Below are 139,836 nucleotides of genomic sequence, written 5' to 3' on the forward strand. Positions count from 1 at the left end.
TTCCTTTGAGCATTCATGGAGTAGCAGGCTCAGATCACAGCTGTCCTCATTGTCTCCTTTGTTCCTCTCTTTGGGCTGTTTTTGTATATAGTTGAGTTGTATAGCTAGTTGGATTGTTTTTTGTTTTATTTAAAAAACTAGATTTTGATGCTTTCACTGCTGCAGGAATTGTGGCTCCAGCCCACTTGGGTTACTCCCTTTCATTATATCTCCTCTTAGTTGGGCTTTTTTTCCTTTTCCATTTAGTGTGGTGTTTGGCTTAGGACATGTCATGGCTGAGAACACCTTAATGTTGGTCACAGATGACTATTTTAAAGTGTCTCTTGTGCCTGTGTGAAAGCAGTATTCCATACAGGTGCTGTAACTAGCTATCTTAAATGGATAAAAAGCTGGCTTGCTCATAGATCTGAAAACAGTTGTTAATTCAGAGTTATCGACTAATGGGATTGGTGGTTGAGCCAAGTGCTGTTCAGTACCTAATTATCTGGAAAAAATACAAATAATACAAACGTATAAAGTTTGCAGGTGACACAAAGATTGGTGGGGTAGTTAAAAAGAATTACTTGGACAGGTGAGTGACCTGGAGTTTTTGGTAAGCTCAGGGAAGTTGAGCAATATGCATATTAATACAACCAAATGCAAGGCTTTACATCTAGGAACAAAGAATATAGGTCACACCTCCTGATGGGGGCTGTATTCTGGAAAGTTATGACTCTGAAAAGAACTTATGGGTTATTGTAGGTAACCAATTGAATATGAACTTGCAGTGTGATGCTGTAGTAAAATGGGCTCACGCTATACTTAGAGAATATCTTGCAGGAATAGGGAGATATTACCTCTGTGTATGGCATTAATGAGACCACTACTGGAGTACTGTGTCCATTTCTACTGTCCACAGTTTTTAAAAGATGTTGAAAAACTAGAGAGGGTTCAGAGAAGAGCTTCCAGAATGATTTGAGGGTAGCACCTTAAAGTGAGAGACCTTTAAGGACCCGAGCCTGTTTAACTTTATAGAGATTTAGCCATAGCTGCAAATACCTCCACAGGGAAAAGATATCTGATGGTTCTTTAATACCAGATAAAGGCATATCAAGAGCCAATGGCTCGAATTTAATGAAAATGAAAAAAAATTAATGGCAAGTGTAACTAACCATCAAAACAGCTCGCCTAGTAATGTGGTGGATTCTCCATCACTTGTGGTCTTTAAATTAGCCGATCAGATTTATGGGTTTTTTTAAAAATGGAATTGAGGGTTTTGTGATAAAAGCATGAATTTTGCCACAGTCTCAGGGCATGGCCTAATAAAGATTTTCAGATATGAGGCCATTGCCAACTCTTAAAATAGCTGCCAAAGCTAACATAATATTGTCATAATCGGCAAATAATATTGTTTTACAGTTGGACGTACAAGGGATGTATTCTTGAGTTTGCTTCAACCCATGACCTTAAAATTGGTGAACACATTTTTTTACTAATTTTGATTGTCAATGTAGTCTTGGCAGAATTTAATCACATTTCCCTTTTTTCTTTCAGATGCTACCTTGGTTATGTGAAAGCTGCTTGGTGATTGGATAATATTAACTTTACACAGTAGCTAAAAGATAATAGATTACTATTGGCTATTGCAAGTGCTTCAAACATGTTAAAAAGATATACGCTTGCTCGAGAGCCATCTCCATCAACAGAGACATCTCATGCCTCTACTGACTGCAGCGAGTGTGTGTTATGCCAGAAAGACACAGATGCAGAGTTGATTAATCCAGCAGAATCAAAAAGAGAGCATGCTGGATCTGGCTATCAAACTCTAGAAGAAAATATCAGATGTTTCCATTTCTCTTATGCATAGATATATGCAGATTATGCTGATGGTATTGAAAAAACACTTCGAACAAAAAAAATAGATGTTGGCACAAATCTTGCTACATGAAGTTTAACAGGACCAAACTTAAAAGGGCTGGGGTGGGGGGAGCTGAGAAAGTTGTGGCTCAAACTGAAAAGGAAATACACACGTTGAAGAGACCAACAGGGGAAAAAAAGGCATCCTTTGTGAAATGAACATACTTTCAGAAGACCTCCATGAAGTTTCTGCCCTCAGCATTGATAGTCGGGCTAGTTGGAAGTTTGTACTTCAGCTGCAAAATCAGTGCTTGTTTGCAAAACTAAATGCAGCGGACTTAACGGCCCAAGAGGCAATATATCATACAACATGTTTGGTGTCTCTCTACAACAAAGTCAGGGAGAAGAAAACCAAGCAAAGCAACACAGAGAATATGTTGCATGGAATTGCCTTTGTTGAACTGATAGCATACGTTGAAGAGACAAGGCTGAATGAAGATGTGGCTGAAATCTTTAAATTAGCAGACCTCACAAGGTTCTGTACAGCTAGATTAGAACAGCTGGAGGTGACACTGGCTGGGCAGATTCACAGTGCAGAACTAAAATCCCATATCCTTTTATGCATTGCAGATCTCTAAGCACACACAGAAATATATGATGTGCATCTTGCCTTCAATCAGAATATTGGATGTCCCCTCCGAAAAGCACATGAGGAAGACTGACGAAGAAGCACTTCACCTGTCCCAAACAGCAAAAATTATTCAAAGGGACACGTTTCAATTGAAAACAGTTTACTGGATCATTTGACGCAGGATGCCAAGCAAAATGTGTTCCTGAGTGATTATTGGCACTGATGTCCATAATATTGGATGGTCCAAACATTTAAAACTCAGAACAAATTTCCATTCATCCAACTACCCTTATTTTTGGCACAACTATTGCAGTACAACAGCAACATCCATTGCCACAAAGGAATAGAAAATGTGTACCACAACAAAGCTCAATAAATGCATCTACCAATCTACATGGTGTTGTAGCCATGTTGGTCCCAGGATATTAGAGAGACATGGTGGGTGAGGTGATATTTTATTGGACCAACTTCTGTTGGTGAGAGAAACAAGGATTTGAGCTACACAGAGCTCTTCCTTGGGTCAGCTGGAAAGCTTGTCTCACCAACAGAAGTTCATCCAATAAACCTTGTCTCTCTTAACCAATCTACATTGGTTTTACACTTCATGCACAGCCATGAATAAGTGATCTAGTAGCTACCTTCTTTAAACTTGGATTGTCCATCTCCTATGAGAGCGTGTCAGCCACTTGTGCCAGCATGGCAAATAGTGCATGCCAACACTTTGAGGATGAGAATGTAGTCTGTCCTCTAAAGCTTCATGATGGTCTGTTAACTACTCCTGCCACAGACAGCATAGACCACAATCCTAGGCTCCACCACGGCAACATGCTCCTCTCATGGAACTAGGGGATATCACTTTTTCAACATCCCAGTACTCAAGTGGAGGCAATTGTCTGTGGAATTCCCACCCCAGACTTTGAGACTGCAGCATCAGTGAAGAAGACTATCTCATCACTTCCTGAGTCTTACACACTTGTCCCTCCATTCATCTTAAAGAAACCCAATACCAAAAATGTTGAAATCAAGACTGAACGCCAGCTGATTACCCAAGCCCTGCAAGAAGAGTGCAGATGGCTTGAACAAGTACGGCAAGCAGCAAATCTGGTTATCTTCAATGGAGATCAAGACATTTCCTGGGCCACTTCCCAGGCTAGCAAACAGTCTATGCCAGAGTTCACCCCAGCCGTCACTGCTTATCATCCCCATTTTTCAGATGATTCCAAGTCTGTGGCAATGATTTGTCATGCTGTGAATGCGATAAGGAATGCTGTACACCACCTAAACCCATGTCAAGTTCCAGTGATCATTGTGGATCAACCCCTTTTCACCATAACCATACAGCTGCAGTGGACCTGGCCTGTTGGGTATGGGGAGGACAAACCACTTGTCGTTATCCTGGGTGGACTTTATCTGGAAATGGTAAGTCTAGAATCATAGAATATCAGGGTTGGAAGGGACCTCAGTAGGTCATCTAGTCCAACCCCCTGCTCAAAGCAGGACCAATCCCCAACTAAATCATCCCAGCCAGGGCTTTGTCAAGCCTGACCTTAAAAACCTCTAAGGAAGGAAAAGCTGATTGGAGATAGTAAATGGTTAGAAAGGCCATTCTTCAGGCCAAACTGGCCTCTTCAGGAATGGTTGACTTTCTTGAAAATCTCTCATGTCATATCTAGTAAATGTGCCCCAAGTAACAGCCAGTAACCTGTACACTTTGCTCCAAAATGCATAGACCACAGTATACCTAAGGTCTCAGGGAAGCTGAGGCCCCCATGGAGTATGATAAATGGTGTGACAAATGAAAGCTAGAAAACCCAATGTTCCACTTCTGGCATACCACACTTAATCTGGAGCTTTTTGTATTGACCTATGTTCTGTCAATCCACCTGTTGTTCAATGTGGAGCCTGGCATGCACACAGGCTTGTTTGTGTGCTGGTGGTGAGGACTGTTACAATCCTCAAAGTGGCCAGTGTAAATTCATGTGAGTCTGAGACTGCAAATGGTTCGGGTTTAGATATGTAGCATTCAGCAAATATGTTGAAAAAGGCTAGACATGTATACTGTCATATTGCCCATTGCTGAGGAGTGTTAGTGTTTTGCTAACATGATGGTGTGCAATAGTATACCTGGCTTCTGCTATAATGAATACAGTATTAAAAAAAATTGTCAATGAATAATTATGAACTTATCAATACAAAGCACAAGGCTAACGCTCTTTAAGTAATGAGCCATATTAATTTGTGTCAGACCTTTTGTATGAGTTGAATTTTTCTTTTAAAATAAAACAGTGATAATTTGTGTCAAAGAAATCTTTTGCATTACTAAAATTTGTCTTTTAAAATAAATCCCATTTTATTGGTCATTTTTTCTTTCAAACTTATCTTGACAACTTAAGTACATTTTTGTAGCCTTTTCACTTGCACAAAAGGTACATGGGTACAAAAATCTTGCATTGGAATACCTTGCTACTCCTTTACAACACCACATCAGATAAGTATCTAAGGAACACTTCTATTAAAATAACATAGTTGTTGCTTTTTATACAAGGGCTGCTTCATTGCCAAGAATGACCAGCCTGGGCCTCCAGACTATATATGCTAATGTCACTTATTTGTGAAGGTCTCTTGCTCATTATTAGTTTCTAAGGAGGTAAGTGGCATTATTGTCCCTCCCCATTGGTGATGTCATTTCCTGCAAGAATTAGGGATTAATGACAGAGGCCCCTTCCTACTCCATGGTTGGTTGTTGAACAGGTTTGGAATTTGGGGGTAGGGGAGATAGTTCTTAATTCTGAGACGATGGTTCCTGAACCATAGCTGTAAGGGTGGGTTCGCGTCCTGCACGTGTTCTGCGAAGTCCGAATTCATCCCTATCTGGGTTTAAAGTTTCTTTGACTCTGTGCCACAACAGCTTTTTCTTCCACTGAATACAAAAGGCAGCTGCCTCTGCTTCTTCTGAGTCAGGATCTGGCTTTCGCAAACCCTGTTTGAAGGAAGCAAAATAATTACACACATTAATATACTTGGATAGACAAAGGAGTTTAAAATTTCTTACAGTACAAAGGGGCCTAAACACAGCAAGTCTAGATGCCCACATGTGGGAACCAAGTTAACTTGGTTAGCCTGACTCCTCTCCTGGACTAAACAATGGAACAGCTGACACAGGACTGTCAGTAAAGAGTTAAAGGATGGAAATATAATGAAAGCCAATCAGCATGGTTTTATGGAAAAGAGGCACTTGACTTCGTACAGTGTGACATTCTGATTAACAAGCTGGTACTCTGCAAAATCATTGCCCATATTAAATAGATCAGAAACAGGCTAAATGATAGAGCTGAAAACACAGTTGTTAATGGGGAATCAGCTAGTGAGGCCCCCAGGGATTTATTCTTAGCCCAACGCAATTCAGTATCTTCATCAATTAATTGGAAGAAAAGAAAATCATTGCCGAAAATAATCGGTAGATGACCGAGATCTGTAGGGTGGTAAATAACGAGGACAGGTCACTGATACAGAGCAAGCTGGATTGCTTAATAAATGGGGTGTAGCCAGGCAGCATTTGTTTTAATACAGCCAAAAGCAAAGTCATAATCTAGGACAAAAAATACCTGTGTCATGGAAATCAGTGACTGAAGAGGGTTTACAGGTTATTTCCAGCACTTGCCTTTTGAAAGCATCTTGACCTATACCATTGGTTCCCAAATGGGTTCGTGAAACGTTACAGGGGGTTCTCAGGGAAAAATTCCCTAATGGTGGACAGAGTTGTCCCTAGGGAGCCCGGGCAGCAACGGGCCAGCAGCCCAGAGCCCCTGGACTTCCAAGAGCTAAGCAGATCAAAGCAAGCATCTCTGTCACACTGAGGAGATTTAAACTTCAAGATTCCTTATAAGAAATGGAAAGGGAGGTGGATATTTTTTGCTGTTTTTTAAATTAAATAGGCAGTTAGTATTGTTTTTAAAATTATTATGAAGAACAAGTTTAAGCTTTGTTGTAATGTTCGTTGTTTGCCTGGATTGCTCAAGCCCTGAATGCTTGTGTAGGAAACTCCTTGAGTTGGCTTCTTAAATATCTTCATGCTGTTTCACATCTGATACTCCTTGATGAAACATAGGAGCCTTGTTTTATAACAGGCTTATTCAAAGTGATACAAGCTACGAAAGTGAGATCTTGGAAGAAGGTTGCCATTTTCATAATGTAATGATAAATAATTAAAATAGTGTGTAATAAGTATGTCATAAAAACAAATTGTATATTTCCAAGATCACTGCTTTTATAATTTATACTCAGGTAAAGGAGAAAATACCTGGAAATACTCATTTTTAGGAGGGGGTTCACGAGACGTGACATTTTGTTGCAAGGGGTTCACAGGTTGTTACAAGTTTGGGAACTACTGACCTATACCAGTGCACACTTACTTTGATGCACGCAGCCTCTGCTGCCTTCAGGGACTGTAGGACCACTTGAAACAGATTCTGTGCATTGTTCACCAGTAGTTCAGCAGAGCACTTACTCCCTGCTGTTGCTGCTTTTACCCTTAAAATATTTACAGATTTAAAGAGAAAGCATTACACAACTTGCTAAGTGACTACATACTGTCATTCTAGAGTCACGGCTGGCTGAGGGCTTCTTGGATCTAGGAAGGTCATAAACAAGCTGATACATGCGGAAGGAAAGTGCTCCAGTACCGCTGGCCCTTGCTCATGGAACAGTTTTGACCACAGAAGAGATTTTCAGCTTTAAAAAGCCGTTGTAGGGAGAGCAAATTAATAAAAGCAGGAGCAGTAGTAGCCAGAATGGAGAAGTAGCAAATGCAATGTTGAAACCTGCTGTAGCCTGAATGCCCAATGATACTGCTGCCAGTGCCTAGTTACAGACCCTTTCCCTCAATCACCCAGTGTGAGCTGGTCCTTCCGGCCGAAGGGGGACAAAGGAAAACTATTGCTGCTATTTGGACTTAGCCGGTGTGCTCAGAGTGTGGAGATGAGGGTGACATAAGCACTGAGACTGTGGCAAGAAGAAAGGAGGGAGATGCCTCTGAGCTCTGTTTAACTAGCACAGAGAGCTATGCAGAGATATTCAGGACCCCAGAGAGCCACCAGCGGTATGGCACTCATTGGTCAAGGAGCCCAAGGGACACAGGTGCCCAGCTCACACTGGGTTTCGGAGTGTCAGTGGAAAATTAACTGCAAGGAGCCAGAGAACCTCCAGGCAGACGCAGCATGGCTGGAAGCCTGAGAGCAAGAGGGGACTTACGTGCCTCCTAGTACAAGTAGCGTTAGCTCTGGAGAAAGCTGTTCAAACATTAGCTCAAGGCTTATTCTAGGCTCAGCTGAAGCCCAGAGGTGGCTCAGCACCGGCTGCCTGGGAGCAGGATCGGGCTCTCAGACAGAGTTTAGCACTGGGCTATTTTAGAAGTGGAAAGAGATGAGAGCGGAACCTTCAGTTCTGCACAGCAGCGTATAACACTGCATGGGAGGGTAAGACGTGCTGCTCACGAGAGGCTCCCTGTTGTCCGCTATAGGCGTTGTTTCTATAGACACGCCTCATGCACATGCACTGATTTTAAAGGGACACTGCTGCAGGCTGTGGACCCCACCATGCCACGTGCTGAAAAGTGGAAGTCGGTGAGGAATCTTCATGAATAGAAATATGTAACTATTTACAAAAATCCGTAATTCAGAAACAAACTACAAATAGGATAGTTATACTGACTTTAGTTAAAATGCCTTCACTCTGCTGACTCGGCAGCCAGTAGCAGGGATCACCCTAACCTAGGATGTGGAACAAAAACCAGGGGATATGTTGTTTTTCAGCTTGTAAGAAGGTAAAACAAAGAGGAAAACTCTTCATGGCAGAGACAGTTTTCAGCCCAGTAACTAGATGCCTACCACTGGTGCCATATGCAAATAGGAACAAGAAAGACAGTCAGCAGTGTCCTTTAAAATCCCTTTTTAAGAAGGAGCGAACACACACATCAGCCTTGAGAGAAAATATGCTTTGAACCTTCGGTTTACCTGGAAATAATTCTGAGCTGATTGCTGATTGTTTGGATTTGCTCAGTGACACACAGCAGTTCAGTTGCACATCTTTCATCTAGGCAGTTCTTTGCAATCAGGCGGCCAAATCTGACAAACACTTGCCCATTGGAAGCCATTTGACTAGCACAGGCAATGAGCTGCTCTTTGGTCTAAAATTAAATCAAAAGAAGTCAGGCGAGAGAGGGGGTGTTTGCTATACAATGGATGTAAAATCTACTGTTGCCTTATTCGCGCTAGCACGTTAGCACAACGGAACCTTTATCGGAGCCTGGCTGAGGCCACTGATTGCCCAGCTGTGTCGGTTTTGATGATGTCACATGCATGTATCAACTCCCAAGAGGGCACAGCTGGGCCTCACAACAGAAACACCCACAAACTTCCTGATGCCCCTTATGGGCATGGGGTGGGGATATTAATGGACAAACAAACATCGTAAAGAGACCCTGTGGGAATGGTTCAGAGGCCGATGGAGAAAACAGGATAGTTTTAAAGTGCTTTCAACATCCGAATTGCAGCTGCTGCAGCAGCAGTTCATGGCTCATTCCGCCATTTCTAACTTGCTCTGTGAAAGCTACATTGGGGACTGTTCAGTCTTCTCATCATAACACCCCCTTTCTGACTTACTGAGGCATTGTGCTCTCTCTACAATGTGGCTCAGACATTTGTGATCACCACAAATGGGTGCTTGGAGGATTTAGCTGGCTGTGGTTACTGAGTGAAATATTTCCTCCCATCCTATAACAACGCTGGCAATACCGTTATTGGTCCCTTCCTCTTTAGAAACCGTGCCATGTGAGACATCCCAGTGGCCATTTCCTTGGTGACTTGGGACATTTTATTGCTGTCATCCTGCCACTGTCCAGCATCCTCTGGCAGGGCAGCAGGAGTGGCTCCCTTACCCTGCTCGCTGCTAGTGGAGTGGGAGTCATTTGGAGAGTCAATCAGGAGCTGTGAAGACAGTAAAACAGATTCACCTCAACCAACCGACCTTCCCTTTTACCATCTCTGCATTACTGACGTCCATGGCAAAGTGCTGTCATGAAGAGAGTTTAGACAGTCCCTTTTTGGCAGAAATACTTTTTTAATGTAGGAAATGGGTATGTTTTGTATTTTTACACATGCATATTCTTGGGCTTGTTCTATGGGTTTATTCCTTGAGCCATTTCTACTAAGCAAAACAAACAGAAACGTTGCCTAGCTCCATCCCATCCAGTAAGCCAAGCCTCAGTCCTCGCTTTCCACTAGACTGAGTCTAGCTACCCCAGGGGTCCCTTTAAACCCGTATGTCCCTTTAAACAATCTCATATTATCCTCTGACTTGCAGCCCAAAGACCATCCTCATTAGAGCTGACAGTTAGTTGTGAGCTAAACCAATTTTATCTGGTTTATTTTGAAATGTGTGAATGCCTGCTGCAACTGAAAGCAATAGTTTTCAGAAGCCGAAAATGGCAGCCTCCCACACGCTGCCTGACTAACGCATCATATTGGCTTTATGTGGTTTAGAAGCACTACCGGCAAGGTTCCGTCCAATCCTCCCTCCTGCCCAAACAACTGCAAATGCTCAGCGGGATGCTGGGTGGAATATTGCAGTACAAGAGAAAATTAGTTGATTAGCGAGTTTAGGGGGTAGCAGATGTAATGGAAAGAAACCCTGCCACATAAAGAGTTGGGCAGAGAGTTCGCACAGCTGGGCAGGCGTAGCTGCAGGAATCCCACAGCTGTGCCTAGCCATCAGACTCTTCTTTTGTCGTACCCACAAAGGCTGAAGATTGGAAGATTCATTCAAATGACTTGATGTCCAAATTTACATGTTTTGCAGAAATGGCAGCAAGCATCCTGCTTACCAGCATAACAAGGCTACAGCATGGAGCACACTCCATGGTGCAGGATTCTCGGGGTACATTCAAACAGCTATTACTCAAACTATGCACAGCACCCAGCTGCCCTTTGCGAAGCCCAAAGGAAATCCTAGTCAGCTCGGCAAGACCGTCCATATTCGTCACTTTCAAGCTTCAGCCCTAACTTGGCACCTGAGTGGCTTGTTCCAGCACTCAGAAGTCCTTCCAGCCATCTCTCAAAGTCAATGGAAAGATACCCAGGGACTTTAAAGGGCATAGCATCAGCCCCATATTGCACGGCTGATGAAACTGTATGTGGCCACAAGCTAATTCTAGGTGCCCTGCCTGTCTTCCTGGGCAAGGATTTTAAAAGTGGCTGCTGGGAGTGGGGCTCCCAGCCCCAGCTGACATTCAGTGCAACTCATATGCCTAACTCCCTTGAGACCCTTTGAAATCTCTGCTCCCCCCCCCCTTTTTTTTTTCTTTTTACTTGACACAAGGAGGAAAATATATAAGTGGAGCTTCTGCTCTGGTAAATTCAGGCCCTCTCTTCCCCACACCCCCACTTCCCTCAAAGAAGAAAAAAAAAGTCTGATCTGTACCACTGAGGTAGCCTCCAATTTCATTCTGCAAATCTGCATGTTCTCACTCTGTTCTGTGCTCTCAGTATCTTCAGTCACTACGCATCCCCTGTGCAGTTCAAAAGATCTGGCTATTTCAACTGGAGAAGAATGTGCTAGCCACTCACTAAGGGCGGGTCTACATTACTGCTTAAGTTGATCTAACAACTGCTTAAGCTCAGGGGTGTGAAAAAGACATCCCTCCTGAGCGACACGAGTGCTGTCCACACCAGTGCTATGTCGGTGGGAGAGCGTCTTCACCAGATGCACAGCAGCATTGGTACATCTGCACCGACGTAGGGCTTTTAGGGTAGACTTGCCCTAAGTGCACCAGCCTTGGCACTTTGCAGTGAATGCTGAATTAGGTATTTTGCTAGTTGCAATTATCTCCATTTCAGGAAAAAAATCTGCAAATGTTTTACATTGTGCCTAGCCTTTCAGAGCTAGTTGGAAATACTGACCGATGACTAGGTGCCGATACCTTTTGTATTTGGTTTATTTTAAATGTATTTGTCCATCAAAAGTGACCAATATAAAATCTGGTTTCCAGTGAACTCCAGCTTCTGACACAGTTTTGCATCAGAGTTAAGTGAGGCACAAGGCAATCAGCCGGCTTACCTCGTTAACCCAGTGACTGTGGTGCTACTACACCTAGGTAATCTTGAGCCCTGCTATAGGGGACACTCACTGCATGTAGTTCTCCTGCTAGTAGGATATGGAAGCAACAGAGACAGTGAGCAAGAGAGGAAGATGGTTCTGTGCAGCCACATCTCCAAGCCATTGTATAATTTGATTTAAAGAAAACTGAAGCAATGTGAAATGATCAAGACATGGGACTCTTGGACAAGCAGTGAAATGCAGTTGTCACGCTTTAGAGAGAGATAAATAGCTAAGATCTACTATACCATGATTTCAAATGCATCCCTGGCAGTTAAACCTCTGGATTCACTCATGGTAGGCCAGGCATTTGCTGAATTGGCTCGGTGTGTGAGTTTCTGGTGTTTGGTGCTGGGTATCTTGGCGGGGGAGAGCTCTGCTTTGCCATGACATTGGTTTGCAACAGCACGTGACTCGCTGTTTTGTAAACACTGCTTAATGAGCTCCAAGGTGGCTTTATCAATGTCCTTCACTGACTGAAGCTGTGTCACCACATAGTGAGCTTTAGCAGACCACTCCCATGCAATGTAGTCTAGCTGGACCAGCTCCTTGTCCTGCTGGCTTTGAAGCTGCTCACCAGCTCTTCCTAGCAGCTCAGCAGTAAGGAGGAGAAGGTGGTCTGTCAGGGAGAGCAGGCTTTCCCGCATTTTTAGATGAGCTGTGTTCTCCAAAGCATCTTCTATGATGGTCTTGACCAGCTGGACATTTGCCATTATCTGACCTGCCTGTTTAACCATCATTCCGTCACCTCCCTGGGCACGAGCAGGAGGCCAGGCCAGTATGAGGATGTTTTGGATGACTCTCGTGTACTCCCGATTGCTGCTGGTCAGGAGGAGCAGAAGTGCTTTCACTCTAACAGCAAGCTCTCGTTGGAGCAGCTCAGCACGAATGGACAAGTTTGTAGCAGGCACTGGGGAGACAGACAGAACATCCACCACTTGCAACAGAGCTTCAGTTAGTACCTTTACCTCCTCCCGGAGCGCTAGGATGTCACGCTGCACGCTGTGTTCAGCACAGGCGAGATAGGACAGCCGGGCTGCCTCCTGTATTCTCAAAGAGCTCTCAGAGACAGCTGCCAGGACATCCCGCAAGTGAAGCTTGTGCTTCATTGTATTCCTTAATTCACCTAAGAACAAAACATCTTGTCCTATGAGCTGATCCACAGCACTCAGGAGCACCTGTATGCTGACAGACCAAAGAAGGCAGATCCCCTCGAGATGGTCCTGGTGAGAAGACAGTGCCTTTTCAAGTAAATGCTTTGTATTAGTCTGAGCACGTGTGAATTTTGCTTGGACCCGTACAAACCTTTCCTGAATCTTAGGAACTATTGTGCGCTCCTCTTTACAATCTGTATGTGCAACATCAGCCGCTAGCTGAACAACTGTTGCTAAAGTCCGCATTATCTCATCCAAAGTTTGTTTGCTCTTCAGAAAGTCAGCTGGAGCTACCGTGCAGAATAACTGCTGGACTAGACTATACCAAGAGCCTGCCACAGCCACCAGGCATTGGTTAGTTTCACAAATCTTCTCCGATAACAAAACAGCTGTTGGAAGAAGTCTGTCTGTTCTGGAAACTGGGTTTGGACCGACCTCCCTAGCTAAGCTAATAACAGATGGTGTTAATAGAACTATCTTTCTGTAGTGGGTCAGCTTTTCCAGCAGTGGCGACTTGACAATTGGTAAGGCTTCCTGAGCTGCAGCTACACAACAGTTGGAAAGTTCAAGTAAACCAAAGCAAGCAGTGTTTACAGCAGTAATGTCATGTTTCTTTGCTGCAGTGATGAGTTCATTGATCACAGGATGTAAATCCACTCTTCCCGGGTATAAGTTACCTGCTCTTGGAAGCATCTCAAGAGGAGAGGTGGCTGACGGAAGCTGTTCACTTAAAAATTCTTCCACTAATTCAGTATTGTCAGTAGTGCTCTGTTTTATGACATCTGGTGGTCTGAGCTCTACGTGGTCCTGGGCTGAAAAGCAACACAGCTCTTTTGGAATGTCAAGGCTCCGAATTTGTTCCCGAAGCGGACTCAGAATATCTGGATGGTTAGACTCATCCAGCCCCTCTCTGACATTTTGAGCGGAGTCCATCAGATGCTTTACTCTCTTTGAAAATGCGTTTCTAGTTTGTAGACAAGAGATGCCTCCTAAACAGTGGCTAGTAGCAGTTCTCACTTCCAGAATGGAGATTTCCAGTTGCTTAACTAAAACTAACAAACCATTCTTGAAAATGGGATCTCTGACTTTATCCACAAATCTGTTAGTAACTTGGATCACACGAGCAGCTCGGCTGGTCATATGCGCGGCATGCCATGAAAACCTTCCAGAGTTCTGACTCTCTAGTTCTTGTTCACAACACTGTCTGTGATTGGCCATTTCCTGAATAGATAGATCGAGGAATTCGGGCAAGTTGATTGTCTCATCAACACACGCTAACAAGCTTTCTGTTGTCCAAGCCCATCTTTGATAGAAGGTTTGTAGTTGTTCCTCGATGTTAATCTTATTAGGATCTTTGCTCATTTCCGTGAGGAGTAGAGGCACCGTGGCAAGGAGTCTATTTAAACAGTCTACACGATCTTCAATTTCTTTAAAGATTTTGAGGTTGGTGCACCTGGCCAGAACAAAATTTGCCACTTTGAGCATCTGATGAGCATGACTGAAGAAGGCAGTAATAAGAGGCTGAAGTTTTCTTAGAAATCCATCCTCTCCCACAGGAGAATATTGCACAGTAGTAGGTTCCAGTGCAGCCTCCATTAACCTTTTCAGGGGTTCGTTAATGTCTGTGAAAGTGTCCAGAATCTGACACACAACAGCAGTGAGCATGGTTTGATCAAGAATCTCCACCTCAACTCTCATTGCATGACATTTCTCTTCTAGGTTACATTCTAGTTGGCTTTGTGCTGGCAATTCCTCCATTATGCTGCCGTAGTTGGAAATGCTTTTCTTGAGCATTAGGAGATGATGGCAGTGCTTTATCAACTGCAGCTTAATACTTGGCCTTGATGAGTTAGCTAAAAGCATGCAGTGGAAGATCACTGTTTCCACACACAAACTGAATTCGCCCTCAGCTAGGTGAGCAGGGTTCGGGTTGGACAGGAGGCCCAGCAGCTGGCTCAGGTGCTGGGAAAAGAGCCCATTTCTTTCCAGTAGTTCCTTGTTTCTGGTGGTGTTTGTCAGCAAGGAAATCAGTTCCTTTATGGTGCTATCCATCAAATGGAAAATGTAGTTTTTGGAACCACTCACTTGCTGGTCCTGGGGGTGCTTCAGGTGACTGTGTTTTGCAGCATGCAACATCGGGACACACTTCCTAAGGATCTGCAGCGTCTGGGCCAAATACTTCTGAGGAGGAGAATCTCGGAGCTCTTGGATGCGTCTTTCTGTCAAATTGTTCAGCAAGAGCAAGGACTCCGAAAAGTCACGGAAAGCAGCCAGCAGGGCTGGTATGTCTCCTGCAACCTCGAGTGCAGTCAGGCAATCCCGAAGCCAATGAGCGGCCTGGATAATCCTCGTCACTACAGCATCATCTTCAAGCTGGAGGATCTAGTTGATAAATCAGAACAAAGGTCACAAAAAAGGAACCATTGAACATTTCCCAAGATCTGTGTTGTTCTTTTTGCTAGGAACATACTTGTCATTTTCAGCTTGCTGGCTTTGTTTTTAAAATGCCTGTGTGCATTGATAACATCTGTCTAGGTGAATTTGAGAATAAAAGTGCTGCTGGTGAGGGATACTGGATTGATAGAGCTGAAACCTGAGGGTACAGAACTCTCATGACATTAGAGAAACACCCACAGAGCATCTCAGCACTTCATGAGCAGTGATGAACACAGCTTCTCCGTGCTATTGAAAGCGAGGGAAGCGTTACTAACCACGTTATACACGAGGAAATTGGGGCACAGAGAGGTTAAGTGACTTGTCCAAGGTCACACCAGAAATCTCCCAGCTCCCAGTGTCGTGTCTGACCCACAACCCCAAACAACTTCTCTTCCTTGGATTTTATACCTCTTTTTGTATAGAGAGATGTGGAGCAAAGTTCTTGTATTTTCAGTTGGTTTTGGGGGGGGAAAAGGGTTAAAAGCAATGAGGTGATTCAGAATGTATTACCGCTAGTAGGGTGACCCCAAACCCTCAAGCACCTGGGCACCACATTTTGCTCTTAGTTCTGGCTGGGCTCGGGGTACAGCGTAACTGAGGGGCTAGCACACTGGGTCAAGACCTATCCCTGGGCTAGTCCCTGACCTGCTGTGGAATTGTGGGTGAATCACTTCACCTCATTGGCTCAGCTGTAGAATGGAGGTACCACACAGCCCTTCTTCTGTAGAGTGCTTTGGGGTTTGCAGATGAAAAGGACCATAGAAGAGCTACAACATACTCTGTGTGTGGTGAGTCAGAGCCCCGTTATGCTGGCGGCTCTGCACTCCTGTAACAGGACAGTCCCACCTCCAAAGAGCTTGTAATTTAAGGGCTTGTCTACACTGAGGCTTAGGGCGTGGCCAGCTGGGTGGTACATCTAGAGTGCACTAGCCTGCCATGCACTAACTGGCCATACGGTCCCTGTTCTATGCACTAAAAATTCTGTCGTAAGCACCGTTGCACAGCTTCTGGTGCACAGTAGTGGGGTCCACGCAGCCAGTTAGTGCACTGTAGCTTTACTCTGCACCACTTGCCACACACTCATGCTCTGTGTAGACAAGCTCTCAGTACCCACCTGTACAATGGGGGTACTAGCAGTGCCTTGCCTCCCAAGAGCACCAGAGGCTATCATTATTTATTATTTCTCCGACACTTAGGGTTGCCAATTTTGGTTGGACATATTCCTGGAGGTTTCATCATAAGAACATAAGAAAGGCCGTACCGGGTCAGACCAAAGGTCCATCTAGCCCAGTATCTGTCTACTGACAGTGGCCAATGCCAGGTGCCCCTGAGGGAGTGAACCTAACAGGCAATGATCAAGTGATCTCTCTCCTGCCATCCATCTCCATCCTCTGACGAACAGAGGCTAGGGACACCATTCTTACCCATCCTGGCTAATAGCCATTTATGGACTTAGCCACCATGAATTTATCCAGTCCCCTTTTAAACATTGTTATAGTCCTAGCCTTCACAACCTCCTCAGGTAAGGAGTTCCACAAGTTGACTGTGCGCTGCGTGAAGAAGAACTTCCTTTTATTTGTTTTAAACCTGCGGCCTATTAATTTCATTTGGTGACCCCTAGTTCTTGTATTACGGGAATAAGTAAATAACTTTTCCTTATCCACTTTCTCAACATCACTCATGATCACACAACATAATCTTTAATTCCTGGAGACTCCAGGCCAATCCTGGAGGTTTGGCAACTCTACCGATGCTCCTGGTGGGCAGGGCAGACTTGTCCGGCAGCTGATCTTCATTCCCCACCACAACCTCGTTCTCCACACACACCCCATTCCGGAAAACACAGGAATTAGCCACTGTGCAGATCTCCCGTGAGAAGACAGAGCTGCTGGGAGCAGGGCGGTTGCCTAGGGTGCTAGGATTTGGGGGTACCATTTTCTTCAGCAGCGACCGCAGCGGCCGGATCTTTAGCCGCCCCGGTCACCGCTGGCAATTAGGCAGAGGGAGCTAGGACAGGAGGGTGCGGGGAGGGCCGCCTGCAGCAAGTGGGGGGGGGGCGGCACGCAGGGGAACTCCCCGCCCCAGCTCACCCCTGCCCCGCCTCCTCCCTGAGCACCCCGTGGCTGCTTCACTTCTCCCGTCTCCCAGGCTTGTGGCGCCTAAGCTGATTGGCGCCACAAGCCTGGGAGGCGGGAGAAGTGAAGCAGTGAAGGTGTGCTCGGGATGCTCGTGCGCAGAGCAGGGGTGAGCTGGGGCGGGGGCTCCTGAGGGTGGGGTGGGCAGCTGCCGCGAGCGGGGGGACCTCAGGGCGGGGGCACAAGATAGACGTTTCGCCTAGGGCGAGAAACATCCTTGCACCGGCCCTGGCTGGGAGGGAATGAAGAGTTAGTGGAGGAGGAGTGTATTTATAGCATGCAAATGACACAGCTGCACTACACTCACCTTTACAGTCTCCATTAAGACTCTCTTTGCTGAATCAATCAGTTCCTCCTGATGACGCTGAACGTCTGGCTGAATATGAAGTTTCTGGGCCACCAGTAAGATGCTTCTCCCAGACGCGAGGAGAGATTCGGCAGCCGGCAGCATCTCCCCAGCCAGCAGCTCATCGTTGGACTCATGAGCCACCCTGGCAGAAGGATGCTGATCTCAGGTACACAAGGTCACACAGACGCCTTTAATGAAATGCGTCGCTGTAAACCAGCGCTAGCATGGGACTGGGAAAGTTACTCCAGAGAGGAGCCAGACAACCTGACCAGGCAGGATACAACCGGCTCCTAATGAACAGACCTCCGTGGAGGGTAAGCAGATATAGGGCAGGGGAGGAGGGGGTGGGATTGTGCTTTCCTTTAATTAAATGTTCTGGTTTTTAAACAGCAGCCACATGTCAGACAGTCACATGAGTGTGTGGTGGGGGGTAGAATGGACCCTCTGCCCAATCCCAGTCAGAGGGGAACCCCCCTCCCCGCTTGCCTGCACCCCATCCCATACTAACTGTTCCCCTGCATCTACTAGGTGGTCAACCAACCAGGAAGGTATCTCTGTGGCTAGTAAAGGAGGGGCTGGAAATGACAGCTGCACTGCAGGCGAGGAGTTACAAACCAGAGACATCTTCCAGAAAAGCAACAGACTAGAGTTAAGCAATGCTACAGACACAGACAAAAATTAAAAACTAGAACGCCTATATCCCAGTGTGTGAGGCACTTCAAATCAAAACGAAGGGAACCAGAATGCCTGGAACAAATGGATAAATTAAAAAGCAACAAGAGAAATGTGGTCTACAGGTGTCCGTGCCTGCTCCACCTATAACACGTGTACATACATACACACAGATGGAAATTCATTTTGCCCTCTTTAAAACTCAGTGTTACCTTCTTGCAACATAAGCAAGTTCTTCAGTAGCTTTGGCTAATTCTTCGGCAGCTTTTTCTAAATCAGCTAGGCGCTCGTTATTCACCCCATCCCACTCGGCTGCTATCATTAAATGACAAAGTTGAGCTGCCATGGGTGAAATAATTCTCTCAATGGTTTTGTTGGAGATTACAGCCCTGATGTCATACAGATAAAAAGGCTCCATTGCTTCTCGGCTACAAACAGAAGACACGCAATTAAAGATTCATCTCCACAATACAGTAATATTAATTAACAACAGAATGCACTAACTCTGCACCTTCCAGCCAAACATCTCAAAGAACCTTAGGAATATTAATGAATTTAGTCTCACAATGCCCTTGCATTATCCCCAATTTTGCTGCAAGCTGTTTCTACAATCAGAGGATGGGGTGTGCACCCCGCACTGGCTCTGGTGGAGTTAATACAGGCAGAAGAGGCCAGTTAGCCATAAGCTGCACCTGGAGGACAATGAGGAGGCAGTGAGACTGAAGTGGGGATGAAGCTCACCTGGGCAGGAGCAGGGGCAGGGGTGGTGTCTATAAAGCTGGGAGCTGGCAACGGGCCCGCAGTGAGGAAGCTAGAGAAACACTCCTTGCTACAAGGGGGGAGAGCAGGAGCCTGTCCCAGGAGTGTGGGGAGCCGTCCAGAGAAGGAGCAGTAAGGGCTGGGAGAGGAAAGTTCTTAGCTGCTGGGGGAGGGCCCTTGGATTAGAAGCCATTGTAGAGGGCAGGCATGGGTTCCCCTACGAGCCACTGTAGCAGTGGCATATTAGGGGCAGCCTATCTGGGGACTCCCAGGGATGGTTTGGAAGGAGACGGATAACACCCCAGGATTGGGGGGTCTTGTTTGTGACTTGACCAGAGGATTAAACCATGAAGAGGAAAGTGCTGCAGCTCCCAGAGCATGAGAGAGGCCACGGAGCAAGTGATGGGATGATGGGTTGAGGAACCACAGGAAGGGGTGTCAGAGCATGTGAGGAGCTAATCCCCAAATGGGCCACTAGGAGGTGCCAGAGTGGCAAGAGAGCACCCCCTGTTGCAGGCATGGCTCTGGTATGTGGCATAATTAAATGTTTGGGGGTCTTAAGCACACCACTGATGTCAGTACCCATTTACATCACTAGTGAATTGGGCCCAGCATGTTAATGTCAGCTCATTAGTCAAAATGGCTCAGATGAAACAAGAGTCAACTTGCTCCACCACTCAAAATTCAAACGTAACCCCAACCACCCCTTTGAGTTTGTACTATTTCCCCTTGATCAGTTTTCACTTTCCTGGGCTGCTGCACTTCCTACTGCCAGACAAGACTAGAAATGGAAAAGATCAGACACTTCCCAGCTGCTCCTGCAGTCTGAGCAGCCTGACCTGACACAGGCACGCCAAAAAGCTTGTGGGAAAACTCTATCTAGACTCAGGAGAGCTCCAGCTTAATTCTGCAGCCTCAGGTTTCCTCTCCACCTAATAATCTCATCACAAACCACCCAAATCATGCTACTGCATGGAAGTGAAATGCTCCAGCGACTGGCCAAAGTTAGAGTTTGCACTAAGACCCTTACAATTATTCATCACCTGCCTGTCTCATGGTTTCAGACCACCTCAAATTCACCTCCAAAACTATGCTCACTAATTTTGCATACACTGGTTGTACACAGGCAAGCATTTGCACATGCCAATTGGACAGTTAGATGTTCATTTACCCACTCTGTATGAGCAGAGGTTAGTTTTGAATGCAGCTGTGCGTGATCATTTTAAAAATCTGACTCTTGGAGTCTGTTACAATTATTTTATTTCTGTTGAATCTTCTATTTTAAATAGAGAATATTCAGAATCTATCAACCCTTTCCCTTAAAAAAATGTAATAGTACTACATGTGCCTTAAATAACTGAATAGCAAAGTGAAATTTACAGGGGAATTAGAAATATAATTTTTAAAATAAACAACATGTGCTTGTCACCTCTGCCCAGTGCAGACTCTGATGATGATGATTGTGTATAATACATGAAACCAGATTGTGTGACAATGAAGTTAATCAATAAAAAAACAAGAAGTGTTTTATTCTAGTAACACTGTTACAGTGGCGATTAAGTCTTTTTGATAGTGCTCTCAGTGATGTACCATGTACTATACAGTTAAAATGTTTTTAATACAGCTTAGTGCAATTTTACTTTGCTTATCTCAGGTGATCTTATCATTTGAACAGCTTTCCGCTGTAAATTATAAATACAAGAAAGCTATGATTATAGCAAGAACCACATCAAGTACAATACCCCCCTGAAAGCACTCTCTAAAATTAACAGTAAAGGTTATTAGACACCTGTGAGACCTTATTGTTATTATCCAGGCACACAACTCAACACATAATTGACAGAAAAACTTAAATTCACTTTACCTTGTGGTGAAATACGTTTCCCCTGGTTTTCCAACTGCAGTTTAATTAAGGTAACAAGCTACAATTCAATACGTGGTGTACACTTGTTTACAAGTAACGAGAAGCTAGTATTGCTGTGGGGTCTCATAGCTACAGGCAGTCAGCTGATGGCGGTGCTGACATCAGAGGCGGTAGTGTTAACTAGCCCTCCCACCGATTTTAAGCACGGAGCTAGTAGAAACTCCACAACCCCCAGCAATGAGCACAGCACTGGCCAGTGAGCGGCTATGGTGGGGAAATGTCTCAGCTACTTATTCTCATTTCAATCCCCTCCTCTCCGTGAGAGAACCATGTGTATAAATGCAGGCGGAACAATGCCCCCATTCATAAGTGCTACCCAGTTCCTATTGTAGCTGATGTGAAAAATGAAACAGGCAGCTGTACAGCAACGGGGACGTTCCCAATAGTCATTGGTTGTGGCCAGATTGGGCCCGGCCCTGATGCAGATTTGCCAGGGAATAAGTCCCCCACCTTCCCCCCCACAGTAAACACCCACCCTCCTACCACACTGGGGGAGAGCTCCCCTGACCTTGGTTCCAGAGATGGGGAGATCAGGGGCTGTGCACCTGCTTTTATCCCACCCAGATAGGGGGGCAGTGAGGCCGAGCAGGCTGGCAACAGCAGAGACGGGTGCTGGGGAGGGTGGTCTGGGCAATCAGAGACCTGCTGCAAGGGAACAAGAGAGACATAGAGATCCCAGCAAAGGAAAGTGAGTGGAGCAGCAAGGAGGGGCTGAGCTGTGGATGCTCTGTAACCCCCCTACCGTACTGCTCTGAGACCAGCTGTGCAGGGAGCTGTAACTGGCGCCAGCCTGGGGGAGTTCGTGCCAGCTCATGTCAGGGAGAAGGTGGTGAGCCCTGTGGGGTAATGGCTGCCTGTCTGCAGAGGCATTCCCAGGCCAATCCTGAAGCAAGCCCTGTCTGAGCTGTGCATAGCCCCAGACCAGGCCGCTCCACCTTGCAGCAGCCAGCGGAGGGCTGAACTCGGACAAGGCCAAGGTTTACTCTGGTCTCTTTTTCTTTCCTTTTCACTTGACCCTTGACTACAGGCAGGTGAGCAGCCCGTTTCCCTCCACTCCCCCCGCCATACTCGGCTGGTGCATTCATACTTTGGGGGATGGGTCTTCATTCACTCAAGCCTTCTGGGGAACAACATCCAGTGACCTTTTGAACTGGGGTCTCTGTTGTAGGGGAAGATTTGGGGCTTGAACGGGGGCGGGGGGAGCTTGACGCTGCTGGATAATTTTGTGTGGCACTCTGACACCATCACTCAGCGGGCAGCGCAGTATCCTAGTCACACCCACTGTTTGGGGCTATCAAACCAAAAAGCCTGGCTTCACCACCAAGAAGCAATTGTTACTGTATAGAGTGGCGGGGGGAGGGGGGGGGTTGTATGTATACATAGTGAAGAAATAGGTAAGTATATTTTCAAACCATTCAACTACTCAGTATATTTTGAAACCTTCTAACAAGTTTTCAGGCTATTCCTGAGAGAGGGAAATTGGTTTGGTTTGGTGTTGTGTGTGTGCCCTTTTTAACAGTTTAATTCAAGACACAGCTACTACCCTGGTTAGGAATATGTTAATTGTTGGGAATCTGTCTAATGGGGGTGAGGAGCACTCTACCTCAGAGACGGAGGTGAGCAGAGGAGCAGCTGGTGAGGAGGTACCAGGACAAGAGGACATGGCGATTTGGAAGCTCCTTCATCATAGTCTCCAGGTGAATCTTACCAGGGGAATCCTGGTACCCAAGGTATCCCATACTCTTCTCTTCCTCAGAAGCAGCATTGCTGGTAGAGCACAGTGAGATTTTGGAAAATCAGGTATCTGCCCAGACCTTTCCCAGTTCTCTCTATAAACTTTCTTAGTATGAATATTGAGCTTATAGGTAAGTGGACAGTATGGGGCATAGGCAGTGACTGCTACATTTGAAGTAGCATTTATTTTTAGGATTCCTGAACTTCCACTCTCTTTCTGAGTTCTCTAACAGCCAGAGAGCATGAGAGATAGAAATGTAGGTAGGAGGAACACCATGCGCCAATCTCAGTGCAGGTCAATAGCAGCATAAACTGAGAATGTCCCAGCATAGGACATGGGGCCAAGAGTAAAATGAGACATCTTGCCACTTTCAAAATGAATTTGAAATACAGCTACAACAATCTAGAGAAAATGCTCGTCTGTGCAGTGGAGGCAGGAACAAAAGGCTTAAAGGGTAGGAACTGAGCACCCTGGAGTCTCCTAGCCAGGGATGAGCTGTTGCATCACTGTGACCTTCTGAGAACAGCTCCCTGATCTGTTACTATATCGTCTCCTGCAGGAGGCCTTTGGGGGATAGTTAAGGAAGAGGAGGAATCAAACACGTTCTGGGCCTGAGGTTGGGTGGTGCTGGTATCAAGTGAGTCTTTTTGGCTCAAGGAGCCGCTTTAGGACATTTATTCATTGGGGAGAAGAACAATTCCCCTCCCCTTTCCTGCAGTTGCTGAGCAGCTCCTCATTTCTCCCCTCAGTTAATATCTGGAGCTGTACCAATCTCATAGCGCTGAAAGGGTCATCGCATCCAGCCCCTGCCTTCACTAGCAGGACCAAGTGCTGATTTTGCCCCAGATCCCTAAGTGGCCCCCTCAGGGATTGAACTCACAATCCTGGGTTTAACAGGCCAATGCTCAAACCACTGAGCTACAGTGACCAGATGTCCTGATTTTATAGGGCCAGTCCCGATCGCTGGGTCTTTTTCTTATATAGGCTCCTATTACCCCCCCCCTTCCAGATTTTTCACATTTGCTCCCTGGTCACCCCAGTTACATCCCTCAACTGGCAGGGGACAGAGACAGGCCCCCAGGCTCGGGCTCACAAACGTCTCTGCTGAGCACCCTCACGCGGCGCCCGCTGCCGCTCCCCCGCACGGCCCAGCCCTGGCACCAACCCCCCCCCGGCTGCACAGCGCGGGGGGGGGGCTCTGCGCGGGGCCCTCGGCCTCCCCCGGGCAGCCCGGCCGGGGCCGTCCCCGCCGCGCCGCGGACACGGAGCTCTGCTGCGGCCCCACAGCCCGGGGCGGGGAGTATCGCCCGGGAGCCGCCGGAGCCCCGCCCCCAAGGCGCCGAAGGCTCCTTGCAAAGTCCCCCCGAGCGGCCACGGCGTCACTTCCGGCCGAGCGGCCCGTAGTAAACGCTTCCGGATCCGGAGTGGGGGCGGCCGGCTCGCGGCCGCCGCGCGCGCCAGGGTCCGGTCGGGTCACGCGCCGCAGCGACACTCCCCGCCCCCAAGCGCGCGCTGCACATCCCGGCCGGCAGCTGAGTGCGGCCCCCCCCCCCCGGACCTTGTGCAGCGCCGAGCACAGCCGGGGCCTGCGGCCGCCGCAATCTCCACTTCAGCCCCCTCCCCCGGCTGCTGCCGCGGCCCCTTTCCGGAGCGGGGGCCCGGGACTCACCCCCGGGGATAAGCGGCGCCGGGCGGGGCGGGAAGCGGCGGGGAAGCGCAGCCCCGTGACGGGTTAGGGGCCCCGCGGCTGGGCACCACCCCTCCCCCCGAAACTCGCCCCCTCAGAGGCGCCCCCCCCCGCTCCCTGACCCGCGAGCGCAGCGGGGAGGAGCTCGCCGCGGGCATGGCCGGGGCGCTGCGGGGAGGGGCCGGGCTCGCTGCCGCTGCTGCTGGCCGGGTCCCGGGCCCGTGAGCTGCAGGGGCTGCGGGCATGGGGCGGCCCTGGCTCCCCCTGGCCTCCGGGGCCAGGCAGGAGGCGCTGACGGGCTAGAGACGCGCACCCGGCTCTGCCCTGAGGAGACCGAGCAGCCTCCATCGCGGCGGGAGACGGGAGCTGGTGGAGACGGACGGGCACATGCTCCCCCGTGGGCTCGCGGGGGATCCTCCTGAGCGGATTATAGCCCGATGCCTGGCTGCGCTGGGTGCCTTGTTTGAGTCCAGCCGCTTAGGTGGGATCCGGGGTGGAGGAGACGCGGTTTGCTGAGCTGCAAACCACGCTGCCCCCAAGCTTGGGCTGTAAGTTGCTCGTGGCTAATGGGACGATGTACACTTTTGTGGTACGAGATGAAAACAGCAGCATCTATGCTGAAGTGTCCAAAATACTCCTGGCCACCGGACAATGGAAGAGGCTGAAAAGAGACAACCCCAGATTTAACCTGATGCTGGGGGAGAGGAACAGACTGCCCTTTGGGAGACTGGGTAAGAGAGACCCCAGCACTGGCAGGGCAAGGCCAATGAACAACACAGCAAAGCAGCTGGTTTTTTATCCATGTTCAATGCAACATGCTAATGCTTGTTTGTGTGGAGTGGGCCAGAACCTGTGGTTTTTACTGTTTCATCAATAGTGTGAAGTAATTTGTTTCCATTACAGGATGTTGTCTGTGGGGATGTGCGTTTAGATGCTTTTGCGTACTGGGAAATGTAAACTACTATGTGACTAGTGTGTGCTGCAGAGTGTAGATTTGGGTGTTGTCTGCTGCGACAAGGGAGGGACTTGGCCATTGGCATGGCAGCAGCAGTAGCAGAGGGTTTGCCTTCGGGAGGTACAACAGCATAGCTGAAGATATATTATGGTGATGGCTTTTATTTTTAAAGTTAGCCTTTGTAACAAGATAGCATTTTTATTATCTAAAGATTAATTTACCCAATTGTAGAAATTAGTCATTTGGGGCTGTATTAGCATTTCTGGTTACATCTATGTTGCATTAAACATTTTAGTTTTTATGGTTCTGTTCCATTATAATGTGGAATCTTAGAGGAAATCTGTTTATATCAGTATCTTATATTAGAAAACAGGAACAAAGGAATGCTTAGAATCAGAGATCTCAGCAACATAATGCTATATTATGAGATCTGCAATTTTCAGCTGGAGACAAGGAGGGGGGAGGGATAGCTCAGTGGTTTGAGCATTGGCCTGCTAAACCCAGGGTTATGAGTTTCAATCCTTGAGGGGGCCATCTAGGGATCTGGGGCAAAAATTGGTCCTGCTAGTGAAGGCAGGGGGCTGGACTCAATGACCTTTCAAGGTCCCTTCCAGTTCTAGGAGATTGGTAGATCTCCAATTATTATCTTATTATATTATTACAAGGGGTTTTGTTCTTTCAGACGCTATTTTAAATTGAAATATTGTAATGTTTATGAATTCAAATTGCTATTTGAAATATTGCCTAGTCTGATATGAAAAGCAAGGCCAACTGGTTCTTACAAAATGTAACCTCCCTTTCTTGAATGATTTCACAGCCCCCCTAACCCCCAAAGTGTGAAAGGGTGGAGACACTCACTCTGCTTTTATCTTTAATCCCCACATGTTCCCTTCTCCAGGAAGCCCTCTGACCCTTAAAGAAATAGCTAACATTTCTTTATCTTGAGGTGTTTCTCACCTTTTTGAACTTCCACGATGGGTTTGTTTGGTGAGAACTTCCTCACCCTTTTCTGAAATCTTGAGGGTGGGGTTGGGATCAGGATTGACTCAAGCATGGCTAAAGGGGGAAAAAAATTAACATAACATGTAACTGTTTGTATGACAAACCTGTGCCCATAGTTTATCATTCAGCTCCCCATATGATCACAAGTTTTCTCACAGGAGAAAATGAGTTCTGCTTAGTTGTGGGCGAAAAGTAATTTAATAATAGTACCGTGGTCTCAAAATGGGACATGCAATGTGTTTTGTTGAGGATTAATTTTTTTATATATATCCTAATGTAAAAAAGATGAGTCATTTGTGAAGGGGGACACTGGGAAGTTCTCTAAGTGGTACTAAGATGTGATTTGATCAGTTTTTAGATCCTCTTATAATTTAGATTTGGGCAGATTGTTATATGAAAGTTTGTCCCTTTGTCATTCCTATTTGAGTTAATTTATGATTCTACATGAATTTATTTTGAAATTAGCCCAGTGAACAGAGAGATGACTCATTGTAAAACTTCTGTGTGGAATTTGGCACGGTTGTCTGCTTCTCTTCAGGAGATGGTCAGAATTGAATTAAGCCAGCCATGATGTATTCAGATACAAGTATCTTGCTCTCAAAAGGTCTGGTTCATCCAGGGCTGCCCTCTGTGTTTGCTAACAGCACTAGAAGAATGCTGCAACACTCTGCAGAAAACCCTGCCTGGGATCAAAGAGAACAAAGGGATTGACTCAGTAGAAGACAGGGCTGTGTAAGCATTGGGGAAATGGAAAGAATCGAACTTCTCACTTTGGTGTGAACCAAAGAAATAAAGGTCCTTTAACACTTCTCATTCAGCACTGACCATTCAGAGTCTATCGGCTGCGTGTGCCTGTGGAAAACTTCCTATACTTTTTCTTGGGCGGGCGACAGATCTGTGCTTGCTTTGTTCCGTGCCCAGGCTCACTTACTCCATCCATTAATGTGAGAGGCAGGAAAATAAACATCATGGAAATTGGCCTGGGAACATACTAGCTCTGTGACAGGCTCCCCCTTGGCCCCCACGTCCATGTTTTGGCTTTGCAGGTCTAGAAATGGACATGTTAAGGGAGGGAGGTGGTGGGGCCTGTGGGAGGGCTGCTCCTCACTCCCTCAAGCTCACACCCACTGGGAGGTTTAGGGGTTTTTTTGTTTATTGAAAGCGGATTGTTTCATTTTATTTAACCCATCCTCAGTGGTGACCCAAACTGTGGTAAGCTGCACTGCTACTCTGTAAGCTGGTGCAGCACATCGACAGTAGGTGCAAATAGATAAGCTTTAAAGCCATTTACAAAATTCTCATAGGAGATTTACCAACCCCGGGTACAAAATGTATGCACCCACCCGTTACCATGAGGGCCTGTGGCAAGGTCACTATTAATTATAGTTACTGGCCAATTGCAGTCTAAACTCCCCCTGAGCCGATGTGGCAGTTAAAATTGTGCTGGACTGATCTACAGAGTTATTGGTAGCACAAGTTTAAAAAAAAATGTTTTACCAAACTAGAATCTGTAACCTGATGGTGTCCCATTTTAAAAAGAAATGGGGACTGATCTGTGATGTTTGATATTGGGAGTCATACACCTGGTAGGACATATGACCATGTTTCATTAATATGTATCCACCAGCACAAAGCCCCCAAAATGACAATTTTAGATACAGGAGGGGGAGGGGGATTTTTACAAATTTGAAGAAAATGTTGAAATTGCCAGAATTGTTGAAGAAGTCAACTTTGATTGCATAGCAATAGAATTATGAGCTAGGAGAACGCAACAAAACTGAGGCAGTGTGTAGGCTACTGCCAAACTCACCTGGTGGATGGTTTATTTTTAACCAATTTGTCTCACTTGCTGTGTTTTTCCTCAGAGTTCAGTTGTTAATGTAGTGCTCGCAGCAAGTCATTCTTTTATTCTTGCCAGCCACATTTCTATAGGAGCTATTTGTTTTGCAGTCATATGGCCAGACCGCTCCTCTCCCTGTGCCACCACTCCCATTCTCTCCCCCACTCACCCCCCAGAAAACTAAAGGGAGCAAACTTCACAAGCCTCTTGCAGATTTCCCGTAGACTAGAGTTCATCACCTCTCCCTTTCTAGATCCCAGGGGATCTTCTGAAGATAACAGGGGCATCTGCATTGAGGTCCTTTGCATTTGCACCAGCTCATGGCCTCCCTTCCCCTCTCTTACAGCCTTGCATTTTTGCCAGGGACCCGTGCTACTGCCCCTAGAACTTCCTTCCCCTCCTGAAGGGGGTCATTCCTTAGCATAGAGGGAGTGTTCCACTGAAAAGTAATCATTACCTACATGGAGAGAAGATATCTGATGGTAGAGGGCTCTTTAATATAGCAGGCAAAGGCTGAAACTAGCCAAAATCAGAGTGGAAATGAGGCACAAATTAGTAAGTGATGGTAATTAACCATGGTACAATTTACCAAGGCAAGTGGTAGATTTTCAGTTATCTGGAGACTTGAAATTAAGATTGGCCTGTCTACAAATATGCTGTAGCTCCACCACAAGTCATTGAGCTGGATGCAGGAATCAGTGGGTGGAAGTCTCTGGCCAGTGTTAAGCGAGAGGTCAGACTGGATGATCTCAGAGGTCCCTTCTGGCCTTAAAACTATGGGGGAGAGGGAGGGAAATGATGGCAGACCTAGGCTGCATTCACTGTTGTACGGGATCCCTGGGGAGGTTGAAGAATGATGAGAACAGATGCGGTGTCATTGCTGATCCTGAGGAGATCCTTCTCCTGGGGAGAGCAGCGTTCAGAAGTTGAGAGATCTGCATGTGCTTGGTGAGAAGGATCTGCCCCATTGCAATGAAATATGTTTCCTGGCTGCCTTCAGGAGGATTATTCTGAACTGGAATCTCTCTCTCTCATTTCAGTAAATCGGGACAGCTCCCTAATCCTGTAATAAGAATGTGGGGCTACATTCCTGAAATAGCTCCTGCATCTGTTTCCTAACAGTAGGACTGGTTCCCCTTGCCATGACATTCCCTCCAGCATTTTGCTGTGTATTTTCCTGTCCCCCCTGCCCCCCACCACTGTTTTGCCTGTATCTGTTCTTTTAACTGAAGGATCTTAAAGTGCATATGTACAAATTTCATGGCGAAAAAGAACACTAGAATAACCTCGTCTAGTAGTAACACAATAACGTGCATAATGGATTCCTCTTTCTTTAAATGAAAGTACAGTAATAAGATTAGAACATAATTTCCAGTTCTTCCAACAGTAGCGCCCATTGAATGACCATCCGACAGCCAATATCCCCAGCATTCACTTTTCTTTTTCTGTTGTATTTTGCTTCAGGGAAACTGGTTAGTAAAGATTAAAAAGCTACTCATGTATGTCAGTCACTCACTGGTTTTTTGGGTGGCATTAGAACAACTAGAGCGTGGTTTTCAACCTGTGGCCTGCAGACCCCTGGGGATCCGCAGACAGTCTCTAATATTTCCAAAGGGATTCACACCTCCACTGGAAGTTTTTCAGGGGCCTGCAAATTAAAAAACATTGAAAACCACCGAATTAGAGTAACCAGTAAACCAGTATCTCCCTTTCTTATTTTGCGAGTGCTGTGTGAGTTTGTCTAGTTCCCATGCATGGAACTAACGTGCGTCTTATACTCTTCCTTTTAAAGCACGTCCAGCTGGAGTGTGCCTCAGGGTTTTCATTGAATTACCTACCCACCCCTGTCCCTTCCCAACCTCTGCTCGTCCGTCCAGCTGGTTTGGGTGCCATTTCTGTTCAGGACGGTCTCTGTGGAGCAACTAAGGGTGCACTTAGGGGCAAACCCTTATCCCAGTCTGGTCGGGTGTGCTGTGTGGGTGGAACACACACACACACACACACACCATGGAGCCAGTTTGGATTCTGGTCCAGTCCAATGGCTACTAGCACAGGTTGGGTTGGGGGAAGATGGAAGTGTCTGTGTGCAGCCAATCCTGTGCCGCTGCTCTCAGCCCCTGCGCTCTGTCATAGGGAGCTCAGGCAGAGCAGGCCACTGCCAATGGGTGCCCTGCTGTCTGTCTGGCCACCCAAAATCAAACCCTTGCCCCTTCTGTGTGTAGCAGATGATTCTTCCTTTTTCTGAATCAGATAGAAAAGATGCCAGTGTCTTCAGTGCAGGGAGCCTCTCTTCAGCTGTACCTACTGTGACTAGGGCACTCCTTGAGTCACGTGACAGGGCAGCAATGGGGAAAGGGATGGCTTCTCCTGAATCTGGGCATTTTCATATTTCAGCTTTGTCCTGAGCTCTCAGGCTGGCTCTCCTGCTGTTAGTCACCCCTTTACTTCTGGCCAAGAAAATTAAAACAAGGTTGCCTAGCCCATAAATGAAAGATTCTGCACATTTCTTAGAAGTAATCATTTGAGTTTAATTGTCAAGACACACAAGGTAGAGCTGTTGCATTATTTCTTGAGTCCAAATGCTCAAGAGGTGTCCCCCCGCCATCTGTGCCTGGGAGGAGGGGGGCGGGTAATGCTTACAGACGCTTGTCTAGCTGGTGAACCTCAGGGGACATAGGATTTTTAGGCATTCTAAGCAAATAACACATCACTACTCTCTGTTGTAAGGACAAGGTGGGGTCACGGTGGAGGGAGGTTTGGTTTGTTACAGATATTTAGGTAATAGACCTATTTGTGGAATACCAAGTATGTACGAGTGACAACCAGCACTAGAATATGGAAGTGTATAAGGCATATCTGACTTACCACCGCAACTAGTAAAACCTAACTTAGAATGGTCAAGCCTAAGTAAGGTGCACTTCACGATGCAACCTGGGCCCAGTATCAACATCATGTGGTTGTCTGGGGTACTGTATAACAGAGAAGTCTCTGTTATACAGAGTTTTTCTCTTTTTTCCCAGGATTCCTTAGCAATCTGACTTCCCCCCCCCTCTTTTTTTTTTTTAAATTGAAAAGTTTGTTCCTTAACTCTCCCTTTCCTCTTGTAGGTCATGAACCTGGACTTGTGCAGCTGGTAAATTACTACAGGGGAGCTGACAAGCTTTGTCGCAAAGCTTCCTTAGTGAAGTAAGGATTCCATTGAAACCTTTTAGCGTGTTTGCAAAAATGTTTTTTCTAATGCAACTAAATATTAAGTGTGTTTTGTATGATGCTTGAGAAAAAGCACCAAAATTTGCCTTTAAAGGCCTGCTGTTCAGGGACCCTTCGGCAGTCTTCAGAAGCTGCATCTGCTTTTTTTCTTCACAATCATTTGTGTGCCCAAATAGCATTTCAGTTTCTAGATACTGGACCTGATTTTCATGAGCAAGCAGCATTGGTATCTGTAATTCTGTTATTTGTGCTTGCAAATGGGGTTGCATGTCAAGTTGGGAACGCAAGAGAAGCAGATGTTGTTTCTTTAGGTCCAAATTTTAGGAAACCACCACTACAACATTATCTGTTTCTCCTGGTAGATATATTTTTAAAACTTGCTTCCAATCTGCTATTTCTGTTGTTCATTTTTATAGAGACTTGCAGTACTAATGTGCCTCTAGCTAACCAGATTCTTTGGTCAAGTGAATGCCAGGAGACATCTTTTTCAAAAGAGACTACTCAGACAGAATTTCATCATAATCAGCCGTGCCAATGTCTCCTGCAAGGAGTGGTGCTTGTGCTTCCATTTGTTAAAGAGATGGAATATTGAGTTGGTTTAGGACTGAACTCTGCTTCAGTTACAGCATGTTCATTTCAAAGCTCCTGATCTGCTCAAACTGTTTAAGGCTTCACTGTCCTACAATAAGAGACAGGCTGCAGGGCCTACATTGACTTACATAATGTGGAGTATCATTCTGTAGCCCGCCCATCATAATCGTTTGTATACAATGGTGCACCTTGGGCCTGCGTGGCTTACGTTTGTTAAAAAATCCCTTCTAGAAATCCCAGGCCCTTCTATGTAGATAGGATGTAAACAATCACCCAGTGCCAGAGAGCAGATTACTTAAGACCATTCGTTGAGATTCACAAAATTATTTCTATATAGCTTGTGCTTTGTGGTCAGTGCCTGTCTTTTCTAAAGCTGTAGGTGACTTTCCCTCTTACTCCCAAGAGTCACCAGTACTTCTAATTGCTTAAAAATCCCCTGTGACTCTGAACAAAACCATTTTGACAAAGGACCTGATCCAAAGCCCACTAAAGTCAATGGGAAACTTCTGTGGGTTGGGATTGGATATATAGCTCCCGCTGGGAGGAAATTACTGTCCTGAATAGCCTAGTTCACCATTCTGATCACCTCATCTTTCCTGATCAAGTTCCATTGCGCAGCAATTTTTGCAGGGGCTTGTGTGTTAGGACACAAGATTCCCAATGAAAAGTCTTTTTGGTTTCTCAGAAAGATTTGTGCGGATAATGTGCAATATCTAGCTATATGGAGCCATTTTTTATTTATTATTTCAGAATATTTGACTCCAGTTCATGATAAAAGGCAAATATATTAAAGACAAAATAGAAAGATCTAGATCAGTGATTTGTAACAGCGTTTATTTAGAAAGATGAGTGCTCAAAAACATCTTTAGGAGAGAGAGGAATTTACACAAATCTGTCTTATAGTATTACAATATTTGCTGGTTTTTAAAAAATATTTTGTCCTACTGTTTTTTCTTCTAGCAGCTTTAAACAGAGACTGTTTTCAGCAAGTTAATAGAAATATATACAGTACAGTATTATTATTGTTGAATATGCATTAACCATATTCGCTACCAGGAAAAAGGCTCATGTTAATGATAACTTGCATTTAATAAGTATAAATTATTTTGGGAGCTGGCATGTTCTAGGATTAGCAAGGCTAATGGGCTGGTTTATCTTCTTCAACTAGGCTAATCAAGACAAGCCCTGAGTTATCAGAATCCTGCACATGGTTCCCAGAATCATATATGATTTATCCAACTAACCTAAAGACTCCAGTGGCTCCCGTGCAGAATGGAATTCGCCATCTTATAAACAACTCCAGGACGGATGAAAGGGAAGTGTTCCTGGCCTCCTACAACAAGAGAAAGGAGAGTGGGGAGGGGAACGTGTGGATAGCCAAATCCTCGGCCGGTGCCAAAGGTTTGTTTCCTGCTGAGATGCTCCAACTCTTTTCTGTTCTTGTTGTTTGATTTTTTGTTGTTTTTAAAAAAAAGGATGATTATTTCCCCTCCATCGTGTCTAGCCAGGGTTGCAATATGCCTGTTTAACAGCAGTGTGTGCTCCGGGCTGCGGGCCTTTACATAAGTACCACAAAGAACTCTGTTCTCTGCACCGTCTGGGGCATTTTATGGTCTCCTCTCTGCTCCTAGGGAACCGTCAGCACGGATTAAAAGTACAAACCTGCACATTCTGTCTGATATTTGGGGGGTGAATAAATGACCAGCAATGACCCATAAACACCCAGTACTGCTCCCTGGCAGAGCTCTTTGTGTGGGCAAGACCCCAGCAAGAGACAAGACACAAGAGGTGTGTCCTGTTCAAAGCCAGTGCAATGTGGGGTTCAGGCAGAGAGCCTGAGCGGGGATGAGGGAATGTGGGGGCCAGGAAGAGAGTGGTGGGAGTGGAAATGTGTGGGGGAAGAGCGTGGGAGTAGGAGGGGTGCAGGGAAATATGAGTGGCAGGGAAGATAACGGTTACGGAGAGGACAGATGATCATAGAGGCAGGTGGAGGACAGGAGACTGGGGAGAATGTGAGTGTTGTATTGCTGTGTCTCAGCCCAGTGATGCGGAAGGAGAGGAATCCACTGGTAGCTTCCCATTCCAGAGGATTTGGGAGGATAATGGGGCAGGGAGTTTGCCCCCCAAGCAGCTGCTGGGGAGGCACCTGCATTCCTGGCTGAACAGGGAGTTAAGGCAGCTCTCTCCCCACCGGCTCGTGATGTCTGGGTGCTCATGGCTGGCAATAGGGGATGCTGGAGACCATGCCAAAGGGAGGCAAGAACAGAAACACCAATAGTGCATGATAAACACCTTTTGTTAATTGGGCTTGTGGAAGAATTCTGTTTGGTAGTTAAAGAACCTGAGGAAAAACAGTAGAAGCCACAATGCACAAATTTTAAACAAGACTCAACCACACACCCAATCCGGATTCTTAAGTACATAGATGTCCCAAGATCTAAATGTGTATTTACAACTGTAACTCTTATGGCTGAAACTCTTCCTTTGTCTTGAAGCCTAGACATCTCTGGGTACCGAGAGGAACATCTTTATTAGCCAGAGAGGTTTTTACCTCCATATTCTCAAGCATGGTCATAATGCCAAATCTGCTGCACTAAGAGACCCAGTAACATATGTCATTACATATATTTTGGTATACTTCAAAATCCTTTTAAAAAATAATTTCCATTGATCATGTCTGTGAAACTTGCTTTATTTTACCTATGCTTTTTTCATGTTAGGTGAAGGAATTCTTATTTCTTCAGAGGCTACTGAACTTCTGAACTTTATAGATGATCAAGGACAAGTGCATGTGATTCAGAAATACCTTGAAAAGCCGATGCTGTTAGAGCCAGGCCATCGCAAGTTTGATATTAGGTAACGTTTTCTATTGATACTTAGATTGCCTGTCAATTCTTATTCAAAAAGATTAGAGAAAATGCATCAGGGTGAGTGAAGTGTTGTTAATCTGATTATGTGCATATGCAGTCTTAAAAAAAGAAACCAAACCCTATTTAGTGTTCTTCTAATTTTCAGAAGCTGGGTTCTAGTGGACCACCAATATAATATCTACCTCTACAGAGAAGGTGTTCTGCGGACCTCTTCAGAACCATACAATAGTGCTAATTTCCAAGACAAAACCTGCCATTTGACCAATCACTGCATACAGAAGGAATATTCTAAAAACTATGGGAAGTATGAAGAAGGGAACGAAATGTTCTTTGAGGAGTTCAATCAGTATCTGATGAGTTCTTTGAACATTACACTGGAAAGTAGCCTGTTATTGCAGATCAAACAAATAATAAGGTAAGTTGTTGATCATTATTTGTATCAGAGGGGGAGCCGTGTTAGTCTGGATCTGTAAAAGCAGCAAAGAGTCCTGTGGCACCTTATAGACTAACAGACGTTTTGGAGCATGAGCTTTCGTGGGTGAATACCCACTTCGTTGGATGCATATAGTGGAAATTTCCAGGGTCAGGTATATATATGCAAGCAAGAAGCAGGCTAGAGATAACGAGGTTAGTTCAATCAGGGAGGAGGAGGCCCTCTTCTAGCAGCTGAAGTGTGAAAACCAAGGGAGGAGCAATCATTATTTGTGTTACAATAACACCCATTGACACCAACCAGAACTGGGGACCCATTGTGGTAGGGACTGTACATGCACACAGTAAGGGACAGACCGTGCCCCAAAGATCTCACAGTCTAAACAGACGAGACAGACAAAAGTATCATTATCTCCATGTTACAGACAAGGAACTGAGGCTCAGAGATGTTAAGTGACTTGACCAAGGTCACATAGGAAGTGTGTGGCACTTGTCTAGTCTAGGGACTTTCCACAAGGTGAATGGAGCTATTCTTGTTTCTTATTCAACTTTGTAAATATGTGTACATATCTGAATAAGACGGGTAAGCCAAAATTCACCAAAGTTTCCACTAATTTCAGGTGCCTTACTGATTAGGTGCATGCATGAGACAAGTGGGGCCTGATTTTCAGAGGTGCTAAGCATTCACAACTCAAACAGACATCATCAGGAGCTACGGGTGGAGATGATACAAAGAACTAACAAAGAGTTGCTTCATTTACTCAGTGCTCCATCCTGTGTACTGAATGAAGCAGGGTCCTGTGGGAAAAATGTGATCATGTTAATTAGATTATCTTGTAGAATCCTAGAAGATTAGGGTTGGAAGAGACCTCAGGAGGTCATCTAGTCCAACCCCCTGCTCAAAGCAGGACCAACCCCAACTAAATCGTCCCAGCCAGGGCTTTGTCAAGCCTGACCTTAAAAACCTACAAGGATGGAGATTCCACCACCTCTCTAGGGAACCCATTCCAGTGCTTCATCACCCTCCTAGTGAAATAGTGTTTCCTAATATCCAACCTAGACCTCCCCCACTGCAACTTGAGACCATTGCTCCTTGTTCTGTCATCTGCCACCACTGAACAGTCGAGCTCCATCCTCTTTGGAACCTCCTTTCAGGTAGTTGAAGGCTGCTATCAAATCCTCCCTCACTCTTCTCTTCTGCAGACTAAATAAGCCCAGTTCCCTCAGCCTCTCCTCATAAGTCATGTGTCCCAGCCCCCTAATCATTTTCATTGCCCTCCACTGGACTCTCTCCCTCCATATCCTTCCTGTAATGGGGAGCCCCAAACTGGATGCAATACTTGAGGTGTGGCCTCACCAGTGCCGAATAGAGGGGAATAATCACGTCTCTCAATTTGCTGGCATTGCTCCTACTAATGCAGCCCAATATGCCATTAGCCTTCTTGGCAACAAGGGCATACTGTCGACTCATATCCAGCTTCTCATCCACTGTAATCCCCAGGTCCTTTTCTGCAGAACTGCTGCTTAGCCAGACGACCCCCCCACCTGTAGTGGTGCATGGGATTCTTCCTCCCTAAGTGCAGGACTCTGCACTTGTCCTTGTTGAACCTCAGCAGATTTATTTTAGCCCAATCCTCCAATTTGTCTAGACCACTCTGGACCCTATCCCTACCCTCCATCGTATCTGCCTCTACCCACAGCTTAGTGTCATCCGTGAACTTGCTGAGGGTGCAATTCATCCCATCATCCAGATCATTAATGAAGATGTTGAACAAAACCAGCCCCAGGACAGATCCCTGAGGTACTCCGCTTGATACTGGCTGCCAACTCGACATCGAGCCGTTGATCACTACCTGTTGAGCCCAATGATCTAGTTAGCTTTCTACCCACCTTATAGTCCATTCATCCAATCCATACTCTTTTAACTTGCTGGCAAGAATACTGTGGGAGACCCTATCAAAAGCTTTGCTAAAGTCAAGGTACATCATGTCCACCACTTTCCCCATATCCACAGAGCCAGTTACCTCGTCATAGACGACAATCGGGTTGATCAGGCATGACTTGCCCTTGGTGAATCCATGTTGACTGTTCCTGATCATATGCAAAGGAGGGCTGAATGAGGGTTGCATGGGCAACCTTAATATTGGCATTTCCTAACTTTTAAGGGTTTCACATTACAAACTGAGTGTCCTTTTGACTAGTTTTTTAAATGGATGTAATATTGGCTTATTGGTGGATTCCCCTGGTTATATCATTGCTGCTCCCAGGTTATTCCATAACTTGCTCAAGATATGGTTTCTTGCCCCTTTCTCTAGAAAAGCTGGTCCTGGGCTGAGTACACCCAATTCCTAAGCCTGCATGTTCTCAGAGGAACAAAGATACAACAGAAGGATTGGGATGAGGTCTAGCCAGGAACGAAAGTCATTCCAACTGGAAGCAGAAGGCTGTACTGTGATCCCAGGCTTTTATATTGATTTTGTAATCTAAAATATTTCACTATTTAGAACTCTCCAGTAATGTGCCTAGGAATAAGGATGCAGGCTCATTATAACATCCTATTTAAACCCATTCCCTCAGAAATGATAGGAGCTATTTCAAGACATTCCTCCTGGTATGGTTTCCTGTTACAACAAGTTGGTTCCTGTTGTACAGCTGCTGAACCACGGCTTGACATTCCATCGCGAGCTGACATTTCTGGACACCTGCTCAAGCAGATAATCAGCAGAGCTCTTTCAAACTGCTGCATTTCTGTGGGCTGGTTCACCCTTCGCTCTGTTTCAGTGCTCTTAGACTGATTTGTGAAGCCACGTGTTATGCTTGGGTTGGATTCAGTATGACTTGGCACTGAGGTGCAAGTCTGTAGCCCAGCAGCTGGAGCAGGGTCTGCAGTGCTTTCTGCATTTGTTCCCTCCCATGGGGAGAGATGCACAGAGCTGGATCTCCCAACTTGACTATGTGCTGTCCTTCCACATTGCTGCACATGGGAATCCTAGGGAGCTGAAATCTTGGTAGGAGCTGTCCATATCTCTCGCACTCTCTCCTTTTATACACCAGACCCACCCCAATGCACTGCCATGAGAGCCTCCGCTGACTCTGGTACTAGCTGGCTGGAACTGGCTCTGCAGCAGTGAGGTACAGTAGAAAGGAATGAGGTAGATAACAGGCACTTTTCCCCCATCCTGACCCCTTTGTGCTGCTCAGGTGGCACAAAGGGGCTAGAATCTGGCCCTAACTTTCCTTGGTGGGGGAAGCTTTCAGTGGCACAAAGCTGTCATAGTCCACTCCTGTGCCAGCTGCCCCTCCCTCCAGCATTGGGGTGGGCAGAGCATAGCTGTGCTCCTCCAGTTCTCAGTTGGCATGTGATCTCGTGTCCCTAGGCAGCTCTAACTAATTGTGGCTTGTGGATCAGGGAGCTGTAACTGGCCCCCTCATAGCTCCTTTCTTTCTGAACTGAGGGCATCGCTCTAGAGGGGCACTGGAGCCCGTGTGTGATATTGATCAGGCATGCTTCTCCCCCAGCTGATGCAACTAGTCCTGGTCCTACAAAGCCCTGCTCAAAGGAGTAGCCTTGGAGAGCAGCCCAGTGGAAGTCATTGGGACTCTCAGTTGGTAAGTTTTGGCTCCAGTTTTGTTGCACAGATTGGACCCTGCTTCCTTCAGACTTAATGCAAACTTTCATTAGATTGATGGCAATTTAACATAACCACCCTCATTGTTGGAGCCCCCTGGCCAGGGCCCCTGCATCACCTGACTTATACCACACTTACAAATATGCTTTTGCTTTGCCTCGATGAAAACCCAGACTGCTTATTGTGTGCACAATGTTTGTTTATTTAGTTAATAAATCCAGGTGTGTGTTGTTTATGTATACGTACACATATACTGGGTAAGTACATATATTTGTATTCTCTACACTCGATAGTTTGTCAAAGCACCCTGCGAGGTGAATAACAATCCTGCCTGTCTACTTGAAAGAGAAATTCTATTATAATGGAAAAAAGTTGTTAATTAGATCATTATTCTAATGATCTAGGGGGAGGGATAGCTCAGTGGTTTGAGCATTGGCCTGCTAAACCCAGGGTTGTGAGTTCAATCCCTGAGGGGGCCACTTAGGGATCTGGGGCAAAAATTGGTCCTGCTAGTGAAGGCAGGGGGCTGGACTCCATGACCTTTCAAGGTCCCTTCCAGTTCTAGGAGATTGGTAGATCTCCAATTATTATTTATTTATTTATCATACCCATGTTGCTGGGAGGTCACTCTTGCATGTCTAGTGTCCATAGTCGTTCTAAATGCAGATAACAAGAGAGCACTTCTCGGGCTCCTGATTGGTATTCTGTTGTTGTGCATCACTCTTTGAACAGATTTTGGCTTTATGCCATTCTGTGTTATTGGAGAACACAGAAAACATGTGTTGAGTGTCACAGGAACATGTCGAGCTGCTTCAGAGTTGTGTTAAAATCTTTGTGCTCTTGTGCATTTTTCTTTCTCTAAAACCTGTGGCGTTATGAAGTGTCCCTGCCACAATCAGTCCTGGTCCAACTCTCAATAAAATCAGTGGTAAGGCTTCAATGGCATTTGGATCAGGCCTTTAATTAGCGTAAACGGAGAGGTATTTTTGCATGAGTCAGATTTTTTTAGTATCTTTTTTATTTTTGGCTGGGCACAATAGCAAAAAGTAATAATAGTGTGAGGAACAAGTCTGTTCCTGATCACTGTTTCCATTTGCTTTTCCCACTGCACTGTACACTTCTGATCGTACACTGTGTCTGCTCCTTGGAATCTAGAATTACTGCTCTTAAATGTTATGGCTGCTAAGTCAGATTCTGCATTTTTTTTCCTTTCGTAGAAGCTGCCTTATGTGTATAGAGCCTGCAATCAGCACCAAACACCTTCACTACCAGAGTTTCCAGCTCTTCGGCTTTGACTTCATGGTAGATGAGGAACTGAAGGTCTGGCTAATCGAAGTGAATGGGGCCCCCGCCTGTGCACAGTGAGCATCCTCTTCCTGTAATAAAAGGGTGGCTCCCGTGTATTGACAGCACAGCACACCCGGTCCCTTGTTGCTGTAGTTCTGAAGAAGGTGTTAGCTTTCCACCAAGCAGAGAGGAAAGTGATCGGTCCTGTAACTGAGACCAGAGACTTGCCTCCAACACATGGCCTGCTGCTCCCTAAGCTTGGCAGTCTAGGTGACCCTGCCTTGAATACACCCCAGAAGGAGGCCCCTTGCTGTTCTGTGGGGATGGAGAAAGCTCCCCCTGGCTGTAGTGCTGCAGTAGCTACAACCAAATGGCACCCCAGAGTTCTGCCTCTCTGCCAGAAGGCACGTTTCTGCTCAGCTGAATTTCTGTAACTTACACTATTTCTCAGTAGGAACTTAGTCGTTATCCCTCTGTCCAAGTCTTCGTACTGGTGGCTTTTCCACAGCAGTTGTGTGGGCCAGTCCAAAGGCTGAGACGCCCACTCCTGGACTTGAGCAGCAGAGCTTTTTTCATCCGACGAGTATCTAGCTCCAGTTTCAATCTGTGAATGAAAACTCTATTTGTGAAAATGTAAATGGAACTGAGAAGAGGGTTTTTTGGTTCTTTTTATACCTGTGGGAAACAGGGAGAAATTGTGGAATTGAAGATTAGTGGGGGGAAAGGGAATGGGCAGAGTCACTGGTGATTAAGAGGGGTGTGGCTAGTGGGTGGTGCTGACCACCACTGGATGGTGGAGAGGTTAGCGGCTGGAGATGTAAACTGTTCTGGGACTTGGTTTACTAAGAACTGGCCTTGACTTTCAAGTTAGGTCAACATAGATACAGCGCTCAGAGGTGTGAAAAATCTGCACGCCTGAGCACCACAGCTATGCACACCTAGCCCCAGGTGTAGAGACAGGTAGGTCAATGGAAGACTGCCTCTGTTGACCTAGCTACCAATCCTTGTGGAGGTGGAGTTCCCACAGCAACACAGAAACCCCTTCCGTCACTGTAGGAAGCTCATACACTGTGGCACTACAGTGGCACAGCTACAACGCCATAGTTGTGCCACTGTAGTGCCCATAATCTAGACGTGGCCTAAATTTAGGAACTTTGGGAAGGCTGGCAGAGCATCTGATAACCTGGCTTTTATAAAATCTGGATAGTTTATGCTGTTTTTCAGCTTTACCAGCCTTGTGTGTAGTGTGCAGTAGGGGGCTGTTTCTCATTTCAGCTAGAACAGGTGTGAAAGCTTTTGATCAATACTATGAATGCGATGATTAGAATTTACTGATTTCACGCACTGATACTTGGTATAGATCCATCTTAAGATGTATAATGTTGAAAGAGATGGTAAGGAAACAATCAATTGAATGAATTGAAATAATGAAAACAGATTATTCTTCTAAAGCAAAATATTAACATTGTCAAGAATTGTGAAGTAGAAAGATAAAAAGAATTTGTGCTCATCTCTAACCATGCAGAAAATCAGTTTCTTCAGGCTCTTCAAGAGCAAATGTACCATTGAATGAAACTATGTCTTATTGAAGTGTAAGAGAAGAATGCTGATGAGTATGATCCTGGAAGTGAGACTTTTTTGATGCTGTCACCAAAAGGTAGATGCACTGATCATTTAAGTCTCTGTCCCAGGCCTTCCAGCAGCTCTACGCTATTGGTTCCGTTCAGGAGCAATTTCTCCTTTTCTGACAGCCAATAAATAGCATAGAGCGATTGATGATTGTGCATTAAAAACAACATGAAATGCATATACTTTAACTGGATAAGAAGGCAGGATGCTTCCTTCATGCCAATAACAAAATCACCTTCAGTGGTGCACAACATGAGCACTTTACTTAAATTCTAACAAATTGAATTCCTTCATTGAGCATGTGCCAGAGGAACATCATGACCAGTTTCAAGGCACTATTTAAGAGGGTCAGCTTCTAGCAAAGACCTTGCTCCAGGCCTCCTTAGATGTGGCAGACACTGCAGAATGGATTGTATCCACTGCAGTGGTCATGAGAACAGTGTCTTGGCTGCAGATGTCGGGCTTTCCGAGAGAGGTTCAGAGTGCCACTGAAGACCTCTCCTTTGATGGTTGTAAACTCTTTGTGGACTTGACAGATGCTTCTGTACACAATTTAAAGAAGTCGAGAGCCCCATTGAAATCTCTTGGAGTTTATACTATTGAAAATAAGAGGAGATTTAATAGGTCTCTATCACAGACCATCTGAACCTGTGACCAAGATACTCAATAAAATAACCTCCGTCAGCTACTATTACATCTTCCCAGCCATTTACTACTTCTAAGCAGCAGTGCTGATGGCTCGGTCAAGAGTCTCAAGCATCCAGTCAATAGGTATTTACAGCTGCAAAGAAAAAAACTAAGAATATTGTGTCCATGTGGGTCAAGGTGCCATCCAAGAAAGCAGGGGGTGAAATATGGGAGAGAAATCTTAGCCATTTGCTTGGACTAAGCATAAAAATATGAGAATTTTCAAAGATGCAGTCATCCTAAACTTCTTATGTACAGTGTGGGCATTCAGCATACTGCTTATACCTCACTGAGAAAGAAGTAAGGCCCAACACAATTCTAGTGCATGTTGTGGTTCAAAACTTCTTCCACAGCCACCATCATCCTCTTGGTTGGTTGAAAAAGGAGGATGGATGCAATAGTAGTGGAACAATCGGGAAGATTGTATCTCTACATGTGCATCCAGCTCCTAAAAGTGTTGGAACTTGAAAATGAGGAGAACTTTGATCAAAATACAGCTTGGCTTCTGCACCACAAGGGCTCTACAAAGAGGCACTAAACTTACAAAAGCAATTTAAGATGGTTTTGAAAGGACTTGACAGATTACAGGTGGCTGACTCTACTGGCACAAAATCCAGGGAAATTTGGTTTGACCTAATATAACAAAGAACTGCAACCACACAAGGACCAGATTTTAAAATGATTCAGAGAAGCTACAGAATCAGTCATGCTGGCTAAGCAGTGGACAGATCTCAAACACAAGGGCATAGATGGAGCCCAGGACAGGAAGAAGTGCCTGAATCATGCTGGTTGGAGTATGATCCTGAGTTCATTCCTTGTAGCATTTTAAGTTGAAGATCCAGATTTCTACCACAAATCTGTTTGTGAAGGAGGATTTGCTCCATAGTTCATTGCATCAAAATGGTGGAAAAAACTGTAGAAGCAAAATCACAGATGACAGAACAGTCAGCTTTTAAAGGACCTGAATCAGATCAGCATCAATTGAATGTCTGTTTAATGCTCAAAAAGCAGCAGAGTCTTGTGGCACCTTATAGACTAACAGACGTCTGTTAGTCTATAAGGTGCCACAAGATTCTTTGCTGCTTTTACAGATCCAGACTAACACGGCTCCCCCTCTGATGTTTAATCCTCTGGAACTGGTTTGGTCATAAGTGTAATAGGCTAAGTGCTGGAAAAGCAAACAATTTGGGGGAAATGGCTTCTACGGAAAGCTGCAAAATCGTTGTGGGCTTACCTAGTAGACTAGGGACAGACTCAATGATTATCTTCTTACATTTTGTTGAATTTATAGAATTGGAAGGGGGTTTTTGGACAATAGCTGAGGGTTTATATTCAAATAATACATGTGCTTTGGTTTCATTTCATAAAACCTTTCCAGGGGGGTTTCACTGGTGTTTTTTGTGAGAGAGAGAAATTGCTAAAACTTTGTGGTTGATAAGGAGAATCCAATGTTTGTTTAGAAGGGAAAAAAAAAAAAAAACCTGAGAAACTTGGGTAAAAGGCACTTTTGGGTGACATTCTATTGTCCAAGTAATAGAACTACCCAAATATTAAGCAATATATTTTCATGAACAAATCAGCAGCCTCGATCAGTGGAACAGTGGAAAGGAACAGGTTTAATTTAATGTTGCATAGAGAACTCTATCACTTTACTCTGCTCCCACTGGTGCTTCTGGAGCTCTTGCCCATTCCCTGTTGTACGTGCAGCTGTATGCTCTTGGCCTTCTGGTCCCAGTGCTCACAAACAAGTGTTGCATGCCAAGATGAGGAAAATCCAATTGTAATCCTTCAAAAGAGTGTGTTGCTGATGCAGTGGGCCTGCAAATGCTAGCAGTTGCTCTGTAGGAATGTGGTTTTGAAGAGCAATCTAAAGAATATATGCTCTTCATACTTCAGACAAGAAAGTGTATTTCACCCCTACTCTGCCATACTATGAAAGAGATATAGGGGAGCCTAAACCCATGTAAAGGTGGGATTGGTTTCTTATTGGTTATAATAAATATCTCAAATAGACCTGGAAAGTAAATCCTTTGTGTAGAGCTGCATCTCAGATGTTGAAGACAGATCCATGTTGCATCAATGCCTTTGCAAAGGTGTTCAAGAACCATTCACCCTAGTGAAAAGATGCCCCTGTAATGCTACCAACTAGATCTGCCAGGGGTTGGTTGAACTTGTGCATGTGAGTTTCTGGAAAGAAGTGTAAATATTTTGCATGTGAGGCATGTGGTGATAGAGAAGCAGATGTGTTGGGCTCCTGACTCCAGAGCTCTCCTTCAGAAACAGCCTGTGATAGGCTGCCCAGCTCTTTAGGTGGCTCCTGGCCGCTCTGGTGGTGACCCTGGAGGAAAGGTCACTGAGCCAGATGATAGCCCGTGGCTTTGGGAATGAATTCCCTGCCACGGGGGTTCAGAGGCAGCTCAGGAAAGCACACTCTGATGAGAGCTAGGTGCCGATGAGCCTGTTTAGACTCAACGCAGCATCAGAGAGGTGTGTTACTCCCAGAGCAGGGGGAGAGAGGGGGCTGGGCTGACCAGGGCAGGGAGCTCTGGGGGCAACAAGTTCAGTTTATTCAGTGCATTCCGTCGATGCAGTCAGAGACTCTTTGGCAAGTTGGTGTCAAATTGGCTTAAATTAGAAGCCCTGTGATAAAACTCTAGTGGAGAGGGTGATCTGGGTTCAAACATGAACCTCCAGAGAATCTCTCTTGTCATTGCACCCAACTGCAGAACCCTTTCCAAGGAAGTTCATCTTTCCTCTCTAGTTTGAGAGGCTATATCCGGAAAGGAGCAGCACAGCTAGGGTTTGGCGGTCAGCCTTTTCACTTGCTAGGGGCTCCTGTTTCTGCAGAGAGCACTGCATAAGGCCCAGCCCCAGAGACAGGCTTATAGGAAACGATTCCTGAGAGCTAAGGAAATCAACACAAAGGTCCCCCGACTACAGACGACACTGGGCATTCTGCATTAAAACAGAGAACTTGTATTAATATTGGAGCAAGAACCGATGCTATTCAGAAAAGGATGTAGGACGTAGAATTGACACAGAAGCCAAAAGAGTGAGAGAATGTATAGGTGTGGGGTATGGAACCTTTAATTTAAAAAATGAAATACTTAACCAAAGGCATGTTTTGTGTTTTCATTTACAACTATCAAGATGGCTTAAAAGTGTGGAAGGTTCTCATCTTCTGGCATTCTTTAAAAACTGGTACCAGAGGGCTAAGGATCCATTAGAAATGAAAGCGAACACAGAATGCTTGCCAGAAATCCATCTAACACCATGGTTGTGAGAGAGACTCTCACTTTCATAAATTGTCAGATTTGATACAGAAATCATCTACTGAAAGCAGTGCAGGAGAGAGAATCTGGAAGCTGAAGGTATGCTGAGCCAGTTGCACAGGTGAAAAGACCTTGTTAATTCTGGTAAAGAAGGCCTTGGTAGGAAAAAACATATCAGCCTCTGTTATCTCCAGACCCGTTACAGTACATCTTCAACAGAAATTGCCATATTTGTTTTAGGACAGTGACAGTCACCAGGGATGAAGAAAAAAATCTGCATCATTGAAACAGACGAATATTCCATCAACACGGCAGTTGTTCATCAGTCCTTGTATGCAATCTATAAGATCCAGGAATGTCACTCTGTCACCCTGAAGCCTGTTATCTTTGTGGAGTCAGTGTGAAACGATGGGCACTGCTACAAGCACGGATGATAGCTCTTTTTGTCCAGAATATAACCAGGTTCAATTGTCACCAGATTTTGCAGTCTATCACTGTCCAATTTTTATGTTCTCAGACACTTTCTGCTTTTTTACACATGCGACTTTACGAATTACACCAATCCAGCAGCCCAGACTTTCAGCTACTAGTATTGTAACTAACTGACACTAGTTGTGTTGATAGTGCCACAGCGTCCTATGTCAGTAAATATAGGAAAGTCTAGAGCTGTCTAACCTCAGCAGTCTTAGCTGTGTAGCTCATGTTAAGTTAAAATACCTTATCAAATATTGATGCTGTTCACTAGACTGAAGTTTGTCTGGTCGTTCTGTCTCGCGTTGCCCCACAGATAAGGCTTCTCCTCTCATCAGAAGGTAGGCCTACTTGAACAAAGTCCATTATTGCTATACCAGAGATTAATTTGTCCCCTTTTTAAAATTTATTTTGTAAAAACAGCAAAATGCTTCTCAGAATATCATTGGTTTTGAGTTTGATGCTTGGAGAAATTGTTTGTTTCATAAACTGTGTGTAAGAGAGAGAAAAAAATTACACTAGACTGATCATAGGTTGATTTGTTTTTTCCATTATTCTCTACCCCCTTTGGAATGAGCCTACCTTGATCTCTGTTGCTGGTGCTGATAATGTATGTTGATGAATACCAGCTTCATGAAACTTACTGTGACGAAGCACAACTAACTCTGCCAAACAGTTGAAATCCCTGTGCAGTGCCACACAAGCAAACCCCATTTGCTGTTCATCCTACTGCCCTGTTTCTTTGCAATACTGAGGCATCAAAATTACATGACTGGGATGGGGGAGTGCACCTGCTGTGGACTCTTCCACAAATGTGCTAGGTGTCTTCTGCAGGACTGATGTGGTCCCTGAATTGGGGTTTACTTTTGGCAGCAGAGACTCCACTAAGTTGGCTTTACTCTTCTCTGCCCATTTTGTATCAGATGAGGAGACCTGAAAGCACATGACATGGAGCTCTTTTTGCTAGGTTTTCTTACTACTGCAGAATTAGTGGAGTCTCCGTCTCTCATGATTTAGGGTGGAATTCTGCTCTCAGATAAACATGAGAGAGTCCCACTGGCTTCAATTGGAGCTACACATCTGTGTCTAAGGTCAGGATTAATACCTACCATAGGAATGGTTTGGCAGGAACATTTTCTGTTATAAACAGGATTAATTCAGTGTGCTACACAATAATTTGAGTCTCACGTAATTATGAAGATGAGAAGTTTTTTTCCCCAAAAAATGTCTTGTGCTTCAGTTTAATGTTTCAAGTTAAGTCTCTACTGCTTTTGTTCTATAATCAGTTCTGACAGTAAATAAATATAGAACTACCCACTAATATGATCCTGTAGTCCATTGCAATAGCTACTAGAAGGCATGGATTTACGATTCCATCTTTGCTAGGTGGAGGGAGAAGTATAGTAAAAGGGATGAGCAGCCTCAAGGTGGTGAGAGAAGAAGCTAGACGGGAAAGGGGTATTTATATTAATGGCAAGACAGTATAAATGCTGCTGGGAAAACTTGAATGAGGGTAAAGAATGTTCAACGTGTTACTCTTTCCCTGTTAAAATACTTCATTCTGATTTTTCTCTTTTCTTCTAGGAAACTTTATGCAGAGCTTTGCCAAGGTATAGTGGATGTAGCCATCTCTAGCGTCTTTCCCCTCAGTGACATAGTGCAAAAGCAGAGCCAGCCATCCATATTTATGAAGCTGTGATGACAACAAGACCATCTTAGCGACACACATGGCAGAGCTGCCATCTATCGATTCTGAGGGAAGGCCGTTTGATCATTGACTTTAGTATCATGCCAAAAAGGAGGAAAGAGACAACTTTTTGGAAATTCATGAGGAAAATATAAATAAAAGAAGGCATCCAAGGAGAGTCCAGGATGAGCCAAAGTTGTTCAGACAACTCTGCCTGTGTTTCACCAAACTTTGCTTTGGAAACAGCTCATGTGACTTTAATAACTGAAGCAAATCTCTCTGGGAGAACAGCAAAATAATGTTTAAAAAAAACCAGGGATACAATAATATTGTATTATCTCGTCCTTTTCTAAAAAGAAACCTTTTTCCTTTTTTTTTATTTAAATAAGGCAATTTAATGAAGAGTACCATCGATGTGGGTTTCTTGGTTCATCACCTGCTGCAGTTTTAGTGCCTTAGCTCAGTCCCCAATAGGTAACTCCTTTTTGTTCCTGCTCCATTTGTGTGGAGGTGAAAAGCTGTCTTGTTTTGTGGGATGTGTAAAAGAAGAAAAAATGAATTTTAAGTCTATTTTAAAATCAGCTAGCGAAACACCCAGGAACGATATGGCAAAGGTGGCACCACTGAGGGTACTGTATCTAGCGCGATGAAGTAGCCTAGGGGTTGAAGGAGGTTTTATTTACTTGTATCCATTGTCTAATGAGATTTGAATCGGTTGTCCCTCAGTCTGGTGCAGTTGGAACCCCTAGAAAACAAATACTGAGCCCCTCTCCCACTGATCTGCAGTTTTTAGGGAGTCCAGGTTGACACTCTTCTTGAGAACATTGCTGTAACAGAGTCTGACTTTCTTGGAAGGCTTGTTCAGAGGGGCATTCAAATGATCTTAGTTCAGCTCTTCTTTCAGCTTTTATGCTTTTAATACCTTCATTTTTGTTAACCAAAAGAATGCCAACGGGACCCTGGCAGCCTCTTTAAGAGCTGCTCTTGTACATTTTTTTTAAACTCTTCATCTTATTTTAATGCATCTGAGGCTTGAAAATAAAAGCCTTTCCACCCAACCCGTTGTATCCCTTTCAACCCAACCAATTTTCTCTCTCTCCATTGGCCAAACATTGCATTTTTCAGCACTTACAGGTCAGCACTGCCAAAACATGGCTGGGTTTTTTACCCCAAGCATCATCAGTCAGTAGAAATAGGCTCACCTCTTGGGGAAAGCATTTGATGATCAGCTGGTGCTGCTGTAGAACAGCAGGGAAACTCTTGTTGCATATTGCGTTGTGTTATTGTGATAACCTTTTAGAAAAGTGAATGTAGAAACTCACATTTTTTAAGTATAACCTAAATAGATATGTGAAATCCTGGGAACATTCCGCACATCATAAACAGACCCTTTAAGTTACAATTTTTAACCTAATAGGTTGGCTGTGTCTCTTGTAGAACACAGTGGGGTCCCTAACAGCAAGCTGGGTACTGTAGATTGTAAGTGTGTTCCGTATTGCAATGCAGTGTGTTGGGAATTTTCAGTAGGGATAGAGAGGTGGAATTTTAAATTTAATCTTGGTGTTTAAGAAGTAATAGTCTGTGTTTGCAAATGACTAATACTAACAAAATCCCCTTTTTTAAGGAAACCAGTAAGATTTCTATAAGCTATTACGCATTTTCAGTACTGAGATGCTGCAGTTCTACGTGCATTACATGTTGCATCCTAGCATATTTTAGTTCTATGATTAGATTTTTTTTGTCTACATATTTTAAAAGGTCAGTGAAATGATGCAGCTTCCTAACGAACAAATGTGCATGACTGAATGAGAAGCAGAATCTGATACGGAAAGGCATGAGAGAGTTGTTTAGAAGGATTTATCTTGTGTGGTGCACACTCCACACAGGATACTGTTGTGGAACACTGACATCTGCACCTGGATCAAATCCAGCAAGAGTTCTGGCTCTGCTGGTCGGATCAGAACTACGTTCTGTTGTCTCTGACAGTTGCTTTGGGTTGAGGATACTTACATTAATGACGGTGACCCAAGCAAAAGAAAAGTGGCTCCTGCTACAAAAAAAACACCAAAACAACACCTTTAGGAGGTTCCAAGCTTCTGATTGGCCAAGTTTAAAAAGCATTGAGTTAAGTAGTATAATTTTTCCCTCCAGTGACATGTCTGAGCACTCTTACACACTTACCTCGACTTTGGGCTGAGATCTCCCATCTCTGAATTCAGGTTTCAGTGGTGGTTACCAGTGTAGAGCTCTGTGAATGAATGCACCTGTCACACTTTGCCAAGTCCGGTGTTCGTAAATCTTGGCTCTATAGCAAAGGGAGAGACCGAAGCATTTCTGTGAGGTGTACGGAGCTTTAAATCTCATTTCTAGGGCACGCTGGGGGAGTTTCTCTTCCACACCTTAATTATTTCGATCCAGAACAGCTAGATTTGGGGATGGACTCAGCCACTCATCTTAAAAGTTTGTCTATTTGAAAACTTTGGCCAGGTGGCTGTCAGATTGTCCCCCACGTCCCTTCTGCCAAAGGGCTTCATGCTCTTGCTGGCTTCATTTATTTACAGCAAGTAAATAACTTCAAAGCTCTTCACACCATTGCTGCTTTTCCGCACATCTCTGCAATCTAGCATTGAAGCTGCAGAGGTCTTTCCATTGGTGCGAGTTGAACATCTGTACATCAAGCCAGACTGCAGGTGAGACAGGAAACATCAGTAAAGATTCCTTGGCTGAATAGCATTCTTTCCTTATCAGCTGGCAAAGAACAGGCCTTATTCTAGGGCTGTGTCTACACTACCACGGTAAGTCAACCTATGCTATGCAACTCCAGCTACGTGAATAACGTAGCTGGAGTCGACGTACCTTGGGTGGAGTTACCGTGGGATCTACACTGCATCCCATTGACTTACCTTACTCTTCTAGTGAGGGAGGTAAGAGTGCAGGGATCAACTGGAGAGCGATCTGCAGTTGATTTGGCGGGTCTTTAATAGACCCGCTAAATCGATTGCCGGTGGGTTGATCTCAGCATCGATCCCTGCCATAGTGTAGACCTGCCCTAGGACTTGTAGGGGGATGCCTGAGCTCACTGTCAAGAGTCCAGTTACCTTGCCTGGCAGAGGGGCAGTGTAAGGCCAGGAATTTTGTTTTTTCAATGGGAGTAGCCAAGTGATTTGGGTTGGGTTTTCATGGCTGCAGAAAAAGAAGGAAAACAGATTTTAGAAATTAACTTGAAGTCTCCATTACTGTGGAGGCCAGGAAGCGCATGAGGGGCACAGACAGGGTTTGTACTGAAATGAACCCACAGAAAGCCTCAGTGGGGGATGTTGGATAATCCTAACCCGTGACTAGAAGCCTAATAAGGCCACGGGCTCTATCATTAAAACATCAGTCAATATTTGAAATGTATGCCCCCTTTAGTGTAATCTGTCCAAATCCAGTGGCCAGCAGATTGCCACCATCACATAAGTGTGCTGCTGCTGTGCAGACGTCTCTTAAGCAATAAGTGTGAAATGGGCTCAAGTGTTGTATATGAATATTTGTGAAAATTTGATGGCAGATGTAATGTGCATTTGAACTATCAAGTGGTTGAAATATTGTATTCCAGAAGCTGACAAGGACGACTGCTCTAACTGTGTGTACAGTGAGCTCACGTGTGTGTGGGGGGGGAGAAGTTCCAAAAATGGATGTCTAAGTTAAGGTCCTATGTCCATGTAGAGGCACCTAAATAAGGGGACTGATTTTTTTCAATGGAGCTGAGCTCCCAGGAGCTCTCTCTGATTTCATGAAGAAGCAAAGAAAAGGCACAAGCCCAAATTTTAAAAAGTTTTTTTTAGGTCACCGTTTATTTCCATTTCACTGATCGCAGTAGTAGCTAGAGAGAAGTGCAAATTAAAAGCCATCTGGCTAGTACCAGTCAGTCAAATGAAAATCAAAGGTGACTTTAATTGAAAGTGATGACTTTTAAAAACTGGGCTTGCCCTCTGTGTTTTTCCTGATGTGTAGGAAATGGGCCTGAAACCTGTGGTGAGGCTTGGCTTTGTGCATGTTTTTACCTTCAGAAATAGCAGGAATGTCAGTTTGGTGTTGGAGGATGTGTATTGTGAGCTCTCATTCATTAACTCATTAATCGAAGAGGGAAGGTGGTGTGGACACAGGCTATGGCTACAGTAGAAAAAAGGTGGGGAGGTGGTAAGCCCATGTTAGATAAGCTGTGTTAAAATCCTAGCGCAGACCGAGCAAGTTGTAGCTTTACCACATGTTAGCTGGTCAAAGTAACCCCCTAGAATTTACCTGACCAGAATGTATTAAAACCACACCTGCTTTGCCTGCACTCAGATTTTAATGTTAGCTAACATGTTTCAACACTCATTTTTCCCGGTGAAGACAAGGGCTAACAGATGTCCTTTATCAAGAATGTTTATCCGACATGGAAGTAAAATTGGTATGCACTAAAAAAAGAGTTTAAACTAAAACACTCTCCCCTCTCAGCTTTTACTCTTGGCTCTTGTGATACCATCATCATTTGACTAGCTGGTTAGCCAGTTAAGACTGGGCTGGAATGTATAAAATAAATTGGGGAAGGGGGGATCTTAAAGGTCTTAGGCGTTTTTTACATCATAAAGAAGTGAAGAAAAGGAACGAGCCTTGAGGCAGTTGACATTTTCTTCCTTTTCAGGTCACCATTAAGAATTAGTAAAGGTTCAGTAGCTGTGTTCCTATCGGGAACTTGTTTGTATAGGATACATACATAGAGGAGAACAGCTGCTTAGTGTGCATCCAGCTCGCTGGGGCAGTAGAACCCTTCTCCAAACATGCTCTTGTAAGCCTCTTGTTTGTGTGCTGTGCTCCTAGGGGAGACTGACAGAGCAAAGCCGCTGGCATAGTGTGAGAGATCCATCATGCTGCAGTGACTCCAGGCAGCCTCCTCCCACCCTGGTTTGATGGTCCCTGGATGAGCCCTGTAATCATGGGACTATTGTCATTCAGGTGTGGGAAAGGCAGAGAGAGCGAGCGAGTTATTTGCTGTCAGGATGTGCAGCTTCACTGGGGTTTCCTACTGAGCAGCTAGGGAATGTCCTCTGTGCCCATTATTTTACAGTGTGGGGGGGAAAGCAGCACCGACTCCCCCGCTGTCAAGCTACCTGACGGAGCCATCCTAGTGCAGTTAGCTGGGATGAGATTGGGATCATCTTAATCCTTGACAGCCCCAGTGTTTATGGGAGAGATTAACTGAACAAACATAGCCCCCCCTGCCCCCCGCCATGAAGAACCACTCCCCCTTGTTATAAAGTAATGACCCAGTACTGCATTTACGGTGGCACTGTATGGCAGTGTTCTGGACCATTTCTGTATCAGTCTGTAGTCCTGTCATTGATAGGTACTGGGTGATGACTAGCTCCTTAGTTTACGTTCTCACTGCACAGATTCCCTGGCTTGGAAAGATGACCTGTTGATATTATTTGATAGTATTGTCAAACTTCAGTCTATCAGCCCATCTCAGCGGGAACATTACCGTTGACCTTGTCCTGTTTTCAAGTTTAGGCTCCTTAGATTTCTTGAGTCTGGGAGGAAATAAAAGTTGGAACGCTGCAACGTATGTTCCATGTAATGCCCTGCCACCCTAGAGCACCTGCTTGCTGCCTTTGGGACAAATTCTGCCACTGTAGAGCCACAGTTAACTCTGGACATCAGAATGGGGAGCCTCGCATTTACAGTGAAATCTGCACCAACCAGCTTCCTTTTGAGCAACCAATTTAATGTAGTCACGTGTAGAGTTTCAGGTACAGATTTGTTTGACCTTGAGGTTGGTTATAATAGACTTCCAGTTGATGATCTCTTGCATTATCAATCAAAAGTCTGAAACTAAGGGGGTTTCACTGTATTCCAAACTAACTGAATTCTGTGTAGTGATGATCTGATTATTCACACAATATCTGTTTAACTTTTCTCACCCTTTTTAAAGATGCTTTTCAAGTTGTCAAATTGCTGGCTTCTTGCCATATTCTTCAAAATGCCTTTTCTCAGAATTCTACAAGGTTCATTAACTGACGACAATGCTGGGGGGAGGGGAGGAGGCATTTGTTACAGCAGAAGAGCAGTGTGTAACCAATTTCCCTATCCTTTATACCCTACTTATATTTGAAATATAAAATATTTTTCTGTCTTCCATGGTGGTAGTCATTGCCAAGAGAAGACAGCAGAAAGGTAACCATGGTTTCTAAAATACTGGGTGCTCGCACTAAGGAAAATGTATTTTGTCCAATTACCAAACTGTCTTTCTGTAAGGGACTTGTTTTTGATTGAAGAGTTAGAACATTGTATACTTGTGTGTAATTTTAAGTTAAGATCATGAACTTTTTTAAAGAAATTGCAAAAATTACATTTTCTAATGTAAGTCCTATAAAAGTTTAATTGAAAAGGCCTTACTTGCTAATGAGCTCTTGAAAGGGGTGGGTGCTGCTTTTCAAGAAGATGCATACCATCCTGCAGAATGTGATGGGTGTCTAGTCTGATACATTGTATCCTTTTTTGTGTCAGTCACTGAGAAGGATTTCAGACATGAGCTCTTTGAATAAGGGCCTCATGGAACTGGATCCTGAAGTTTTTAGTTGGTCTGTGGCTTGTCTCATACGGGATAGGGGGAAATCCTGTTTTAAAATCCATTGTGATTATTGTGCTGCAACTGTAACATGCTCCCAGTCCATTTCAGAGGCTGACCACAACAGCCAAACAATGATGAAAATGCTGATGCTGTCTTAGAAACCAGCTTTGTTAAGGAGGTCAGACTTCTGTATCGCATTGTAATCAAGACCCTTCAGGACTGCATGCGTGTGTATGGTCAATGCATTTCTTGTTCTCTAAACATTGTTCTCTGCTACGAGGAAAACACTGTGCAATAAGTAAGAGTTAATGTTTCATTATCAATGTCAGTAAAATAGTCTGTGGAAAACAATAACCTTGAAAGGATCTGAAATGATCACTGTAGCAAACATAAAGAGCTCCTGAAGTTACATCATATAGATCTTTAGTTTGTTTTTTCAAATTACTATCATGATGTGCGTGTATGTATGTCTCTCACAGGATTTGTGAGCCGTGCATGGTTCTCTGACATTTGTATTCAACTCTGTCCTGAATAACAATTAAAGAGAGAAAATCTTATTACTGGTTGTTTTCTTCTTTGTGAATAACTGTACAAAGAGGCAACCACAGATGGCGGGGGGGAGTCTAGCGAAGCAAGCTGCTCGCCTTTACGTTCATGAAGAAGCTTTTCAGGTCTTCCAAGTGGATATAATGTTGAGTGGTAAATAGAGGGGAAACACTTCACAACAGATCTGCTCACTAGCAGCTCTACTGCTGCTGGGAAATAGCCTAGCCAAGGGCACAAAGCCTTGCGGGGAGGATCCTCAATCTCCCCGGGTGGAGCTCTGCTGCTCTGTATAAATAAATGGAGCGCGGTGCGGTGCGGCTGCTCTGCGGGCAGCGGGGGGTTGCTCTCCGGGCCATGGGGCCGGTGGGGAGAGGGGGGAGCTCAGAGAGCCCTGCGGGGAGGGGGAAGCTGTGAGAGCCGGGTGGGGCGTTGCCCTGCAGGCCCTATGGAGGGGGTAGCACTGAGGCCCATGTGGCAGCTGGATGAGGGTGGGGAAGCTGTGAGAGCCCCTGGTGGAGGTGGCAGCACTGAGGCCCTGGGGGTGAATGGGGAGGAATGGGGGTAGTGCTGAGGGCCATGGGGCAGCTGGATGAGGGTGGGGAAGCTGGGAGAGCCCCTGGGGAGGTGGATGGGAGGGGAGCAGGGGGGGAGCGCTGAGGGCCCCGTGGGGGGGTGATTGGGGGGTAGCGCTGACGGCGATGGGGGTGAATGGGGAGGAGTGGGGAGCGCTGAGGGCCCTGGGGGTGGATGGAGGGAGAGTGGGGGGTTGCGCTGAGGGCCCTGGGGGTAGATGGAGGAGGGGGAGCGCTGAGGGCCCTGGGGCAGTGGGATGAGGGTGGGGAGCTGTGAGAGCCCCTGGGGAGGTGGCAGCGCTGAGGGCCATGGGGGTGAATGGGGGAGGAGTGGGGTAGCGCTGAGGGCCATGGGGCAGCGGGATGAGGGTGGGGAGCTGTGAGAGCCCCTGGGGTGAATGGGGAGGAGTGGGGAGCACTGAGGGCCTGTGGAGGTGGAGGAGGGGGTAGTGCTGAGGCCATGGGGGTGAATGGGGGGAGGAGTGGGGGGGGAGCGCTGAGGGCCCTGGGGCAGCGGGATGAGGGTGGGGGGAGCTGTGAGAGCCCCTGGGGGAGGTGGCAGCGCGGAGGGCCCTGTGGGAGTGGGGGCGTTGCCTGAGAGCCCCGGGGGCTGGAGCCCACGTGACTGGGGACGGGGTTGGTTCCGCGGCGCGCGGCCCGGGGCGGGCCGGCCCGGAAGCGGCGCGTTGAGCTGCCGGGTCGGGGGCCGCGCGGGGCAGGCCGGGAGCTGTCGGGGCGCGCGGCGCAGCATGGCGGCGGCGGTGGCGGTGGCGGCGGCGAAGTGGCGGAGCCTCCCGAGCGGCCCAGCCTCGCGCCCCTGACGGCGCCGGGCTACGGGCGGCCCCGCGAGCGGCAGCGCCCGGCCCTGCAGGAGCTGACCCGGGCCCACATCGAGTCCTTCGACCTGGCCGTGGGCGAGGGGCTGCACCGGGCCGTGCAGGTGGGGGCGCCGGCGGGGGCAGGAGGGGGGCGCTGGGGCGGGGATGCGGAGGGGACAGGGAGGGCGCTGGGGGGCAGGGAAGGGGGCAGTGCAGGGGTAGGGGACGGGGAGGGCGCTGGAGGGCAGGGGAGGGGCAGGGCGCTGGGGGCAGGAGGGGGCAGTGCAGGGGCAGGGAGGGGACGGGGAGGGCGCTGGGGGGCAGGAAGGGGGCAGGGAGGGCGCTGGGGGCAGGGATGGGGAGGGGACAGGGAGGGTGCTGGGGGGCAGGGCAGGAGGAGGATGGATGGGGGTGGGAGAGGGGCAGGAGAGAGCAGCTGGCGGCAGGGTTTGAAGAGGGAGCCGGTCCGTGCACATGAGGGAAGGGCTGGTGCCTGGTAGCAGGGGACACGAAGGCAGAGAGCTTGGGGCTGGCTAATGCACCGTAGCTTCACATCCCAGCTTGCCAGGTGCAGGCTCTTCCTCTAGACAAGCCTTAAGTCGGTTTCTTGTCCATGTCAGCTGAGTGTCCTTGCAAGTAGCATTTGGACAATGACATTTTAAAATACACACGATGACGGGTTGATCTTGCGCTGCTGTTGCACTGACAGGCCCAAAGAATAGGAATGGTTTAATGAGCCAGGATTTTCCTCTGCTGGTTATTTGCCATCATAGAGACCATGTGGGTGAGGGAAGTTGTTGGACCAACTTCTGTTGGTGAGAGAGACCACTTTCGAGCGTACACAGCTTGGCTTCATCTCTGGGAAGTGAGTGTCACAGCTAAATACAAGGTGGATCAGATTGTTGAGCATAAGTAGTTAGCGCACATTTCAAGGGACCATTCAAGGTGAAGTGGGCCCATTAACGCCTGGGGAAAAGCTGGAGGTGAGGGGCGGTTAACGGGTTACAGATTGTTGTAATAAGCCATAAGTCCAGTTGTTTCTGTTCAGTCCATTTTTAGTGTCTAGCAGAGTTAGGACTTTAAGCTCCCACAGTCGTCCTTTGAAAACGTTGTGCAGGTTTTCTTTGAGGATGACAACTGAGAGGCCAGGTATAGAGTGATGGTTGTGAAAAGTCTTCACCCACAGGTGATGGGGAGTTGTTGTCTTTTGTCATTTTTCTGTGTAAGTTCATTTGAGAGCGTAGTGATTCTCATTTCACCTGAGAAAACCTGATTCAATATAGAAATAACCTCCCTTGACTGCACACCCCTAGTTGTCACCAACCATCCCAGGGGAGTGGACTAGATGACCTCTCAAGGTCCCTTCCAGTTTATTCATAGAATTCATAAAATATCAGGGTTGGAAGGGACCTCAGGAGGTATCTAGTCCAACCCCCTGCTCAAAGCAGGACCAATCCCCAGACAGATTTTTGCCCCAGATCCCTGAATGGCCTCCTCAAGGATTGAACTCACAACCCTGGGTTTAGCAGGCCAATCCTCAACTGTGATCCCACACTGGAACCCTTATGGGCTATCATCAAACAGTTACAATCCATACTCAGGTTGTATGGGGACCACATCCTGAAAGAAGTCTTTCCTGAACCTCCTCTTCTAAACTTCAACCAACCCCCCAACTCTTCAAGTTCATCAGAAGCAAGATCCACACAGACCAGAACACACTAGCTCAAAGTGGCACCAGATCCTGCCGGAACAACAGATGCAAAACCTGTGGACATACCTGCACTACCACAATGATCAACAACCCTCACAACACACCTTTCAAGAGCCATGATTCCTACACATACCTATCACAGTATGTGGTGTACCTCATCCAGTGCACTAAATGCCCCAATAATAAATATGTGGGTGAAACACAGAACTGACCCCCTGCAGGACCCTACCAAATATGCCCTCCCAGTTTGACAGTGGGCCATTTACTGCGCTTGCCCTTCCACAGTTGTCTAGGACCTCAGCTGTCCTCTATAAATGCTTGAATTGCTAACGGTTCTGAGATTGCTTCCACTAGTTCCTTAAACACTCTAGGATGAATTTCATCAGGCTCCGCTCGCTTGAATACATCTACCTTAGTTAAATATTCTTGAACCTGTTCTTTGGCTTGTATTCTTTGCTGTTAATTTGAATTGTGTTGAGTATCTGGCCACTTATCTTTTTTAATGAAGACTGAAGCAAATTAGGCATTAAACACTGTCTTCTCGATGCCATCAGCTATTAGTTCTCCTTCCCTGCTAAGTAAAAGACCTACACTTTGTCTTTCTTTTGCCCATAATGTATTTAAAGAACCTCTTTTTATTGCCTTTTATATCCTTTGCAAGGTGTAACTCTTTTTGTCTCTTAGCCTTTCTGATTTTGTCCCTACATACTTGTGCTGTTCTTTTGTACTTCTCCTTAGCAATTCATCCATGTTTCCGCTTTTTGTAGGATTCCTTTTTTGATTTTCAGGTCATTAAAGAGCTCCTGACGGAGACATATTGGCCTCTTACTATTCTTCCTATCTTTCATTCATATCAGAATAGTTGGCAGTTGTGCATTTAATATTGTCTCCTCCTTGAGAAATTGCCTCTTCTCCCGAATTCTTTTATCCCTTAGAGTTTCTTCCCATAAGACCTTACCTATCAGTTCCCTGTATTTGTTAAAGAGTGTTTCTTGAAATACGTTGTCCTTCTTCTGCTGCTCTCGCTCCTTCCTTGCCTTAGTATCATGAAATCTATCATGATCCCTTTCACCCAGATTGCTTTCCACCTTTAGATTCTCAACCAATTCCACCCTTTGGTCAGAATCAAGTTTAAAATGGCTGCCCCAGGTTACTTCCTCCTCTTTCTGAAACAATACCTTGACCCCAGTACATTCCAAGAACTTATTGGAAACGTATTTTGCCATATTACTTTTTCTGCTGATGTCTGGATAGATAGTCTCCTGTTACTGTTGTTTGTATATGTACACATACAGAGTTTCTTTTGGGTTTCAGGCTATTCCTGCTCTGGAGTTTGCTTTCAAAAATGAACGCATCACTCTGGCAGTTGTGGGCGCTGTCATCAATCCTCCTATGGTGCCAAAAGGGAGTATCTGTAAAGAGCTGAAAGTGTTCCCAGCAGAATGTAGAGGACGCAGAAGCACTTATCGTGGGAAACTGACCGTAAGTAGTAATGGTTAGAATAGTACTTTCAGGGAATGAAAACTACCCTTTTCCACGGTCTGGTATGTGCTATATTTGCTTATAAACCATTAGCTTGTAAATAAATACCTTTTCCGGATGTTCTACGGATCACCGGGAGTACTTGGAATGAAACATTTTGGGAACGATACTGTGGGGAACTGGGATGTTAGTAGAGGAGGTACATTCATGAGAAGATCTTTTACAAAACGGCTTACAAAATGGAAAAAGTTGGAGGACCATTGCCTTATGGCACCAGAAAGTCATGAGTATCAGCTTTGCAATGTCTGGCATTTGTTTCTACACCTGAAAACACCAGAGATACTGATCGCTATTAAAGAAATATTTGTATATGTCACCATTCAGGGCAACTGTACCCGTATTCCCCCTTCATTGTCCCTTGGGCATCCACCCTGGGCTATTGGCTCTTCACCCATCACCTCTCTTTGGCAGAGACCCATGTCACTCTCCCTCCTGACCCAGGTTTTTCCAGGCTGCACAGATGCTTGCCTACCCTGGTATGTCTCAGCAAGCCAGTCCACCTAAATAGGTCAGTGTCTGCACTTTGCTATGAACGGCGTAATCGCTGCTGTTATAAGTTACCACACAGGTCTTTGTAAGCAAGCACATTTAAGGTGAAAACATACTACAAATAATAAAAGAACCTATGAACACCCTGTGAGTAGTTCAGTCTTTCCTTTATACATCCTGGCCTCATGTAACAAGTGATCTGTGGATAGTTGCCCCCTTCTCAGGGTGTAGCTTCAAAAGACGGGGGTTTTGCAGAACCGGAGGTGGGGAATTTGTATTCACCTCCTCCCAGATATTTTCCAGGAAAAACACTTAACACTTCTTGTTTCAAAAGTCCATTATTGCCTGGCACAATGATCAGTATAGTCCTTTGAAACCCCAGGCCTCATTTGTCACATCTCCTCCCTCAAGAGGTAACATTCAGTCCCAGCCCACAATCATACATAACTCATTCATTTAATACACTTGAACCCGAAGATACTTAAATTTAATTGAGTAAGATTTTCCCAAAGATATTGTAACAAGTTGCTGTATCTGTCACAGTATATGTTTATCCATAGGTGTGTGTGGCTCTTTGCAGAGAGAATGAAATTTGCAATTTAGGTTGGGTGTGATACATAGGACATCTCAGACAAGGAGAAAGTGGGGAGACTTGCACGAGATAAGACTGAGTTTGTTTTTGTAGAGTGCATCGGCTTCCCTTTCTCTGGATTTTTTTTTTAATGACCGTTTAGGTTGCTGTGGTACTTTGGGCTATTGTTGGAGAAGAGTAATAATTGGAGATATACCAATCTCCTAGAACTGGAAGGGACCTTGAAAGGTTATCTAGCCCCCCCCTTCTTCTTAGCAGACCAATTTTTCTTTTGCCTCCTATCCCTAGTCCTCTCCCTGAACTGAACTCAACCAACCTTAGCAGGCCAATGCTCAAACCACTGAGCTATCCCTCCCCACGGCCCACTGTAGTACTCCCTAGAGAGCAGTGTCACACATCTCTCTCCCAGTTGCCATGTTGGAAAGAGCCCTGTGTGCTGAATGAGGAGAGCCATATTAGACCCTGAAACAACTTTCTTGCTTCTGCTCTCCCCCATTTCAGTTCCCAGGTGTATCAGAGATTGCTGACTTGAGAACATTCATGCACGGCAAAATTTGTATCTCATGAAAGACTGAAATCCCAGCTTTCAAATGGCACAAAATGTTAACTTTTAACTAATGGTTCATAAAATATTACTTACTAATATGATATCTGAATAGAAATTGAGGTGTGGGGGAATGTGGTTTTTAAAAGGTGACATCTTGCAACCTAGTAACATTTAGTGGACCAGGAAGAAATTCTGAGCAATAATTCAGGACCAGTGACCAAAAGAGAATCATTAGCTTCCTGTTTTTTGAATCTATAAGGTAGTTTAGGAACATCAGTTAACTACCCCTGACACTGCCGTTCTGAGGCGGGAGTAGATACTGTTCCTTTCTTACAGGTAGAGATGTTATGACTTGCCCAAAAATCCCTGAGTTCCTGGTTCCCAGTCCTTTGCTGAGACCACTAAACCATGCACTTTTCTAACACTTCGTGAGATCGTCTGTACTTTATAAACTCCTTGTGCTTAAGAAGATTGAGTGTCAGATAAACTTAAATTAATTTTTGACCCTGAACTATCTATATCAACAGAATAGATAAATCTAATAATTTTTGTCTTGTCTGGTTGCTCTAAATTCATTCCATCACCCCTGTGCTGAATTCCACTGTGATCATTGTTTTGATTTTCTCTGGTTTTGTAGCCTGTCTGAGTAGTTGCAGTTAGACAGATTTCCAGATGTGTGTATATTTAAGGGAAGAAAAGTGTTTATCTCTTCCCCTTACTGAAATCTGAGATTTTTTTCTCCAATTTATTGGTACGCTTTAGCTCCTCTTTGTTACAGGAACAGGAATTCCATTATGACTTCAGCAGCAGTAAGAGTCTTGAACAGGCAATCTGATTTTCCTGGGAGAGGGAGCCATGGCATTAATACAGAATAATTCTTCTTGGGTTTTTTTGTGAAACCATTGTGAAGTTTTACACAATTAACATTGCAGACAGATTAAAAATACCAGCACACCGATGCTCCGAAGTCTAGTATTCTGCCTCCTGCCAGGCTATAAACATTATAAACACGAATACTTACTTTGGGGGGTTGTAAATAACAGTGGGACCTACCTAAGTTATTATGTATTTTAATTCCACCATTGTAAGAGTTTTGTTCATCCTTGCATAACTTTTGTAATTTTGTTTAAACTTTGCAAAGAAAAACAACCCCAAAACCATAATCCTCACTTCATGCAGAGACAAAACATGGGAAATTTTTATTCACATTATAAATGAACAAAAATGGAATTATAAAGAAAGTCCCAACATAACCTGAGCTATAGTAGATGTGACCGTGCATCCACTATAATATATAATTTGTATGTCTTTATTCTTATAGTGTATATATAATGCATTATAACTAATTACTGTTTTCTTTGCAGACAGTATAACTTTTTTGCTATTTATGGTTTTGTATTGAACATCCAATGTTGTAATGTAGCTCATTTTCTAAAGACAGCGAGCTATATTTTATCATTATCTGTGTTATTTTAACTTTCCTAATAATTTGCTGTATTGTTTCTCTATAGGCTGACATCAGCTGGTCAGTGAATGGCATTCCTAAAGGGATTATTAAACAGTCCCTGGGATATGTTCCAATCATGGTGAAATCTAAGCTTTGCAATCTGCATAGTCTTCCTCCCAGAGCTCTGATTGAACACCATGAGGAAGAAGAGGTAACAGTGGATTTTGGTGGGGCAGGAATATCTTCTTTACCTTGTGGCAAGGGACGTGGGTTTTACATTAGCTTGAAGGATTTGGGCATATCTATTTAGAAGCACAATCTGTCATATTTTCTGAGTTTACACCATTTGTAAAGATTTTGTGTAGTTTCTCTTGGGTCATAAGTCTCAGCCCTCAAGCTGGCTTCAGGTTATTTGCCCTTTGGGATGCCTATAACCCTCCTCTTGAGAAGGAAGGTAAAAGCACATGGAGTACCTCAGGCTCATGCAGGCAGTGACCATTACTGGTACTAGATGTTACTTTCCACATGCGCAGCTGCCTCTGGAAGACTATCCTTCCCCTTCTCTGGAGGCACACAGGGCTGCTTCTGTTCTCGGGGTTAGAATTTAAGGCTTGAGTGCACTCTGCCCCCTAGCTGCCAGCTACCGCTAAGCAGTGGTTCTGGGGCCCCGGGCTGATGGTGAGACTCTTACAGAAGGGCTCTTTGGAGGTGATACATTTCCCCTTCATAGCCATAGATATTACTTCTCCATTACTGTCGGGTTCCCTTTTGCTGTTGCGGCTTTTTTATCTGCTCTGTGTGATAAATTGAATATGTGGATACAGAACCATATAGTGCTGCCATTTTTCATTAAAAGTGTAGTAATTTCTTTTCAGTTTACAATCAAAGTAAATAACCAAATGGATGAACAATTAGTCTGTTTTCAGTCACTGTAATCTACAATGATACCCTATTATTGCCAGGCCCAGAGCCACATATCCTGCATCTTTATAATTAACTTTGATTGCACAGTCATTGTAATTTGAACAAACATGTAAAGGTGAAGAGAATTTTCTCTGGAATTAATTTTTATATTGGATGTTAGCGTCACACACGCGCTAAATTGCAAAGCCATGCAATAAATGTGCATGTATCATGCATATTTGGCCACTTCTCCTTTACTTTGCACACCTGAGGCTTTGTCTGATATTTCAGATGGCTTCTAAGCTGCCATTTTTAAAAATCAGTTGGACACACAATCATGTTCTTTTCTCCAAATGTGGAATAGAGCTTTTCTTCCTCCCAGTTTGCTACCCAGAGACCTCATGTGGGGAAAGGGAGTATTCAGATCAGGGGAAAGTTTTAAATCCAATATTTTATATCCCTCAGAACAGGAATTTTACACTTGGAAAGGGGAGCGTCTTAGTAGCTAGTACTTGCTAGTAGCTCTGAAAGGGCCCAAGATATGGTATTTTAAAATTCTGATATTTCCATGTATACTAAAGTTGTTATAGGTCATTTTAGAGGTTTCTTTAACTTACTGTCTTGTCTTCTCATTTTCTCTGCAGCCTCTACAGTTGGACTTAGTGTAACTAGTGCATCTGGCTTTACAGGTGGACGAATACAAGAAATAGTCCCAATAATTATTTTAAACACCACTAAAATAGTTATTTTCGTAAAATACATGGAATATACAGAGCTTATAATAGTATGACAGGTTTATTGGCACTTGTTTGGGATGACCTCCGTAATGCACTCTTACCTGTTGTGTGAGTGATGCAGGCATCCCGAGCACATGTCAATACAACTTGCCATTTTACTGTCCAATAAGAGCTAATTTTGTCTCACTTCCACTTTGTTTCTTGTATAAAAGGTACTCTGTACTCAGATCTTTGAACTCTGGTGTATTAATTTTTAAAGCACTTTCTCTCTTGTCAGGAAATGGGAGGCTATTTTATAGTTAACGGTATAGAAAAAGTTATCAGAATGCTGATTATGCCTAGACGAAACTTTCCCATTGCAATGATAAGACCCAAATGGAAAAGCCGAGGCCCTGGTTACACAGAGTATGGTAAGTGTAGTGATTTTGTTAGGGGCATCACCTTAGTAAGACAGTTGCTTGAGAATAAACAAACTGTATTTAGTTATTGCTTTCTATTTTGTTCATGCAGTTGTGCTGTACATAAACATGGCAGCTTGCTCAGATGAGGGGAAATTCTATTCCTTGAAAAGGGAGAAGCCCTGTGCTGGAAAAAGCAATTCTTTTAACATTTGGATGAATTTTAGTGCTTGTGAAAATAAAAGGCTAATTACATTATATAAGGCATAAGCTAGGTTGATGGCTTTTGACTGTTGTAATCTGAACCATTGATATCGGGTGATACTGGGTTGTATTCTGTCTGATTGTGGGTGGTCCAGCTTACATTGTGAGCAGGGTGTAATGGAAGTGAACCTGAGAACATCAATCCAATGGACACAGAAGTCTGTTGGTGCTATAGGCAACACTGAATTTCCTTTCCCTGCACTAAGTTAAGGTAGTAAAGAGATTTATCCACAGTTAAAATAGAATCTGCACTACCGCCATCGTAAGGCTCAGTGTCATAATTGGTAATGGCTCTCCTTTGAATCCTGCCTGTTGTTTATATTAAAACTCACTATCAACGCGCCCTGTTTTTAATGAAAATCCTACCTGTCAGTGCATTGTGTTCTGCCTCATTAAAAATGCATTGTTTATATTTATTCACAGAACCGGTACATTTTTGACAATGAGCTTGAAGCTGCTTTGTAAGACGTACAAATACAGTCCTTGCCCCAATGACTGTATGATCTAGAAGGATGGTGGTGCAGGATCTGTAGTTTGTTTCCCTAAGATCAGTGTGTCTGAACTCTTCTGCCACGCTGCTACATCTAGTAATAAAAGAGTAGCTTAGTCACCACGGGCCCGATTCCCCACTGCCGTACACATCGTAGTGTCATGTACACTGTACAGTGAGTATAAAATGATACCAGATCACAACAGTCGCATTTTGCACCCACTTTGCACTAGTGTAAAAGGTCATGGCCTGATTCAGCACGTGCTTAATTTTAAGATTGTGAAGTCAGTGGGACTACTCATGCTGAAATACCTTGCAAATCAGACCTAAAGTAGTGGAAGGCAGTGGAGAATCAGGCCCTATTTTTGATTAATCCTTGATCTCTCTCTTGAGACTGCCAGCAAGAGGGCCAGCGTTGATGTGAATACCCATCCTGTAGGAACTGAAGTGAGACCTCTAATTCATTTCAAGCAGAATACTGAAAATCAGCCTGTGGTAATGACTTGCACTAGCTATCTACAAGTGTGATATACTGTCTCAGTACGATGCCTTTGAGCCATACAGTGTCCCCACCCCAGGAAATCTAAACTGTATCCAGAGCAATTAAATACAATGCTTGTTCTGTAGTCTCGATAGCATGCAGTCAGTAGTTTCTGTGTTGTACAAGTGAATCTTTGCTTATGTTTGTTTGGGCAGGTATATCGATGCACTGTGTTAGGGATGAGCACACTGCTATAAACATGAACCTTCACTATCTGGAAAATGGTACAGTGATGCTGAACTTCATTTTTCAGAAAGAGTTGTTCTTCCTCCCACTGGGATTTGCACTGAAGGTAAACCATAATCTACGCTTAGGTTTTTTGGTGAATGAAAGATTGATTGAAGAATTGCTGTGTAAAGTGTAGCAGCCTGTTTCTTGCTTGGAAAAATGACTTATTCAATAGTTAATTCCGCGTGAAGCATTTCATTAAATGGAACTTGTCATCTTGACTGTCAAGGATTGTAGTCCAAACCAGACCTGCCTGTGTCGGTAGTACAATATTCAGGGCTGAAGTATGAGAAGGTGTACACAGCTGAAGGGGAAATAAGGTTTTGTATGAATATTTCTTGGCTTTTTGCTATAAGACAGTGCTGATGAGACGTTTTTAAAAGGTAATGGTGGGGAGTTTCCATCTGAAGTCCAGGATAAAGCTGTTTTAAAACAAACAATAGTGCAGAATAAATCCTCAAGCGCAATATTGGCAGAATGTTTTTAGTCCGTATCCCAGTTATTGGCAGTATCGTTCAGTGAAAGACTTTGGGAGCACATGAATCTTAGTTCTAATCAGATAAGTCATGTCAGCCCAATTGAAAATCAAGCAAAATAGCATAGAAACAAAATGCTGCTTCTGTACAGAACTTTCCTGGATAAACAATGTTAGAAATGGTTTCAAAAATACCTTTTTTTCAAGTGATTGTGAAAGCACCAATGTGTTCAGTGTTGTATCGGCCACAAAGGAAGTCAGCCCTTTGCCCCATCAGGCTTAAAATATAAAGGCCCGATCCTGTAAACCTCAGTAGGTGTAATACTTATTACCATGACCTGTCCTGTTGCTCATCAGTCTTACAGAAGGGTCCTTGGAGCCTTTGGGATTTTGCTGTCTTTCAAGTCTTCCTTCCTGGTGGCTACCCTTGCTGCCAGGAGGATCTCAGAGGTACAGACACTGTGTTTGCTCATTTTCCTCCCTAGGTCACAGAGACATTTGGGGAAGAGGAGGCTACACATGTTGAGTTTGAGAGCTGCTAGTTGTTACGTAGACAGGACCAATTTCTTAGGAAATCTTATGGTGGTGAACTTTGGACAAAAAGTCCAAAGGCCCTGTCGTCCTGTCTCAAAGGCGTTTCGAATGAAGTAGACTGTGCATCCAAACCTGATTTCACCTACAGGACAGGGATGCTGATGCTTGAGCACGTAATTCTGTGGGATTGCAACAGCGCAAGATACCCCTACTCAGCAGCAGCTAATCCATTCATTCTGTGCTGCTAGTCAAATAACTCTGTGTAACTCTAGTGTTGTTTTGAAGTGTGGTCGCTCTCCCTTGAGCTGGGCTAACTCCAGTGTGCTAACTCGTGCAGTGAAGACAAGCCCAGTGTCTCTGTGGAGGCAATGAGTGTATTTAGAGCGCATGAGTTACAGAAGGCAAGCAACCATTGGATGATGAACTTTCATAAAAGCTCATAACTACAGAATACAATTTAGTAAGCACTGTGCATGAATTTTGCTAAGCAGGGCAGTGAAAGTTTTCAAAATAGCTGTCTCTAGACAGAGTAGAATGATTTACTGTACCTATTTAAAGCACAATGTAACTCCTCACTTAATGTTGTAGTTTTGTTCCTGAAAAATGCAACTTTAAGTGAAACAATATTAAACAAATCCGATTTTCCCGTAAGATGTAATGTAAATGCGGGGGGTTAGGTTCCAAGGACATTTTTTTAGGGGGCAGACAAAAGGCATTATACTGTATACTGTACTGTGGTTGGGAAGTGCTTCTGGCTTACCCCACACAGGCACAGCCCACTGCAGGCAAGGATGCTAGGAAGCACCTTCGCAGCAGCAGCTTCCCTGGAGAAGAACAGGCGCCAACTTTGCTGGGGATGCTCCAGGCCCACCTCTTCCCACCCCCCACTCCACCTCCTCTCCGGAGCATGCCGCATCCCCGCTCCTCTCCCTCCCCCCGAAAGTCCTAAGTGCTGCCAAACAGCTGTTTGGCGGTGGGGGAAGCACTGGGAGGGAGGGGGAGGAGGCGGAGAAGTAGTTGTGCAATGCTCCCTTGTAAAGTCGCTGCTCTTCCAGAGAATCTTACAAGCAGTGGGCAGAGCAGGCAGCACGAAAAGGGAGCATTGCACAACTTTAAAGGAGCCTGTTCCCTCATAGAGCAGCGACGTAACTTTGAAACAGTGTTAAGCGGGGGGAGGTTAAGTGGGGAGTTACTGTAATAGTAAAGATTTGGCTTCAGTTAACTATTTTCATCTTTCTTTTCCTGAAAAGAAAGCACGTTCTCCTGGTAATAGTGCCAGATTGCTTTTGTAATCTAGCTGATGTATTTGATTTAACAACCCACCGGGATGTGTCCATTGTCAGACAACCTGCACATGCTTTGTTGAAATGGCAGCTTAGTTTGACAGATTACATTTCTTCACAGGCTTTGTCTTTGTTTTCATAAACAAGTGAAAGTTATTTCTGATTTTCCTAGTTATAAACCCCCCGTCTGTGTGAGCTGTGTTGTTTAAATAGAATCACCACTGAGTTGAGTGTTGGATTTAAAGCGAGGGGTTGCAGCTGGACTCAGGCTATGTCCACCCTACAGCAGCCCAGCGATGGGGCTGCATCTGTGCTGCTACAGCACCATACTGTAGCTGCTTCCTGCAGCGATGGAAGGGCTTTTTCCATCCGTGTAGTTAAAGCACCTCTCGCGATGGATGAATTCTTCCGTTGATCTAGCTGCGTCTCTTCAGGGACTAGGCCAATCTAACTGCGTTGCACAGGGCATGAGGTTTTTCACAGCCCTGTGCAACATAGCTACATCAATCTAATTTTTAAGCCATCCATTCGATTATAAAAACCTCTTGTTTTCAATTTTCTCAAATGTCAATAATTAGTGATTTGAGACAAATTGTAAATTACATTTATATTGTAAGCAAGGTCAGTGTCTATAAATATAAAAAATCTTATTTAAATGAAGAAAAACTAAATTAATTTTGATTCATCATTGTCTGTATTAACCCAGCTTTTGCTTTTCCAGGGGCTTCGTTGGGGAATTTGTGATGCTCATCAGGTTGTGTATACCCAGGGTCTTTCTCCACAGCTAATTGAACCTCAGAAAACTGTTTATCTTAGGGCAAGGGTATTAGAAGGATAGAAGAGCATAAGCTGGCATTAGTGGCTGGAGTGACCTGGCCTCATTCTATAATTTAATTAGACGTGATTTATTACTCCTCGTTTTTCTTTGTTCTCTGATCTGGTGCCTTTCTTTCCTCCAGGCATTAGTTGGTTTCTCAGATTACCAGATTTTTCAGGAGTTGATCAAAGGAAGAGAAGACAACTCCTTCTATAAGAACTGCATCTCTCAGATGCTGAGAATGGTAATGGAGGAGGGCTGTGCCACGCAAAAGCAGGTCCTTAACTACATTGGGAAATGCTTCCGAGTGAAACTCAACCTTCCTGAGTGGTACCCAAATGAACAAGCTGCAGAATTCCTTCTGGAGTACGTATTCATGTAGCAATATATATATAAATGATTGAACTACAGATGTAGTCACATTTCACTGTCTGACCTTAAGGACAAAAATTTAGAGAGACATTCACACACACACACACACACACACACACACACCCACACCCACACACACACACACACACACACACACACACACACACACACACACACACACACACACACACACCCACCCACCCACCCACCCACCAAATAACATTATGGGGCCAGTTTTCAGACAGCTTCTGGAAACGTTGCATTTACCTTAATCTGTCTGCAAACGCACATCCACCAGGTATGTGAGCATGATGTCAGAGAATGGCTGCAGACTCAGTCCTTCATGCATTTTGCCATATGGCTTTATATAGTGGGTTTTATAAGAGATCTAAATATCCTCAATACTGAGAGAGAGATGTTAGGAAATTGAATAGTGAGCTCAGCCTTAACTCTGAATCTACTGTACCACAGCCTGCTTGGCATTTAACCTGTTGTTTGAAGTCCTTTGCAGCACTTGAGCACAACAGGATGAGATGAAGTTTTTAAAAAAAAAATTTTGTTTATATATATTAGGTAGAGAAAAAGAATAACACTTGTGGAATACATAATAACATACTGCATTTCCATTCTTCTTTTTTTTTTTTTTTTTTTTTTTAGGGAGGAGGAAGGAAAGAGGGGATAGGGGTGGTTGATGGGTGTTTTGGTTTGAGTTGAGGGCTTCTTTGCTTCTAGGCCTTGATTGGAAGGCTCCAGAGTCCTTGAGATACCTGTAGTTGAGTTAGTCATGGTGTAGTGCAGCAGAAGAGAGCTCCTGCCAGCCTACTGGTTAGAAAAAGTTAAAAAAAATGTAGAGTCAGAGTCATCTGGAAGGGAAGAAGAAAGGAGGATGAATCATCATTGATGATCAGAAGAGATGATTTTCTTTTCTTAAACTCTCTCTTTTTTTTTCAAATCTCGTGGGGCTGTTCAAATCGGAAACATGCAATCTGGAAAGGGCTGAAGGTTGAGGAGAGCTGAGTGAGAGCTGAGAGAGGAGGAAGGCAGCACTAGGGGACCTCTGACCTTGTGACCTGAATTCTGTTTTCTGTCTTTTTGTCTTGTCACTGTTAGTATTCAGACAGATAAAATGAGTGCTCTGGCTGATGATGATAGGATTGATTGTTTGGGATGTTTTTGAGCAGTAAGTTTTAGTTTTTTAGTTTTTTTTTTTCTTTTTTTTTTTTTTTTTTTTTTTATTTTAGGGTGAGATAATATCTTTTATTGAACCAGCTTCCGTTGGTGGAAGGGACAAGTTAGAAAGCTGTGTCCCTTCCACCAGCAGAAGTTGATCCAGTAACAGATATAACCTTGTCTCTCTCCTATCCTGGGACCAGCATGGCTACGGTAACACTGAAAACATTTATTCTGAGTGCATTTTATGTTACTGTTTCTCAATGGAGCAGAGTTAATGATGCACATATATGATTGCACCACATTTTATGTGAAATCTGTGTACGAAATTTAGCCTTCGTGTGGACCTGTCTCAAAATACTCCATGGCAACATGAATAATTTTCAGTCAATGTGGTGCTTAAAAAGGTGTAGAATTAACATTCCAGGAGTCTCTCTTCATCCAAATAACAGGCACAGTACTGGTAGCAGCAGTGCGGGCTCACCTGCTGATGTGCCTCAGTCGTGTTCTGGCAGATTGCATCTCTAAGGATGATGAGAGGGAAGTCTCTAAATCCTTTCAGTCCATGGTCTTCACTGAAATTTCTGAAAACCCCCCAGACGTGTGGGGAAAACTGTTACGCAGCTCAACTTCTGAGTTAGCGAATAAGAGTTTGGTCAAGGGCTGTTCAGCCCGGAGCTTGGAACATAGATCCTGTTAGAGATGGAGTTAATTGGCCCCTTTCTTCCTATTCCTACAGTCAGTGCATCTGTGTACACTTGAAAACCAAAACTGAGAAGTTCTACTTGCTTTGTCTGATGACCCGGAAGCTGTTTGCGTTTGCCAAAGAAGAGTGCCTGGAGGAGAATCCAGACAGCCTTATGAACCAGGAGGTGCTTACCCCAGGGCAGCTTTACCTCATGTTCTTAAAGGTAATGCCTTAAAGTGTTCAAAGCTGTGAGTGGCAGGAGAACCTCTAGATACATAGAAAACAGAGCAAATCTGTATCCAGAATGGGATATTTGAATGACTCGTATAAGAGGAGCTTGTGAGGAGGCAGCTGGACTCTGGTGAATCATGCTGAGGGCTGAGATTCAAGAGATCTAGGTGTTTCCAACTCTGCCCCTGGTTTGCTGTGTGACCTTGGATATGTCCCTTAACCTTTCTGTGCCTGTTAGCTTGTCTGTGAAATAGGGATGATGCTCTTTGCCCATCCTTGTTTGTTAGAGCACTATAACACCTACAGCGAGAGCCAAGTATTCTCCACTAACACACCACACACAGGATTCTCACTCCTGAATTCGCATCACAGCTTCCCAGCATAAAGCTGGCACCACTCCCTCAGTCAACACCTGTGCTGAATGCTGCCGGCAGACAGCAGTGTTACCCACAGGCCTGCACTCTAAGGATTTCACTTTTGAGTCACTTCAGGCCAACCTCGTGTCAGTTGTAGGACTGCAGGTATGTCCTTCATTTCCCAAGTGTTCAAGGAGACATCTGTAGGCAGATTTCAAACCCACGTACATCACGGGACACTCAGGCAGCAATGATGTTGGATATGACCATTTGTACAGGACATCTTTCTACCACAAGTCCACATGCCTGCTTCGTCCTTCTTCAAAACCATCTCTAGAAAGGAAAGCTCAGAAACCCCTAAGTATGCTAAGATGCATGGAGGCACCAGGCATCATAGGACACTGAGTAGGATGTGCTGAGTTAAGTGCTTTGAGGTGGAGTAGCTAAGAGTGTATTTGGCTGCATCGATACAGTGGAGCTGTTCTAATGCACCAAAGATAACAAGGAGAAGTTTGCATCAGGGCTGCAGTAAAGTGCACCGAATGATTGGAGAGCAAATGGCCCCAAACTGCTGCCAGTTCTGGAAAGCAAGCACCAAAGGGTGCCGTGATGTCTGAACATGTTGGGAGAGTGCTGAGATACTGTTTGAATCAAGTGACCAAAGCACCAGTGGATGGTGTGTTGGGACAGGAGTGTCAGGACACCAGATCCAAGACACACACACAAAATTATTTTTTTTTTAGTTACATTGGCCAGGAAGGTTAGAAATATCAAAAGGGATCTACTTTGGGCTGATCTGTAGGGAACACCTTCCCCGGACTAGCTAAGGAAGGAACGGGCTTGGAATGCATGGGCAGCAATACAAGAGTGAGTGTTGTGGCATAGGACACCCATTGCGGGCTGTGGTGGGAGTTCTGCGGGCTTCGTGCTCGGGGACACTGACCCAGGAGTGAGAATCCTGTGTGAGGAAGTCTATAGAGAAGCAGAATTAGAGGTAGATAATTTGTTCCTACTGAGGAAACGGCCTCAATACAGTAGTAGTGAAGCATCAGGAAGAACTTTTTGTTCAACTGCCCCATGCTCTTTTTTTCCGTTATAGAGGAAGCTACTCACATCCCCTCTGTTTAGATTGACTAACACTTTGCTTTATGGAAGATTCTTATAACCTTTTTGGAGAAACTGATACCGTCATTGTTTGCAGCATCAGGCCTCTCCTCTCTTCCTTGTGCATTCTCGTGGCAATCCCATCCATTCCCTTGTCTCAGATGTCCTTCATGTCTTGCAGCTCCAGGGTGATCTTCTGTCCCTTATCTCCCCCCGCACTAGATCTTGTGAAGACTTGCTCTTTAATGTTACTTTCCCTTGCTTTATCCACCTGTGTGCTGCTCCTCTCCCCTTCTCTTCTCTGGTTTTCCTGCTTCTCACTTCTCCAACAACTGTCCAAAATACTACTACTGAAGTCATCTCCTCAAGGCTCCTCCTTGAATCACTGTTGGTTTACTGTGGAAAATTAAAGCTCGTTGTTCCTACCTTCAAGCCCCAACCTAATGTCCACAACTACGTCTCTGCTTTAATTTCTCCCTACTCCCCCTTGTGCTGCCCATCGGACGCCCCGGCCCTTGTCATACTATTCCTTCCATCCTTCATTCTGCTTTTTGCAGTTTGTTTTGTTGTCTCTTCACCTGGAATACTTATCTCCTTATTTTCTGCTGCCTTTTCACCAATAATTATTGGTTTAGGCCTCTTTTTGTCCTGTCTGTTTTAGACTGTAAGCTCTTTAGAACAGATGGGTCTTACTATGCTTTGTAAAGTACCACATACTTCTATGGAGCTATGTGAGTAATCTATTAATAATAATAAAACAAAATAATGTCTTGCCCATTTCTGGGCCTTTGATCATTGTAACATGGATGTATTCCTGTTCTAAACGTTCAGTGTAGCTCTATAAAAATGTCACTAAAGCATTTATAATCCACAGTAAGAGCATGCAAGCCCAACATATCCCCGTCTGTGCTGTCAGACTCCGTGGGTAGCCCATGCATATAACTAACTCTTTAGAGCATGTCTATTGATTGGCCATATCTTTAACATCTGCTTTTAGCATAGTTTTTTAATAGAAGTTTGTGTTTGGAAGAACAAAACTCCCCAGCTACTGCAGTGGCTTGTGCCTTTGGAATTGAAGAAAAAAATCTAAATCCCAGGTGTTTAAAGGCTTATGATGTGTTCTGTTGAAGGAAGTCCCACCTGCACTCCAGCGAGTGGAAACGCTGGGGATTGAGGTGGGCTGTCTGTGGTCAGACGGAATAGCTGGCCCTGAACCAATAAACCGGGCTTTCCTAGCGGGCTGCAGCCCTGCTCTGGCACACCTGTGGAGGAGCCAACCACCCCTTCCAGGCGTGTTTGAATGATAACATATGATGCCTTTACCTTGAATTAGCTTGGCTGTATGCAGTGGATTTCTTTTAATAAAGAGTTGGAAGCAGTGGCAAATACCTTACTCTTCCCTGTTATCAGAATAGTGAACATCTGAGCTCATTCAAGTACCAAAATTACAACCCAAATGACCCTCCAAAAACAATCATCTAAAATGTTTATCACGTTGTCTGAGAAGCATCTCTCTTGGTGAGATATATAGCAGTTTCTAAAAACTTGAGCTTCAAAGTCAAATTATTCCTTTTTTGTAAGGCAGCTCAACCCTTCGCTGGTTGTCACTTCATCAGCATGTTCAATGTCCAGTGAACCAAAAGGTCAAACGTACTTGCAACAATTATGACACATTTCAGGAGATGTTGAATTGTTGCAGAATAATACACTTACGCTGCATATTGCATTAATGATCCACTTCACTTGTTATGGGTTTCTCCACATACTTAAGAAATTCATACCTATAGCTGATAAATCAGGAGATGATTGCAAAACTGGTGGATTGTGCCCTGCATTTCACTGACAGTGTGCCTTTCAGTGTTGAAATGGTATCATTAACATAATTCGGGGGAGGTGGGGATTAATCTAGAATGATAGAAATTAACAATGGGTAGTCTTATCTAATCATCAAAAGATCATCTAGTTCAGTCTTCTGTCAATGTGGGAGGGTCTGGACAGTATATTAATCAGTAACATCACATGCTTCAGACACAGGGCTGTTTCATGTTTTTACTTTCCTAGTATAACACGTCTCATTTTTAAACCTTAGGAGAGGATGGAAGCTTGGTTGCTTTCTGTTAAAGTAGCCTTGGACAAAAGATCTCAGAAGACCAATATAACCATCAATTCAGAAAATATGATGAAGCTATTCAGCATGGGAATTGATGTTACAAGGCCATTTGAATATCTCCTTGCTACTGGTAACCTGCGCTCTAAAACGGGTAAATTTTATCTTGAACCTCATTCCACTCCTGTGAAACAATTTTAGCTCTTCACAGAGAGGTGCTGATGGAAATACATTTTTTTCAAGCCTCTTCTCTTAAAGTATCATTTTGTCTACTGAATATTTGCTCAAGTTGAATTCATGAAGCTCATTATGAACGAGAAGCTTTTTGACAAAAGGATTAGATTTTTCCTCAGACTTGGATCATATGTATATTAAAATATACACATTATTTATATTCAGATACAGGATTTTATAAATATCTTTACATTTAGCATGGCTAAAAGAAACCACATTGATTGCTTTGAAAATAATGTCCGTTCTCCATAGAAAAGGAACAGCATGATGCCTGGAAGTGCTAGCTACTTCTCTGTGCTCCCTCCCCGCTGAGTTAGAAACTACGGCACTTGGATAGTTTATCATCAGAGCCCATTCAGTCCTTGGCCTGTGCACTGAGGCTGCAAACATAATGTCTGTTATGATACTGTTTTATGTCCACTAGAGACTGGGCTCAGACTACAATAGGCCAGAAAATTTCCAATGAGGTGAAACTTCAATGAAAAATACGGAAACAAACTGATAAAATTTCCATGGTAAAATCGTAGTTTTGCAGTCAGCTTTGAGACGGTTCACTCGCTTCACATAGCGCGCCGAATGGGGGTGAGGAACTTGAGCTGGATTTGACCCAGTGACCTGGCATGTAAAGGCTGTATCGCCCACTACCAGTCCACTGAACCCCCAAATGTAGATATAGCTTAATAAGCTGAGAATCTCCTTTGATGTCAGTCTTTTAGACTTCTGTGCATGAGTCTAATGAAGATGATTTATAGAATTGTATTTTGCAAATGTCCTTCATTAATATCAGCTCACACATTAAATCTGGCTTTTGTTTTTTAAAGGTCTGGGTATGCTACAAGATTCTGGGCTGTGTGTGGTGGCAGACAAGCTGAATTTTATTCGTTACCTGTCCCATTTTCGCTGCGTACACAGAGGTGCTGCGTTTGCCAAGATGAGAACCACCACAGTGCGCAAACTGCTCCCAGAATCCTGGGGCTTCCTGTGCCCTGTGCACACCCCCGACGGAGAGCCCTGTGGGCTGATGAACCATATTACGACTGTCTGTGAAATAGTGACGCAGTCATCCTACACCTTGTCCTTGCCACCTTTGCTCTGCTCCTTAGGTAGGTTCCATTGAGTTAATAACTTAAGAAAACTTAGAGAAAACAGCGGATGATGTTCTCTGCAGGACCCCACAGACCGTGTCTTCACTGGGTATCATTAAAACAAAAACACTTCAACGAGGCTAAACCTGCATTTTGGTTAATGACAAAAATAATACATGGCTTACACAGCACTGACATTTTAAAAATGTTGGTTGAATAGCAATCCATTTACTTGGGCGTATTGAACTAATAAAAGCTGCAAACGGTAGAATGAGCAGGTTCATGCATACAGAAAGAGAAATGCATAGAAATGTCTCCAACAAGTGTTGTCATTTGCACATTTATACGGTCACCAATGACTATTTAGTAAAAGAACAACTCATCTAAGCGTTTTATTTTCTTGTGGTCATCAAGCCACTTTTTGTTGTTTCAAATCTGGATATAATTCAGGCAGCATATGGAAAAATAGTGTATACTTGATATTTAGATTCTTAATATATGTAGCGGGCAAAGTAAAATGTAAAGCATTTCCTATATGCTGGTCTAGAATGTTTCTAAGATCCTGAAGAGTGTTTGGTGTGGATCACTACTTTCAGCATTAATGATTTCCTTGGTTCTTTCCCAGGTGTCACTCCCGTTGATGGGACTCCAAGCCAACCCTATGCAGAGTGTTACCCAGTCACACTGGATGGCTCGTTAGTGGGCTGGGTAGAAAAAGATATGGCTCCTACAATTGCAGATACTCTCCGGCACTTTAAGGTTGCCTTGTTTGATGTGACTTGACTTAAAAGCAGCAGTCTGAATGTCCTGTGCTAGACAGTATGCAATGTGGTGCACCTGGAGGCTTGCCTCAGATTCTGAAATAATTTTTAACACATCCCAAATGTTTCCTCCCTTCATTTTTGTGCCTGACCGATTCATTTGGTTTTATTTGAATTTTAAGAATTGAATTTTGTCATGTTCTTATTTAATTTTATATTATGATTATTTTATACCTATTTATAAGGCATTGCCGCATCAAGGTGTTTGTTGATTGTAGCAATTTAAAATGCAGTTGTTTTTCTCCAGTTTTGTAGAGATTTAGATGCAAATATTTTTTTAAAAATATATGAAACAGTGAATTTGTGTAGCTACTTGTGTGACTAAGATTTTCATTTGGAGGGGAAAATAGGCTATTGGATGCAAAAAAATCTTCATTTATTACAAGTTTTCTAACTAGCTTTTTTCTGTGCATGTGAGAACAGGTGATGCAAGAAAAGAAAATTCCAGCGTGGACTGAGGTGGTCCTTATTCCAATGACAGGAAAACCTAGTCTGTATCCAGGATTATTCATTTTTACTACCCCTTGCAGGATGGTTCGGCCTGTGAGAAATTTGGCCTTGGGAAAGGAAGAATTGATTGGTACTCTGGAACAGGTACTGTGCATGAGTCTGTCTAATGTGTTTGTTTATTACAAAGCAGTGGCCATTAGAGAAAAGTCTTTGATCCAAAAATAACACACACCTTACAAAGATATCTGTGAAAGGAACAATGAAGGGGAGGTGGGAAGCTGATCTTGTCAACAGGGCAGTTAAGTTTGCTTGGGTGACCTTAGCATTTTCTGGCTTTTTACTGGTGTGTACTTTGATAACCACTTTGTGCTTGTAAGGGTTTTTACCCTTCAGTTACTGATATGTGCTCTCAATATTAACTGTGCCTGAACGAAGGCTTTTGTGTGGATTACTTTCTTGTGTTCACCTACCCTGTCTTCTGGCATGACACTTAGCTTTCAGAAAGAATGCTTACATAGTGACTTAAAAACGTGGAAAGGCTGGAGTAACATTCCCCTTCCCAGTTTTACTTCCCATCTTCAGGGCTGGAAATTATATGAGAAGGTCGTTTACGTATACACCAGGGGTAGGCAACCTATGGCACGTGTGCCAAAGGTGGCACGTGAGCTGATTTTCAGCGGCACTCTCACTGCCCAGGTCCTGGTCACCGGTCTGGGGAGCTCTGCATTTTAATTTAATTTTAAATGAAGCTTCTTAAACATTTTAAAAACCTTGTTTACTTTACATACAACAATAGTTCAGTTATATATTATAGACTTACAGAAAGAGACCTTCTAAAAACGTTAAAACGTATGACTGGCATGTGAAACCTTAAATTAGAGTGAATAAATGAAGACTCGGCACAGCACTTCTGAAAGGCTGCCGACCCCTGGTATACACTGAGTGGGGTGTCTGACTTACTACCACAGTAGCGTAGCTCTGGTGACAGTGGCAGGCCCAGGCTAGCCACCCCAAATACAGTGAACCTGAACCCTGTGGGCACATACTAGCATATGCTGCCGTTGCATGTGGTACCGCAGCCCCACATTCTTGTGGTTAGTGCGCTAGCACAGATGAGAACCAGCGTGAATATGTCCACACAAGCTGAGAATCACATCCCTAGCTCAGGGCAGAAGTTGCCGTAGTTACGCTGGTTTTTGCATAGCCCTCTGTACACACTAGTACACAAGTTATCACGTAGAGCAACTGGGCTCTGAAAGTAGCTTTATTTACCTTTAAAAAGATCAATTTGATAATTAAATTGGACTTTGCTTATCTCAGGTCTTCATGAACATTGCTGTCCTTGAGGATGAAGTTGTGCCTGGCGTGACCACTCACCAGGAGCTCTTTCCTCATAGCATGCTGAGTGTGGTAGCCAACTTCATTCCATTCTCTGATCACAACCAGAGTCCCAGAAACATGTACCAATGCCAGATGGGTAAGTATTGTGCTAAATATTGCCATCAGACAATCCCCCAGGTTTCCACATGCAGGAGGAAGGGAAAGAATCAGATCCTTGACTCCTTCATTCCCCTTTCCTTTGTATCCTCCTTAGCTTTGCAGGAGGGGAGAACCTCCAACAAACCTTAGGGGGCCTGTTCGTTCCCTTCACAACCCCATGGGACTTGGGAGGCTCATTAGTATCCCTTGCGAGCCTTGCAAAGGAAAAGGCTTAAGAGGCCTCGTTTCTTATGTGCAGTGCTGAGCTCTCTGGAGCGGACCTTCTGCAACGTGAATTTTTGGTAGGAGAAGTTACTGTTTCAAATTATAGTCAAAGGCACAAGACCTCAGCAGAGTCCAAGGAAATTGGGTTTATTTCTCTTTTTTTTTTTTTTTTTTTTTTTTTGCTATTAAGTGGCAAATATGTTGAGTGTTGAGAGAGTGTGTGTGTCTGCCTGCTATATTTTCAGGGATCCTAATTCAAGAACCCATCCTCCACTTCACTTCAAAATTTGAAGAAAATGTCTACAAAGAAATTTCTTAACCCCATCAGATTGATGTGACTTATGCCTGAAAGCATGAGAGTTTATATCATTTCTAAACTTTGGGGGTTTATTACTGTCGGATGAAATTGTGTCTGTTCTCATTAAACTATGTACATTCCTAATCCTTTTTTAATCCAGCGAAGTTCTTGGTCTCTGTGATATCTATTGGCAATGAGTTTGTGTGTGTGTGTGTGTGTGTGTGTGTGTGTGTGTAATCTGTCTCCAAGGGTAGTGGCTAAGCTCAGGGGATGGCACGTGAATGGCCTGGACTTGTGCCCCACAGCTCTCCTCGAGGGACAGTTCTCGCAGTATCTAGTGGCCTTAGAGTGGTATCAGCTCTATTATCTGCCTTTGATACCACTGACCATGAGGTGTGTGGACTTGTTTCTGATCCATAGCAGCGACGGGTGGGATGCTCTGAATGGTCCTGGCCTTGCCTTGCTGAGTGCCCTCAGAGGGTGGTGTGGGGTAACTACTCCTGCCTGAGGCGCTCTCGTGTTAAACAAGAGGGGTGATATGTATGTGAGGCCATTGGGGGCTTAGTGATGAGGCGTGGGTTGCAGTATGCTGCTAACAGACCGCTCTACATCTCCATGACCCCTGACCTGGCCAGAGCTGTCCATTGTGGTGCTCCGTGTCTGGGGGAGACTGGCACAGCTCTGAGGGCTAACTGGCTGACTCCATCCCAGACAAGATGGAGGTGTTGCAGATTGGTTGGGGGAAACAATCGGAAGATAGACCAGGAATAATACTGGCCATTTTGAGGTGTGTCTGCGCCATCTGTGGATCAGGTTTGCAGTCTGGGCTCCGGTAACACTCAGACGCTGTTAGAAGAGCAGGTAGCTGCCACAGCATGATCACCTCTTTCCCCCTCCCCGAAGCGTCACATGGCTAAGAGATTGAGTCCATTTCCTTTGGATGCAGACCATGCAACTGTTACCCATACCTTTATCACCTTGCAAGGTGCTCTCTGGGAGGCTACATCTTAAAATCTGTCTGGAAACCGCATCGGGTACAGAACTTGGCAGCCTCTGTGTTAAGCAGTGTGTATTTCGTGGGCATATTAAACTGGGTCTCTGATCTGCACTGACGGCCTGTTGGTTTCTGGGTTGACTTTGTGTTGTTTTAGACCTATCAAGCCCTAAAATGGCCTGGCTTTAGGCCCCTCCCCATGACATACTACCACAGTGGTTAGTGAAGGCACTTGAGCTAAAGCTTCAGCGGTGTAAATGACAGAGCTCAGCTGGCAGGTGTTGAGAGAAGAGTGAGGTTGGGGACTCCAGGTTGGCTTTTGTTGGTGGAGTTTATTAAATGGTTGTTAAATCCCTGGTGCTGCTGGCATGGTGCTGTTGATGGGCGATTGCCAGAGTCTGCATGGTTTGTATTTTAAGAGTTTACCAAGGGCACTCGCTGCTTGGGATGGGTGTTCTTTTCCATACAGCCCTAAATGAAACCCTAAATGAAAAAGTGCTTCAAGAACTCAGAACGCCACCTTACGCCTGCTAGGCAGCAGAGACCAAGGAGTAAGGAATCCTGTCGGAAAGGTTTTGAAGCAGCAGATTTGTAGCTCAGTCATTTTCCCATAGTCTTTTGAAAGTAGTAAAGTGAATAAAATAGCAACCCATTGTTCAGAAGTGGCATCGCTCATCAATATTCAGGCCAGGAGTTAAAAAATATTTTATAGTATGAAAATGTAGGACAGAAGAGACATAAATGAAATGTCACATACAGAAAACCTTGATTTTAATTTTTTATGGTAAGTGTGAAATTGACATTCCATCTGGATATTTTAGAATTACTGTAACAGGGAGAATATTAAAAGTAAACCTTATTAAATGATAGGAATGGAACTGTATTAGTACAGGAGTTTAAGTAGTAGTTTGCAATTTGTGATTCAGGAGCAGGAAGGGAAGTTCTTATCTGCATCAGTGCAGTCTCAAAATGAAAGCTTAGGAGGACTTTTTGGATTTGGGGAAAACATCAACTTTTTCTCCATACACAAGAAGAGACTCTGCAGGCTGGATCAGGTTTATCCCTACCAAAGCCAGGACAGAACACTGTCATTTTTTGCCACTGGATTAATCCGGCTCTTTTTTGTTCTAGGCAAGCAAACTATGGGCTTTCCTCTTCTGACTTACCAGGATCGCTCAGATAATAAACTGTACCGACTTCAGACACCGCAGAGCCCCTTGGTGCGCCCGTCCATGTATGATTACTATGACATGGACAACTATCCAATCGGTACCAATGCAATCGTTGCTGTCATCTCCTACACTGGCTATGACATGGAAGATGCAATGGTAAGTCATTGAAAAGGAAACGGAATATTCTGCCTTGTCTGGTCACATGGGGACTGGAGTTTGAACGTAAATTCTAAAACCCACTGGCTATGTTGATTCTCAGTTAAATCATGAATTAAACATCTGTTTGTTTGGGGGTTTTTTTGCCAATTACTCAGTCTTAGTTTGCCACACAGTGGGTGCGCACACAAGAAATGAAAAGCCACCTAATGAAAAGTCTGCTGCTCCCCCGACAGGCTGCACCCCACCGCTCAGACTCCGCTGTGGAGTGTCTGGGGAGCAGGTCTCCCCCATGATGTGCTCTTCTCTGCCATTCCCCCCCGGCTCTGCTGCCGTCTGCCTTCCTACCGGTCTGGGGAATGCTCAGAGAGGCTGTGCAGCAGGGCCAGAGGGGCAGCATCAGAGGATGGAAGTAGCAGTTGGTAAGAGTTTACTTGCCTGCTTTCCTGGCGCACAAATCTCCCCGTCTGGTAAAGAAGGGAAATAAATCATTTTTTTCACATTTATGATGTGGCAGCTGTGACTGGCATCGGCCCATTGTGCTAGGCGCTGGCCTTGCCCCATTTGAGAAGTGGGTCGGGTCTGAGCGGTGCCGCGTGGGAAGTATGTGTGGTGTTTATGGGATTGTGATTGCTTTGGCAGGGCTGTGATTATTTAGCTAGAGGGATGTTTTTAAAAAAACAGTGGGTCACAGCAATATGTCAGTGCTTTCTCTGCCGAGGTTCAGAAAGCATCTGCGGGCAGAGGAAGGGGAATATAGAAGCCTTGGGGGAGTGACTGTGTAAAATGGAGAGACTGAAATCAGACATGAAGTGTTTTCATCGCGTTTAAAAATGATTGGTTTGGGTAAGTCGGCTTTGAAGCAGCCTCGCTGAAGGGACTCTCCTAAGACTGGTTTCTTGGGGTGTTTTGTTCAGATTGTAAGTAAGGCTTCGTGGGAGAGAGGATTTGCACACGGCAGCGTTTACAAGACGGAGAGCATAGATCTTGCTGAAAAAATCAAACAAGGAGATGACAGTCTGGTGTTTGGAGTCAAGCCTGGTGATCCAAGGGTTATACAGAATCTGGACGCTGATGGGCTGCCGCACGTTGGATCCATACTGCAATATGGGGACCCTTATTACAGCTACCTGAACCTCAGTACTGGGGAGAGCTTCGTAACCTATTACAAGTGAGTTCAGAGCTCAGCTGTCCTGGTTACCGTCTCAAATGTAGAGTTCTGAGAACTGCTCTGACGTGCAGACAGCCCTGTCGGGTTTAGGAGTCCTTTATTCGTTCCCTGATCATTCCAGAGAATGAAAGCATCTGTATCTCTTTTTATAAAACAACTCTCACTGGATGCATGCACTGTAGGGAAGAGTAATTAATATTGCAGATGGATTTCACACCAGTATATTGGCTCTCCTCTGAGCCCTGCAAGTGTTGAAAAGCTGCAGATGCTTCTTCACAAAGCTAGGGAAAGAGACACACAAGGTGGGCTTATCACAAAGTAAAACTGGAGACAGTTCTGGTGAGGAGAGCTTGTGCGTATGAGAGTCCTCACCTCCCACTCTCCACTACTCCTGCCGCCATTCTGTGTGTCGTACTACACTGCTTTCATACTCTGTGGCTTCTTTCACGAGAATTTCTTAAGGCACCCTGGGTAAGATTTTTACAGGTGCTTAAGCAACTGAGAAGCCTAAGTTCTGGTGACTTCCAACGAGAGGTGCGTAGGACCTACGTCACTTTGGAGCTAGGCTCCTACATCGCTCAGGCAGTGGTTTTCAGTTACCACATTGCTGGGAAGTAGGTGGTATCCCTGTCTTACTCGCGGAGAAACCAAGGCACAGGGTCTGTGGCAGAACTAGGAATAGAACCCACCTGTCATGACACCCTGTCAGTGCGCTAGACAAGCACGCCCCTCTCCATGTAGGATCAGTGACCTTCCTCTGTGTGGGTGGGTGATGGCCTCCTCCAGCTGCTGATCTTCATGCCCAGAATGTTAAAGGTGACACGAAAAGGATAGTTTAAAAATTGGGTATATAAAAAAAGGCCTAAAAGATGGTGGTTTTGGGGAGAGCAGGCTGGTTCTGCTGTTTGTATTATACCTTAGAAATATCAGGAATCTCAAGGTTTGTCTTCCTTTTTTCACCTGGGGGATCCCAGAGATATTTGTGAGATTTGACCCCTTAAACTAAGGGGACAAAGGTGTTGAATCTTCTAACAACAAGAACAACTTTCCCTTTACTAAAATATTAGTTGCTGATGTTAAACAGGTATTAACAAAAACAAACATTTTTGAATATTCTAACTAAAAATGGCCCCTTTCAAATCATCAGCTCTCTCTGCGCGCTTGTGATCTCACTGTTTCACCAATTCTCTAGTCCTCTTAGTCTGCAGTCAAGACTAGACATGAATTTCTAATGGAAAGGGGAAGAGAGGGCAAAATGAAAAGCCTTTTTTAAAAAAAAAACACACACACACAACTTTCAGGGCTTTATAGTTCATGATGATGTAATAAAAATAAAAAAGGGGTAAAAGTCCACTTCTTCTCATTTGCAGGTCACATTTAAAGTGTAAAGAAACTTACCAGGTATTGAAACTCAGCTTGACCATCAATTCCCACAGGGCAAAGATTAGTTTTAATTGCTTCTTACTCTACATTGTTCATGGTGCATAAATCACAAATCTTTTCGAAACCCTAGTTTTGATTATTGTATTAGAAATGACTTGAGCAGCCTTTGAGGAACCCGGTTTTCAAGTGTAATGCGTTCTAAAACCAACCCGAATGTTGTTTCAATCTCCATGCTTACAAAACGGCTTCTTCCTTGGGGAAATGCTGAGCTTCCCAAGACAGCCAGTTCACTTCACATAGCTTGGCTGTACTACTTAGAAAGTCTCTTTCTAAAAGTAGTTTGAGATTCTCTCTCTTTCCAGACAAAAGTTCCTGGCACAGAGCTGCCAAGTTAACAACTTTGAAACTTTCATTGACTTTCTTTTTTTTCCCCTTCCCAGGAGTAAGGAAAGTTGCATTGTGGATAACATCAAAGTGTGCAGCAATGACAGTGGAAATGGAAAATTTAAAAGTGTTTGCATCACTATGAGAATCCCTCGTAATCCAACTATTGGGGACAAATTTGCCAGCCGACATGGACAGAAGGGTATTTTGAGCAGACTCTGGCCAGTTGAGGACATGCCATTTACAGAGAGTGGAATGGTTCCAGATATTCTCTTCAATCCTCATGGCTTTCCATCCCGAATGACCATTGGAATGCTGATTGAGAGCATGGCAGGGAAGTCTGCAGCATTGCATGGCCTCTGTCATGATGCCACCCCCTTCACGTTTTCGGAGGAGAACTCTGCCTTGGAATACTTTGGCAAGATGTTGAAGGCTGCTGGCTATAACTACTATGGAACAGAGCGGATGTACAGTGGAATCAGTGGGGTGGAACTGGAGGCAGACATTTTTATTGGAGTTGTATACTATCAACGCCTGCGTCACATGGTTTCGGACAAGTTCCAAGTGAGGACGACAGGAGCCAGAGATAAAGTCACCAACCAGCCCATTGGTGGGAGGAATGTCCAGGGTGGGATTCGCTTCGGAGAGATGGAACGCGATGCCTTGTTGGCTCACGGCACGTCCTTCTTGCTGCATGACCGTCTCTTCAACTGTTCCGATCGGTCTGTGGCCCACGTCTGTGTCAAGTGTGGCAGTTTGCTTTCTCCTTTGTTGGAGAAGCCTCCGCCTTCCTGGTCCACGACACGCAATAGGAAATACTACTGTACTGTGTGCAATCAGAGCGACACAATCGACACCGTTTCTGTGCCTTATGTCTTCCGGTATTTTGTGGCTGAGTTGGCAGCCATGAACATAAAAGTGAAACTCGATGTGAACTAACTGTGGACGTGAATAGCAATTCACGTACTCTGGAAAAACTAATTTTTAAATGTCCAGATTTTTCTGTCAGAGGATTTATTGACTCATAGCTTGAAATCCTGCAACAGCTGTGGGATTAGTTTGATTTGTGTACTCTAACTGGGGAGATAATCTGCTAAATTACTTAGCAATCAAATGGAGAAGCGGTACAGATCCCTTAATAGTCACTGTTAGCCCTGTAACAGTCCTCTCTGCTTGTTTCATATTAGCCAAAAATCTCTTTAGACAATGAGGTATGAAAACCGAGCAGTGCCAATGCTTTACTGGACTAGTGGGTCGGGAATTAAAGCGTTAACTCCTTTTCCCAGACACTGTATCTAGTAACTGTGATGGCTCTGCCCGGCAGGGGATGGACCACAGTTGTGCTGAAGAGGTTAAATAAAGTGGAATGTCCTTGAACACTGGAAGACCACCGAAAGTCTTTGTTAAAGGAGCAAACCTAATGCCTTAATGGCTGGCACAGTCTCTCTGTCATGTGCAGCTAGCCAGGAAAAATCATTTCTTTGCCTATGTGAGAAATACATCTGCAGGGATTAAAAGGGGAAAACACTGGTGATTTGAAGGCACGGTCCGAAGTCAGGGCATGGTAGAGTGGCACTGCTCTAGGAGGCACTCTGGAGAGAGCCTGCATCAGAGAGGCACAGTCTGTCATAGTGCCGAGAGTGCAGTCTGCTCCATTCATTGGGGGGAGCAGATTGCTGCTTCTACTGTGCCAGCCCGTGTGAAGGGGGCAGGCTCTTGTTAGCCCCAGCCCCAGGGCAGCAGCACAAATTCTTGCTCACTCCTCAGCAGCCACTTGGGCCATTCACAATCTGGGCTTTAAGTCTGATGACTTCCTGCTATCAGTGCGTCTCTCAGTGTGTGAACAATTAACATAGACTAGTTACCTTCACTTTGGTGACAGTCAGGTTCTAGTCAGTGTCACTTCCTGGTTCTCAGTCCTAGCATAATTTGGGCTGCAAACACTGCAGCAGCAACATTTAAGTCTTGTCCCTTGTTCAATTTTATTTTTTATTCCATGGAAATGTGACTCTGGCTTTGTAAAAGTTCATTTTTAACTAACCTAAACTTGTGGCAAAATAAATCTTTTTATATTACGGAGGAGAGAAATAGGACTTTATTCCGACCTTGGAAAAATAGTAAAATACCCTGTGGTATTAAATATAAGTAATAACTAAAACAAATTAGGTGTTTTTGCTAAATATTATTGAGCGATGAGTCAGTTACAAGTTCATAGTATATTTCTAGCAATTATTGTAAAACTAAAGATGGAAAAATCATTCGTTGTAGTTGCCGCTGCAGCATGGTTTCTGTTTAAAGCTGAAATTTGTGACCTCTCGAAAATCCAAGTCCATCTTATGCCAATTCCCGGCCCAGGGTAGAATATGCTGCACGTTGGAGGACATTTGATCAAAGTGTTCCTGAAACACTGGTTGCCTCCCCCGATGATAGGTTTTCAAAATTTCACAATTTTTTACTCATCTCTGCACAAAAAAGGTTTTTTTTAATGGGGGCAGGCTCCACTGGACAGCAGAGATACCAGCCCTCCCTGATTTTCCATAATCCTCCCAGTGTTTAGATGTAATTATGATATTGCTTAAATCTACAAATTTTGCAATTACATTTAAAAACCAGAAAGATTGCGTGTGTTGTGTGCCACTCACCTCTCAGGACTGACAAGCCTAGAGCTGCAGCTGCAGCATTGTTCTTCTCCACCGGTGCCCCTGTGCAGATCAGAGTCAGCTGCAGCCCAGCCCTATATACAGTGTGTACTATTTTGTTGGCCAGCTGGGGGAGGCTCACAGGGTGGGGTTCCTGAGTCACGCTGGTCACATCCCCTGATGGGGACCCCGTCCCAGGCCGGTGTTGAACACAGGGCTGGCTGCCACTGACAAAATGAGCCAGATACACCAAAAAACCACGTGAAGTGGTTTCCGAAGTGTGTGCGAACAAGTGAGGATGTGGCCAATGTCATGGTCAGACCTGGTCATGGCTATTGATGTTACTAAATGTTACTTCAGCTTGTTACCACTGTTATTACTGTAACATGCACAGAAGTGAATCTAAAATGCACCACAAGCGTTCATGGCGCTACCCCAGACCTCTGTATTCGGCTTTGCACTTTTGCCACTACTCCAAGCAGCCTCCCTAAAAGTCTCAGCAGAAGGTCAGCATCTCTGGAGCTGAGATTGCCAGGACCCCTCTCTGAGATCTAGTGTCTGGCACCAAGAACAAGCTCCAAAGCCTAATTATTACAAAGTTACTCAATTCTGGTGCTCCCGAAACAGGCCAGCGCTGTGCACAGTCTCCAGAGCCAGCAAGAGCAAAGCTTCCCAATCCCATTCCCTGGAGTCGAGTAGGGTGCTCAGGGCCACAAGCCAGGAGACTGAGTTCAAGTTCCCCCTTCCACTGACTGACATTTTTGGGCTCTTGACAAGCCATATCAATGGCCATGGCCTCATATCCCTACCCGTCGGAGAGGCAGCATAGCCTCTATGGCGCACAGGCCTGGGACGTGGAAAGCCGGCAGAGTCCGGAACAGAATCCTGTTCTCTCTCCTAGCAGAACTACCTTTCCTTCTGAGAAAAAATAGCTCAAATCCATGTACTTGGCTGTGCGGCTTGTACGCTGGGCTTCCTCCTGCATCTTTCTCCTGGCCCAGCAAATAGCGGCAGGTGCAGTGTCTGCACAGTGACTGAGGAATGGTACTGGGGTTCAGGAAAGAGCCAGGAGAACTGAGGGGCAATGCAATCAGGAACTGCATGTGCAGTTACGGGAAGGGAGGGGTCAGTGCCAACACACAGCACAGTGGTTTCTAGAGAACCCAGGGTTCTCTAACGCCATTTAACTGCGCCAGTGTGGACACAAGTATACGTACCCGGTGTTATACCCACATCCAGCCCAGTATAATGTACACTCTGTCTGGGCACGGGGAGTCTGTGCAAGCACATACAGTTCAGTACTCGTGTATGCGTGTACTACGGACATAACCTAAAGCTCTAATCCCGCTATCCCTGGAGCCACAATCTGACCTGGTTCCTGGCACTCCCCGCCCTGCGCCAGGATCCCATGCATAGCTTCCCAGTCTCTTAGCGCTGCGTCCCAGCCGTGTGCTGTGCTTGGGCTGACATTTAGTCACCATGGAGAATTCAAGGATCTCCTACCTTTGCTGGGAATGATGGTGCATTGCATTGAGCTTTTCCCTGGCACCCCCAGTGAATAAGGAAATGGCATCATTTTCTACTCAGAGTGGAGCCAGAACCACTCCTGTATGGAAGACAGTTTCAATACCCAAATCAGTCTTAGATTCCATCCATTGAGGAATGAATATTCCAAGAGCGGTTCTATCAGGAAGTACCACTCATGAGTCCCCAGGCTTTCTTCCCATGGGATGGTGGCTCTTCCGAGCTGTTGTACGCAGGCCTCTCTGTGAGCAGCTACGCATGCCTGCTCCACAGGCAGCTACTGCCTCCAGAAAGAGCCAGAGCCTTTTAATGCCTGTATCTAGCTCTCTGGGTTCTCTCACCACATAAAATCTGGCAGCCGGTAGATGGCACTATTGGGATTAAGATTTGACACAAAAACACCCAACAAATTTCCGAGTGCAGCAGGTTTGGGCAAGTGCCACCTACCGCTAAAGAACTGAAGAACAGGTCAGTGACCTTCTGCTGTCATGATCCCAGCTGCTTAAGGAGGACCTGCCAGGCCAGCCAATGTTTGCTTCTATACAGATCAAAGTTAAACGGTACCATGGTGGCTGGCTTTACTTGCCAAAGTTTGTTTCGTGATCTCTTACACCACATACAAAATTACAGTGAGATGTGGCTTCTCACTAAGATGAATATTCAGCAATAGAAAATTAATTTACTGGGAAAACAGACAAACGAGTAGGTTCTAAATAACTGACTTTGCTTTCTTGTACCTTGTAATTTCTATAATAGAAAAATTCAGTATCAGTAAAAACACTGCTGAGCCACCTGTTGCTTAGTATTGACTCTGAAGAATGGCTGAACTCCATCCAGCTCCCACTGCAGTCAGTGAGACTTGCAGTTAGCAGGATCTGCTGCCGCCTCCTAAGGAGTGCTGAGCACCTTCAACTGCTATTGGCTTCAATACGTGGGGCATGTGCCCAGCCCCCTTCAGAATCTCATCCTAATTCATTATTTTTATACATCACTTCTTTGTACGTTTGGTTTTGTCAGTCTTAATTCAGAACTGTTCCGCTCTGCTTACCCCTTCCTAAATGGCAGAGCAGAAAGGGTACAGGGAAGGGTAGTAGGCAGGGCCAATGGCTAACTGATAGGTCTCAACATTGGAGACAAGGTGGGGGAGGGAATATCTTTTATTGGACCAACTTCTGTTGGTGAAAGAGCCAAGCTTCTGAGCCACACGGAGCTCGTGGTCAGCTCCAAAGCTTGTCTCTCAGCAACAGAAGTTGGTCCAACAGTAAATGTTCCCACCTTGTCCCCCTGGGACCAACAGAGCTGCAGCGATCGTGCAGACGACAATGGTAGCTATCCATCCTAGGGACTTACCTGGTCCCACTACTGTAATAGCTGACCAGCTCACAATCTCTAAGGCTGTGGTTCTCGGCCAGGGGGCTGCGAGCAGGTTTCAGGGGGGCTGCCAAAATAAACCAGAGCAGGGCCAGCATTAAAGTCGCCTGGGCCCAGGGCAGAGAGCCAAAGCTCAAGCCCCAGTGCACTGGGGGCTGTGCAGGTTGTCCGGCCAGCTGGGTGGTGGAGAGGCTGGGCTGTGCAGGTTGGCCATGACATCAGTGAAAACAAAGTACCAAGCCAGGATTAACACTCCCCATGACACGCGCGTGCCTGTCGAAGACACCCCCACGTCTAGACAGAACTGTTGATCAGCAACAAGTTTCACACTGAGTAAGTAAAACAAAAACAATCCGTTTATTTTTGTACCTATATTCTTTTGTTTTGCATATTACAGGGGTGTGTGTTTAGCTGTAGAACTAGCCATTTACTATAGTTTTTCATCTACTGGATATGCAGAAAAACAGTTGTGGCACAAGTGGGCTGTGGCATTTTTACAGCATGTTGTGGCGGCTCCGAAAGAGAGGCTGAGAACCCCAACTCTAATGCATTTATCGTCTAACCCCCCTGTGCGGCAGGGCAGGGCTGTTATGTCCCCACTGGACAGACGGGGCACTACGGGGGACAGGAACACCCCGGAAGCATGTCGGAATCACTGTCACTGTGGTTTGGTTTTGAGGAGGATTCTAGCTTTTAAGTGACTGGTGGAACGTAGATCCCTGACCCTCCATCCCCCGTGGTGTCCCCTGCACACCTAGAGGAGTGTCTCTGGGGAGGGTGAAGCCTGTTTGACCAAGAATCCTCCACAGATGCTTCTAGTCAGTCATTTCACTTGGGTGTGAATGTCCCCATCTGCTGCGAGAGCCAGTTGAGACAGGTCCCGTTGTATTGTTTCAGGCAATGAGCAGTATCTGACACGTCCTCTCGGCTCTAGCTGCCCCCATCTCCCCAGTCAGAACAGGCTTTAGTCTGAGTGGGGGTCTGCCTTCCCCAGCCTGACACCCAGTGGCTTCTTCTCAGGCACCTTCTGCCCCAAGAAAGGGGAGGCGCGGGGGAGGGGGACAAGAGGCCATTAGCCTATCAGGTTTTTCCCTTAAAAAAACAAACCCAAAAGTCCTGAGTGACAACGAGCGGCAGGGCCAGGTGCAGCAGCAACAGCGCCAAACAGCTGCTCCTTGTCTGTGGTTGCAGCCAAACCACGTTCAGCACCAGTTCAGCTACCCTGACCGCGGACACTGCAAGCAGTGGCTCTCTGTGGGGTACATCTGGCTTGAGTGCGAATGCTGCATGCTAGCAATGCCGGGTAGAGCTGCCAACCTCGAGCCAGTTACCCGCCGTTCCAGAGAACAGGCTCACTGGTCTTACAGGTGTTTCTGGGCTATATCGAGTAATGGCCACTGCCACACCTCACTGTAACCGTTTTTTCTTGAAATCGCTTGATTTTTGTAATTTCTTCCAACTGGCCTCTCTCGCAGGGTGCTGTTTATCTCAGGCCAGGCGTGTCGGACGGAGGGGCCCGATCTCAGGCCAGGCGTGTCGGACAGAGGGGCCTGATCTCAGGCCGGGCACTGGGCGCACATTGGACGGAGGGGCCTGATCTAAGGCCGGGCACCGGGCGCATTGGACGGAGGGGCCCGATCTCAGGCCAGGCGCCAGATGTGTCGGATGGAGCAACCTGATCTCAGAATGGGTGCGTCAGATGGAGGGACCCAATCTCAGGACAGGCGCCGGACGTGTTCGACGGAGCGACCTGATCTCAGGCCGGGCGCGTTGGACGCAGGGGCCTGATCTCAGGCCGGGCGTGTCGGACGGAGCGACCTGATGTCGGCTCGGGGCGCCGGGCGTGTCGGATGGAGGGGCCCGATCTCAGGCCGGGCGTGTCGGACGGAGAGGCCCGATCTCAGGCCGGGTGTGTCGGACAGAGCAGCCTGATGTCGGCTCGGGGCGCCGGGCGTGTCGGACGGAGGGGCCCGATCTCAGGCCGGGCGGGTCGGACGGAGGGGCCCGATCTCAGGCCGGGCGGGTCGGACGGAGCGACCTGATGTCGGCTCGGGGCGCCGGGCGCGTCGGACGCAGGGGCCCGATCTCAGGCCGGGCGTGTCGGACGGAGGGGCCTGATCTCAGGCCGGGCGTGTCGGATGGAGGGGTCCGATCTCAGGCCGGGCGCCGGGCACGCATTGGACGGAGGGGCCCGATCTCAGGCCGGGACGGAGAGGCCTGATCTCAGGCCGGACAGGTTGGACGGAGGGGCCCGATCTCAGGACGGGCGTGTCGGACGGAGCAGCCTGATGTTGGCTTGGGGCGCCGGGCATGTCGGACGGAGGGGCCCGATCTCGCGCCGGGCGGAGGGGCCCGGTCTCGGCTCGGGGCCCGGTCCGTACTGGACCGAGCGGTGCTGAGGCTGAGCCCAGGGGCCGGAGCGAGGCTCCCGCAGCCCAGCTGCGCACCCCGCACGCGCCTCTCCCCAGCCCGGGGCAGGCCGGGCCCATGCGGCCCTGTAACGCCCGCCGGGGTCCCCGTGCACGAGCCGGGCTCGCGTCAGGGCTGCGGGGGCTCGGCCGGGCGGGCCCGCTCCCAGGGCTTGGGCCGGCGGGCCAGGCGCGAGGGGTGGGGCTCGCCAGGCTCGCCGTGACGCTGGGCCGGTGGAGGCCGGGCACGTCCTGGCCGCTCCGCACCAGGCGGAGGATCTCGGAGAAGGAGGCCGGGGGCGCCGGGGCCGGGGCCGGGCCTGGGCCCGCCTGGCTCCGCAGCTCCGCGTCGGGCTCCATGGGCAGGATCGGGCCCCGCCCGGGAGGGGGGGGGGGGGGAAGCGGCCGGTACCACTCCAGCCAGATGGGGGGGGGGGGTGGGCGGTACCACTTCAGCCGGGGCGGGGTGGAATGTACCAGGCGCTTCGCTGCTCTCCTGGCTCCCTGCAGTGACATGGGCCCGTCTGCTGTGACCGACGTACTGCACGGGCCGTGACACTGCTCTCGGCTACCCCCCCTGCGCTGCACGGGCCGCGACACTGCCCCCAGTTACCCCCCCCGCACTGCACGGGCCGTGACACTGCCCCCAGTTACACCCCCCCCTGCACTGCACGGGCCGTGACACTGCCCCAGTTACACCCCGCACTGCACGGGCCGCGACACTGCCCCCGGCTACCCCCTGCACTGCACGGGCCGTGACACTTCCCCCTGTTACCCCCCCCCCGCACTGCACGGGCCGTGACACTTCCCCCAGTTACCCCCCCCGCACTGCACGGGCCGCGACACTGCCCCTGTTCCCTTCCCCCGCACTGCCCGTGACACTGCTCTCGGCTACCCCCCGCATTGCACGGGCCGTAACACTGCCCCCAGTTACACACACACACACCCCGCACTGCAGGGGCCGCGACACTGCCGCCAGTTACCCCCGCATTGCACGGGCCGTGACACTGCCCCAGTTACCCCCGCACTGCACGGGCCGTGACACTGCTCTCGGCTACCCCCCCCTGCGCTGCACGGGCCGCGACACTGCCCCCCGTTACCCCCTGCACTGCACAGGCCATGGCAGGCACTCAGTTATCCTTCTACTGCACGCATAGGTGCTGGAACTAGGGGTGCAGGGGGGTGCTGCAGGACCTGCTGGGTTGAAGTGGATTCCATCATATTCAGGGGTTACAATTTGGCTCAAGGGCTCAGCATCCCCACGACACAAATTGTTCTAGCACCCCCTGATTGCACGGGCCATGGCACTGCCCCCAGCTCCCCCCTGACTGCACAGGCCGTGGCACTGCCCCCAGTACCTCCCTGCACTGCACAGGCTGTGGCAATGCCCCCAATTTCCCCCACGCTGCACGGGCCATAGCACTGCACTCAGCTACCACATACAGCGCCTGGAGCAAATGGGCTCCTTCCCACGTCCCGCACCTTGGCCTCTGGTGTGCCCCAGGGATTGCCCCACATACACACCATGGCAGCAACTCTCCCCTACACACCCCATTAGCTGCAGGGGAACCTCACAGCAATTCCCCCCACACACTGTGAGCCCTGGCGAGAGCCTCACAGTGACACACAAACACACACACACCCCACGCACAACACCCTCCCGAGAGGGCGCCTTGCAGTGACTATAATAATGCCTTTGTCCCCTGTGACTATAACTGCTGGTACACGCTTGCTCAGTTAATACCTTTCAAGGGGATGTGTGTGCGACGACCCGATTGGGCCGGTCTCGTCGAGGGTTTGGATCACTGGCCTCCCCACACTGCCCTGCTATGCTAGACATCACTTTGCGCCCAGCCCACGAACTACTCGGCTCCAGGGGATCCGATGGCGGGCAGATCACTCAGGGTTTTATTGGGGATGCAATGCAAGTGGGGGTGGGGAGGTGACGACAGGGACGGAAGAGGTAGAAGATCCTGTGTTTACCTTGGAATCAGAGCCCAGAGCTGCAGCTGCAGCTGGCCCCATGCAGAATGATGTAGGAATGCGCCATCTAACCTGGTATCAGAATGCCCAGGGGCAGTTGTAAATGGCCCCTCCAGAGTACGACATGTGTGTCCTCACTGCCTGTGGTGTGAAGAGAGAGGAAGAGGAGCAAGAGAATTTAGCTGTGCAGCTGGCAGATAACTGGCTCACCCTTTTTAGTACTGAAAGCCTGCTCTGGGGCTCAAAAACATTTGTGCCTGTTACAGCTGCAGCAACAAAAGAACAAAAACTGTAACAAACTGTAACATCTATGAACCTCAGCTTTTAACCTTAAAAGAAGCAGTGCCTGGAAAACTATTTCCAAACTATTTCCTAGACCATTACCACTGCTCATTCGTGCTTGGACAGGACAAACAGTAACAGTGGTAGAAACGAGAACAGTGCAAGTATGAGATATGGTGCTGCAATGGTGGATGGAATGACCCAGAAATGACACAGATGTACACCTGGTGCACCCTGAGCAACTGCTTGTTAACTATGGTCCTTGTTTTTTTTTTTGATTTGATCCTCCCTGATGATTTTGATTGATGAATAATTTTGAATTGATAGAATGATATCCTATAGGATCTGATAATTTCCCAATAGAAAACCAGAGACGTGGTTGGTGGAACAACAGAAAAACAATCACATCATTGATGAATGTAATGTTCCTTCTGGAAATTAGAAAGGGCAAACTGCCTAGAAGAAAGTAAGTGCAAGAGCATTGGCAGGAAAACCTGTTTTTTAGAGCCTAATTGTTTTTGTTTTTTAAAGTTTGAGATAACTCCCAAAAAAAGGTTTGAGCTCAGGAAAACTGGTTGATAACCTTGAGGGTGTAGTTGATGAGAAGGTAATAAACAACTACAAGCGAATGTTAGGCAGAGAGTAAGAACTCTGTGATGATTTTAGAGGAACAGCAGTTGAATTTTTTACAAAGTGTTAAAGTAAAAAAGTTTTTTGTTTGAAATGTTTGTAAATAAATTTAGTTAAGTTATTTAGTTTGTTTTGTTTTGTTATAATTTTATAAATATTTTTTATAAGTATATAAGAATGTATATAGTGCTATGTAATTGAAATTGTATTGGTAATAAGCATATAAGTTTTTGTGTTTTTTTTTTTGTTTAAAAAAGTAAAAAAAAGTAAAAAAAATTTAAATTGAATTTAGCTTTTGATTTAGAAATAAGCCAAAGATGCAATTGTATTGAATTAATGAATGATGTTGATCTGAGTGATTCCCCTTCTTGTATTAATAAATTTTATTTTTTGTATTTTTTGTAATTGATTATTGGTTTTTGTGTATTTATTTTTTTGTTTTTATTTAGTATTTTGCTTAGCACTTATATATTGTAGTACATTTTGATATACATTTGTTTGTTTTATGTGTTATGTGTTTGTTGTTTGTTTGTTTTTTTGTTTGTTTTTTCTTTTTGAATTGAGGGGACTCCTGTAGAATTTACACCATTTATTTGTTGCTTTGTTTTTTGTTTGTTTGTTGTTGGGGTTATGTTAAATTGCATGGTTATATAGAGTTAATTTTTTAAAGTTTTTTTTTTGGTTTGTGATAGATTGTAGTGTTATGATGTTATGAGTTGGGAATGTTTTTTTTATTTTTTCTTTTCTTTTTTTTTTTGATCCCCACCCAGGAGTGACCTTAGTCTGCACCCTGGAGTTACAGCCACTAGGCGGCAAATGGTGCAGCTCCTGCTTGCTCCCATCACTGAGAATTGGGGTCTCTGCAGTTGGGGGGACCCAGTCAGGTCAGCTCGTGCTCCCACAGGGCTGGGCTCAGGGCCATTAGGGTGGATTTAGGCTCTCACTGCCTATAGCTGTGTGAGCATGCAAAGGGTTAAAAGGTGCACGGGTTTGTTTGTCAGGGAGCACAGCAGCTGGTTCTGCAGCTGGCGAGAGACCGTTAGAAAGGGGAGGGGAAGGTGCTGAGAGACGGGCTGGGGTCCCTCTGCCTGCTGCATTGTTCATGCCTGGCTCAGATGCTGCAGCCTCTCACCATGGGCCTGCCCTCATGGCTGCTTGGACAGCTCCTGGCCACCACAGTACTTCAGCTTCTGAGCCGTGAGTATACCTGTCCCCTGGGGCAGGTGCCTCTTGCTTCACTCAGCTCCACGCTCTCCTCCTTGGCAGGACGCTTGCCTGCTCCCCAGGGTGGGCTGCATTTCCCCCCACACACACACCCCGACACCCAGGAGAAACATTCTGGGCTGGGTGGGTTCTGCGGGCAGCGTGTAGCTAGAGGCCCAAGACTGCAGACACTGGGGGAGGGGAGGGAAGGAGTGGCCAGCATGTACCTGTTAAATGATTAGCTACACCCTGCAAAGGAGCAGCGAGGCCTGGAGTTTTTGTTCCAACAAATGGCAGTGGGGCTGGGGCAGCCAGACATGGACCCAACCCCCACTTGGGCACGAATAGCTGGCCAAACAAGGATACTCGCCTCACGAGGCAATCCTTCCCGAGAGGTTTGAAACCAGTTTTAGTCTCACTGCTCCAAGTCAAAGGGGCTCCAGGGGCAGGGAGGCCTTGTGGCCGAGACCTGCCATGTGCATTGCTAACTGGCTGGCTGTTCGCCCCCAGGCAGCACCGCAGCCCCTTTCCCTACCTTGGCGCCCCCACTTACCATGGTCATTAACGGCGAGAGGAAGACCTTAGTGGTTTGTGTGGTGAACGACCTCTCCCAGGACACAGCAGATGCCATCTGGTTTTCGAATGAGAATGGAAGTGCCCTGGACTCCTTCACCTACGGGGTTTCCAGGGAGGAAGACGGCACATTCAGCACAGTCTCTCACCTCTCCATCCACACTGCAGAACTGGAGTCATGGGAATCCCTCACCTGCCATGTGAGACAGAACAGAACCGCCCAGGTGTGGAGTGCCAGGTCCCTGCTGATCTCTGGTAGGTACCAGGCGATGAGAATATCCAACACCACAGACCTCATCTCCTTTCTGTCACTTCCCTGCCCCCACCTCCAGTCCCCTGGGAGCCCCTCATTCCTCTCCATTTCCCTCTGATGCCTTCCTCCCCTCGGTCACATTGTGTTATTCCTGAATGACCTGGGCAAGAAAGTGAGGGTCCAGTGATGGATGCAGTGGCTCCCACTGCCCATTTGCAACAATGCAGACAAAGTGCAAATGCCAGACAGTTAATTCAAACGCAGCACCCCAGGGAAAAATAAAGTCATCCTGAGGGGTCCCCCCATGGGGACTCAGTCACCCAAGGAGAGCTTGATTAATAGCAAATACGGCACAAAAGGGTCAAGAAGGCTCTAGACTCAACAGACCTGGCAGGGCTGACATAATTCCTTCCTGCAACTATAGAACAGAGATGTAGGAGAGTGGAGACCCGTGTGAGAAGGAGACACACACACAGCTCTCTGCATTAAAGAGATTTCTACAGGGAAATGCACCATAGTCTGGCTGAAGCTAACCTTCCACTATAAGCCCAATTTCGACATATACACACCTTCTCTCAAAACTAAGCCAGCTGCATTTTCATAAGCACCATCTCCAGATCTTTCTGCAGGGGTTGAGGGAAACGGGATCAAGCGTTTGAGAGCCAATACTTTGAAACATTTGCAAAAATCTGGATGAGGCAAAAATCTGGGTTGAACTAAAATTCTAAATATGCTTCGATTACATAAGGGGAAAACTTGAGAACACTGGAGTTGCTTTTCCTCAGGCATGTAACTATTAATTACTTAATTCCGGTTTGCTGATGCGTTTTATCTGGATCTAACACAGTACACACATAGCCATGACTCTTTAAAGCCTGGGCTTGCCACTTTTCTATATAACAATGAGATCAGGTTCCTGGTGCTCCATATGTCTGGGAAATTGTTTTCTTCAGTGATGTTTTTATATGGTGATTTTCAGTCTAATGAATATTAAGTGCCCAGATGCAATGTGACAGCTACAGTTAAAACTCACAAAGGCAGGAAATGAACAAGTCAGTTGTAGCCACAAGTTTAGCACCCATATTTTACCCATCCTGTAGGATTTGGGTATTGGGGGTAAGGAAACTTTCAAAGGCACAAAGAGGGGTCAGGCATACTCCCATGGAGAATCAATGTGAGTTGGGCAGCTACCTCCCAGCTCGTTTGTGCCTTGGAAAATCATCTCCGCAGTTGCTTAGCTCAATGTGCTACCCCCACCACAAAAAGCATTTATGTTGCTTTTGCTTTGCCCATCTTTTAGTGACATGTGTGTGCAGCAATGTAATTTTCTGCATTTAATATCCTAGTGCAATGACTATTCTAAGAAAAAGTGCAAAGCTGGTGTGTGACCTTTCCAAGCTTTGTCCATTTCACCAGCAGAGCTTGTGAGCTAACCGATCCAGAGGCACTTGGTGTGTGCATCCCTTCTATCGGCTAGTTGGACATCTATAGGTAGACCCCTAATGAAGTGTTTTCAGCTAAATACTTACAATAATTTATTATGCATAATCAGTCCCACTTCTTCAAACACTCCTGTCTGTCGCATTTTAAAACTTGACAAAGTAGAGAATCTTTATTAAGGGGCATTTACACGTAAAATGCCAAGTTGTTGAGTTGTTTGCATTATCTGTGCAAAAGAGGAGGATGAGGGAGTAGCTTGTTTTACAGCGGAAAAGTATGTGGTATACATAATTATCTCCGAAAACCCTCACGAGAATGCATTCGGGCTTTCCAAAACTCCACCCCTTTGAGCAGAGCCCAAGAACGATGGCAACCCAAAAGGTGAATGAATTGGAAAGAGACGAGAACGGCGTAAACAGGAGGTTGGGTTGGGAACCGTTCTGAGCTTGAATCAGGCAGTCGGTACTGTTACAATTAGTATAATTCCTCTTACTAATAGTTACAACTCTGTCTTGTAGACGACCATGTGGAAGAGCCATGTCTGGATGAAGACCGAAGTGGTAAGCAATAACTGTGCATTCTTCCCAGCACATTCACACTGTTTGAATCCAGCTGATTCTTTGATGGAAACAGAAGGGATGTGGAAAGAGGTGTGTGGCCACCACCTCCAGCTTAAGCCTTGCCTGACAACGAACATCTGAAGAAACAGGGATAAATTCTGGCCTCACTTACACAGGTCCAAGTCTGGAGTAATAAAGTTATTCTAGATTTGCAGCAGTGTAAATGAAAGCAGTATTTTGCCCGCTGTTTCCAAGAGCTTTAGTCGTTGGATGAAAGATGCAGGTTGTGAGTTGACCAACCCTTGCCAAAGAAAGAAGCTGTCAGCAGAATTACTCTTAGAGCCTTTCTGCTATGCAACCCTGGATCTGCACTGGTAGCAGCAGACATGCATGTCGGATCTCCATATCGCCACTCAAAGGCAAACAGCCACACAGCTGGCTCTTCTGAATCTGACCTGGTCAGGAAAGGCAGTTGATCTCAGATCTGAGAAGTCAGCTCCCCAATAGAGCAGGTCAGGAATTCTGCAATGAAACATTATTTCATCTAAAAATGTAGATTCCTCAAAATTAAAATCACTTGCAGACCACGGTCTTTTTTCACTAATCTCCTGACCTGAAATGTTTTTGGAAAAAAAAGTTTTGAAGTTGGCAAAACTTAGTTCTGATGTTTTCTAAACACTAAATGTTGGTTGTCTGGTTTGAAACAGCTTTTCATTTTCAAATTTAAGTTAACTGGGGAAAAGTGTCAAGGAAAAAGGTTGAAATCAAAAGGAAATGTTTTGAAATTATTGCAACAAAATGCTTCAATTGATCTGAACTGAAAATGTTTTGGTTTGTGAAAATTTTAGATTGACTTTTTGTCCTGATTCAGGACAGGGGGAAAAATTTAACTCTCAGAACTACTTTGCAGGATGGGAAAACCATTTATGGATGTGGTCCCTGAGGCTATAAAGTGCCACAAAACAAGAATAACTGGGATGCTAAACTGACATTTCACTTTGAGATGCTGTTCAGTGCAAGGGCTGGAGAGAGATCCTCCAATATTACCTATGAACAGTACAGACTTTCACTGATGCTGTCCTGGCCCTAGTGTCAAGAAAGGAACAACTCCATAAACACTTATCACCCTATACAGTGTAGTTTGCCAGGATCATCTGGGAATATCTCACTTAATCCATTTCTCTGCTAGTGGCACATAATAGTCTAATCTCCTGTGAGCTGTAATACTTTGGTCTAATTTCAGTTGCTGGGTTTAACGTGCAGGTGCTGGGTGTGGTTAATGGCCTGTGATCTACAGGTGTTCAGGCTAGAATTCTGGTGGTTCCTTTTGGCCTTAAACTATCTCCTCTGCCTGTTACACAAACAGGTAGGTGGGGTGGGGGGATAGGACATGATAACAAATGGAATAGGAGGTGTGTGATTCTTAGCAATGATCTCAGCACTCCACCTGCCCAGCCATTATCACGGTGTAGTTTGTGATGTACATCATGGCAGAAGCGAGTCTGGGGAAGGGACATGAAAGAGGATAAAGTAGTGGCTTTATGGATTTCAACTGGGAGCTTTTCCCCCTAAGAGGCAGCGTAGGACAGAGTGTGAGAACGCTTGTCGGAGATGTGGGCGATCGAGGCTGGCGCTGGTGGAACGAAGGGGAGAACTGACTTTGCATAACATAGCAGGCTGGATAGGTGGGGAGGGCTAAATTGTGGAGGGTTTTGTAAGTACGGACAAGAAGTATGTGTTTGTGATGGGAGAAGGCGAGCCAGTGGATGGACTTTAAAAGGGGAGTGATGTAGTCAGAGCGTGGAAGATGATCTTGGTAGCTGCGTTTTGAATGGATTTGAGGAGTGGGGGCAGGCATTGAGGCCACGGAGAAGGAAGAGCGAGCAGTGGTCAATGCATGAGACGATCAAGGCTCAGACAACGGTTTCAGCTGTGTGGGCAGAGAGGGAAGGACAGATTTTGGGGATATTATACAGGAAGAAGTGGGAAGATTTAGGCATAGCTTGGATGTGGTGGTGAAAAGAGACAGTGAAATCCAAGATGAAGCCACATCTACCATTCTACAGAAGAGGAAATTGAGGCACAGAGTCAGCAACAAATGATTTAGATAATGGCACAAAGAGGACACTTATGAAGTTTACCGACGATATCAAGCTGGGAGGGGTTGCAAGTGCTTTAGAGGATAAGATTAAAATTCAAAATGATCTGGACAAACTGGAGAAATGGTCTGAAGTACTCCACTTAAGAAACAAACAATGAATTGCACGTACAAAATGGGAAATGATTGCCTAGGAAGAAGTACTGTGGAAAGGGATCTGGCGGTCACAGTGGATTACAAGCTAAATACGGGTCAACAATGTAACACTGTTGCAAAAAAAGCAAACATAATTCTGGGTTGTATTAACAGGAGTGTTGTAAGCAAGATATGAGAAGTAATTCCTCTGTGCTGATTAGGCCTCCGGTTCTGGGCGCCACATTTCAGGAAAGATGTGGGCAAACTGGAGAGAGTCCAGAGGAGAGCAACAAAACTGATGAAAGGTCTAGAAAACATGACCTATGAGGGAAGAGTGAAAAAACTGGGTTTCTTTAGTCTGGAAAAGAAAAGACGGGGGGTGAGGGGAGCAACAGTTTTCAAATACATAAAAGGTTGTTACAAAGAGGAGGGTGATGCATTGTTCTCCTTAACCTCTGAGGACAGGACAAGAAGCAATAGGCTTAAATTGCAGCAAGGGAGCTTTAGGCTGGACATTAGGAAAAACTTCCTATCAGGGTAGTTAAGCACTGAAACAAAACTGCCTAGGGAGGTTGTGGAATCTCCATCATTGGAGGTTTTTAAGAACAGGTTAGACAAACACCTGTAAGGAATGGTCCAGTTATTATGAGTCCTGCCTTGAGTGCAGGGAACTAGACTAGCTGACCTACCGAGGTCCCTTCCAGTCCTACACTTTTAGGATTCTGTGACTTGCCCAAGGTCACACAGTGAGTGCGTAGCAGAGCTGATAAGTCACCAGAGTTTCAAGTGCCCAGCCCAGAGCTGCTTCCTCTAGGCCAATGGTTCTCCTACTGTTGGACATAAGAGGGGTAGAAGTACAATAACATTAATATTTCATTATAACTACACTGATTAAAGCAATGAATATGCTACACTAAATACCTGCGTTCTAGAGGAGGTGCATTAAGTCTTTCAGACTGACTCCGATTGCTTAGAGCAGGGGTGCCCAACCTCCAGCCCACCAGAGCATTTCATGCGGCCCATGGCCTGCTTCAACACAATATACTAATGGCTGATTTATTAGCGTTCTGACATCATGTTTACATCTTTTTAGTTTACACAAGAGTGTAAGTAGACAATACCATACATAGAAACAACCTATCTAAATATACACGAAACAAGAGAACTTAAAATATAAATCAATACAGGTTACTTTAAATCTTATTAAAATATGTGGAAGCTGTTTGGCACACACAAGGTTGTGCTTAGGTTTGTGTGACCCTCTTGTGTATAATGTTGGGCACTGCGGCCATACACAGTCCCAATAGGGACCATTGGTAATTCTTGTGTGTGACACCCCAGGGCCTAATCAGGTACATGATCCCATCTGTTTCAGCTCTGCCCGTCTGTTCACAAATCCTGCTTCTCTTGGCTATCAGAGTGTTGTTGCTGAAGTTCCTCCTGTTTGACATTCTCATTACCTGCAGCTTCCTCTTCAAAGGGTAAGACTCCATAACGCCGGGAAACTGTAGCGCACAAGGGGATTCTAGTCATGGCATCCAGTTGCTATGAAGCTGAAATAACTTCAGAAGTTATTAAACTGTCAACAACAATTAACAAAATAATGAAGTGACTTAGGAGGCCACCATTTTGCAGAACACAATTCTGGGAATGCAGCTCCCAGCTGAATGCAAGGATCAGGAAGAGACTTTCAGAGATGTGCTTTGGGTTCATTTAGAAACTGATTTGATCACTGCTAGGTCCTGGTTCCTAGTCTGACTTTCCTTTAATCTTGGAATGTCTCCTTCCCCTGGAGTAGGAATTGCATTCCTCAGTCTTAGCCACCTGGGTCTCCAGGTAGGAAGTAGCGATAAGGTGGGCGAGACACTAAAGGGAGAAAAACCGGCAGAGGCAGAGCTGGTCAGGATGTGTGAATTGTCTCAGGGAGGCCAGTCCCTCCACAAGATCTTCTGCAGCCTCAGTCACTGCACACCTCCATAACTACATGGACATGCTGGTCTGCACTAGTTAATTCCCCTTCCTCCCGTCTCCAGCTTCCCTTCACCCCAGCCCAGCTCTCCATCTCCTGTCTCTTCTTCCCAATCTTTGCCTGCTCCTCCTCCTCCTCCTTGTATGCAGTGTAGTTGTAGCTGTGTAGGTCCTAGGATATTAGAGACACAAAGTGAGTAAAGTAATATCTTTATATCTTTGTGGTGCTGTACCCTATTTGGTGGAACTTAATGCAGCATTGAAGGGGAGCTGCTGCCCCCTAGAAGTCAGAGGAGGGATGGTGGGCAGCCACTTCTCTCAGGAGACAGAGGGGATGCTGTTGCCAGAGCTGCTTACTAGGGGAACCAGGGGAGGCCACACGTGCCTGCAGCGTTGACTGCAGTTTGCACACTCCAGCACTAGCTCTGCACCCAGTGGTTATGAACACTCACTTATTAGCCAATCCCACAAACCACAGAGGGCCTGATTTGCAGAGATGCTGAGCACCCGCAGCGCCCATTGACTTCAACAGGGTTTGTGGGTGCTATGCACATCTAAAAGCCAGATCTTCCTGTGCATTACCCTCTTGCTGGGGTGAGAGCTCTGCTGAATGTTGTGGCTTGGCAAGACATCATCCACCCTGGGCAGTGATGATTTGCTGCTGCTCTCCGCAGCAAATTTCAGGTAAGACAAAACAAGCAGCTTTATAAAGCAGCAGACCTGAGAAGAGCGAGTAAAGACTGGAAAGCAGAGACATGATGGAAAATGTTCCCTGCTCTCTACTACCCTCACCTGGTCACACTGTTCCATCTCCTTTCAGGGGACGCCGAGCCCTACTGCTGAACTCTGCAAATAGTTCCTCTGCTCAGGCTTGGTTCAGCAACGGAGAATCAGCCTCGCCTGTCAGCATGGAGAGCAGACCGAGGCAGAGACTGAGTCGGACAGAGTTAGTGACTGGAGCTAGCCACCCCAGGGGTAGCAGAGACAGAGCTTCCCACACCATTTCCTTACACCTTCCACCCATCTGAGCTAGAGCAAATCAAATGACCCACTAGCAGCTGTCCTCACAGTGGGATTTGGGGCAGTTTACAAGGTGTTGCACGTGGTTTGCTCACCTCTCTGCCCGCTATGCTGATGTCAGCCAGGACACGGCATGTACCAAGTGCAGAACAGATGGGCCACAGCTGGACCAAAGTGTAAAACAGAAGACAACAAACCTAGGCTAATGGTGTACCAGCCCAAGTGTTGAGTTGGGCATGGGCCCAGGTTTCCCTCTTGGTCATCTGTTCTCATTTTTTTTGTTTGTCTTACTGGCTAAACTGCACAGTTTGCAGAGGAGTATGAAGTTCACAGGCTGTAGCAATGTTCTCCATGTACTAGCAACAGTGATACAGGGCTCATCTCTAGCACCCTACTTGCAAGCGCCAGGAAACACCTTGTTGGTAAAGAAAATCCTTTTCTGGGCAAAGAGATCAGTTGGTTCTCGGAGTCAGCACCCAGGGAAATTTGCTTCAGAAGTCGTCCTGTGGCTTTCTGGGCGTTCAATTTAAAAATAAATAAATAAATAAATTTTTGACTTGACTTTTTTTAAACCAGCCAAAACTGTTCACTGAATTCAGCAAATAGTTTTGTACCCCCAAAAGTGCATTTTGTGGTGAAAAAAACAAATCATGACCAGACCCACATACAGTCTGAAACTCTTCCAATCCATGAGTGGAGTTGTTTCTCTCTAGATCAGCAACTTCTTCCTGCGCAGTTTACCTTTTTGTATCCGAGTGCAGCTGCTCCAGTTCCAACACCTAAGGGAGCTGCTCAAACCTTCCCCCTTCTCAGGTAGGCATTTCTAATCCTCATATTTTTATAAGGGAACTTGGGAAAACCCTCTTGGGTCCCAAGGGATCTATTCCACCTGTTGAAGAGGATTTGCTCAGCATGTAGAGAAATGAGGAGAAAGAAAACCCCAGCCTATTTTATAAACAATTATAATAAATTCAAACCCATACAATACACCCTCATGTACGTGTGTCCAAGTGTTTCTGTAGGTATGCGTACAGACTGCAGTGACGGCACACCCCAACCCAGCCCTCTTTGTCCATAGCTCTTACAGCCAGAATTTTTGGCTCTCTCAGTCACTTTTGGGCATGGAAAAAAAGATACATTCACAGGCTCCGGCAGCCCCTGAGAAGGGGGGCTTGGGCATGGAATGAGATTAGGGATTGGACATGGAGAGGGCAGGAGCAAAAGGTGTGGAGAGGTGAATGAAATGGGGGGGGAAGAGGGGCAGATGGCTCAAGCACTCAGAAGCCTCCTACAACCTATTAAGGTTGAATGGACAGGAAGCTGGAATTTTTATGCAAATGAAATAATTTGTATATTTAATTGGTATAATTTGCATACATGAGACCGAGGACTATATTTGCAAATAAAAATGGCACAGACTAGCCCTAAAGTTAATTTAACCTCACTACCTCCTAGATCATTCTAGGGGAGAGGTGGATAGGAGTGGGGGTGGGGTGTCTGGGGACAGGATGGATGAGCAGAGGGGGCAGAGCTGGGCAAGGGGGGTTGTGCCCACTGTGCTCTTTTCCCTCTACACCAGACCTGCCCTAGGCTCCCTGAGTCCCAACTAGCTAGTCCGTGAATACTCTAGGGCAGTGGTTTATAAGTGTTCTAGGCTGTGTACCCCTTTCCAAATAATGTAGTCTATCACATACCCCTATCTGAGACAGGGGCCTATGAAAAGTCTGTAAGGGATAATATGATGCAAAAATGCACAAGTTCTGGACTGTGTTGTCCCAGATAAAATTGTTTGTTACAATTATTATTATTATATCATATATACCTTTACTTTGGATAAAAGTAGTCCCTCAAACAAGTTTCTAGTTATTCTAAACATTAAACTGGAAGTTTTCATGGTCATTTTATTGTAATTAATTAAAATTAATGAAGCCTCCATGCTGGTCTCAATTACTCAGACATAGCCTGTGCGTGACTAAGCATTTAAAAAATGCCAATCATGTATTTTTGTTGATAATAAAAAAAAATACAGAAAAGGAAGCAAAGAAAAGTTCACTATCCATACATTTCTACAGCTGACCTCGATAACACACAAATATATTATTGGCATTTTTAAATTCTTGGTGACTAATGTACAGCACATATTGATGTTAACTATATATATATATATATATATATATAATGCTTACCTATCAGTGTGATGGATGTCCTTGCTTTTTATCACAAAAATCACTGATGGCAGGGAAAATTGGAGAGAGCTTCAGTCACAAGTCATTTTCAGCATTTAATTTCTGAGGGTACTCTGTCTCAGTCACCATGAGGGCAGAGAATCCAGTCTCACAAAGGTATGTTGTGGAGAAGGGCATCAGAAACTTGACAGCTTGTTATGACAGGTATGGGTAATCTTCCATCCTTTGCACCCAGAAGTCTGCCAAAGGTTTGCATTCAAACTCTAATTTAAGACCACTGTCACAAGAGAGATCTAACAACTTCTCCTGCTCATGCACTGGCAGAGGAGGGATTGGGAGAGACTGAGGCACCTTAAATGGATTGCGTATCCAGGAATTTGCATTGTCCATTTTGGGGAAATATTTTCTAAGTTGTTTGCTAAGTTGTTGCAACAAATGACAATATGCTGTTACATGAGAGTGTGAAAGTTGACATTATGGAGCATTTGCAAGAAACTCTTGCAATGTTGGAAAGCAGTTAATCATATTTCTCTTTAAGCAGCTATCCCAAAATAGTAGTTTCTTTATCATGGATTCGATTTTGTCTTGTGTTTCAAAAATAGTGGTGCTTAAGCCCTGAAGGCCTAAACTGAGCTCGTTGAGGCAAGAAAAAATGTCTGCCAAGTAGGCTAATCGCTGAAGCCAGGCAGTATCTTCCAAGCAAGATGACCAGTGCAAAGGGGAGGTGGTCAGTGAAAAAACTTGAAACTAGATGCTGGCGAAGAAGGGACAGTTTAAGACCGTTGTTTGGTAAAACTTCACCACATAGGACACACTGTGACTGAGGATATTCAGCATCCCCAGTCCATGTAAATCCAAGTTCAATGTAGCTTTTATCATACTTGAATTTTTTTACACCCTTTCCGTGTCCTGCTCTGTCACACGCGTCCCAGGTTGAATTTGTAAATCATGCATGGTCCCTCTGCCTTGGCACTGCTACGGCCAACAGCAGTAGTTGAATCAGCTGAAAGGGAGGTTGCGCTGGGCTCCTGCTGATCCCTGTGTGTTCCACATTTTGCTGATGTCCCAGTCCTGAGCCAACGATCCATGGTTTTCACTGAATTGAAGACTAAAAATTCTCAACTCTCTGATACCAGACCTCAGTCACAGCTTGAGAGCGAGGCCAATCAGATGTCCCTAGCCCTGCCCTGGCCAGCAGGCAGGACACAAGCACCAAGGGGGCTGCAGTCTGAACTGAAAGGAGAATAATGGTTGATTAGATGCCAGATCTTCTAGAGCTGGGGGGTACGCGTACCAAGGCGCCTTTTAGCGAGAGCGGGGGGCATCCTGGAGCCCCCCTCCCTTCACAGGCCAGGGCGCCCCCCCCTCCCTGTTCGCTCCTCTCCCCCCCCTTCACAGGCCATGGCGGCCCCCCTCCCCGTTCGCTCCTCTCCCCCGTCCCTTCCCAGGCCATGGCGCCCCCGCCCACTCCCCGCTCCCTCCCTTCACAGGCCATGGCGCCCCCGTCCACTCCTCCCCGCTAGCTCCTCTCCCTCACCGCCCAGAGCCCCCTCCCTTCACAGGCCATGGCGCCCCGCCCGCCCCTCCCCTCCTCCCCGGCCCGACCCCCGCTCGCTCGCTCCTCTCCCCCTCCCCGGCCGGAAGTTGCCCCCAACCTGGCGCGCGCCCCTGCGCGAACCGCTGCTCTGAGAGACCAGGATTCCCGCCGCTCCTGGAGACAGAGACGCCGAAGCAGTTAGAAGCCGCCTCATTGGTTGAGCTTGCGGCGGAGCTTCCTGCCTCCCCCATTGGCTGGCAGAACCGGGGCGTTCGCTCCTCGCCTGGCCATTGGCCGGTCTTTGACACGCGCGGAGCTGTGATTGGGCGCGCTGCTGCCGTTTTAGTGACGCGGGGGGCGGGAAAGGAAGGTTCCCGGAAGTGAGTGTGGAGGAGCCGCCTGCCCGAAGCGCGTGTCCTGTGGGTCCCCCCGCCCCGCCCCCTGCCCCGCCATGGCCGAGCCAGGCCCCGCCGCCTGCCTGCTGCTGCTGCTGCTCCCGCTGCTGCTGAGCCCGGCCCCGGCCGGCGGAGCCGCCGACGACACCGAGTGGGTCCGGCTGCCCAGCAAGTGCGAGGGTGAGGCTGGGGCCGGGGGAAGTCGGGGTCACTGTGCACCGAAGGGTCTGGGGAAGACGGGGCAATGAGGATCTGGGGAAGGAGGGGCTGGGGGAGGTCAGGGTGGGGCTGGGGAAGTTGGGGCTGAGGGGTGGGGCTGGGGAAGTTGGGGGCTGAGGGGGGTGGGTCTGGGGGAAGTCGGGGGCGCTGAGGGATCTGGGGAGTCAGGGGAAGGAGGGGACTGGAGGAGGTCAGGGTGGGGCTGGGGGTGGGAGAAGTCGGGGTCACTGTGCACCGAAGGGTCTGGGGGGTGAGTCAGGGGGACGAGGGGTCTCCAGGAAATCGGGGGGCTGAGGGGGCTGGGGGAAGTCGGGGGCAATGAGGGATCTGGGGAGTCAGGGGAAGGAGGGGGCTGGAGGAGGTCAGGGTGGGGCTGGGGGAAGCAGGGCGAGTGATGGGAGGTACAAGAGCACCGATCATGGCCCATGTGGACGCTGTAGAGGAGCGACAAGCAATCTGATAGGGTGAAGGGGTCCATGGTCTCCCAGACAGCCCTGGAGGAAAGGAGGACACCAGTTTCCATGCTGACAGTTGTGGCTTCTGGCTCTTTCCACAAGTTTCTCTCACTGTGGTTCATAGAGGCACGTTTCCTGTAGTGGGTGGGGAGAAGGCACAGTGAGAAAAGGGAACTGCTACTTCTTGCTCCAGTGGTCATGGCTCACACTGTCAGATGTTTGTGTATTGGGGGTGGTATTATACAATGCAAGGCATTTAAGCAAGAAAGTAAAGGAGAGACCTAACTATTGGGGAAAATCCCATGCCAATAAAGAGGTGGTGATTGAGGAGAGGGACAAATAGTAATACTAGATTCTGGGGGGTAAGGGTGGGGGAAGAAGCAGGCCAAAGTGTGTGTGTAAGGGGGGGGAGCAATGGAGGTTGTGGTGTGAAATATCTAGAGACGGGTGAACTGCTTGCTCTGGGTGATGGAGCAGTTCTGGTGCACCCACTGACTTGAGTGTCTCTTGGTTAGCAGTTGCACAATAGTTCACTAATTTCTCAACCAAAAAACTCTGGAATAAAAACTCCCTCTCCCAAATACAGTAGCTGGGGTGTCTGGTTTTGTGTGTTTTCTTGTCTGTTAATTATAGAGTATTTTCCCTGAAAACAAGCTACACGAGGACACTTTAGTTAATCATGCTTAACTCCAAGCATCTGCTTCTAAAATAGTCCTGCTTGCTGAAAATGGCCTACCTGTACCTAAAACAGGCAAGATCCTTAGGAGTGCAGTGCAGTTCAGTATGCCCACTAACCTGTTTGTGTTTTCTCTTCTCCAGTGTGTAAGTATGTGGCATTAGAGCTGAAATCTGCCTTTGAAGAAACTGGGAAGACAAAGGAGGTGATTGACACAAAGTATGGCTTTCTAGATGGAAAGGGGTCTGGAATCAAGTACACACAATCGTAAGTGAATCAGTCAGTGACATCCACTCAGTGACCTCTTTGCTGCTCCTCTGAATTAATAAATACCTCCACAAAGAGCATTCACAAGCAGGGGGTGATCTGGCCACCTACCACACTTGGGGGCAAAGGTTGCTTTTCCCTTCTCCAGAGTTATTCATGTTGGCAAGATGTGATAGATGTTGAGTCCCTAGCAGGGTTTGATGGCAGTGGTGCTGCTCCACATGTTACCAAGAATTGCAGATCCATAGCGAAGCAGGGATTTGTTTGAGCGTAGCAGTGCTGCACAGTCCAAACTCAGGACTTCTGTCATCTGCAGCAAGCTGGACTGAGATTCTGCTGCTAGCTTTCTGTAGCACTCTGGCAATTCTGTGGCAGCTTCACTTACATTTTGAAAGTAGGTTTTTAATTAAGTTTAATAGGCACATCAGTCCAATGGGTCTGGGTCACTGCTGCTAAATTCCATTTATCTTATGCTTTCCCAACACACTCAGTTGTCAGTGTGCCTCAAATATCTGCATTGTAGAAGTTGTCATACAAAGGTGGGGGTTCTGTAAGCTGAGGAGCGGACACTTGGGATTGAAGGATAACCATATTAGCTGGATTTTTCTGCTGTAGTGGTCAGGGATGAAGTAGTAGCCTAAGTTGGAATTTAAATAACTCTGGAGTTGAATGATGATTAACATGTCACTGGGAGAGCAGTGATGTGCTTCCTTAGACCTGCTTCAGACTCTGCCCCCTTGGGCAAACCTCACTGCACCAGTTACATTCAGTTCACGTTTTCAAGTTTTCTAGCCCTCACAATTGAGAAGGGAAGAGAGCCTTGTAAAATGAGAACTGAGATTCCGAAGCACATTTCTGTGATGAACGTTACTGCTGCAGAATACATGGCCCTGATCGGAGCCCTCGGGCAGTCGCTAGGCTAATAATCAAGGTTTGAAACAACCACTTGCCAGCACAAGTCTTTTCTCAGCAAGGGGGGAGTTCAAGCCATCAGTTCCTGCAGAATTTCTGCTTCCATGGACCCTCTTCTGCCAGATGTAGGGCGGTGCCAGTCATCATTGCTGTTAATCTCAATTTTTGTCAAGGCAGTTAGCTCCTCTTGGGGTTGTACATAGAGACAGTTTGAGCTGAGGCTTAAACAAGGCATCTGCCTGCTTCTTAGGTGTTTTGCACAGGGAACCCACTATGCTGCTGCTCAGGGATCTGCACTGGCTGGCAGTATGTTTCTGGGTGTGGTTCAAAGTAGTGACTCTAACCTACAGAACCCTGAATGTCAGGGGCCACCTGTCTCACCCTCTGTGACAGCAGAGGTGGAGCCCTTGAAGTGTAAATGAGAAGGTGCTCCTAACAAGATGCTCTCTCGGGGCCTGTTGACTTTGGAAATAGCTTCCCCACCCTTGGCTTGCCACTGCTTGGCTTTGTGAGCTTCCAGTCATGCTTCAAAACCCGCCTCTTCTCAGAGGGAAGGAGTATGCTGATAAATGGACCAGGTTTGCCCAGTGTGGGTAGTTACTGCTTCAGGATCACTCGGCAGCTTATGTCCCTTTCGGAGGAGGCAGTTCAATTTATGTGGGACGGTATTAATCTTCTAATTAAATGCAATTGTTTTTCAAGACATTGTTAGCTTGAAATCTAGTCACTTTCAGTACTCCAGAGATGTTACCTTCCCCTGAAGTATGTCTGCATTGGAGCTGAAGGGTTGATTTCCTGCACTAACTCTGATCAAGCTAGCATGCTAAAAACAGCTGCCCCAAAGATGATCCTGTCCGATACCCTAGGTATGTACTCAGGGCTGCTAGCCCGCCGACACCACCATGGCTACACTTCTGTTTTCAGTGTGCTAGCTCAATCAGAGCTATCGAGAGGATGTCTACTCAAGCTTGACATTACACTTCCAGCTGCAGTACAGACAGACCCTGAGTCCCCTTGCCAACTTCTGTGGTTTTACAACCACTCTTCGCTTTAAATGTTTTTCTCCCCGGCCACTGTGAGGAAATGCAGATACAAAGAGAAGAAGCTGGCTATGGTGAAACAGTAAGGTTGCTGTGTACACATGGTGTGTACTGCACACAAAGTAAACACACTTTTCATTTGCTCTGGTTATAAGTGTTACAAGTAACAATAGTGGGTAAACAACTTCAGGCACCAGTGAGATATTGTAAGTTGATGGGGGCCCTTTAATATGTGTCTGGTACCTAGGGTATAAGCTTGCAAAGATGATCTGCCAAACATGAATTGCCTGAGTCTACAGCAGGCAGCTCCAATCTGTTGCTCAGAACTTTCCCGTGCAGTGGACGAGACACTGGTGGTTTCACAGCTCCTATTCAGACCTTTGAGGGCAAAAATGCACCTTCTGATATTAGTTCCATTCTGCTGCTGCTTGGCAAAGCGCTGGGCAGGAGCAGAGGCTGGCTCTGGCGCTAGTAACATGGGATAAGGACCAGAAAATGAAGGTTGCGATGGGAGTTATGCAGCAGAGACATCTTCTCCCCACACCTCCCTTGCAGTAGCCAGGAGTCTCTGGGAGAGGAGCGAGGTTGCCAGGAAGCTGTAATGGAGGAGACTGTCCCTCTTTCAATAGCCAGATGGAGATGGGGGAGCACAGTGGTGGAGTCCCCACCCCTTTACAGTAGCCAGGGGCTGTGGGGGTAAGAAGAGGGATCTTGGAGGGAGGAGGGTTGGCAAGCAGGCAGTGGAGTTCCAGTTGATTAGACACTTGCCCTCAAGAGGCCGATACCTTCTGAAAGGTGGAGCCTTTAAGCTGGCCCAGGACCAGCAAACTGGTGGAAATCCCAGCAGCTGCAGAGACTAGCCATTTCCCCAGCCCCCTCCTCCTGTGTCCATCTCTAGCCAGTGGCCTTAGTCCTCGAGCTAGAATTTTTCTAGCCCCGTTAATGGACTGTAGCCTCTCTCGGGGAGCGGTACTAAATCCTTCCCCGTCTCGCCAACTTTTCCTCTGGGCAGGGATATCCGACTGATCGAGGTGACAGAGACCATCTGTAAGAGGCTGTTGGACTATAACCTGCACAAGGAGAGAACTGGCAGTAACAGGTTTGCAAAGGTTTGTATCACTGCTTGTTCCTTCTCACTGGAGCTTTAGTCAGACGCCCCTAGGCCTGGGCTTGCCGAGAGCATCCATGTTTGTGTCCTTGGTCTGCATCTGCAGAACAGACTTCCCAGGTATAGAACTAGCTTCTAAAGGAAGCTGCTTTGTTCTCTCCCTCCCTCAACTGTTTACTGTAACCACCTCTCCGTGGCCCTGCTGGTGGGTGGCATGCAACCAAGAAGCCTGGCGGGGAGGTGTAGCAGACCTGCTCTCATGGCTGGAGTGGGGAGGTGCTCAGGAAGCCTCCTAGTGTAGTGGGTATGTACTGAGCGGCTTCTCCTGCCTCTGGTTTGGGATCAGGTGCAGATTAACAGTTCCATTTTAAAAGTGTAGGTCGAGATCGCTAGCAGCCCACGTTAACGTGCCACTCTAGTAATGTTAAAGCTAAGGATAGTCCCATCCTCTTGACTGGCCCTTGTGTGTTTGCATTGTGGCTTTGCACCTGCCAGGGTTTCAAGGGAAACTGTGTGATCTGCTCTCAATGTGGCAGAGAAAGCTGTGAAACCATGAATCTTGCAAGGCCTGTGCACAAGAGGCCAGAGTGTCCCAGAGAACCGTTTGGGTTTGGTTGAGTTTGCCTTTCCCAAAGGCACTTCGTGCAGTCTCAGGGCTGGGCCCGGGGATCATGCCTGTGATGGAAGAGGTAGGGTTCTGTAGAGACTGCATCAGCCCAGAGAATGAGCTGGGGTTTTAGCCATGGGGAAGAAAGGCTTCCCCACCCTAAGGACTGTGTGGTATTGCTGTGCCCTAGATTCAATCCCCACGGTGACTTTATCCTTTTACCATCAGGCCTCTCCCTTTAGCGGTCCCCTCTCCACTCACATCCAGGCCACGTCTGAGTCCTGCCACTGCTTCCTCTGGAACGCTGCTTGAATCCAGCCTTTTCTGCCTGTTCAGACAGCCAAGCCTCATCACGGGCTGCCAAGGACTGCATCCTCCATGCTACCCATATTGCACCAGCCATTTGAAAGAGAGCTGCTAGGACCGTCTTCCCTGGCCATCACTCACTCTGTCACCCTCCTATGAGTCCCTCCCCTGACTCCACACCAAGGGCAAGCTGCTTGACCTTTCACGCCCTCCCCTCTCATATCCACTCCCACTTCACCAGGGATGCAGCCTCTTCCTCCGGCTTGTCTGCTCCTCATGCATGGAACGTCCTCCCCAAACTGAACCAGGCAGCCACTGCCCTCTGCTCCTTCAAACCTGGCATCTAGAATTAGGACGCTGACAAGGAATCAGCCACCGCGTTAGCTGCCTTGGGGGCAGATGAGGAAAGTCCGTGTGCATTCAGTCATGGAAGCACACACTTGGAACAAGTGTCATAGCCTTCCCCTTGCTGCCCTCCTCCTCCTCCTCAGGCATGTTCTTCATGTCTGTCAAGCAGCAAGCGTGTTAGGGTCCTAGTCCAGCTGGCGCTGCTGGGTGCCGTACAGAGGAGGGCGGGTAGCAGATAAGGCCCAGGCTTTCACACCCTCCTGAGCAGTGAGCAGGCTGCTCAGCCACTTGCCCCTGAGGCTTCTCCCTTCATGCTGCACTGGTCCAACGACTCCTGGTCGGGGGGCTGGGGCCGCACCCCCTCTTCTGCAGGGCTCTGAGCTGGCTCCCGTGTAGGGAGCTGTGTGTGAGTTCTCCTCTCTCCCTTACTGCAAGAGTCGTGCGTGTGGAGCTGGGATTCTGCCTGTCCCCGAAGGTGGGGTCACTCAGGTTACTGTGTCTCCGTAGGGAATGTCAGAGACATTTGAAACCCTGCACAACCTGGTGCACAAGGGGGTGAAGGTGGTGATGGACATCCCCTATGAGCTGTGGAACGAGACCTCTGCTGAAGTGGCTGACCTCAAGAAGCAGGTACCGGCCAGAGGGTAGCCCAGTGTCACTGGGGCCACGGCGCAGAGTGCGGTAATGGCTGGGAGGCCTGGGATGCAGTGTCTCAGACTCTTGCTGCTGGGCCGGGGGAGATCTGGGAAGACGGGCTCAGGCTGGGTGGGGGTGTCGTACTCCAAGAGTTCACTGCAGCGTATGAGCTGTCCCTCGTTGGGAAGCTCGTCCTGGAGCTGTGCTTGCTCCCCACGTTGTGAGGGGCCCAGGGAGTGGGGTTCGTAGGAAGGTCTCTTGGTGCTGGACTGTGCTTTCTCTCTGCACTAGTGTGATGTGCTGGTGGAGGAATTCGAAGACGTGATTGAGGACTGGTACAGGCATCACCAGAAGGAAGACCTGGCTCAGTTTCTCTGTGCGAACCATGTGCTGAAAGGGAAAGACACAAGTGAGTTTCACCTCAGCAAATGCAAGGGGACATTGGCCTCCAAGCAGAGGCAGCACGCGTGCTCCAGTGCCAGGGTGATGGGTGCAGCAGGGGAGTCCGAAAAGCATCGAAACACCATCTCTTAGTGTGAGTGGGAAGGGGGCGCGGGGTGGGGAGAGAGAAGCTGACAGCCTCACTGCTCCCTTTTCTCCATGATGTCATCCCCGCAGGCTGCCTGTCAGAGCAATGGTCCAGCAAGAAGGGAGATGTAGCGACCGCGGGGGAGAAGGCAAAGAAAAAGGGTGGCAAGAACAAGAAGGCAGCAGAGAGGAAAAAGAAAAACAAGAAGGAGAAGGTTGAGGAAGCAAAAAGCCCCCTGGGGCCAAGTGCTGAAGGGAGCCCTGGAGAGGAGGGGGATATCCAGCCGCAGGCTCCCCTTGCGCACAGCCCAGCTGACGAGCTGTAGTCTCTCGGACTCCGCGTGCCGATTTGCAGCCCATGGTAGGGACAGCGGACGCTCTGGACACATGGGATATTGGATGTGCTCTGGGCATCGCAGCAGCCAGTTGCCTCACAACTGAAGGGAAATAAATTAGAACTCTTCTAATTTATTGCTCCAAGGGCGGCAGCCTGTTCCTGCTGGGTGGAGATCTTGCCGTCGCTAGTCAGCATTACCGTGAGCAGCGGTGCCACATGGATCACAGATGTGGAGTAACAGTGGCTGGCAGAGACCCCTGCACACGCAGGGCAGCTGGGCCGGACATGAGATGCCTCCTGAGTACGTGGAGCTTGTTAAACTCCTCTTAATGCTCCCTAGACAATACAGATCCTGCCCTTAGTGGGAGAGACCTTCCACCCTCTGCTCTTCCTCCTGCTGCCTCTTGCCCAGCTGGATCGTATTGATGAGGGGGTCTGGAAGTGGGAGAAAGGAGGCTGGTTTACTCACGGCGGAGCCCCTGGCTTTTGTCTGAGCTGCCCCCGGGGCAGGGAATTTGGCAGTGGCTTGGAAGGAGAGTGGCTTCTGCATGGCCAGCCTGGCGGGTTTGGACACGCTGTCTGTTCCACAACGACCGGGCCCAGTCCTGCCCTCCCCTACGCCAGGCAGTCCCACTGAGCTTGCTGGGGTCCCACAATGAGTTATCCTCCCACTCTGCAAGCTTGCTGCCCACCCCTCTCCTGTAGGACCATTCCATTCAGGGGCAGCCATTCCAGCTTCCTGGAAGCCTCTGGTTCCTGCTGTTGCTGCAGAGAGGGCCCTTCCCTCCCTCTGCTAATGTCCTGTTCCATTTGGTCTAGCTTGTGCTCCCTGCATTAGCTTTCATGCTCCCTGCTGCACTGTGGACAGCAGCTCCTTGCTTTGCAAGGAGAGGCTCCCTTGTATTTTATGCAGTTCTTTGCTACCTGTTGGCGGTTTCTCTTAAAGTGCCAGTAGATGTCAAGTATCAGAGGGGTAGCCGTGTTAGTCTGGATCTGTACAAAGAGTCCTGTGGCACCTTATAGACTAACAGACGTATTGGAGGATGAGCTTTCGTGGGTGAATACCTGCATGTGTCTGATGAAGTGGGTATTCACCCACGAAAGCTCATGCTCCAATACATCTGTTAGTCTGGATCTGTAAAAGCAGCAAAGAGTCCTGTGGCACCTTATAGACTCTTTAGTAGATATTAACACCCTCCCTGTAGGGTGTGGGAGCAGGACCCACTGTGGCCTGCAGGGGCACCCAGCTAACTTTGAATGCAGTCTTAGTCCCTCTTGCATGTGCCCAGGAGGCTCCCATCAGCTCTTCCCACTCATCAAAGCACGTGGGGGACCCCAGCCTGGGAGTGGGGTTTAGTCTGGTCCAGGGCAGCCTGGCTGCCCCGTGAGCTCAGCACTGCAGCTCACTGAGAGAGCTGTTCTGCTAGAAGTAGGTATGTTTCCGAGTGCTCTTGCGTCTCACCAGCTCGATCATGTGTCATGGAATATTCCCAGGTAGTGAGACTCATTGGTCTGACCCTGCTTTTCAGGCTAGTGAGCGACTGTTGGTTCCCTCCGCTAGGCAGGGCACCATACTCTAGGCAATGCTGGTGCCTACTCTTGCCACTTTATCACAGGTCTCGTGGTATTTGGTGTTTTCTTTAAAACCTCAGCTCCTGGCGTCATGGGGTTATGTGAGAATCTCAGCTTTAGAATGAAGCTATTTCTAGCCCTCATGGCTGCAGGGGACAGCTTGAAAGTGTGACCAGTGTGTGACCCGAAAGGCTCAGAAGTCAAAGAAAACCCCAAATGTGTGTTTAAAAAAACAAAACAAATCTTGTGAGGATTGTTGGTGGCTGAATGTGGGGGGTTGGCCCTGCCACTGAAGTGCAGCCCAAAAGGCACAACTGGAACTAAGCTTAGAATTATTTTTAAGCAAGGCAGCTTTACGCCACTTCCTGCTGTGGAGTAATCCTGTAATGCAATTGACCAACTGCAGCGGGAGTGGGGGTGGGTCAGTACAACTGGGCATGGGTGACGGGGAGGAATGAATGAGAATATCTGGTGTGGCAAGAGTTTTTTGTCCTTTCAGTTTTGTTCTATGGCAACTGCAGCAGTTACTACAACTGTACATTGGACTCTGTTACCCAAAGCAAGGGACTTGGCATTCTAGTTAGCGACACTGGCCTGAAGCAGCTGAGAGCCTCGTGGCTACCAGCCCTCTCTTGTGGGTTATCCTCTGATCACCTTTGTCCTTCTCTCTTCCCCATACAGTCCTCCCTGCCTCTTCTCTTTCTCTTGACAGCTAGCGTAGCTTCCCCTTGGCCCACTCCTGATGTGGGATTGGCCTCCTCACTTGGGCGGGCTCCCAGCTGCTGCTAGACATTGGCGTCTGCTTCTCAGCACTAACACGTTTCCTGCTAAGGGCTGCTGCTGGGTTGCCCCATGGCAATGTGCCGGTGGGGTGATAGGCCACTGTGCGTTCAGGAGAGGTGCTTCCATGCTCTGAGCAGGGCAGAAGCCCAGCTGCCTCCCCATAGCCACGGGTGTGAGGCACTGGGCAGGACCCAAATGAAGGGCCAGTCTTTGTGCGTCGCGTTGTAATTGCCAGGCAGGAAATCATTCGGCTCTGAAGCTAATGGGGGTGTGTGGAGCTTCTGGGGGTGCGTTTGGGGATATTGAAGGATGGCGCAGTGGAGGTTGTAAAGTAACAATGGGAAACAGGCACTGCTGCTCAAGGAGAAGTGGTCTGCAGCCTTTGTATAGCAAGCGAACACCCATCACTGGGTGGGACTCCCTTCTGCAGCTGCAGAACATGCCGCCCTGGCCAGCACCTTGCGTGGGGAAGGGGACAAGCTCTATCTAAGTGCTCTGGAGGGACAGGGGAGACTCCCTATATTCATTATGGTTTGAAGGCACCATCCGCCTCTGCTTCCTTATAGAGGAACAAATTGAGTTCAGAACAGAGCTCACCTTATTACAACCCCTAAATGGCAATTGAGGCTCCCAGCTAGGCATCTGCTTCTCCCTTGGCTTCCAGTGGAGACTGGCTACCTCTCCTCTTGGCCAGTTCCTGCCACTCTGCAGCAAATCAATCCAGACCCAGAGAAACGCTACTGCTTCCAGGGGCTCTCTGAACCAGCTGCACTTCAGGGTTTCCCTCTTCCCCGTGAGGTGAATGGCTTCTCCCCCTTTCCTCTGAAGAGAAGCTAGAGAGGGCAAGATGGGCTCAGGCCCCAAGCACCACAGCAGGATTTCTGTGCAATGGAGCTGCCACCACTTCCCTTGAGCCTCATATCTCACTGTCAGGAACCTTTTCCTGCTACACTCTGCATCTTCACTTACCACCACCTCCTCACCTGAGTTTTATCCCCGCCCGATGTATCTGGACCAAACACTGGCAGCCTTGTACTGCTGTTTACTCACTTCCTCAGGAATCCCTCATTTTATTTTTCCCACATTCCCTCTGTTTTTGGTCTTCTCTTGAGGTGCCCACTGTGTTCTATGTAGTGTCTTCTTCCAGAAAGCCCCTGCTCTTGAGACACAATTCTTCTGCAAGCTGTAATTGCACTGCCCAGTTTGTTGCCATATCACATTGCAAACTCCTAGATAATGGCACCCTCCTGGAGCCGGCTCCATGGGGCGCAGGATCTTAGCTCTTGACTCTCCTGACTCTGGTGCATTTTAAGTTCTCAGCTTTAATGTTAGGGTGGTTTGGAGAGGGGTAAATTCATGCTGAAGCCTGTGTTGGGCTAGACCATTTGCTGGAGAGTGGGGGAGGGTTGTACAGTAGGGCTGGTACATTCAGAGACTCTTACTCCCTGCATTTCATCCTGAAGGACTTCCCAGCTCTCTCTCCCGTATTCCTCTGTGGGCATTTCTAATTTGCCTGAGCCAAGCAGTTGCTTCACTCCCCACCCCAGAGATACGCGATGCTGCATTGTGTACAGGAGGTAACAGCACACGCCCACAGGCTGGCAGAGCATCCCCCCCCACCCCCCAACCTGCCAGGGCCACAGAATGTAACCCACCTCCCAGGGGCCTTCGAGAATCACTGCAGGTACAATTTGGCTAGCACAGGGGGGCCACCTGGCAGGAAGTTCTACTGGCCCTTTTCAGGTAGTAATGAGCTCTGCAGTGCCACAACCTCCACTTCTCATCTACTGGGACAGCTGCTGCCCCAGCGGCACGACCCCTGTCAGTGCTGCCCCTGTCTTGCCTATGCTAGAAACGCTTCCAGCTCTGGCAGTGCTAGCAGAGGCTAGTGCCCTCCGGGAGATGGGCTAAAGGCTGCCAGTGGCACTGGTTAGACTTCCTGAGCAGGCTTAGGCAGGGCATTATGTGACAGTGTTAAAGACGCCAGCGGGCTGTCAACACAAGGGCAGCTAACCCCAGTGGAACCTGTCCTGAGCATAAATGGCTCCTTGGAGACGGGTGCACCTCCCAGATCACCAGCATCATTCCCCAGTGCAGCGAGAGGGGCTGGATATGCCATACAGACCCCCAGGCCCTGGCACATACACAGCAGTGAGATCTGCAATGCAGCCCTTCCCTCTACTCTTCCCCCCACTCCGTGGCGATGTGAGATGGCGAAGTGCAGCACCCACACAGAGAGATCACAGGAAAATGCTCTGTGGGCCTTCAGTAGAAAGAACCCTTCAGTAAAGCTGCTGCTGGAACATGCTAACAAGAGACTCCAGCCCTACCACAGAGCCTGGCTTGTTGCTTTGTTTTTGACCCAAGCCTCTCACCCCTGTGTTCTAGGTGCTTGTCTGGCCTTGAGCCCAGTGCCAGGTGGGGCTGGTGAGCCCAAGGTGAGGCTCCTGGGTTTGTTTGCACACTGTGTTTGATTCCCCTAGTGCTTTGCAGTGGGTGGAGTGTTTGCTGCTTTGGCCAAGATACAACAGAAGTCCAGTGTACTTCCCTGACTGTTGCTTAGCAGGGGTGATCGATCAGTTCTGCTCTGCTGCTGTTGTTCCTGGGTCCACGTAGCTGTTTGCGTAATTGCAGCCGAAGCCTTTCTGTAAGGGTTTGTGCCAATAAGTGTGATGCAACTAGGGCAGACCCTTGCCAGGTGCAGCTCGATGACCATAAACACTGAGGGGGAGACAAAGCCCAGGTCCAAGCCAGAGTGACTGCAGCCGTTGAGATGCCCAGAGATTGCATGCGGACATCAGGAATAGGAGCACGGGAGAGTTTCTCAAATGAACAGGAATCTTAAGACTCATTATGAAGAGCACTGCGGCAAACTGGGCCTGCCCTGGGAGGGATGTAGAGATAGCATCCAGCTGACTTCAGCCTGAACCCCAAGCAGTACAAACCCCTGTGCTGGACAGAGGGAACCTGCCTTTGACAGAGACCCAAAGCCGTCTGTTACACGGCAGCAGCATTGAGAGAGCTCCGAGAGGCAGGGTTTCCATGTGTGGGCATGGCAGGGAGCTGGTGCATGCACAAGGCAGGGAGGGTGGAGGGGCTCTTCTTACACCTGACCCAACACAGGACAGTCAGGCCCTGTTTGCCGTTTGGCTCAGCACCTCACTGTTCTCAACAGGCTTGTGGGTGATGGTACCGTCCTAGTCCTCCCCGGGCTAGGCTGGATTACAGAACCCAGCCAGTGGTGACAGAGCAGGAGCTGATAGCCCTTCCCTATGGTGCTCCTATTAACCTCTCGTTTTTCTTCCCCTGCCTCCCCAGCAGTTGTATCTTAAATGTCTAGGGCCCTTTCGGCTCCATAGCCAGCTCTCTCGTGTTGGAGGGCTCAGTGGTGGAGTAGAGAGTGGCCTGTGATCCTCTGTGAATCCGGTTAATGGTCACCTAGTTTCAAGCTGAATTCACTCTTGTGTGCTATTTGCCGTTATTTTTAAATAAACTCCATCTGTTTAATGGTTTGTTTGTCTTGGTTCCTAGGTATATTAACCCATCTCAGCTCTCTCGCTCTCTTCCCAGCTGGAATTTAACCTTAACCCCATGTTTATCTCAAACACTGGGCAGCTGCAGTTGTGGTGCCAAGAGAACAAAGATCTGAACTTCAGGTCAGAAGTGGGCACCTACTCTGAATTGTGGGGATAAGGAGGTGCAGTTGTGTATCCCAGAATCCTCTGTTTCTGCAGTCAAACCCCTTCTTTCCAGATCTGCGGACAGTAGCATTGTGTATAGGAACCTGACTCCCAGTCTCCTCTTGGGTGTATGAATTGACACTAATCTAGCAAATTGATTGTGGGGTCACTGTGGGATACTTGCTAAATCTTCCCCTCCTGCAACATAATGAAGAATGTGAATTGGACGACTTGGAGATATGTGCAAACAGAAGCTTCCAAAAGTGCCAAGAATGGGACTCGCTGAAGTGCAAGTCTGAGTTGGCTGCAAGCTGTAAACACAAAGTATGGCAAATTAAAGGGGAAAAGCCAAGTTTACCAGCCCTTCCCTAATCTATATCTCAGGGGAGTAACCTGTGTGCCCTTCACACCTCGCTGCAGTTGGCCAAGAAATGGAAATCCCTTCCCATGGAAAATGTTATTTTTGGAGAAAAAGTCCCAAATTGGGACAAAAAGCCAAACCCTGACATCTTTCACTGGAAGGGAGTTCTGGGAAAAAATCCATTCCAGAAGAACCAAAACAGAATTGTTCAGCCGATAGGATTGGCTGCCTGGAAGGCAGAGAATGAAATTGACAAGGAGCTTTCCAGGCTGGTGACGAGAAACTGGTCTGGGCGGCTCTGAGCTGGGGCAGGAGCAACTCCTGGCAGTTTCATTTTCTGCCTTTTCACTTCCTGCTGCTTGCTATGGATCAGGGAGCAGCTTTATTTCTGCAAGTTCCACCCAGAACCGCTGAGCTGGTTCCAAGTATGGAAAGTTAAACATTTCATTTCTGAGGCGTTTTTTGTTGTTTTTTTGAACTCCAGTGTCTCAGTGAGTGATGGTGGAAATTTGACATGCAGCAGGGCCCTAGGACCCTGGTTCATAGATGTCTTCCTGCCTTCCAGTGAGAAGAGTTGGATTTGGCTTGTGATTTGCCAACATGTCCATCATGCAGCACGTACTGAGTGGAAAGCACCCTTGGTCTCGGCGTTCAGTTGGATTGGGTATGAGAACATTGGATGCAGTCGGAGAATATGGATTCTCAAGTTAGCATAGGGCATGTTTAACACTCCTTTCCCTAGTTGGAGGGCCTTTGGGCAGCGTGAATAGCCTAGAAGCAGACAGGCCCGGGGTTGGGAGTTGCTGGAGGGAAGGAAATGCAGCAGAACCAAGGAGACTCCCAAAAGCAGGGAAAACTGAAAGTAACAGGAAAGGAGGATGGGGAAGAATGAGCAGAACAGCAGTTTCCTATTGACAAGCACATTTTCCCATTTGCAACAACAAATGGGACCAAGTGCTGATCAGCTGATGATGAAAAGTTTGGTTCTTAGGAAAAGGCTGTGTTCTGTCTGGACAAACATTCCCCCCTCCTCCCTGACCCTGTGTCGGTAGCTGGGTCAAGGGAAGGATTCTTCCATCAACCCAGCACTGTCTATCATGGGGATTAGGTTGGTTTAACTATTTTGTTCAAGGGGGTGGATTTTTTTGCACCCCTGAGCACTGTAGTTGGGATGATTTTACTTTTTAGTGTAGACCTGGTTTTAGTGTTTGCTGTGTAGCGTTTGAAACAAAAATCCCACTGAGTGGAGAGGAACCTCCTGGGATACTGTGCAAGGCTGGGGGTTGTAGGGCAGGGTTGCTGTTTGCTGTACTTAACTCTCAGGGGTGGCAGCAGTGAGGAGCTCACTGAGGACTGTTGTAGAAAATATGATGGCTGGAGGGTTTTTTTTCCTGCTCAGCTGATTGGCTGCTGCTTGCAGGGTCCTGTAAATAGGGTTTTCTGAAGAGGTGAGAGGGAGCCAGCCCCACACCCCACTGCCATAGTGACTGTCTCCCTTTCAGCACTGAGAAGGATGGGGTGTGGAGCTCCAAGAGCAGCCTCAGGTCTCTCTGGAGCTACAGTCTGCACCACCGGGCTTGTGGGCTGGTCCAGGGGCTGATGCAGCCCTGGCGTTGATTGCTCCAGGAGCCACAGCCTCAAATAGCTGGAGAGCTTTGTGTCCTGTGCTGGGAGCTGTGTGGCAGTGGGGCACAACAGGGCTGTCGGTGCTGGCCCTAGTCCATCCCTGTGCTGGGGGTATTTCCCGGGGGCTGGCTAAGCCACCTTTGCAGCCCCTACAGCAGCTCCATATGGAAGTTGTGCTGGCAGAGTGAGACCTGCCCGCTGGAGGTAGTCGCTGCTGGTGCCTGTCTGGCTGGAGCTGGTGAATCAATTGCTTTGAACTTGGTTCATTTTTGTGTTATCTGAGTCACATCACGTAATTGCAGTTGCTTAAAAAGGCATCTTTACTCTCGCATTTTGGGAGCTAGAAGGAGCCAAATCCTTCCCCTAAAAGCAAAGTGCAGTCATGCCAGAGCGTGTGGCCCGGCCCAGGATGCACCGCATGCCCTGTGCCCCACCCTGCCCGGTAGCAGGAACCCAAGAGATGTGTGGGGTTCCCTATTTTGCCTCCATATTGATCTGGGACATTCCCTGCTCTCAAGCACCATGATTCCCCCCGATGTGTTCCCCTCTGCTTGTCCCCAGTCCGTCGGCTGTTAGCGGGTCTAAATCACACCCCTGTGTTCCCCTAGCACCGTGTTCATTAACTTGTCTTCATTCTGACAGTGAATGACTGGACTTTGCTGGTAAATGCTGCAGCAGCAGCTGGAGCAGCTCAGCAGAGAGGGGACCCCATGCAGGGCCGGGTGGCTGCTAACAGTCCCAGCTTGGCTCACCTGCGTGTTACAAACCAGGCCCAGGAAATGTCCAGCCTGAGTCCTGGGCCTCCTGGCAGTGAGAACTTTCCCTTTCTGAGGTGTCTCCTCCTCTCTCTCTCTCTCTCTCATTAGCAAATATGAGACAAGCAGAGCCAGCATAGGGAGGGAGTCTTGACGTTGTAAGAGCCCAGAGCAGGTTGCTGGCAGAGGAGTGTCTGCTGGTTTAATACCCCCAGCCACCCATAATGGGTCTCCAAAGCATGAGGTGTGGGGCTCCCTGGAAATGAGGAGACATCTGAGGCAGCAGGGATGGAAGAGGAGTATTTGAGGGATGGAAGAGGTGGAACGAGGCAGCACTGGGTAGGGAGGAGAGGGAAGCTGTGTACCTACATATCTCACGAGCAGCTCCCAGACCCTCTTTACACAAGAATCCCCTTGTCTCTAACACAGGAGCAAAGGGCCAGTCTGGAACTGAAAGGCAACACGCACAAACTGACAAAGGACATACATTTATGTGAATACATAACTTGTGGCATTGAGTTCCACAAACCCATTATCTGAGTGCAAGAGCTCAGTACAGGTGTGTCTAATCTTTGCAGCCTGAGGGCTGAATATGTTGTTAAAAAAGATCTGGAGCCTACAATCCGCACTCTGAGGCAGGTTCTCTGCTCTGTCCTATTCCCTCTGCCCTCCTTGAGCATCACAAAGACAACAGAAACTACCTGCAGTTGTCTTGCTGGGGCTTGCCATACTGGGTGACTGGGGTGGTGTTGCCTGTCCTGTGTGCTGGGTAGTAACGCAAAAGGGCTCCATGCTTCAAAAACTAAACTGGCTTTTTTTTATTAAGAGAATTATTTACAGAGATGCTGCATCTGCACTGCAGCCAGCATTCCAGCCATCTGCACACAGACTGTCTTCCTTTGCTACCTCCAAATTCTTCCTTCCTACAACCTGTGCTCCTCCCTCCAATTTCCACACAGGTTGCTGCAGGAGGGGAGTCTCCAGTGAGTATAGACCTGGCCCAGCCAGCTCCTAAACCTCCCTCCGCAGCCCTTGGGGTGTCTGGATGGTATGTGCTGTGCTCCAGCTACCCCTGGGGGACCACAGAAAACTAGCCCAAGTTAGAGTAGCCTCCAGGACTTATCTAGGGATGGGTGAGAGTCTGAACACGGTCTGTTGCTGGTAGTTGGTGCCATAGCAATGGCAATTTCCTGCCAGATCCTGGGGAGACCTTATTAAGTTTGTGTGGCTGGAGTGCATTGTATGAAATTAACGGCTTGTGTATTCTGGTTGGCTGGGGTTGGATGTAACTTCTCTCAAGGGGGAGAAGATGGGATGTGAAACCTGGGAAGTGTTATGCACGTGAAAGGACTGTACTGAACAATGTGTCAGACAAGAATGGTCACACATACAAGCCAAGGAGACTTTTGGGACAGTGTCCAGTGATTTTCCTTGGGAATTGCTGAAAATTTCTCCCTGCAGTTATACAAACACCCAGCCCTTTGAAGCCTTGCCCTGAGGAGGGAGGCCGCTGTCTGCTGATCATCTGCTCTCCCACGCTGGAGATCCAAGGCCTAAGCTGGATAAAGGAGAGGCTGAACTGGCCAGGGGGAGCTCATTCTGAGCTAAGGCTATTGTAAACTTGTAACTCCAGGGAAAACCCGTGTGGGGTTTGAAGGACTGACTCTTATCTGAGCCCTTGTTGGAGTTGGGGTGGTGTCGGGTAAGTCTATTGCAGTGGGTGGGGTCTCTGGGCTTGTTTTTTAATAGGTTTTCTGTGTAATGCTTCCAGCTGGAGAATAGGCGCATCCTTAGCGAGAGCTGTGGGGTAAGGAGTAAGAGTAACTGCAGGCCCTTGCTCTGCTCCGACCCCACACAGCCACAGCAGAAGGCCAGGCCTGTCCCGGTTTGGCCCTCTGGGCCACCGCAGTGTAGGCAGCCGGCTGGAGACACCTGCCCAGGAGAGAGACACGTGGCTCTCGGCCCAGGAGAGGCTGAGACCTTAGCGCCGCCGCATCATGAGCGCAGCTGATGGGTGCAGGTACCAAAGTGGGACCAGCGGGGGGCAGAGAGCCCGTGAATCAAACTGAAACCCCTGTGGGTGATGGAAACCACTTAAACATGGGGGGAGCAGTAGCCACCCCGCACCTGTGAGCAGGACACGTGGCGCTTCTCTTCCCCTGGGGAACGGAGCTGCCCCTGCGGAGGCTCCTCCAGCCCAGCCCGAGCGAAGGGAAACCCCAGCGGGGGGCTCCGGGCAGTTATCCGCAGGCTCTCCCCGGGGTGGGGGCGGGGCGGGGGGCGGAGCGGGCTGGGGGCGAAGAGGGGGCCGGGGCCGGGGGCGGGCCCGAGAGGCCGCGAGGGGGCCGGGCCTGGGGCGGTGCAGGCTGGGGCTGGGGGCGGAGCGGTGCTCAGGCCCGGCTGCAGCGGGCGGAGCGGGGGTGGTGCCGGCCGGGGGTGCCCAGGCGGGGGCCGGCGGGGCGGAGCAGGGGCGGAGCGGGCCCGGGGCGGTGCAGTCCGGGGCGGCGCGGGCCCGGCGGGCGGTGCAGGCCGGGGGCGGAGCGGGCTCGGTGCAGGCCGGGGGTGCCCAGGCGGGGGCGGAGCAGGGGCGGTGCAGGCCCGGGGGGCGGAGCGGGCCCGGGGCGGGCGGTGCAGGCCGGGGGCGGAGCGGGGGCGGTGCAGGCCGGGGGTGCCCAGGCGGGGGCCGGCGGGGGCGGAGCAGGGGCGGTGCAGCCCGGGGGTGGAGCAGGGGCGGTGCAGGCCGGGGGCGGAGCGGGGGCGGTGCATGCCGGGGGTGCCCAGGCGGGGGCCGGCGGCAGAGCGCGGCAGGCGGCGGGATGGTGGACAGCATCTACCGGACGCGCTCGCTGGGGGTGGCGGCTGAGGGGCTGCCGGACCAGTACGCGGACGGGCGGGCGGCGCGGGTCTGGCAGCTCTACATCGGGGACACGCGGGGCCGCACGGCCGAGTACCGCAGCTGGCTCCTGGCGCTGCTCCGCCGCCACCGCTGCCGCGCCGTGCTCGACGTGGCCTGCGGCACCGGGTGAGCGGCCGGGCCGGGCCGGGCGCGGGGCCTGCCCGGGCGGGGCGGCAGGGGCGAGGGAGCCCGGACCGCCCACCCGCGGGGGGGGGGTGAGAGACACCCCGTGCAGCCCCCCCCGTGTGTGTGTCACATCCCCGTGCAGCCCCCCCCCGTGTGTGTGTCACACACCCTATACAGCGCCCTCCATGTGTGTGTCTGTGTGTGACACCTCGTACAGCCCCTATGTATGTGTCACATCCCCGTGTAGCCCCGTGTGTGTCACATTCCCGTACAGCCCCCCCGTGTATGTTTGTGTGTCTCTGTGTCACACCCTGTACAGCCCCCCCCATATGTGTGTCACATCCCCGTACATCTCCCACCGTGTGTGTGTGTCTGTGTGTGACACCTTGTACAGCCCCCGCCCCGGGTGTGTTTGTGTGTCACATCCCCGTACAGCCCCCTGTCTGTGAGATCCCTGTACAGCAGCCCCATGTCTGAGACACCCCCCCGTGAATGAGATCCTTCATCCAGCCCTCCCTCCGTGTGGGACCCCCCCATCCCTCTGTGTGTGAGAGTCCTGTACAGAGTGGGGCTCCGCCCCACGTGGGTGTGGGTGAGATCACTGTATGTGTGTGACCCCCTACCTGTGTGTGTGTGACCCCCTACCTGTGTGTGTGCGAGAACCCCCCTACCCTGTAGGGGTGACCCCCACCCCAGACCCTTCCCCCCCACTGTGTGTTTGCAGGAGCTCCCCCTACCCTGTGTGTGTGAGATTCCCGATACAGCCTATCCCTGTGTGTGCCCCCCCATACATCCCCATGGTGTGTGTGGGAACCCCCCCCATATGCAGGAACCCCTGGACTGCCCCATGTGTGTGTGAGACCCTGTACAGCCTCCATTCTGTGTGTGAGTGGAACCCCCCTTGCGTGTGACCCCCTGTACAGCCCCACCCCATGTGTGTATGAACCCCTGAGACAGAGGGGAACCCCCCCCACTCTGTGTATGTGAGACCCCTGTTCAGCCCCCCAGGGCCTGAGAGGAGCCTGATGGGCTACCCCAACCCTGGCACGCACACACAGGCACCCTGCTCTGTGTGACTCCCCCTGCGCCCTGCGGGGGTCTCACGCTCTCTCTGCCCTCGGCAGGGTGGACTCCATCATGCTGGTGGAGGACGGGTTCAGCGTGACCAGCGTTGACGCCAGTGACAAGATGCTCAAGTACGCCCTGAAGGAGCGCTGGAACCGGCGGAAGGAAGAGGCCTTTGACAAGTGGGGTAGGCACAGCGCCCTGGGGCGCACGCTGGGGCAGTGTCCCTGCCCCTGGACTGCTTTGGGGTGGGGAACAGGCGGTGAGAGGCCCCACGGCCTGTCTTTTATCCCGATGCGACACTTACACCCCCCCGGAAATGAGCTGCTCGGGCTCTGAGCCCTTCCTGGTTTGTCTCTGGCTGGCAATGAGCACCCTTGGGGATGGTCAGGAGAACAGCGTCCTCCTGGCACGGGGAGGGCGGGGTAGGGGTGATACCTCTAGCGGGAGCCCAGAATGTCCTGGACTCCTGCTGCTGCTCATCCCGGCCTTGAAACGCCTGACTAGTCTGCTGCCGGCTCTGCCAGGCTTCCCCCGCCCCGAGGGGATCAACGTCCAGTCCCCAAGTGCTGTAGGCTGCATTGCCAGACCGAGCGCCCTCCCGGTGCCCCGTCTCTCTGGGACATTTCCCTGGCGTAGGATCATCAGCAAGTGTAACATGCTGCGTGCGCCTCTTCCCTGGACGTCACTGAGCAAGACGTTTCGATATCACACCCCGTTCTCCTCCCTCGCACATGCAGCATTCGCTGCTCCTGGCTGGCTTTGAAATGCCCCGTCCCACCTCCCCAGGGTAGTGAGGGTCTGGGTGCTGCGGCTGTTGCCTTTGGCCATGAGCCCGAGCTGTTCAGCGGTGTATGGGGGGACGGGTGCTTTCTGGGCTGCAGTGGCAATGGGTACTGCCCCCCCCCACCCCCTGTTTCTGAGGCAGGATCAGTGGGGATCTGTGTGCGGGAGGGAAGGTCCCCCAGCCCAGGGAAGGCAAGGCCTTTGTGTGTGTGTGTGTGTGTGTGTAACCAGCTCTCGTGTGGTGCAGTCATTGAGGAGGCCAACTGGCTCACCCTGGACAAGGACCTGCAGAAGCCGGGAGACGGGTTTGATGCTGTCATCTGCCTGGGAAACTCCTTTGCACATCTGCCAGATTTCAAAGGTGAGCCTGGTGAACAGAGGCTGCTTCCGGGGACCAGCCCTGCCGCCAGAGCACTGAGGGCCAGGGGCAGGTGCGCGCGCAGGGCTCTCATCTCCGAAGCACCAGGCCTCTGCGGCGGCCAGGCGAGGTGGGCCCGCCCGCCCATTTACTGCTGCAGGGGGGTTGCTGAGACGGGCTCAATCCCACGCTGGGATGGCAGCAGGATTCGATCTCCCAGCCCATGCTCAGTCTGTGTCCAGAATGCGACCAAGGTCCCGACTCCCCGTGTGGTGCAGGAACGAGGGGGAGAAGAGAAGGTTGCTCGGCACCACCTAGGAGCATCTTGGATTCTGGGGCTGCTCTAACTTTGTGCTGCAGCGGCCCTATGTGGGCAGTGAGCGCCAGCTGCCCCGTATACCCTAGCCCCCCTCCCTGCCCCAAGGGCACTGGTCTGCTGGCTGTTCCTGCTCCAGGGGCCTCTTTCGCTAGGGCGTTCCGGGATGGCCACGTTGGGCTGTGCCAGGGCCCTCCTAGGCCCAGCCAGGAAGTGGGGCTCTCGGGGAGGCGGACTAGCTTAGCTGAGGCACGCAGGGCCCCGGAGACCCTACCATGTCCACTGCTCTCTGTCGGCGCCACTGCAGGACAGAGCGAGCTGCCGAGGGGCCACGGGCAGCCGGGGTGGGGAATGGGCTCTGGTGCATTGCAGGGGGGTAGCTGAATCCCGCCCCTTCACCTAGGTGATCAGAGCGACCATCAACTGGCCCTTAGGAACATTGCGAGCATGGTGCGACCGGGCGGCCTCATGGTCATCGACCATCGCAACTACGACTACATCCTGGCCACGGGCTGTGCCCCACCTGGCAAGAACATCTACTACAAGGTCACTGCCCTCCAGGCCTGCCCGGTGGAGGGGGAGGTCACTGGGGGTCGGGGGCTGCTCTGTTTGTTGTGTCCCATGGAGGGATAGGGGCAGGGCTGACTGGCACTCAGTGATGTGGGGATAGAGGTCTCTCGCCACCCCACACGTCCGCTCTGGCAGCCCCCGGCCATGCCCGTGGGCTCCGGTGCCCTGGTGGCGTGAACCCTCGCAGCTGGCCTGGTGGGAGGGAGCAGCTCTGGCTGATGGCGGACAGGGCTTAGGGAGGTAATGAGGGAGTCTGATCCGACTGGAGTCACAGGTGAGGACAGAGCGGAGGAGAGGCTGCAGGGCTGAGGCGGAAGCAGGGCCAGCTAGAGGCTGTGGAAGGAGAGTGCAGCAGCTGCCTATGTGCCCTCGGGTGTAGCCACGGCCGGAGGCGTCGGTGGGTGTTGTGCAGACCACACCAGGAGAGCAGGCTGCATTGGGGGTTGGGATTGGAGCATCACCACCGCTCCAGGCAGGCAGGCTCCATCCCAGAATTCCCAGAACGAGCATGCTGGGGTGGCGTTAGCCTTCCTCCACCGACCTGGGGGCCGATACCTCCTCCCGTCCCGTGTAACAAAAGCTCTTGGCCTTGTGCCCCTCCCAGAGTGACCTGACGAAGGACATCACCACATCCGTGCTGCTAGTGAACAACAAAGCCCATATGGTGACCCTGGACTACACCCTGCAGGTCCCGGCCCAGGGGCCAGAGGAAGCCCCGGAACTGAGGTATGTGCTGGCTGGCACAGTCACCTGTGGCTTGTGGGCCCCGATCCACGTGCACACGAGGTGTCTGGGCACAGGGCGCACGCAGCAGGGGCCTGTCCTGCTTTGCCCCGCTGGGGGCTCCTGCAGGCTGAAGAGAAGCACCAGCCCTGAGTGGCGTAGCTGCATCCCTGCTAGCCCAACTCCCCCGTGCACGGCAGGCTCAGGCTGACACATCCCGGAGCCCCCCGCAGGCGCCTGCCCCAGCCCCTCAGTGCGGTCTCTCTCCTGTGTTCCAGCAAATTCCGTCTCTCCTACTACCCTCACCGCCTGGAGGCCTTCACGGAGCTGCTGAAGAACGCCTTCCAGGGTCAGTGCCAGCACAGCGTCCTGGGCGACTTCCAGCCCTACCAGCCCGGCCAGGCCTACACCCCCTGCTACTTCATCCACGTGGTGAAGAAGACAGGCTGAGGCGCTGCCGGGGGCTCCCTGGCGTTGCTGGTCGGACTGCGCCCCCGGCCGCGTGGATGGAACGCTTCTCCATCTTCCTCTCTGAACGGCTCTGCTTGGGCGGCCGCTGGGACTCTCCACCAGCCGGACGCTTCAGGGGAAGGCCCCAGGAAGTGCCTGTGAGGCCTGAGCAAGGCTCGGGGGCTGGTTAGACTGGCCCGTACTGCTGCTGCTTGTCCCTCTCTGCTTCTCGCATTTGTCAGGCTGCACCGGGGTGGGGGGCGTTGGTCCGAATCTCAGGGCTGTCGAGGGCTCTCCAGAAGGCTGTTGCGAGGAAAGTGAAACAAGGCTCATGGAGTTACCAGTGCATGTGGTCCTGTGTGTTTGTTCGGCGGACGGGCTGGGCATGAAAAGCTCAGAGGAGGCTGGAGTTGGTGCGAGCAGGATTCTGCTGGTGCCGGTCATGGGGCTCTCTCTGCAGTGCCACTGTGGCCTTGGTATGGATGAGTGACAGGGCCGGAGCAGAGCCTGTGTCCAACTGCATGCTACAGCCGCTGGGCCATTCTGCATGGCCATTGCTGCAGATTTGGGGGCGGGGGGGGGTCTGCCCAGGAAGGGGAGGCTGCAGCAGTCGGCATGGTGCAGCCGGCTGCACCGTAGCAGCAGCGTGAGCCTGAACCAGGTGCTAGCTGAGGGCGGGGAACGGAGTCGAGATAGAAAAGCAGGTGGCACAAGACTCGGAGCAGGGAAAACCCCGGCTAGTTGGTGTGGTTGCTCAAGGCTTGTGGGGGCGGGGGGGGGTCTAGTCTTGCCTGCCAACAGCTAGTACCCGCCTCCCTCCCAGTGCAGGGCGTGACCTGGCTGGGGAAGGTGGCTGCTGTCCAGCCCCAGGCTCCTGGCCGAGTTAGCTTCCTTCAGGCGTTGTCACCAGTCAGCCCAGCGAAGTGGGTGTGGGGAGAGCGAGGGAGGGGTAGGCCAACGGGGAGCGGGGGGCGCTTGGCAGGGCAGGGCTGGGCTGGGTCAGCCCCTGGGCACTGCTGCTGAAAAGGGCAGCGAGGACACCGAGGTGGTGCTCACAGGGGCTGGCAAGGAGAGGCGGCTGCTAGCGGCAGGTATCACTGACCCCAGAGGGGAGATGGCAGCCTAATCCCTAAAGGGACGGGGCAACACAGCCAGCCCCAAGCAGGGCAGCTTCAGGGCCTGGGCCAGCACTGGTGCCCATCTGGCGGCCTCAGGCCAGCTCCTGGGCTCCATCCTACCCTGCACCTCCTCTCCCTGCCCCCTATCAGTGTGCCCGGGCTCACTGCAGCGGCTGCCCATTGCTCGCCCAGCAGCAGGGGAGGGTAAGTGTCCATTGGTGGCTAGAAAAAGGCACCTCTGCTGCTACAGCAGGCTCAAGTCCCTCCCCGGGGTGTCAGGATCTCCAAGGGGGAGACCGCCAGGCCGGCCCCAGGCTGAGGGGCTTCATGCTAATAGAACTGCTGCTAGAAATTGGCACTGCTGAGGAGGGGCTGCTGAGATTCCCCTGGGAGGGGAAGCTGGGGCCAGATGATGAGAAAGAAAAGCTGAAGCCAATGTCACTGAACAAGACTTACTGCACCACGGTGCCCTTCTCCTCAGAGAGCCAGCCACACGGCAGCCTGTGCAGGCCCTGCCCTGCTGGGCACAGCTGCCTGTGCCTAGACCCAAACTCCCTGCCAGGCTCACTCTGCCCCTGCCAGCCCCACAACAGACGCTGGTGAGTGGGTACAATGACACCGAGCAGGGCTTGGCAGGAGTGCAGTCTGCTTTTTGCAACCCGCGTGCACGGTGTGTCAACACGCCCCTCTGGGTGCTCAGAGCGTAACGCCCTCTCGCAGCTCTCAGTGAACGCCTGACCCCAGCTGAAGCCGGGAACTGCAGAGGGGGCAATAAATGCCCAGACACAGCTGAGAACTAGACCAGAAATTGCCACTTTATTTAGAAAGCCCCTGTACAGTATTTACAGCCCGTGCAGTATCTGCCTGTGCAGCTGGCAGTGTCCTCACACACTGCAGGTGCTCCATGCCTCTTCCCTGTGTAGTGCCCATGCCCGTGTGCTGGGAGCTGGTGAGGGGGGTTCAGAAACCCTGCAAAAACGTCTCAGGGGACCCCCGCTTCCTCCCTGCTGCTCTGGCTCCCCCTCCTGTCTTGTTCGTGTCTGCCTGAGTGATCGGAAGCACCATCCCTGCCTGTAGTGCATGTGCCAGAAGGGAAAGCAGCAGGGGACCCTCCCACCACCCATGGCTAAAGCTCCAGAAGGAAGTTCTCTCTCATTCGGGATGAGATTCCCCTCCATGCCGAGGGCCAGCACGAGACCACCCTTCAGTTGTGCCAGGTTTTAGGCTGGCCCTGTACTCGGGGAGAGGAGCTGTGGGTGTGAATCCCCCTCCTGCCAGGAGAACAGTGCAAGGCCTAGGCCCAGAGCCCCCAGCTGCGTGCACAGCGCCATGACAGCTTTGGAGAAACAACCGCATCTGCCTGAAACAGTGCAATTCTGACACAAACCCGCACCGACAGCCCTTCCTCCCCGAACTGTCCCGCTCTCATGGGCTCCCCCCATACACCCCCTGCCACCCCAGCTGGGACAGGGCCCCGCTGCGCCCCCCAGCTGCAGCGACTGCCAGAGATACAGCTCCACAGGTCCTTGGTGCTCCCCAATCTCTCACTGGCTTTAGTGAAACAGACCAAGCCCCGTTTCTCTCCAACGCCGATCTCAGGTCAGTGCCAGCGCCCAGGGACCGATCCCCCCCTGCTGCACCATGGCACACAGCCCGGGAGAAGCAGCTGCTGCGGTTCCTGGAGAGCGGGAGGAGCCCTAGAAGGGAGCATGGAACACAGCCCCCAGCCCAGCAGTAGCAAAGCCATTTCCTGCTGATCCTGAGCAGAAGGCGTCTGCTAATTTCCTCAGATCCCAGGGAGGCTGTGGGAGAGGGGAGGATTTTTCACTCCTGGGAGACAATCCACCCCTGAGCTCAGGATCTCTGCCTACTCCAGGGGGAGGGCACGGGATCATGGGACAATCCATGACTAGTGCAGGGTCTCACAGGGGCTTTCGTCGCACTCCTTTCCCTTGAGATCCACAACTCAGCTCAAGGCCCCTTCCTCTCACACTAGATTACGGGGCAGGATGTGGCTGTAGGGGTGAGGGCCAGGCTGTGAGGTTGGAGGAGTGGGCCTGGGACCGAGGAGGAGGAGCAGGAACCCCAGCTGTGCTGCCGACAGCCTCAGAGCCATGGCTAAATGCTGTGCCCCATCCATGAACGGGGGGCCAGGGCTGGCCAGGAGTCAGCAGGTGATGACACCTCCCCCTCTCCACTTCTCCAGCCCACACGCCTGTCCCAAATCCTCTTGGCCTTCTCCGTATTAGGGCTTTGTGTGCTCCTTCCCTTCCCTTCTCACTGCAGGCTAGCAGGCAGCAAACTTCCGCTGGATCACTCTGTATTTGAGCAGCTCCTGCTCCGAAACCGACGGCTGCAGCCTTGTGGCAGCTTGTCCAAAATCCTCCATGGTCAGAACTAGAGCGGAACTCTCTGTGTCCAGCCCTGGGGAAAGAATCACACAGGCACCTGAATGCAGATGGCACAGGGAGCTGGTCTCCCCCACCCCCAGCCCAGGAATCTGCTCCCGGCCAGGCAAGACCTGACAGCCCCCACTCTAGACTCTGCACAAGCTGTTAAACAGCCACGTGAGGCTATAATAATAATAATAATGGAGATATCCAATCTCCTAGAACTGGAAGGGACCCTGAAAGGTCATTGAGTCCAGCCCCCTGGCCTTCACTAGCAGGACCAAGTACTGATTTTGCCCCAGATCCCAAGTGGCCCCCTCAAGGATTGAACTCACAACCCTGGGTTTAGCAGGCCAATGCTCAAACCACTGAGCTATCCCTCCCCCCTCACTTCACCCTGCCCACCTGCCTCCAGCCCCCTCCAGGCCTTCCTCTGACATTCTCTCACATTCAGAATCATGGCTTCACAAAAGCTGCCCAAGCCTAGGCAAATAAGAACTTGCCTTGTGGGAAGGCAGAGGCGTGAACTCAATTCGGGCAGAACGGCTGGGCCTGGAGAACACCTCCCCGCCCGCTCCCCAGAGGGGGAAGGGCACCCTGCCACATCTCGCAGTGGAGAATGTTCTTTAGCCCCATACTCTGGAACTGTGTGATTACGGGCGATTCTCAGCGCTCGGTTTTGTAATGAAATTTCTAACTATCATGGTTGCGGAGATAAGCTTGAAACTGTGGCCCGGGTGCCACCTAAGAGCTCCGAAATCAGAAACAAAAGAGAACCCCCAGTCTGTTCTCTTCTTAAATCCCAGGACTTTGGGGGCCTGCCTGGTGACTGTGGGCTGGCAAACCTCTGAACCCCGCTCTGCCTCATGCACATGGGAGCTGCCTGCCTGCCAGCGACTGGAGGGGATAGCTCATGCCTTTCTCCCCAGCCAATCCTTTCCCCAGAGAGAAGCTGCAGAGCAGCTGGTGAGCAGAATAAAGAGGGGCGACGACAGCGAGCAGAGGAGACCTCCGCGCTCCAGCAGCAGGCATGCCTGCAGGCATTTCGGGGTTCCAGGGAGTCGCTGGGCCAAGCTGCGTGTACTCGGTGCTCACACTCTCCCCTCCTGTGCCAACCCCACCAGCCCTCGGTCACTTTCGGGCCGTGAGGCACCCTGCTCGGCTCAGACGGAACGAGCCCTGGTGGGACTGTTCTCAGAGCCTGGTGCCAAGCCCATCGCTATGCAGCTGCCTTGTGCCGAGAGCAGGGGAACAAACAACCCGGGTGGAAGTGGCTGACGGCCAGCATGGCGGAGCAGAGTCCAGGTCAAGCCCGTTTATATAATGTCTGTTTACCTGGCTTAAGGCACAGGCACAAGAGAGAGGGTGGCTGGAGCGAGACAAGGTTGGTGACCAAACGCAGCCATTGACCAGTCCCCTTTCAGTCGCTGTTCGTGACCCCGGCTCCGGCCGGGCAGGAAGGCTGGTTCCCGGGGCTCTCCCCACTGGCTGACATGTGGCTCACTCGGCCCTGGACGGAGCATTTGTTAAGTCTGACTCGGTTTATTTTGCCTCGCTCGGCCCCTTTTTAATACTGGGGAATTAGACAGCGAGCTGAGGGGCCCAACCCGGAGAGGGAAGCCAGGCTCACGCCCCTATTCTGCAGCTGGGGAGCGCCGTGCAGAGACATACCCAAGCCCATCCTGCAGGCTGACCCATGCGGACGGACCCCACTGGGCGGAGCCTCAGAGAGCCCCGTGACTGAGCTAGGCTTTGGAGAGGGGGGTTCCTAGCTCCCAGGCCACTGCTCTAACCAATGGACAATGCTGCCTCTCCATTGCTTCCATCTGCCTGGGTGTGCAAGTCTCCCAGTTTGTGAATGTCCACAAAATGCCCAGATCACTGGTGAACAAGACCCGACCTAGCCCGTCCGGATCCCCATGGTAACCCCCGGAGGAGCTTCGTCCCGACTTGGCTTGGCCACTTGGCGTTCCCCTTTGTCCCAGCCCCCAGCCGAGTCAAGTCCAAGCCAGTGTGAACTAATGAGGGAAGATTTCACAAGACACTGTATCAAATGCTTCACTAAAACCCCAGACACAGTTCGCTGCCCTGAAAGCCTATCAGGGGAAGCCCCCGTGTCTGCCTGGCATGATTTGTTCTGCATTACTCCCCGCCCAATGGCTGCACAGCACACAAGAGGAAGGGGCTGGGCTCCTACCTTCCTCAATCCAATCCACCTTCCGTTTGACGGCACACATCATGGCGTCTGCGCAGAGCGCGTACAGATCTGCTCCCGTCAGCTGGGCAGGGCACTGATCCAGGACACTGCTGAAACTCACTGAAGGGTCCAGTTTGAACCTGCCAGGAGGGGAGATGCCCAGCAATCAGAGCCACACACAGCTGGAGACTGACTCCAGCCAGAGGGATGTGGGCAGGGGGACTCGGATCCCCAGGTTAGCTCCTCCCTGCGCAGCCCCCCTGGGCTCTGCACTAGGTTCTCCATAATCACAGGCTCCACCACTTGATTGACCTGCTCATTCATTTCCCTCCTACAAGAACACAGCTGGCCCGCGTCACAAGTGGAGTCTCACTCCCGCAGGACAGATTCAAAGGCAATTCAGACCTGTCAATCAGGGAAGACCAGGCCTCTGCAGGTCTGGCTCCCGGCTGCAAACTCCTCCCAGAGGAGAACTTCCGTAACTATCTACATCAAAGTGGTCTCAATGTAAAAAATTCCTGTGCAAACCACACACCCCAGGGGTTCGGTCTCCCCTAACAGGAAGGGCTCTGGCAGATGGGGCCGGCCAGACAGCAGATTTCAGCAATGCACATTAGCTTCTCCAACCAGGATATGCCTGGCCTGAGCGGGAAGAAACAGCAGTGATTGTCTGCAAGCCAGATGGGGAAACTAAAACACCTCCAGACTGGTTAAAGCATAGCTCCACACCATGGAAAATCCCCGGGAGAGCGATGGGAGACCCCCTGCCCAGATTCCCTGGCGCCCTGCAGCGCGGGCAGTCACTTATCCCTGTGCTCAGCAGGGTAAAACACTGCCAGGTCACAACGGGACCTCTGGCACCACTTCCTCCATAGTGCAGGGCAATGTGGAATCAGTCGCTCAGGGCCAGCTCCTCGCTGGTGTCAAGCGACACTGGCTTCAGCAAAGCAGCGGTTAACTCCCCTGCTGAGGATCTGGCCC

The 139,836-nt window shown here is 48.1% G+C and overlaps 8 protein-coding genes and 1 long non-coding RNA gene across 13 annotated transcripts in view; 5 read left to right on the plus strand and 4 right to left on the minus strand.

Annotated features, from left to right (window-relative positions):
• Positions 1 to 4,868: 4,868 nt before the first annotated feature.
• On the minus strand, positions 4,869 to 18,616 carry LOC120402405. The gene is made up of 7 exons (XM_039533033.1): positions 18,576 to 18,616; positions 17,650 to 17,833; positions 11,866 to 15,153; positions 9,259 to 9,450; positions 8,479 to 8,651; positions 6,880 to 6,997; positions 4,869 to 5,447 (listed from the first exon to the last, which is right to left on the minus strand). The coding sequence occupies exons 2-7, from the start codon at positions 17,791 to 17,793 to the stop codon at positions 5,250 to 5,252; spliced, it is 4,113 nt and encodes a 1,370-aa protein (XP_039388967.1). The 5' UTR covers positions 17,794 to 17,833; positions 18,576 to 18,616; the 3' UTR covers positions 4,869 to 5,249.
• A 5,982-nt stretch (positions 18,617 to 24,598) lies between these two features.
• TTL (tubulin tyrosine ligase) lies at positions 24,599 to 55,182 on the plus strand. The gene is made up of 7 exons (XM_039530791.1): positions 24,599 to 25,199; positions 31,373 to 31,451; positions 33,235 to 33,467; positions 34,787 to 34,922; positions 35,082 to 35,351; positions 40,215 to 40,358; positions 47,928 to 55,182. Exons 1-7 carry the CDS (start codon positions 25,043 to 25,045, stop codon positions 48,040 to 48,042), a joined length of 1,134 nt encoding a protein of 377 aa, XP_039386725.1. The 5' UTR covers positions 24,599 to 25,042; the 3' UTR covers positions 48,043 to 55,182.
• Positions 55,183 to 56,512: 1,330 nt separating this feature from the next.
• Positions 56,513 to 87,514, plus strand: POLR1B (RNA polymerase I subunit B). 3 transcript variants are annotated; one of them, XM_039530871.1, is made up of 15 exons: positions 56,513 to 56,683; positions 59,587 to 59,754; positions 62,954 to 63,100; positions 64,807 to 64,939; positions 66,378 to 66,514; positions 69,702 to 69,925; positions 71,841 to 72,012; positions 75,570 to 75,741; positions 76,643 to 76,924; positions 77,532 to 77,665; positions 78,151 to 78,321; positions 79,498 to 79,654; positions 82,305 to 82,501; positions 83,419 to 83,672; positions 85,496 to 86,378. In XM_039530871.1, the coding sequence occupies exons 2-15, from the start codon at positions 59,665 to 59,667 to the stop codon at positions 86,376 to 86,378; spliced, it is 3,153 nt and encodes a 1,050-aa protein (XP_039386805.1). In that variant the 5' UTR covers positions 56,513 to 56,683; positions 59,587 to 59,664. The 3 variants fall into 3 exon arrangements, with proteins under 3 accessions (XP_039386805.1, XP_039386804.1, XP_039386806.1); XM_039530870.1 differs by lacking the exon at positions 56,513 to 56,683 and adding an exon at positions 57,052 to 57,426 and having other exon boundaries at positions 85,496 to 87,514; XM_039530872.1 differs by lacking the exons at positions 56,513 to 56,683; positions 59,587 to 59,754; positions 64,807 to 64,939 and having other exon boundaries at positions 62,965 to 63,100; positions 85,496 to 87,514.
• Positions 87,515 to 93,326: 5,812 nt separating this feature from the next.
• C3H6orf226 (chromosome 3 C6orf226 homolog) lies at positions 93,327 to 93,755 on the minus strand. The gene is given in 2 exon segments (XM_039531444.1): positions 93,327 to 93,597; positions 93,600 to 93,755. Coding segments are annotated over 2 exon segments (228 nt in total). The 5' UTR covers positions 93,742 to 93,755; the 3' UTR covers positions 93,327 to 93,511.
• A 3,287-nt stretch (positions 93,756 to 97,042) lies between these two features.
• Positions 97,043 to 105,568, plus strand: PTCRA (pre T cell antigen receptor alpha). The gene is made up of 5 exons (XM_039532477.1): positions 97,043 to 97,473; positions 97,990 to 98,307; positions 100,264 to 100,305; positions 103,914 to 104,019; positions 105,327 to 105,568. Exons 1-5 carry the CDS (start codon positions 97,392 to 97,394, stop codon positions 105,532 to 105,534), a joined length of 756 nt encoding a protein of 251 aa, XP_039388411.1. The 5' UTR covers positions 97,043 to 97,391; the 3' UTR covers positions 105,535 to 105,568.
• Positions 103,568 to 109,514, minus strand: LOC120402101. 3 transcript variants are annotated; one of them, XR_005596980.1, is made up of 4 exons: positions 109,368 to 109,514; positions 107,713 to 108,945; positions 105,299 to 106,039; positions 103,568 to 104,678 (listed from the first exon to the last, which is right to left on the minus strand). It is a non-coding gene; the product is annotated as an uncharacterized LOC120402101 (long non-coding RNA). The 3 variants fall into 3 exon arrangements; XR_005596981.1 differs by having other exon boundaries at positions 103,569 to 104,678; positions 105,622 to 106,039; XR_005596979.1 differs by having other exon boundaries at positions 103,568 to 106,039.
• A 178-nt stretch (positions 109,515 to 109,692) lies between these two features.
• Positions 109,693 to 118,110, plus strand: CNPY3 (canopy FGF signaling regulator 3). The gene is made up of 6 exons (XM_039530204.1): positions 109,693 to 109,824; positions 111,138 to 111,261; positions 114,226 to 114,322; positions 116,090 to 116,212; positions 116,510 to 116,627; positions 116,837 to 118,110. The coding sequence occupies exons 1-6, from the start codon at positions 109,701 to 109,703 to the stop codon at positions 117,070 to 117,072; spliced, it is 822 nt and encodes a 273-aa protein (XP_039386138.1). The 5' UTR covers positions 109,693 to 109,700; the 3' UTR covers positions 117,073 to 118,110.
• A 10,533-nt stretch (positions 118,111 to 128,643) lies between these two features.
• GNMT (glycine N-methyltransferase) lies at positions 128,644 to 133,496 on the plus strand. The gene is made up of 6 exons (XM_039530203.1): positions 128,644 to 128,882; positions 130,007 to 130,134; positions 130,981 to 131,094; positions 131,811 to 131,953; positions 132,582 to 132,703; positions 132,979 to 133,496. The coding sequence occupies exons 1-6, from the start codon at positions 128,677 to 128,679 to the stop codon at positions 133,148 to 133,150; spliced, it is 885 nt and encodes a 294-aa protein (XP_039386137.1). The 5' UTR covers positions 128,644 to 128,676; the 3' UTR covers positions 133,151 to 133,496.
• Positions 133,497 to 136,059: 2,563 nt separating this feature from the next.
• PEX6 (peroxisomal biogenesis factor 6) overlaps positions 136,060 to 139,836 on the minus strand; it is a 28,598-nt gene continuing 24,821 nt past the window's right edge. Inside the window, exons 17-18 of the mRNA XM_039528970.1 lie at positions 138,856 to 138,995; positions 136,060 to 136,692 (exon numbers count right to left, since the gene is read on the minus strand). Of these exons, the coding sequence (XP_039384904.1) occupies positions 136,556 to 136,692; positions 138,856 to 138,995 (277 nt within the window). The 3' untranslated portion in view covers positions 136,060 to 136,555. The remainder of the gene's footprint in view (positions 136,693 to 138,855; positions 138,996 to 139,836) is intronic.

This window comes from Mauremys reevesii, linkage group 3 (genome assembly GCF_016161935.1).
Source record: "Mauremys reevesii isolate NIE-2019 linkage group 3, ASM1616193v1, whole genome shotgun sequence".
Taxonomy (NCBI): domain Eukaryota; kingdom Metazoa; phylum Chordata; order Testudines; family Geoemydidae; genus Mauremys; species Mauremys reevesii.

Bases quoted from the DNA above. Each gene is read 5' to 3' on its own strand.
- LOC120402405 (XM_039533033.1), bottom strand. From the start codon at position 17,793: ATGCTGCCGGCTGCCGAATCTCTCCTCGCGTCTGGGAGAAGCATCTTA. The intron at 9,451-11,865 runs GTATAGTAGATC...CTGTCTTCACAG, and splicing joins GGGATGCATTTGAAATCATG to CTCCTGATTGACTCTCCAAA. The intron at 8,652-9,258 runs GTATTGCCAGCG...ATTTAATTTTAG, and splicing joins AGAGGAAGGGACCAATAACG to ACCAAAGAGCAGCTCATTGC.
- TTL (XM_039530791.1), top strand. From the start codon at position 25,043: ATGTACACTTTTGTGGTACGAGATGAAAACAGCAGCATCTATGCTGAA. The intron at 25,200-31,372 runs GTAAGAGAGACC...TTCCTCTTGTAG, and splicing joins ACTGCCCTTTGGGAGACTGG to GTCATGAACCTGGACTTGTG. The intron at 34,923-35,081 runs GTAACGTTTTCT...TCTAATTTTCAG, and splicing joins CATCGCAAGTTTGATATTAG to AAGCTGGGTTCTAGTGGACC.
- POLR1B (XM_039530870.1), top strand. From the start codon at position 57,340: ATGTGGGTGAGGGAAGTTGTTGGACCAACTTCTGTTGGTGAGAGAGAC. The intron at 72,013-75,569 runs GTAATGCCTTAA...TTTAAACCTTAG, and splicing joins TTTACCTCATGTTCTTAAAG to GAGAGGATGGAAGCTTGGTT. The intron at 75,742-76,642 runs GTAAATTTTATC...TGTTTTTTAAAG, and splicing joins TAACCTGCGCTCTAAAACGG to GTCTGGGTATGCTACAAGAT.
- PTCRA (XM_039532477.1), top strand. From the start codon at position 97,392: ATGCTGCAGCCTCTCACCATGGGCCTGCCCTCATGGCTGCTTGGACAG. The intron at 97,474-97,989 runs GTGAGTATACCT...GTTCGCCCCCAG, and splicing joins AGTACTTCAGCTTCTGAGCC to GCAGCACCGCAGCCCCTTTC. The intron at 98,308-100,263 runs GTAGGTACCAGG...TCTGTCTTGTAG, and splicing joins CAGGTCCCTGCTGATCTCTG to ACGACCATGTGGAAGAGCCA.
- CNPY3 (XM_039530204.1), top strand. From the start codon at position 109,701: ATGGCCGAGCCAGGCCCCGCCGCCTGCCTGCTGCTGCTGCTGCTCCCG. The intron at 111,262-114,225 runs GTAAGTGAATCA...TCCTCTGGGCAG, and splicing joins GGAATCAAGTACACACAATC to GGATATCCGACTGATCGAGG. The intron at 114,323-116,089 runs GTTTGTATCACT...GTGTCTCCGTAG, and splicing joins GCAGTAACAGGTTTGCAAAG to GGAATGTCAGAGACATTTGA.
- GNMT (XM_039530203.1), top strand. From the start codon at position 128,677: ATGGTGGACAGCATCTACCGGACGCGCTCGCTGGGGGTGGCGGCTGAG. The intron at 131,095-131,810 runs GTGAGCCTGGTG...CCCTTCACCTAG, and splicing joins ACATCTGCCAGATTTCAAAG to GTGATCAGAGCGACCATCAA. The intron at 131,954-132,581 runs GTCACTGCCCTC...TGCCCCTCCCAG, and splicing joins GCAAGAACATCTACTACAAG to AGTGACCTGACGAAGGACAT.